The sequence below is a fragment of the Halichoerus grypus genome, chromosome 2, assembly GCF_964656455.1.
Source record: "Halichoerus grypus chromosome 2, mHalGry1.hap1.1, whole genome shotgun sequence".
Lineage (NCBI taxonomy): Eukaryota > Metazoa > Chordata > Mammalia > Carnivora > Phocidae > Halichoerus > Halichoerus grypus.
In genome coordinates this window covers 176,254,126-176,368,558 of record NC_135713.1, presented here as the reverse complement: position 1 = coordinate 176,368,558, position 114,433 = coordinate 176,254,126, and the positions used below count along the sequence as shown (strand labels likewise).

Below are 114,433 nucleotides of genomic sequence, written 5' to 3'. Positions count from 1 at the left end.
CTCTTGCAGCAATCCAGGCCTGAGGTAATAAGGGTTTAAGTGAAAGTAGTGGCACTGTAAGTAGGGAAACAATGAATCTACATTTCTCTGAAAGGAAGAATTAGTTAAGAGTTGGTGACTAGAGCTTAAAAGGAGAAGGGAAAGTCAGTACTCATTCCAAAGCTGCAAGAAAATGGGGAACTTGAGAGAAACCAGTTTGGTGGTAAAAATGATGACTGTGTTGAGCTCTTGGGCTCAGTCAGTTAAGTGTCTGCCTTTAGCTCAGGTCATGATCCCAGGGTCCTGGGATTGAGCCCCACATTGGGCTCCCTGCTCAGCAAGAAGCCTGCTCTCTCTGACAAATAAATAAAATCTTAAAAAAAAAAAGTGCTATAAAATGACAGACATTTGAGGGGCTGTGCTTTAAGTATATTAGCCCTTGGAGGAAAGGATAGTTGGAGAAATAGGTTTATGAGTTTTGTATACTTTATAGGTACGATTCTGCAAAGCTAGTACTTTAGAGGTGATGTTAGTTCCTTCCCAGTATTCTACTTGCAATTGGAATAGGTTGCTATGCCATACATTGGTCTTGTCTGTCCAGTGGTTTTAAAATTTAGATGTAGGGTTTCATCATAAGATAACAAGATGGGGCCTAGACAGCTTCTGCTGAGTGAATGGGGATGATTATGCTAAGAGGAGGCTGAGCAGGTATAGCTTTGTGTTACCCATTCCCAATTTGACCAGAACTGCTCCACTTTTTTCTGTTTCACATGTGAGTTCCGCATTAAGGTTTGGTTTAAAATAGGAGTTTTCTACAAAAAAATTTTTGGCTTTTATAATCTTTGATCTAAGATCTTTTTCCCTTTCAGGCTTGAATAGAACCTCTTTCCTTCTTCCCTCCCTCCCTTACTTCCTAACTCACTCTAAGCCTTTTTCATTTTTAAAAAAATATTTGAGAGAGAGTGTGTGCAGGTGCAGGGGTAGGGGGCGGGGGAAGCGGGGCAGTGGGAGAGAATCTTCAAGCAGACTCCGCACTGAGATGAAATATTATTTTTTAAATTTTATTTATTGAGAGAGAGAGAGAGAGAGCACAAGCAGGGGGAGGGGCAGAGGGAGAGGGAGAAGGAGAAGCAGGCTCCCCGCTGAGCAAGGAGCCCTATTTGGGGCTCAATCCCAGAACCCTGGGATCATGACCTGAGCCGAAGGCAGATGCTTAACTGACTGAGCCACCCAGGCGCCCTGACACTATCTTTAAATACATCCATTCATTCAGAAATTCCAGTGCTAGGAATAACATAATAGGATAAATGCCCCAGTGGTGGCTATACAGAGTGAAAAACTAGAAACAATCTAACTATGCAACATTAAGGAACTAGTTAAATTATAGATACATCAATGATCTCATATTACTGTTCTCTATCTGCTAATACAAGATATTATCAAGTGAAAAGACTAAGTCATAAAGCTCTATACCGTGTAAACAAAAATATACATATTCATTTTAGGGGCACCTGGGTGGCTCAGTCATTAAGCGGCTGACCAGCTCAGGTCATGATCCCAGGGTCCTGGGATCGAGCCCCGTATCGGGCTCCCTGCTCTGCGGGAAGCCTGCTTCTCCCTCTCCCACTCCCCCTGCTTGTGTTCCCTCTCTCGCTGTGTCTCTCTCTGTCAAATAAATAACATAAAATTTTAAAAATATATATATATACATATTCATTTTAAAACTGAAATGATATCAAAGTTTCAGTTGTGGTTTTTATGATTATGAGTGACTTATTTTTACTTGTCTAGTTTTCCAGCTTTATCTACAATGAATAGATATCAATTTTAATTAATCAAAATTAATGAAAAATCACTTAAAAATAAAAGCCTGTCTAGCTACTATAGAGCTGTTTGTGTCCAGGGCCTTAGCAGGTGACTCTTCTTCAAATCTGGCATTTTTTCTTAAGGAAAGACACCTTTGGGCAGACAGCCTCTCTATTGCCCTGCCTGCCACTCCCTTACAGTGTATTCAATAAACTTCTATTTCCTTTGGGGGAAAAAAAAGGAAAGAAATCTTTAACTGCCAACTTGGAGTTAACGGAAGAATCCAGGTTTCCTGCTTAGTCAACAAATCAGGAAACAGGGATTATGGCTTTGCTTTGGATATGATCCAGAAATTGGAAATCCATAATTTTTGGAAATTCATAACTACAACTCAAAGACAGTTACTTGTTATTAACTTTTTGCTCTATTCCATTATTTTTCACAGTGCATAATTTTAGAGGTTTTTACATGGTTATGACATATTGTATAAATACTTTCACATCTTGTGTTTTTTTTCCCACTTCATATAACATGAACAGTTTCCCATTATAAATTCTTTTAAAAATATGGAATGCTGGGGGCCCGTGGGTTGCTTAGCCACTTGGGTGTCTGACTCTTGGTTTAGGCTCAGGTTGTGATCTCATGGGTCGTGGGATTGAGTCTAGTCGGGTTCTGTGCTCAGCAGGGAGTCTGCTTGAAGATTCTCTCCCTCTGTCCTTCCCCACACCCCCCTTGCACACACATGAATGCATGCTCTCTCTCTGTAAAATGAATAAATCTTTAAAAAAAAATGGAATACTATTTAATCAAGTAGATGTGCCATGATTTACTTAACTTTACCCTGTCATTAGAAATTTAAGTTGTTTCTAATTGTTTATTAGTATAAATAATGCTGTGATGGACATTCTTAGGTACACCTCATTCCCTCACACCCAATCATGAAATCCTAGATATTGAATCTATTTACTTTTTTCTAACCCCATGGCCACCATCCTAGTACAAGCCACTATGATCTCTAGACTGAAACAGTACAAATGCTTTCTTTTTTCTAACTTTAGTGTAATTTATTTTTGAATAGGTAATATAGTCACTGGTTCATAGAGTACAAAAGGGTATACAGTGACATTTCTCTTTCCTCCCATCCTCCAATCACTGAATTCCCTCTCTGGAGGAAATAGGAAATTGATGTTGTCATTCATTTATGCAGTAAATATTTATTGAGCACCTCCTGTAGGTTAGTCACTTAGTAGATCTGGGGGTATGGTATAATAGTAAGGAAGAGAGACATGGTGTATAGGCTCATGAATCTTACATTTCATTTGAGAATATAAACAAAAAGAGTGAACAAATATGATAACTTCAAGTTGAAGCAAATATTCCGAAGGACATAAACAAGGGATTGCGATAAGAAATAATAAAGTTGAGCTTATTTCAGGTAAATGGTCAAGGTAGGCCTCTTTGAGGAGGTGGCATTTACACTGAGATCAAAAGAAGAGAAATGAACCATGCAAAGAAAATGAGGAAGAGGGGCGCCTGGATGGCTCAGTCGGTTAAGCATCTACCTTCGGCTCAGGTCATGGTCCCAGGGTCTTGGGATCGAGCCCCTCATTGGGCTCCCTGCTCAGTCTGGTTTTCCCTCTCCCACTCCCCCTGCTTGTGTTCACTCTCTAGCTGTCTCTCTGTCAAATAAATGAATAAAATCTTAAAAAAAAAAAAAAAAAGAAGAAGAAAATGAGGAAGAGTGCTCTAAGCAGCTGGAAGAGCTAATGCAAAGGCCCTGAGGCAAGAAAGAGCTTGGAGGGTACTAAGAATAAAAAGAAAAGGAGAGAGAGAACACAAGGGGAGAGATGAGCTTTTCATGGGACAAAGGACTTTTTCTCCATTGTAAATGAAAAGAATCAAGGTATAAATAAAAACAGGGCTTTAAAGATGTCCATTGACAGATGAGTGGATAAAGAAGATGTGGTGTATATATATACAATGGAATATTACACAGCCATCAAAAACCCCCGAAATCTTGCCATTTGCAATGACATGGATAGAACTAGAGGGTATTATGCTAAGCGAAATAAGTCAATCAGAGAAAGACAAGTATCATATGATCTCCCTGATACGAGGAATTCTTAATCTCAGGAAACAAACTGAGGGTTGCTGGAGTGGTGGGGGGTGGGAGGGATGGGGTGGCTGGGTGATAGACATTGGGGAGGGTATGTGCTATGGTGAGCGCTGTGAATTGTGTAAGACTGATGAATCACAGACCTCTACCTCTGAAACAAATAATACATTATATGTTAAAAAAAAAGATAGTAGGAAGGGAAAAATGAATGGGGGGAAATCGGAGGGGGAGACAAACCATGAGAGACTTTGGACTCTGAGAAACAAACAGGGTTTTAGAGGGGAGGGGGGTGGGGGGATGGGTTAGTCCGGTGATGGGGATATATATTTTTTTAATGTTTTATTTATTTATTCATGAGAGTCAGAGAGAGAGAGAGAGAGAGAGAGGCAGAGGCAGAGGCAGAGGGAGAAGCAGGCTTCCCGCTGAGCAGGGAGCCTGATGCGGGACTCGATCCCAGGACCCTGGGATCATGACCTGAGCCGAAGGCAGACGCTTAACCATCTGAGCCACCCAGGCGCCCCGGTGATGGGTATATTAAAACAACAACAACAACAACAAACAGGGCTTTATAGTTTGGGTGGTGGGGAAATTAGAATTTTCAACCAGTGGTTTCTAATTTCTCCACGACAGCTGAGCCAAGGTCTTTGCTAAAACTGAGAATGGAAAAAGAGGTACAAAAGTTTTGAGGAAAAAGAAGGCTTTCTGTCATAGTCATCTTCGGGAGTGGGAATGTGTTCCTATTAGAGAAACATAGTGGGGTTCCTGGGCTGTTCTGAGGGCTGATTTGAGGCTTGAGATTCTGTATTTGAAATGAAATCAATCAACTTAGCTGTAATTTCTGGAGTCATTAATAAAAGAGTTGACCAAGAGAATAAAAAAACAAAACAAAACAAAAAACTCTTGAAGGAAGTGAATAGGGAAAAAGAGAGCAGAGAGTTAAGCCTTAGGATATGCCCAAAGGAGACAGAGAAGGTGTGGTCTGAAAAATAGATGTAGGAAAATACAGTGTCCACAATCCCATGAAAATAGAGATTTTAATAAAGAAGGTGTTTATCAGCAGTGTCCAGAATAGGACACTGAGATCTAGGAAGGTAGGGGCTGGGCGAGGATGACTGCATTTGTTTTTTGTTTTTTAAAAGATTTTATTTATTTGACAGAGAGAGAGACACCAAGAGAGGGACCACAAGCAGGGGGAGTGTGAGAGGGAAAAGCAGGCTCTCCGCAGAGGAGAGAGCCCAATGCGGGGCTCAATCCCAAGGACCCTGGGATCATGACCTGAACCAAAGGCAGACACTTAACAACTGAGCCACCCAGGTACCCCTTGCATTTGGTTTTAAAGGAGGCCTCCTTAACTACGGTTCATTTATCTCTATAGCTGATGGAACTGATGGCAGATTGCAAAGGAATGAAGAGGCTAGTAAGAATGAGGCTAGTAAAAATCAGCCATTTATTCAAAGGAATTGGAGAACCAGGACATTTGAAAAGGCAATGTGGTGTCAAGTAGGTTGTGTTCTGAGTGGGGAGGCTTATCAATGTGTGAGAACAAGAAGGAAGTAGTGGAGAGAACTGGAGACATGGAGAGAGGACATGTGAGCAAAGATCTCTTTCAATCAAGACTGAATGGGTTGTAACTTATTCAATAAATATTTATGAATCCCTGCCATGCTGGACACCTGGCTTACAGCCGTGAAGCATACAGAAGGACTCCTGCCCTCCTAGTGTTTATGGTCTAGTTAGTAGGCAATTGAGAGCTAAGAGAAAAGGAGGCATGGGGCGCCTGGGTGGCTCAGTCGTTAACCGTCTGCCTTCGGCTCAGGTCATGATCCCAGGGTCCTGGGATCAAGCCCCACATTGGGCTCCCTGCTCAGTGGGGAGCCTGCTTCTCCCTCTCCCACTCCCCCTGTGTTCCCTCTCTTGCTGTGTCTCTCTCTGTCAAATAAATAAATAAAATCTTAAAAAAAAAAGAAAAAGAAAAAGAAAAGGAGGCAGAGGTTATCTTTTGTTGTTATACTCCAGTGAAGAATGGGAGTATAAAAACTAGGATGTTGGGGTGCCTAGGTGGCTCAGTTGGTTAAACATCTGCCTTTGGCTTGGATCATGATCCCAGGGTCCTGGGATTGAGCCCCACATTGGGCTCCCTGCTCAGTGGGGAGCCTGCTTCTCCCTCTCCCTCTGCCCCTCCCCCCTGCTTGTGCTCTCTTGCTCTCTGTCAAATAAATAAAATCTTTTTTAAAAAATTGCTTTGGGCTGACTGAGTCCCTTGACTGAAGGACAAGCTTATTTCAAGTTGGCTCTCTCCTTTTAGGTTCCAGTAACAGCTCCCAAGCTTTCTATATTTCATAAGTTGAAGAGCCTTGGGCATTTTACTATCCTTATTTCCTCATACCTTTGTAAATGATCTCTTATCAAGCAATATTCAAATTATTCTGAGTTGAGTGTGCATCTGTTTCCTGCTTGTTCCTTGACCAATTCACCTGGGAAGCTCGCCAAAATGCAGATTTTCAAGCCTTTTTTTCCCCTTTCCTTTTATTAATTCTCTTAATAATTCATTCATTCAACAAATATTTGAAAAAAAAAAAAACCCTACAAATATTTGAGTGCCCCATGTGCCAGGCACTGGGCAAGGTGCTCTGCATACAGTGGTAACAAGACACATGGGGCGCCTGGACGGCTCAGTCGGTTGAGCTGCCGGCTCTTGATTTCAGCTCAGGTCATGATCTCAGGGTCCTGGGATGGAGTCCCACATCCAGCTCCACATCGGGCTCCGTGCTCAGCGGGGAGTCTCCTTGAGGATTCTTTCTCTCTCTCCTTCTGCCCCTCTCCCCACTCACATTCTCTCTAAAATAAATAAATCTTAAAAAAAAAAAAAAAAAGACACAGTTCCTGCATTTGGGAGAAGACTAAGAATAGAGGCAACTTATATATGGCTAATTACGATGTGATAGAGGGTTAAGGGGGCAGGAGCACTTAGATTCAGTGACCAGGGAAGGCCTCTCTGAGGTGATGTTTCAGCCTGAAGTATGAGATACAACATGAGGGAAGAGTGTTTAAGGCAGAAGAAGCGCAACAAGTGGGAAAGTGCTTGGTGTTTTCAAGGAGCAGAGGGGAAACCAGTGTGCTCGGAGCCAAGTAAGCTGGAAACGCAATGGAAGGCTAGAGACCTAGACAGGAATCAGATGTGTAGGGCTTTCCCCACAAGCCATGGTAAAGAATTTGCATTTTATTCTAAGTGCAATGAGGAGCCATTAAAGGGTTTTAAGCAGAGGAGTGATGTAGTATATTTGTAAAGATTATTTTTCCTTCTGAGTAGAAATAGATTGGAAAAAGCAGAGGTACAACAGTGGGAGTGGAGATGGTGAGATGTGCCTGGATTTCAGATCTATTTTGGAGGTAGGAACAACAGACTCAGTGGGTGAGGAAAAGGGAAGAACTCTAGGTTGATGGGTAAGCTTTGCTTATATAACCGGAAGAGTTGGATGGCAGAGCCGTTGACTAAGATGGGAAAGAAACATATTTCTGGAGGAAATATGAAAAGTTCTGAATCAAGTGCCTCTTTGGGAAACACTATCCAGAGGACAGGTATGGCATGCTTTAAGCTGTCCAACATAGCTAGACAACTCTGACCTTCCTTTGGAAAAAGGAATGAAATTAACCTTTATCCAGCATCTTTTACACCTATCATCTTATTTAATCTTTATCACAGTCCTGTGAAGTAAGTGATATCATCTCTGATTTATAGATGAGGAAAATGAATCTCCGACAGGTTGAGTGACTCACACAAGATTGCACAGCTAGTGAGGGGACAAACCCGATATGCAAACCTAGTTCTTCAGAAACCAGGATCAACGCTGTTTTCACCACATAACACTGCTGTTCACAGGCTGGCTCTTTCTCCCTAACCATAAGTCACTGAACTTCTTAAATATGACCATAAGAAGGTTATGGTAAAAAGGAATCTAATTAGGGGCATTTGGCTGGCTCAGTCAGTAGAGCCTGGGATTGATCTCAAGGTAGTGAGTTTGAGCCCCATGTTGGGTGTGGAGCCTACTTTAAAATAAAAACAAAACAAAAACAAACAAATAAAAACAATCAAATTGGCTCTCATGTAATTGTTTTCCTTTATCTTCCAAGCAAGAGTTTTGAATAAATATTAAACATTAAATTAATATTTAATATACATCAGGGCTGGGCCTCTCCCAACTGTTGTATGGTGTTTCTCAGAGGATTTTTTTTTTTTTCAGTAACTCATTCTTTTTTTTTTTTCCTAGAGAACACACACACTTGTGAGCAGAGTGGGGAGGGGCAGAGGGAAAGAAAGAGAATCTTAAGCAGGCTCCACGCTCAGTGCAGAGCCTGATGCTGGGCTCCATGTGGGACTCAATCTCACGACCCTGAGATCATGACCTGAGCAGAAATCAAGAGTCAGACGCTTAACCAACTGAGCCACCCAGGCTCCCCAGGAATTTGAGTTGTAAGAAATCCAGGAGCTTCACCTTTTCTGTCCTCTGTGATCTCTGAGGTCAAATATTAAAGCTTATCAATGATGAAGCTATAATTTTGTATACTTAAGTAAAATTCAGATGAGCTATATAACTCCTCACAGTTTCTTTCCCAGTCAGGCCCTTCTTCTCTGTAGATGATTCATTTCCCTTTTTCCTGGGTATTCCCACAGTCATCATTTTTAGGTCATGTGATTATGAAATCAGAAAAATGTAGGCAGGTTTGCAAAATGAAACAGGATACACTTGGCCCTATTAATCACTTAGCACAATCCAAATTTAACCTATCCAAAACTTAGATAAATGATATCATCATGGAAGAAATACCTCTTGGCTCAGGGGGGAAATGCTGAGAAGAAATATAGCAACATTTTTCTCAGGAAAAAAGATGTCTTTTTCTAAATTAATCAGTTTTTGGAATTTCTCCCAAATAATTTGTTTTATTTTTAAAAAGTTACAAGAACAGGGGCACCTGGGTGGCTCAGTTGGTTAAGCGTCTGCCTTCGGCACAGGTTGTGAGCTAAGGGTTCTGGTATTGAGCCCTGTGTCAGGCTCCCTGCTCAGCGGGGAGTCCGCTTCTCCCTCTCCCTCTGCTTCTCCCCCTTCTCTGGCTCTCTCTCTCTCTCTAATAAATAAATAAAATCTTAAAAAAAAAAAAATTTAAGGGGTGCCTGGGTGACTCAGTTGGTTAAGCGTCTGCCTTCAGCTCAGGTCATGATCCCAGGGTCCTGGGATTGAGCCCCATTTCGGGCTCCCTGCCCAGCAGGAAGCCTGCTTCTCCTTTTGCCGCTCTCCTTGCTCCCTTGCTCATGCGTGCGCACGCGCACTCTCTCTGTCAAATAAATAAAATCTTTAAAAAAATAAAAAAAAATAAAATTTCAAAAAAGTTATGAGAACAACAACAACAAAGTTATGAGAACCATCTCACAATCATTAGAATGGCTACCATAAAATTTTTTTCAAAAAATAAGTGTTGGCAAGATTGTGGAGAAATTGGAACCCTTGGGCACTGTTGGTGGGACTATAAAATGGTACAGCTGCTATGGAAAAATAGTAGGGCAATTCCTAAAAAAAAAAATTAAAAATGGAATTAATCCTATAGCAATTGTACTCCTGGCATATACAAAAGAACTGAAAATAGGGATTTGTCATCAAGATACTTGTACACCTATGTTCATTCTTCACCACAGTCAACAGGCAGAAGGAACCCAAGTGTCCACTGACAGATGAATAGATAAATAAAACATGGTATACATATAATGGAATATTATTCAGCCTTAATTAGAAAGGAAATTCGGCAATATGCTATAACATGGATGAACTTTGAGGACATTATATTAAGTGAAATAAGGCAGTCACAAAAATACAAATATTGTATGATTCCATTTATATGAAGTACCTAGAATAGTCAAATTCAGACAGACAGTAAAATGGCGGATGCCACTGACTAGGGCAGGGGGTAATGAAGAGTTTATTTAATGGCTAGAGTTTCAGTTTTGCAAGATTAAAAGAGTTCTGGAAATAAATGGTAGCTAAGGATGCACAACAATGTGAAAATATTTAATACCACTGAAATGTACACTTAAAAATGGTTAGGATGGGGGCATCTGCCTGGCTCAGTCAGTAGAGGGTGCCACTCTTGATTTCTGGGGTTGTGAGTTTGAGCCACATGTTGGGTATAGAGATTACTTAAAAATAAAATCTTGGGGCGCCTGGGTGGCTCAGTCGGTTAAGCGGCTGCTTTCGGCTCAGGTCATGATCCCAGGGTCCTGGGATCAAGTCCCGCATTGGGCTCCCTGCTCAGCAGGGAGCCTGCTTCTCCCTCTGCCTGCCCTCCACCTGCTCGTGCTCCCTCTCTCTGTCAATCTATAAAATCTTAAAAAAATGAAATAAAATAAAATCTTTAAAAATGGTAGGACAGATTAAATAAAGATATGGTTTTAAAAAGTAAGCTCAAAATAAATTTTTAATAAATTTTTGGTGGTGGATAATGAGGGTTTTCTATTTATAGAGTCATTACAGAGGTTCTGCATGTGGCTGTCCAGTTTCCCCAACACCATTTGTTGAAAAGACTGTCTTTTTTCCATTGGACATTCTTTCCTGCTTTGTCAAGGATGAGGTGACCATAGAGTCATGGGTCCATTTCTGGGCTCTCTATTCTGTTCCATTGATCTATGTGTCTGTTTTTGTGCCAGTACCATACTGTCTTGATGATGACAGCTTTGTAACAGAGCTGGAAGTCCGAAATTGTGATGCCGCCAGCTTGGTTTTTCTTTTTCAAGATTGTTTTAGATGTTTGGGGTCTTTTGTGGTTCCATACAAATTTTTCCATACAAATTAAAATGGTAAATTTTATGTTATTGTAATTTACCACAATTTAAAAATTTCTTGGAGAGCCTGGGTGGCTCAGTCATTAAGCGTCTGCCTTCGGCTCAAGTCATGATCCCAAGGTCCTGGGATCGAGCCCGGCATCGGGCTCCCTGCTCTGCTGGAAGCCTGCTTCTTCCTCTCCACTCCCCCTGCTTGTGTTCCCTCTCTCTCCGTGTCTCTCTCTGTCAAATAAATAAATAAAATGTTCAAAAAAAATTTTTTTTTCTTTAAATTATTTTTTAAAGGTATTTAGAAGGCCTAATAAGACCTTGACAATTATCTTCCTTGGAAAGATAAATGTTTATTTCACCTGTCTTTTAGAATTTGAATGAGTAGAAATATTTTATATTTTTTTATATTTTTAGAATTTTAGCATTTATTGATCCCCTATTCTGAACATACCCAAATAGGGGTGACTGGGTGGCTCAGTTGGTTATCTGACTTTTTTTTTTTGAGAGAGAGAGGGAGAGAGAGAGAGAGGGAGAGAGCATGGGGTGGGAGGAGGGGCAGAGGGAGAGGGAGAGAATCTTTTTTTTTTTTTTTTTTTTTTAAAGATTTTATTTATTTATTTGACAGAGAGAGAGACAGCGAGAGAGGGAACACAAACAGGGGGAGTGGGAGAGGGAGAAGCAGGCTTCCCGCGGAGCAGGGAGCCCGATGCGGGGCTCTTTTTTTTTTTTAATCTTATTTATTTCAGGGAGAGAGAGAGAGTGCACAAGCCAGGGAGACAGGCCGAGGGAGAAGCAGACTCCAGGCTGAGCTGGGAGCCTGATGTGGGACTCGATCCCAGGACCCTGGGACCATGACCTGAGCCAAAAGCAGACGCTTAACTGACTGAGCCAACCAGGCACCCCGAAAGAGGATCTTAAGCAGGCTCCATGCCCAGCAGAGAGCCCCATTCGGGGCTTGACCTCACAACCCTGAGGACATGACCTGAGTAGAAATCAAGAGTCGGATATGGGGCGCCTGGATGTTTCATAAAAAACGAATAAATAAAAAATAAACATACCCAAATAGAAATATTTCTATCCCCAATAGAAGAATATCTTTTCTCTAATTGTTGTCTTCCAATGACTGGGAGCTCTCATAGCCATGGAAAGTAGACCATTTCGGCTCCCTGATGCCCACTTTGGTTTGCAACTCAAATTCCCTATGCTTTGCTGCTTTGCCACCTTTAACCTACAAGAAAAGCCCAATGAAATAGTCATCTTGTTGCACCAGAGTCAGTCCTATCCTGATACCACCACCATTAAAATGATTACACTTTGTTAATGAATGTGATTTTAGTGTCTGTGTTCTAACTTTACTTTTTCAGTACATGTCTTCTGGTCTTCTGGAAACATCAGGGGGTAAAAATGGTATTTTTTTTTTTTTTTAAGATTTTATTTATTTATTTGACAGAGAGAGACACAGTGAGAGAGCGAACACAAGCAGGGGGAGTGGGAGAGGGAGAAGCAAGCTTCCCGCTGAGCAGGGAGCCCATTGCAGGACTCGATCCCAGGACCCTGGGATCATGACCTGAGCCAAAGGCAGACGCTTAACGACTGAGCCACCCAGGCACCCAAAAATGGTATGTTTTTTAAAATCCAAAAATTATAGATACATGTAGAGAAAAAAAAAATGGTTCTTTCATTCCTCATCCAGTTCCACATCACAAAGATGACAATTGTCTCTCATATGTTCAGAATATTTTCAACTATAAACAAATTATTCTGTTTTTATCACAAATGATATACTATTTATATTGTTCTATAGCTTCCTTTTTCATTTTGCAATCTATTCTGTGTTGTTTAATTATCCAAAAATATTCTATTCGCAGGATATTTTGAGGAATTAGTGAAAACATAGTGAGGGCTACAACAGTGGATTGTGAAGGATTTTCATGATATTTTTGTCTTGCCACTTCCTTATCCAATTGTGAAAACTTTCTCACAAACCAAAGATTCGATATGAATAATATCTAAACATGAGCTCTGGTAAAACAAACTTAAAATCTGGCAATTGCTTTTGAAGAGCTCTATAGGAAAACATACAAGTTAATGAGCTTTACTGTATTTTAAGTTTCTGTTGTCTTTCTTTTGGGTTCTTGAAATGAATTATTAGCACTAATTCCTGAAAAATCCCTGACCAACAGAAGTCCTGTAGCCTCACTAGTACCCTATTTCCATCTGGGGTTGATTGCTTCTTGCAAGAACTTCTTTGTTCCATGTTCTTCCTTTTGCATTCCATTTGAAATGTTGTTCATATTTTGCTACCCCTGACCTACACTTCCCTATGCAACTGGTATTTGGTTTAGGGTAAAGTCTGAGATTCTGCCAGCTTTAGTAGAAATAACTTCTATGGAGTGCCTGGCTGGCTCAGTCAGTGGAGCTTGAGATTCTTGATCTTGGGGTTGTGGGTTCAAGCCCCATGTTGGGTGTAGAGATTACTTAAAAATAAAATCTTAAAAAAAGAAGAAATAACTTGTATGATATTTTTGACATATAGTCACTCAGATTCTAAGTGGAAATGTCAGTATGTATGTTATGAGCAAAATACCAAGGACTGGAGGAGTATTCCCAATAACTTTACTGTAGAAGATCTGCACTATGTTTCTACTTCATCAAGATTAAGAGACTTATTAAAAAAAAGATTAAGAGACTTATGAAACATAACACCCAGATGCATCATTCTGAATTAAATTCTGATTTTGATAAGCCAGCTGTAAAGGCCATTTGGAGATTGTTGAAATTTGTGTATGGGTATTAAATGAGATGAACAATTACTGAAATGAATAGGTTGAGATCATTAACTTGAAGCAGGTTATAAAGCAGCATGTATACAATCTTATTTTGGTAAAAATGCATATATCTATATATCTCACCAAAGAAAAATATCTCAAAGGAATATACAGTAAGATAATCTTTTGTTGTTTTAGTATGTTTTTATATTTTCTAATTTTCTACAATGCTCACAAACTGATTTTATAATACTAAAAGCTAATTTTTTGCTTAGAAATAAAAACTGCAGTTTCTAGAAAAATACAAATTTGAGTTAAGCTCATTATAAAGATAGTATTGCAAACCAGTTAGAAAATGGGATTATACATATGGTATTGTGACACCTGCCAATCACCTGGGAAATAAAAAATAAGAAAGAATCCCTGCCACATATCTTATTACAAAACAAATTCAAAATGAAGTAAAGATTTAAATGTCAGAAAATGAAACCATAAAACATTTTTTATAAAAATAGGCTAAATTGGGGCCCCTGGGTGGCTCAGTCAGTTAAGCATCTGCTCAGGTCAAGATCCCAGGGTCCACGTCAGGCTCCCTGCTCAGTGGGGAGTCTGCTTCTCCCTCTCCCTCTGTCCCCCCTCCCCCCCACCCTGCTCACGCTCTTTCTCTCAAATAAATAAAATCTTTAAAAAAAAATAGGCTAAATCAATGTTACATTGTAAAAGCCTTTCCTAAAAACAAAATCCAGAAGCAAAGAAGGAAAAAATATATATACATTTGACTACATAAAAAATGAAATCTTCTGGATATATGATATATAAATTATATCCCAATGAGCTATTGAAAATTTCAACCAGGGACACCTGGGTGGCTCAGTCGGTTAAGCGTCTGCCTTCGGCTCAGGTCATGATCCCAGAGTCCTGGGATCAAGTCCCGCATTGGGCTCCTTGCTTGGCAGGGAACCTGCTTCTCGCTCTGCCTCTGCTGCTCCCTGTTTGTGCTCTCTCTCTCTGGCAAATAAATAAAGTCTTTAAAAAAAAAAAATAAAAATTTCGGCCATATATCCAAAAGTACTATAAAGTCAAAAGACTGGGAAAAATATTTGCAGTACATAGGATAGTTGAAGGATTAAATTCTTTACTTTATGTAGAGCTCACACAAATGAAGAAAGAAAAGATGAAGAATCCAAAAGAAATAGGGGCAAACAATATAAATAGGCAAGTTAGAGAAAAACAAAAAACTTTGATGTTTGTTGTTGCTTTAAAACAAAAGTTTTGAGGGCATGTGATCTTTAGAATTTTTCCATGCTGCTTCTCTTTCCCAGAGCCTGTGATCCTTACTTGGTCTTTTAATTGCCTGATATCTTTGCATTTTATAGTCTGGTTAATTAACTGGAAACTGAGTTAATGAGATCATAACTCAGATCAATGTGACTTCTGATCCCCATTAGAATATGTCACTTCTGGCTGAGAACTGTTTCATATCACTGAACCCAGGCAATCTGCCTCACAAATGTGTGCCATTATTCACAGGAAAACTGAGATAAATGGTGTGGCTTGTTCATTACAAACCATTGAGAAAACTTGAAGCACCATATCCAACTGATATTGTTAGTAAAATTATCTTCAAAATAAAAGGCATCAACACTAGCAGCCTCAGAGTGATGTTTTTTACTTAATGTGCACATTTAATTTTCTTTAGTTAATACACACATGTGGAGTGTCTAATGAGTATAAAACTCTGTGGTTTGGCCCCACCATCAGGAAAATCATAGAGAAAGACTTCGACAAAGAGCTTAATGGTCCAAGGACAGTTTCTAGCGTGGCATCTTATATTCAGTTACTACCCTAACATTAATCTATACATTTTGTAAAAGTTGCTATGGAACAGTTGATATTTCTATGGTAAAATACTCCTTCAATCAAAACTAAGCATCTTCTATGTACCAGGCACTGTCCTAGATGTTGCAAATTTAACAAGGAATAAGATACAGTCCCTACTCTCAAGAGATTGGTGGGAATGTAACTGAGGCACAGGGGTACAAGAGCACCTGGCTCCCAGGATCCCAAACACACCAGGTGCGGCCACTAACTGTTGACAAAATCCAAAGGCAGAGAAATAAGTGGCAGTGAAACAAGAATGGAATTTAGTTCAATGAGGCCAACACTGGGAAGACAGAGGACTAGCATCTCAAAGACTGTCTCCAAAGTGCCAAAAATACTTCTAGGTTTGTATAAGGAAAATGTGGAACCAAAAGCCAGTGGGTACAAGCAGGTGGGCAGAAGCAGGTGGGCAGTAAAGGTCAGGTCATCACTGTCTTGGGGTCAGTCACATGGGGTCTTGCTGTTTCAGGGCAATCCGTATTGCTTGAAAGGGTTGTTTCAGTTCCAATCATGGGATGCTTTGCCCACAAGGTCGTTTGCCTGAGTTTAGAGATAAGCTGAAAAGAAGAACTTAATCAATTAAAAGTATAGACTGAGGTCAAAATGGAGGTAGTTGAAGTCCTCTTTCAAGAACTTATAACTTACAAGGCATTTCTATATGTATTTCCTTCCTTGATTCTTATAGAAGTTCTGTGAAGTAGTCATGAAGAGACAAGCTCAGAGAGTTTCAAGAATTGCCCAAGGTTGACGATCAAATAAATTCCAGAGTACCCAAACAGCTTTTCTTTTCTTTTTTTTTTTTTTAAGATTTTATTTATTTATTTGACAGAGAGAGACACAGCGGGAGAGGGAACACAAATAGGGGGAGTGGGAGAGGGAGAAGCAGGCTTCCTGCTGAGCAGGGAGCCCGATGTGGGGCTCAATCCCAGGACCCTGGGATCATGACCTGAGCCGAAGGCAGACACTCAATGACTGAGCCACCCAGGCGCCCCCCAAACAAGTTTTCTGATGGCAGAAAAATCTCATGATATATATAAGGATTAATATTTAGTATCTGAATTTGGATAGAACCTGGAGATCTGACTTATTTCTCTGTATTTCCTTTCTTTTTTATAGTAGGCAAAAGGAAATTTTCATTCTTCACCAGTAGTGCATTTGTACTTAATCTTTTGGAGAACCATTCATGTTCTGGCTATTTATCTCTTGAGACCACTTAGGCAACAATCTTTAAAAGATCTTAAATGATAGCTTCACAGCTCCAAAGTGCTCTTGTTGGAATTTTTGTTTTTGTCATAAAACTAAATAATTTCCAGTAGAGCAGAGATTTCTTACATTTTTCTTTTTGTCTGCAATGTGTAGTGTAGTTATATGAATTTCAATTTCCGTTCAGGTGTTATAGTCATGTACAAAAATCTTTTATTACACTGAGATTCTGTTGTGAAGAAAGCTCGTCTTATTCACCTCTGCTCTTTCTCTTTCCCAACTTGGCAAAATGCATATGAGGTACAGGATAGATCCTCATTAGAACTTCAAGTTGAAAAGAGCAATAAAAAAGAAACTGAGTTATGAAAATTCTTTTTGGATGGATAACAACATTCTTCAGGGTTCATATTTCAGATATTTTAATTAATTCCATATTTGCAATTAGAAAAACCAGCTAGGGGACCTATGAACTTCTTTCAGTATTTAGTGAATGAAGATAACATAACTTTCTTTGTGTAAATAAGAGCATTCTGGTTTGGGTTTTGTTTTGTTTTGGTCAGCATTTTCTTCTCATGTAATCAGCAATCTGAAAGACACTTGAAGGGGAAAAAAGCTTTGACTGCAGAAGAGGTGATCCGGAGGTTGAGCTAGGTTGTAAACATTGACTCTGCTCTTATTGTCTAATGTTGACCAGCCTGAAAGAGGTCTTCATTTGACCTCAAACTCTTTAATTGATAAAGTTCTTCTTTGCAGCTTTTCTCTAAACTCCGGCAAAAGACCTTGCAGGCAAAGCATCCCTTACCCGCTCAAGCAGTAAGGACTGCCCTGAGCCAGCAAGATCTGACCCGTGATTGACCCCAAGACAATGATGACCTGACCTTTACTGCCCACCAGCATGTACTCACTGACCTTTGTCCCACATTTTCCTTCTATAAACTTGGAAGTATTTTTGGCACTTTAGATACAGTCTTTGAGATGCTAGTCCTCTGTCTTTCCCGTATTGGCCTCATTGAAATAAATTCCTTTGTTTCACCACTACCTGTCTCTTTGCCTTTGGATTTTGTCAATGCTGAGTGGCTGCACCTGGTCTGTTTGGGATCCCAGAAGCCAGGTGCTCTTGCACCCCTGTGTCCTGGCTACAATACCACAAAATTCTGTTCAATACCACAGCTTGAAGAAAACATGAGATATAGTAGCCAACTTTCTTCCTAAGCATGTGCAGAGAGTTTATTATCATGTATTCATTCCACAAATATTTGAGCGCTCACATTGTGGAGATTCTAGGGACACAGCGGCGAAAAATGCACGCAAGGTCTCTGTTCTGAAAATCCATTCTGAAAGTTTTAATCCAAATGAGTGCAGGTTGACCGAATCCTCATTGAGTACTGTTGGACTCTAAGCAACGTTTTCTCTTTTACTAATTCTCCATGGAAAAGAACAATGTAAGCGCAGAAAATATGAATAGCATCTGATTCTAGCTGATTAAAGGGATTAGTATCCCTTTCCTTTCTTGGAAAAGCGATCATTCTCCTTTCTACTGACTGGCAAAAAGGAATGCCAAGTACTTCAGGTAAAAGCTATATACATGCAACATGAACCAGTTTTGTTTCTGTGCTTTGCCATTTCTAAAATGTGTCCTCAATTGCATTTTGGAAATATAAGTTCCTTCAACTGTTATTTCTATGTTTTACACTTCTATGTGACATCAAGCAGGGAGTTGGAAAACTTTGTCTGGGAAGGACTAGACAGTAAATATTTAGGCTTTTCAGGCTATAGGGTCTCTGTCACAACTGCTCAAGTCAGCTGTTACAATGCAAAAGCAATCATAGATTCTACCTAAATGGATAAGTGGGGCTATGTTCCAATAAAAATTTATTTATGGACACTGAAATTTACATTTCACATAATTTTCACATATTACAATATATTCTTCTTCTTTTTATTTTTTTCCCCCAACCATCTAAAAATATAAAAACCATTCTTAGCTTGTGGGCATATAGAAGGTGAGATTTGGCACATGAGTCATAGTTGGCCAATCCTTCATATGAAGGACTGGTTAGTTCAGTTAAATAGGACCTGGTGATGCAGCCCGGTCTGTGGATTTAATCCTCACAGGAATGATTACATCTGCTTTGCACTGGTGAACTTGTTGCAATTTCAAGTTCCAACCTCAATTCTGGCCAGTGGCTGGAAGATGTGGGCCATTAGTTGTCACCAGGAGAAGCCAGTGAAAAACGCCACTTTCATGCTTTCATTTCTAGCAAAGCTTACCGATGATTATTCACACTTCTGTCACTTGAAAGTTTCTGAATTCCACTTTTTCACAGTAAGGTGACACAAATTGTGTGTTCTCGCTCTCTTATTAAGGCTGGAAAGGCAGAAATCTATCTTGTCACGTAGAAAAACTGACTCGTAAGCGTTTTGGATAGTTCTCTGAGAAAGCGAAACAGCTGTGTTGAGCATATTTAATATTAATCTTTAATTTTTTATTGACCAAGATCATTTCATTCTGTGAATGAAGCAATTCCCATAGGAATTCCCTAAGCCATTCCCTTAGGTTTGCTCTTGTACTGGGAAATAAAGAGTATTTTTGCTTCCTGTTTAGGTCATTTCTAAGCACTTTTGTAAGACTTAGAGCTCTGTTTACCTTAACTAAGCATTTCAGATAGCTTTGTGTTATTCTCTTACAAGAAGGCATAAGTTTTCCTGACTTAGATTTCCTTGCCTCTTTCACTAATATTTTAATTCTCTGCTTTTGAAATGGCTTTGTTTTTGAGGTGAAGCAACTGGCCACGGGACATTTGTAAAGTGTATAGAGCCATTGGAGGAGATTTATAAACAAAGCCAATCTTTGTCAGTTATAATTGTAAATTGGCTTAAATTCTTCCAGTAGGAATGCTTTCTTGATTACAATGTAAGTAGGTTCAAGGCTATTCCAGCAAAGCTCTGTCACATGGGCTTTTTCTTAAGCTGATGTTACTACATTGAGGTTTGAAGGAGTGACCCCTGCTGGATTCTCTGTGTGATCAATTATATATACCAAAAAGTTTGTGCAAAAGACCCATCCTGCTCAAGTCTGAAAACCTGGAATCATGCTTGATATTCTTCTTGTATCCCAATCCTATCCAAGAACGCTGTCATGTCTACATTCAAAACGTATCCAGAATCGGATCCCTTCTTATTTCTTCATACAATGCCACAACTCTGACCCAAGCCCAAACCATCTATCTCCTGGATTACTGCAAAAGCTCTCCCTGCTTCTCCCCATCTACTCTTTTTTTTTTTTTTTAAGATTTTATTTATTTATTTGACAGAGAGGGAACACAAGCAGGGGGAGTGGGAGAGGGAGAAGCAGGCTTCCTGCAGAGCAGGGAGCCCGATGCGGGACTCAATCCCAGGACCCTGGGATTATGACCTGAGCCAAAGGCAGATGCTTAACCTTGATTGAGCCACTCGGGCACCCCTCCCCATCTACTCTTAACAAAGCAGCCACAGTGGTCCAGTTAAAAACTCAAGTTAGATCACGTCTGTCCTCTTTTTAAAACCCTCCAATGATTTCTTCTCTATCTCAGCATAAAGCCAAAGGCCTTAAAATGGCTTACTTTATCCTCCCCAGCCCCCATGTCTCTTACCTCATCTCCTATTACTCTCTCCATTGCTTACTCAATACCAGCCACACTGACCCCTTTGCTTCCCTTACAACACATTTCCGCCTTGAAACCTTTGTACTGCTCTTCCAGAGACAAGGTATTCCAAGCAGCACATACTTCTTGAGGTCTGTGCTAAGAATCACTTAACAAACACACAGAATGGTTAAGATGAAAAAGACTGACACAATTAAGTGTTAGTGGGATGAGGAGGAGCTTGAACTCCTATACATTGCTGACAGGAGTGTAAATTGGTTCAATCACTGTTCATCATTAATTACTAAAGCTAAACACTTGCCTACTCCATGACCTAGCAATTCTACTCCCGGGCAGATACCCAAGATAAATGAGTGCATACACCTACCAGAAAACATATAAAGAACATTCACAGCAACTTTATTCATGGTAGCCCCAAACTGGAAATAATCCAACTGTCATCAAGGGGAGAAGGGATAGGATTCGCCTGGGTGGCTCAGTCATATAAGCGGCTGACTTTTGATTTCGGCTCAGGTCATGATCTTGGGGTCCTGGGATCGAGCCCTGTGTTGGGCTTTACACCCAGTGGTGTAAGCCCTCTCCCTCTCCCTCTGCCCCTCCCCCTGCTCATGTGCTCTCTCTCTCTCTAAAATAAATAACCTTAAAAAAGAGAGGAGAATGGATAAATTGTGACTATAATCATGAAATGGAATACTATATAGCAGTAAAGGGGACAGCTACCTTTATATGCAACAGTATGGATTCATCTTACAGACATTATATTGAGTGGAAGAAGCCAGACACAAATGCATACATACTTAGGATTTCATTTTTTTTGAAGTTCAAGAACAGGTAAAACTCATCAACGGTGATAGAAGTCAGAATAGTAGTTTGCTCTTGGTGGACACTGACTGGGAAGGGTCACAAGGGAACCTTCTGGGATGCTGTAAATGTTCTGTTTCTTGCCCTGGGCAGTGGTTATATGAGTGTGTGTAAAAATTCATCAAGTTGTGCATAGCTGTATAGTTTACATACTTTAGAGTGCGCATGTTTACCTTGATAATTAAAAAAAAATAAAGCAAATTCACTTATCTAAAGCAGCCTTTTCTACCTTCTCATCACTTCTCCCTCTTCTTCTATTTTTATCCATAGCATATATCACCAGCTGACACATTTTATATAATTAATGTATTAGCTTATTTATTATCCCTCTCTCCCACCAGGATGTAAGCTCCATGAGGCGGGGGGACTGGGTTTCATTTACTGCTGTATCTTAGAGCTTAGAACAATGCTTAGCACATAAAAGATCTCAATAAAGATTTGTTAAATAAATGAATTGCTATATTGTAGCTTCAGCTCCGGATGTACTTACAAGTCAATTTTTGTCTGGAACATGAGGTACTCCTCTTTCCCTATAATCAGCACTATGACTAATTTACAAACTGCTTACAGATTGTGAAATGGGATTGGGGACAATGATGACAATCTTTGGGTTGAGTTGCAGGTTTTATTGACAAAGATGTTAGTTGGTTGACTTCTGGGCCCAAAGCTAAGAAGGCAGAAGAGTGGGGGATATCGGTTCATTTTTCTCACTCTCCCAAGATTGTTGAGTTGTTCAGTATTATTTTCTCAGAAGCCAGAAAAGGAAAATAAATAAGCCATTGTCTCCCTAAGCAAAATTGCCTGTGCTATAGTCAAGATTTTTGACCCTGGAATCAGGTAGGAAGAATTAGCAAAGCAAATCTTAAGGAATGTGATACAGTGAAAGGGACAGAGTGGAGGAGGTGATCCCTCCAGATCTAGAATTGATTTGAAAGGTAAAATGCAGGGAGAGGATAAGGAACATATAACAAAAAGCTATTTGTCTCAGGGTAGAAGTGCAAGAGTGTAGACATGAGAAATGAAATGGGTAGAGGATTTTGAGAAGTACAGGAGCATGAAAACAGTGATAAGTAAAAGTGCCAACTTTTCAACTATAAGCTTAATCATAAAGGTAGGACCGGGCATGTTTGGAAATAACATTCATAGAGTACTTATTATGAGCTTAGCATTTAATAGGTTTTTCTCACTTAGTCCCTGCATCAGGGAGTTAGGTATTATTAGCTTTATTTTTTTTTAAAGAATTTTATTATTATTTTTTAAAGATCTGTTTACTTATTTATTTGACAGAGAGAGAGAGAGAGAGCACACACGTGCGTGCCCGAGGGAGCACAGCAGGGGGAGTGGCAGGCAGAGGGAGAATCAGGCTCCTCGCTGAGCAAGGGGCCGGATGTGGGACTTGATCCCAGGACCCAGGGATTATGACCTGAGCCGAAGGCAGACACTCAACTGACGGACCGAGCCACCCAGGCGTCCCAAGAAAGGATTACACCACATGAAGACAGAAACGCACAGAGAAGAGAGCTGTGTGGCTGTGGAGGCAAAGATTGGAGTTATTTATCTACAATAGTACCCCCCCTTATCTGTGGGGGGTAAGTTCCAAGAACCCCTCTGCGTACCTGAAACCACGGATAGTATTGAACCCCATAAAAACTGTGTTTTTCCTGTATAATATATACCTATAATAAAGTTTAATTTACAAATTAGGCACAGTAGGAGATTAGCAACAGAGACTAATAATCATATAGAACAATTATAACAATGGACTGTAATAAAAGTTACGTGAATGTGGTCTCTCTCTCGAAATATTGTATTGCACTCACCCTTCTTGCGGTGATGTGAGACGCTACCACGCTGACGTGAGACGCTACCACGCTGACGTGAGCCAGACGAAGTGCGGGGAATGACGCAGGCATATGACGTAGTGCGCTAGGCGCTACGGCCCTTCCCAGGCTCCGTCAGGAGGATCCTCTGCTTCCCGAAGGCGGTTGTCGGTGGGTAACTGAAACCTCAGGAAGTGAAACCGTGGATGAGGGGGCTTGTACTACCGTATAAGCCAAGGAATGCCAAGGATTGCCAGCAAACAACACAAGATAAAATAGGAAAGGCAAGGGGGTGCCTGGGTGGCTCAGTCGTTAAGCGTCTGCCTTCGGCTCAGGTCATGATCCCAGGGTCCTGGGATCGAGCCCCACATCGGGCTCCCTGCTCCGCGGGAAGCCTGCTTCTCCCTCTCCCACTCCCCCTGCTTGTGCTCTCTTTCTCTCTCTGACAAAGAAATAAAATCTTTAAAAAAATAAATAAAAAAGGCAAGGAAGAATTTTCCCCTACAGTTTTCAGAGGGATTGGGGCCCTGCTAACACCTTGATTTTGAACTCCTTGTCTCTAGACCGTGAGACAGTACATTTCTTATATTTTAAGCAACCCACTTTGTGGTAGTTTGTTATGGCAGTCCTAGGAAAGTAATACACTATTCTTGGGGAATAATTAATATGAATAAGAATATATGTTCAAGGATAGTTGTTGAATTATTTATTTAATTTTATTTAAATTCAATTAATTAACAAATAGTGTATTATTTGTTTCAGAGGTAGAGTTCAGTGATTTATCAGGTGCATATAACACACAGCACTCATTATATCACCTGCCCTCCTTAATGCCCATCACCCAGTTACCCCATCCCCCCACCTCTCCTTGAATTATTTATAATTATGAAAATTTAGAAGTCACCAGAATGTATAAACAATAGTGGAATCGAAATATATTTATCAGGTGCCAATAAAAATCATATTTTTGCAAATCTAGGTAAATGTTTCATAATATAATAGTAAGTGAGAAAAGGCAGGAAATAATAATATATTCCATATGATTCAAATTTCATTTTAAAATTCATAAATCATTACATATTTATAGAAAAAACTGGTGGCAAATACTCTTTTATTTATTTATTTTAAGATTTTATTTATTTGCCAGAGAGAGAGCGAGCACAAGCAGGGGGAGCTGCAGGCTCCCCGCTAAGCAAAGAGCCCAATGTGGGGCTCGATCCCAGGACCCCAGGATCATGACCTGAGCCGAAGGCAGATGCTTAACTGACTGAGCCACCCAGGAGCCCTTGTGGTAAATACTTTAAAGGGCTAATAGTGGTTAGATTTTTTTTTCTATAATTTTCTACAGTTATAACAAAGTATAGATGTTAGAAATGTCAGAAAGAAGATAATATATATAAATTTGATGGTCTTGAGGATAAAGATACAAAGACAAAAAAATTATATGTGTCTAATTTATACTATTTCATTATTACATGTATCCAATTTATACTATTCATTTCTCCACACAGCTGGGACTTGTTTTAAACTGGAAATACAGACTACTAGCGGAGAAGGTGGCAAAGACTTTCAGGCCCAAGCCTTTTTTTTTTTTTTTGGTTTTATTTATTTATTTATTCATGAGAGACAGAGAGAGAGAGAGGCAGAGGGAGAAGCAGGCTCCCAAGGAGCAGAGAGCCCGATGCGGGACCCGATCCCAGGACCCTGGGATCATGACCTGAGCCGAAGGCAGACGCTTAACCATCTGAGCCACCCAGGCGCCCCCCAAGCCTTTGTTTTTTAATGCAAAACCAAAGGTGGAGGCTATCAATTTGACTTTTATATTTTATTTTCTTTATATTATAGCCTACACAGCCTAAGACAAAGCACTTAGAAGATTCTAATGAGAACCAGAGGATATATATTCTTAGTTGAAATGCTCAGTTATATTTAGGGATTACACAAATGCCCAGCAATGAGTGAAGCCTCACAGGCCTACAGGAGAGACAAGAAGGGCCAAATGGAGACATTTACAGGAGAGGGGATGGGGTGCCATAGCTGCAAGGGCTGTGGGCACTAGCAGGGAAGCAAGGCCTAAGCCAAAGCCAACATCATGCAGCTGAAGGCTCTGCATAATTGCCACAAATATATGGTACATTCCTTCACTTCACTGCAACTTCTCTGAGGAGTGATGAAATCCAAGGCCTTTCTCTCTCTCTCTCTTCCCCCCCTCCATACACACTTTTTCTTGGTTAAAGTGATCTCAAAACATTCTTTACCTACAGATTTGCATTTTTAGGAAGATAATTTACCCATGAAAGCAACATATCCTAATAAAAACTTATTCCTGGGGCACCTGGGTGGCTCAGGTTAAGCATCTGACTCTTGATTGCAGCTTAGGTCGTGATCACGCCGTGCTCAGTGGGGAGTCTCTCCCTCTGCCCCTCCCCCCAATAATTCCTAACAATTCCTAATAATTAAGCTAACCTTAAAATGACTGACTGGGGTTGTAGTAAAAATGGTCACTTTTTTTTTAATGGTCCCGTTTGGCATTGCCTGTGGCATTGGAAACTGGTACAGTCTTTTAGAAACATGACAGTAAGTACCAAGAGCCCTAAGGAAAACAAAAAAAAAGAAAAGAAAAAGAATAGCAACAGTAATTTGTCTATTTGCCATGATCTATACGATGTACTTGGCATACACAATTTCGTTTAATCATTACCACAATCCCCAGAGGTTCAGGGAGCTTAAGCAAATCATTCAAGTCACATAGGTGGTAATGGACAGAACTGAGTTTTGGATCCAGGTTGCCTAATTCCAAATTCTATGTTCTTATCCATTCTATGTTGCCATATACTGTTTACATTTTTTTTAAAGATTTTATTTATTTATTTATTTGACAGAGAGACAGCGAGAGAGGGAACACAAGCAGGCGGAGTGGGAGAGGGAGAAGCAGGCTTCCCACTGAGCAGGGAGCCTGATGTGGGGCTCGATTCCAGGACCCTGGGATCATGACCCGAGCTGAAGGCAGACGCTTAAAGACTGAGCCACCCAGGAGCCCCTACTGTTTACATTTTGACCCTAAGAATTGTACTCCTAGGAAAAACACTATGTCGCAATGTTAGAAAACAGAACAATTTGAAACCATATAATTGTCTAACAATAGAAGAATGGCTATAGTATGGTTTACCTTCATAATGGATTATCATAGACTTTAGAAAAGATAATGGAGACTCTAAGGATATGAAAAAATATTTCAGATACAATATTCAGTAACAAAATGAATACAATAGGTTATATTCATTGCACAAACATAAAAATATATATGTATAGGAGTGGAATTTAAAGTAGTTTTAGATTGTGGTTGTAATAGACTGGGTGCATTTTTTTCCCTCAAAATTTAGTTTATTATTTATTTGTTTATTTGAGAGAAAGAGAAAGAGCATGCGTGTGTGGGTGGAGGGAAGGGGCCGAGGGAGAGGGAGAGAGAAACTTTAGCAGACTCCACACTGATACAATCCTGAGATCAAGATCTGAGCCAAAACCAAGAGTCGGACACTTAACCAGCTGTGTCCGACTTAAAACTAAAACCTGAAATTTAGTTTTTGAAAAATTTTCTGAAATGAAGAGTTTTATCACATAATCACCTTCTCAAAATACTGGCCCCAGTCCAGTTTCTTTCTCTACCTGCACCTCTTCTGCTCAGAACAGCTTTCCATTTATCGTTTGCTTTTTCTGTTCAGCTCCACAGCATGAGCTCTTGCCACTCATATTCATGTGAACAAGGTTGACCCAAATAAAAATTGCACATTCCCAGAAATCACTTGACCATTTCTTCTGTGCTGTGACAGTGTTGAGCTGCACATTTTATTGAAGAATTTGTCCTCTTTTTTCACAAAACAGGGTTTCCTCCCAACCCATTTTAACAGTATTCCTTTGAGTATAGTTGTAGCTTTATATACTTGTACACTGCCATTGACCACAAGGCTTCTCAACTTCAGCATTCTTGGCCTCTTATTACTAGATGTCAGTAGCATCTCCTCCTAAAAGTGTGACAGCTAAAGACATCTCCAGATATTGCCAAATGCTCTCAAGGGCTGGGGGGCAAAATCCTGGTTGAGAAGCATTGGACTGAAGGAATGTCAGTGGCTAAAGGTGAGAACCTGTAGTTGGCCAGTTATGCCCTCATTTAACCACAAGAGGTCTCCCTAGACCTCATTATGGTTCTAATCTGGAAACTATGATGGCCACCACCAAATAGGTTAATTGTCATGACTGGGTGGGTGGTGACAGCAAAAGGTTTACAAACAGAAGCATTAGATCAATCTCCCGTGCAGAAAAATTCCAAATAAATCACATAGATATTCCATCCTAAAGGACAGGAGTATAAATCCCAAAAGTGTGCTGTATGTAGTGACTTCCTGGCAAAGAATACAGTATTGAAAGGGGAGTGGGGAGTAACAACAGTGGAGAAAGCTGACAAACAGGACCTCAGCCAGGTGTTGGAGGTCAACATCAACACTGATAAATCATATTGATAGTAGATGCCCTTGAAATGATGTGATAAAAATGGCACTTTACCTCCACTATCCTCCTCCCTCAAACCCCCTAATCTCAGTCTGATTATGAGAAAAATATCAGACAAATTCCAATTGAGGAGCATCCTACAAATACCTGACCATAACTCCTCAAAGCTGTCAAGGTCATTAAAAACAAGGAAAGTCTGCCCTGAGTGGGGCTCCCTGCTCAGCAGGGAGTCTGCTTCTCCCTCTCCCTCTACCACTACCACCCCGCCCCCCACCACTTGTGCTCTCTCTCTCAAATAAATAAATAATATCTTTTTAAAAAATAAAAAATAAAAGCAAGGAAAGCCTGAGAAACTGTTACAGCCAAGAGGAGCTTGGAGACATCACAACTAAACTTAAGGTGGTGTCCTGGATGTGATTCTGGGACAGAAAAAGGAGATTAGGTAGAAATTAAGGAAATCTGAATAACTGTGAATTTAAGTTAATAAAAAGTATCAATATTGGCTCATTAAGTTGTAATGATGTACCACACTAATATGAAATGTTAATAAAGGGAAACCGTGCAGTGGCAGGGTTATACGGGAACGCGGTACTCAGCTTAATTTTTCTGTAAATCTAAAACTGCTCAAAATTAAGTCTTCTAATTTTTTGAAAATCATCTGATCAAGCACCATCTTGGTAAAATAAATGAAGAAGTTTTGAAAATGGTGGATTTTCTAGGATTCTGATTTTTTATCTAAAAGGAATCATTTGATGACTATAATTGGAAATGCCACCATCATGAACCAATCAAGCCCCTCATTGTATGCAGCAGCATCAGGTAAGAAAAGCAAAGATTGATACTGAAGACAACTTAATAGAATAAAGGAGCCCAAATACTTAAAAAAATTCTTGGAGATTATTTCTGTACTAACAAGTAGGTAAATGTGGCATAATCGTATAATGAGAGTATCAACTATTATATCTCATTGATAACCCTTTGAAGTTGGTACTATATTCCGGTACTATATTCAGGTGAGGAAGATTGAATCTCAAAGAGATTATATATTTGCTCAAGATCATGGAGCTAGTAAGTAGCAAAACTAAAATTCAAATTTTTACATCTGACTTTAAAGTCTTTGCTTTTGACTCCTGTGCATTATTTTCTGCCTATATTTGGCAACCGAGGTTATTAACCTTCACCGTAGAGTAGGTATTGCATAATTAAAGGAGTGCTGAGGAAAAAACAGAAGTCTGGGGCCTCAGTCAGCTCAGGATATCAATTTCCTTACCAGAAAATTGTGGATAATAATACCTGTCCTTCTTACCTCACTGGGTTATTTTAAGAGTCAAATGAAAGAATATATGAGAAAATGTCTTGCAACCTGTGAAGTGCGGCATTGAATCATTAACACGTTTTTACTTTTGCAGCTTTTTGCAAACATGTCTGTGAGTTAATTGCAAAATGGAATGTGAGCAGATGATTGAAGGGAGCTTCAGAGCAGAAGGCTCATAAGAGAATTGTGTCAGCTTCAAATCCTCCCTTTGAATGTTAGATCTCAAGTCTGTGGTCTTCATCACTGACTGCACTTATCACCTGGGGAGCTTTCAAAGGCATCCATGCCTAGGTTGTTTGGCCCCAGACCAATTAAATTACAATTGCTAGGAGTAGGGCATGGTCAGTGCTGTGTTTAAAAGGCTCTCCCGGTGATTCTAATATGCAACAGAGGCTGAGAACCGCCATCCTAATTGATCTAAAGTCAGCCCCGTTCCACAGGGCCCACCATACCCTTCCTGCATGGGCTGCTCTTACTCCTGGAAATTGCTGGAGTTGGAATATTACCATCAGGCAGTGAGGCTAAAATAAAAGTCTGGTCAGCCAAGCTGCTAGGACAGCTGATGAAATTGTCATTTGACTAAAGGAAACGGATCTATTTCAGTTTTATTCAAAGAAGGAAGAGTCCAGTCATGGGAGGGAGAATGCTACAGAGGCTGGCTATGCAATTATTTAGCACTCTGCCACGATCACCAGCCAGGCTAGTAGAGAGGCTGCTCCGAAGTCTTTGCAAACTTGGCTCTGCCGGTTAGTTTATCTTGGCTATCATGCTGTCTGAGAGCCATTGGTGGGATCCTGGGCCTTGGTGCCTGGCAGAACAAAGCCTACAAATTAGCAAATTAACAGTGTTCAAAACCTGAGGCCATAGAAGAAAAAGCTGTTGAGCAAGAATAACATTAGGTGTGTTACAGAATTAATGTAATTCAGAGCTAGAAAACCCCTTCTTTTAGAAATAGGCCCAGTTTCCTAAATGTATTGCTCTTTAGGGTCATCAGTGGAAGAATTTAGGTTACTGCCAACCACGGCCAAGAGAGAGTTCTGAGGAGGAGAAGTCATCTGGGGGAACTGAGGGTCCCTGTCGTCTAGAGTCTGGGCATCACCTTAACAAATCCAGGGACTTATTATGTCATAACACTCAGAGATGAACAGTCTCTTGGGGATAAACCCACATTAACCAAGCTCACAAGAAGTCCAATACTGAATTACACAATGACCAGACATTAACACCGGATGGTACATTCTCTACTTGTAAGAAAGACAACATTGGGAGCCACATTTGAACCATAAATTATACTTGAAAGTCAAGGATAATTAAGAAATTACTTGAGTGATCGTAAAAGATGGTACCATCAAGCTATAGTAACTGGATTCATTCCGTCTCTCTGTAAGGGTGTCCAGTTAAGTAGAATGAAATAGCTCATGGCTGGGCACCTTCTGTCTGGATCACGCTGGAGAGTCATTGACAAATTCTTGCTCTTCAGGAGTCACTTCTTCAAACCCGAGATCTCCAAACTTCTTTTCTGGTTGTGTGTTCCTAACAGAAAAAAAAAAAATTATGATCCATTTTTCATATGATCTGCAGATAATTTTGATTTTTTTTTTCCTATCATCTTCTTGTCAGACCTGACAAGAAGGTTATTGCTTTTACTGACTAATGTCGCTGACAGCTTATATTAAAAGAGAAATGTCAATGCTACCATTTTATTGTTTGCTTGTGCTTTAATTATTAGCATTAACTTTAATTTGTGGTTTCTTTGCAGGAATTTTGTTAAGCCCTTGTCCATTTTGTGAGAGTCAACTAAGTGAAAACTGAATACTATTAACAGAATATAATCTGTAAATCCATTGAACAGGGCTTAGTAAACTGCAAGGTGCCAAATGCTACGCTGAGAGGCAAGCAGTGAGTGAGGTGCCACGGTCAGCCCTCCCGCTGTGGAATTCCCATTCTTTGCTGGGATACCTCAGCAATGAATGAGGCTATTCTTCAGACAATGTATAATACAGTGCATTCACTCAGAGCCTAGAATACTTTACAGCTTTAGATACAATAGCGATATACAGCAATCCTTAGAACAATAGTTTTAAGTTCTAGAACAATAGTTCTAGAAATTATGCCCTAATCCTTAATTGGATAGGGGCACTCTTAAATCTCTATCTCCCCATTTGCTGATTAGGTGAGTCTTTTGTGTAGATGTTCGGTATCTTTCATCATATTTTGATTCTGCTTATTGTTATGTCCTGAGGGAAACTTTATCTGAAGTTTTGGGGGTGCCTAAGGACTCTACTGCTCTATAAGAACCAAAAAAGGGGACGAGGGATCCATAGTTATCACATTTTACTATTAGGAGAATGGTTTTATTTAAACTCAGAAGCAAAACAGCTGAACAGAGAGTTAATTTGGTTGGAAGGATCAGGATGAACTAGTTTCGTACCTCTGTCTTCAGAGGCTTCACCTACAAGGCTTCCCAGGAATGGGAAGTCTTCCATAGAGTTTGAAAACTACAGCTCTAGAACATTAAAAAATTGTTTGAGATGGAATTTTGCTATAATTAGTGCTATGTTATAAGTAAGTCTGCAGGAACTAGAGACAAAGGAGATCCCATGTACAGTTTGTTGGCAATGAATTAAGAACAACAACAAAATTCTGATTCATGTTTTATCCTAAAGATATTATAGCATAGAGTTTTAGAGTTTGGACTCTAGTCAGACAGCGTTGGGTTGTTCTTTTTATTTCCTCCACAGAGAATTTGATTTTATTTTTTAATAGGTAATGAATACACATGATACTAAATGGTAAGACTCCCTCTCATTCCTAAGCTCCCCTCCCCTAGTTCTCCCCAGCAGTAACCACAGTTACAAACTTCTTGTGCATTTTCCTAGAGGTAGTAAAGGCATATCAAGACATACTTGTATATATATTACATGTAAATATATATTTTAAAACAAATAGTGGCATACTTCATACAATTGTTCTGCACCATGCTTTTTTTTTTTTAACTTAATTCTTGGAATTTGTTCACTCTTTATTCACTATATATTTATTGAGTACTGTGATAGATTGCAATATTGTTCTCTACTCCTCACGATAGGGTTATACATCCTACTTTCTTTGACTTTGGAGACTCTTCTAGTTAAGGAAGGTATAATATACTTCTCTCTTGACTTCGGATTTGGCCATATTTTCTTTGGCCAATGGATTGTGGGTAGGCGTGACAGTGTGTCATTCAAAGTAGAGGCTTTAAGGGGCATCATATGTTTTCATGTACTTCTTGTACAGCAGTGGTCCCTAATGAGAAGATACTAGAAGCCAGTCTAAATCTAATATGTGACCCTCAGCCTAGAGCAGTGCTGTACATATCAATGAGGGAAAAAGAAATGTTTGGGGGTCATTTGTTACCACAGTCAGAAGCAAATTAATGCTACTATGTATTCAGACACTTTTCTAGGTTTTTAAGTTAATTAGGGAGCCAAACAAAGATCCTCATCCTCATGGAGGATCTACATATAGACCTGCCTCTTTTTAATGGCTGCATAGTATTCTTTTGTACAGAGGCATTGTGATTTATTTAACCAGTCCTTTATTGATGGATTTAGGTTATCTCAAAAGATGAAAACATATTTCTAATATAAATGCACAGAAAGCATACATTCAAATTTTATTTAACTTATAATGAAGAACACACCAGGATGACAAAGTTCGTTTAAGGAGAATATTAGGGGTGCCTGGGTGGCTCACTCGGTTGAGCGTCTGACTCTAGATTTCAGCTCAGGTCATGATCTCAGGGTCTCCAGATTGAGCCCTGAGTTGGGCTCCATGCTGGGCATGGAGCCTGCTTAAGATTCTCTCCCACGGCCCCTTCCCCGCGCCCTGCCCTCACACACTCTCTCTCAGAAAAAAAAAAAGAAAAGGAAAGAAAGAAAAGGAAAGAAAAAAGAAAAAAAGAAGGAAAAGAAAAACAGAATCTGAAAGTTGAAAACTGTAGTCAGTGTATAAAAAGAAATTCTGAAATAAAATTGTTAATTTAAAAAAAGATTTATTTTATTTGAGAGAGAGAGAGAGAGAGAGAGTGCAAGCAGGGGAAAGGCCAGAGGGAAAGAATCCTCAAACAGACTCCCTGCTGAGCAGGGAGCCCAAAGTGGCACCTGATCCCAGGACCCATGACCTGAGCTCAAATCAAGAGTCAGATGCTTAACTGACCGAGCCTCTCAGGCGCCCCTAAAATTGTTAATTTTGATACAAAACTGGCTAATGGCCCACAGGGTAAAAATAATTTTTGAGGTTTTCTTCTACAGGACAGAAGAAATAATCATCCCCCATTATCAGTTTTACAGAGTCGTAAAATGTCTGGGCTTTCATCAACCGCAAAGTTACATTCCCCAGAAAGAGTTTTTGCTAATACTAACCATGCTACAATATCCTTTTATATTCATTTTTGTGCACATGTATGAGTGTATCTTAAGGATAAGTCCCCCAAAGTGAAATTCCTAAGTACATTAATTTCGACTTTTGAGAGAGGTTACCAAATTGCCCTTCATAGAAATCATACCAATTTACCTCACCGTGAACAACATATGAATGGCTGTTTCTTCATATCTTCTCCAACACAATGTTATCGGATATTTTACTACCTGCCAGTCTGATAGGATAAAAAGCACCTCATTATAATTTCAATTAAAATTTTTTCTTGTTATTACTATGACTGAATATTTTCTTCATATCTTTACAAGTTATTTCTTTCTCCTCTACCATGAATTGAATTGTCACTTCATATCTTTGCCTTCGGAAAAATGAGCCTTTATTCATCATATGTGTTCCAAATTTTGTTTTTACGGTTTTAGACAGATTTTTAATCCTAGCTCTGCTCTTTACTAGCTGTGTGACCTTGGGCAAATTAATTAACATCTCTGAGCTTAAGTTTACTCATCTGTTAAATAGGGATAATAACATAGTTCTCAATCCCATATCTGGAACCCTAAGATAGAGATATTTTAAATTCTAGGGGCTTTCAGTGCATATAGTGTATATCACATAAAGCCCCAGGGAGCATGAACTTCTCAAGCATTAATATTCCCACAAGAAACATATGAATATAATAGATGGGATTAATAAAGCCTACGAATGACCTCATATCAGTTGAAGTTTGCCATCAAATGAGCTGCAACAATTTTTTTTTTCTTGAAAATCTTCCATGGTTTATTATATTAGTTTGTTGAAAGTTAAAAATTGTGCAGAAGAGAGACATTCTCAGTGGTATTGTAACCAATTGGGAGATACAACCTATTGATTAGACAAATATTGAGACTAGCCCACATGGGAAGGACTGGGAATGAAAAGAAGCTTAATGAGAGTGCTATTAGTAGCTTGTGAAAATAAAGGAAGAAAAATATAATTGTGTCTATCCTGTCAAATGTTTTTTTACCCTACAGACTTTACTTATTGAATACTACTGCTCTGTTATTGCGCCACATGAGCTCTGTCAAACTCACTTTTGATTTTCAGAGCTTTTTGGATTTTGAACTGTGCTTAAGATATAGAGAACTATGGTATCTTCCTCCATAAGGTTGTTGTGAAGATTAGATTAAATGAAACAATGCGTGTAAAGTGGTCTATACCAGCTCCTAGAACATAGGAAGAACAAGATAAATATTATTGTTACTCTTGTTTTTGAGATGGAAGTGTTAAGCCCTTACAACTCTTGTTTCCAGGCCCTTTAGCTTGGCATAGGGTTTTGCTTTGTGCAATAGTTTGATAGTTCAGATGAGTTTCCTTGTAAAGGTGACTGAGATATTTGAAGAGAAGAGGAGAGAAGCATTTTTATTTGGTGGCGTAGAAGAAAGTGAATGGACTTTGAAGGCAGATAGATCAGGGTTCAAATTCCGTTAAGATCAGCTTTAAAAAAGAGAGAGAGAGAAAATTACCTATCTTCCAGGTTGTTTTGAGGATTAAATATAACTAGATAGAATAGAAACTGCTCTGTGCACAATATGTACTCACTAAATGATGGCAGCTGTTTTGTTAGAGTACATTCAGGAGGGCTTAGGTTCAACACTTACCCATTTACAGTCTGAACAGCATTTAATCAGCCACTTTCATGACTGAAAATGAGGGACTTGGATAAGGATCAGAGAAAGCATTTATTGTACATAAAGAAACAAAGCACTGTTACCATGATCTGTCCACAGGAAGATGGCACCAGGCCCTCCTCTGTGATGTAATGTCATGGGATTTTACTTGTTGGGGGAGGAAGGGGGTACAATGAAGCCTGGGAGGAGCATCTTCCCCTCCCCACACAGGCTGAGGGGAATGTTTTCCCAGGTGATATGGTAGTGTGAGAGCCTGTAGCCTTTAGCCTCCAAGAACTTTCTATTGTACTGTGATTTTAAAATGCAGCTTGCCCCTTTTATTATAGAATATCCTTGAAGTTTCAGGTTTAATGTTGTCACACTACAAAGTAGGACTGCTATCTGTTGATCAGTATACTCCTATCCGTTCCTGCTTGGATCCCTAATGGATTCAATTCAGATATAAACCTTGAGAGAAGGCCTACCGTGTGTCAGGTGCTGAAAACATGAAGGCATCTGATAAGGTTCCAGCCCAGGAGGGACTGCAAGAAGGATGGATAACTGATAACTCCTAATAGGGAGTGCAGAGTGTTGAGTGATATAATAGTGCTATGAAGAAAGTGCCATGGGGGTACTGAGGAAAAAAAATTAATTTTTCTAGGGAGGTTAAGGGAAACTCCTCCAAAGAAGTGACATTTGATCTCGGACGCCTGGGTGACTCAGTTGGTTAAGCATCTGCCTTTAGCTCAGGTCATGATCCCAGGGTCCTGAGATCGAGTCCCACATGGGGCTCAACGTGGAGCCTGCTTCTCCGTCTGCCCCTCTCCCTGCTCGTGCTCTCTCTGACAAATAAATAAAATATTAAAAAAAAAAAAGAAGTGACATTTGATCTGATTTTTGGCCTGAGTCATTCAGCAAAAGGCTTTGAGATGGAATGATGAGAGGAAGAAGCAGAGGGGAGCAGGTGGGGGCTTAAGGAGAGAATAACATTCCAAATGAAGGAAACTGTGGGGTCCAGGGTGTGAGGCAGTAGGCATATGCATTCATTTGTTCACTTATTTATTGAACAAACAAATATTGGTTGAATGTCAGATACTCTTCTTGGCATGGGGAAAACAACAGGAATCAAGATAGATAAAGGTCCCTGATGCTCTCAAGGAGTTGACACTTTAGAACTGGATGGGACAGAAACAGAAAACAAATACGTGAACAAAGTAATTTCAGAGAGTGATATGTGTTATGATGAAAATAAGGTGGGAGAAGATGTGATAGAGAGTACCCTGGGGGGGAGACATGAAGATTGGGTAGTCAGGGGACCCTCTCTGGAGAAGGCTTTGGACCTGGGAACCAAGTGGCAAGGAGGCAGCTTTCTGGGGCAAAGTTTTTCAGGTGGAGGGGACAGCAAATAAAAATACTGTAACAGGCTTAGGCCTGGTGTATTTGAGGAAAAGAAAGGCAGCCAGCTTGACTGGAGCAGCATGATCAAAGGAGCGATAGGGAAGACCAGGGAGGTTGGCAGACCTGGTTAGTAGGGCCTTATGGGTCATCATAAGGAGTTTGTTTTGAAAAAGTACGATTTGGTGTTGTGTAGAGAGATCAGTTGGGAGGTCATCTTACTCTACGCAAGAGATGTTGGTGGCTCCAACCAGGTGACAGCAGCAGAGACAGACATGTTCAGAGCAAATATACATTTTTGAAGTCGAGCTGACAAGACCTGCTGATGGACTGGTGTGGGGGTGAGGGAAAGGAAGATGTAAATATATCAAATGCTACGACGTGGATGTGGCTACAGTGGGAACAGGGGATTGGAGAGAAGATGCTGGAAAAGAATGGCTGTTAAGGCTTTGGGAATGAATGATTTTGGCCTCACACAGAGGAGACAAATGTACTGGGCCACTAACAAAGCTAGGCTGATAACCTGTCTGTGAGGCCAGGAACCTCTCAAACCTTTACTACCAAGGGTTTTTTTTTTTTTTTTTTTTTAATAACTGTCTGGCTAAATTTGAACAAATTTATGTCTTTCCCTACATTCTCTCCATCTCGTTTTTTGCCCTACAGGACATATATCTGTCTATTCTGACACTCTCTCCATTGGCCCCAGCTTCTCTCCTTGGTAGATTCTTCAGAATACTATCATCCAAGTCAAGTAGGGAGTTCTGCACATAATAGGCACTGAGAATGTATGTACTGAGGGGCAATTAGAGGTGCTTGCTTTCAGACAGAAGTTGCTTCTACTACTCTGTTCCACTTCTGCCTTCATGCTTTGCAACTCACCATACTTAGCCCTTTTGACTGGGAGGAGGCATGACCAGGCTTATTAAATATTTTTTTGTTGTCCTTGGCTGGCTGGCTGGCTGGTTCTATTGTCTCCTGGTCCTACCATCCTGTTCGCCTCTCCTGTCTCCTGCATACACACCGCAGGCCTGCAGGCGTCCTCAGATCTCCCTCTGAACCACTGCACCAGGCTTGTCCTCCTTAGCTAACGTTGTTATCTTTTATTTAAACAAAACAGTATCCACCAACCTTGTTACATAACATCCGGGTATCCGAGGGTGTTAGACCTAATGCAGCATCTACTGTTGGGGAGTGTTGATCTGGCAACACAAATATTCACTAGGAGAATATTGCTGAAATGTTGTAACAAGTTTGACTTCCTGGCCTTCCTTACAATTTTGGAGGGGAAGGGACTTTAGAGATCATGCTATCTCAATCTTCCTTGTTTTCAACTGTGAAAACGAAGTCCTAGACACACACACACACACACACACACACACACACGAAGAAATTTGCCCAGAAGGCACATCAGGGCTAGAAATCAACCTCTCGATAATCTAAAGAGTCTATCACATTTTAGATAAAGGATTGTTAAACCTTTCTTGTTCATGATTCTTATCTGAAAAGCTTTCTTTTTCTTTTCAGCTTTAGACTTTCCAAGTTTGTCAAAAGTGAACAGTTAACAGTGACATGGTGCTCCTGCTTACACCCAAACAGCAAATTTGAGACTGATAATATCTAATGAAAGAATGTGTATTTTTGTTGTTTTTACAAACATTTTACTGACATTAGGACTGGATTCATATCCAACAGTGCAAGGTATATTAACCGAACACAATATGAATGCAACGTATATTCATCTGTATATCTGAGTCAGATATATTTTAAAGACAGCTGGATAGAGTTGCAGGTGAAGTTAGAGCCATCTGGGGATCTACCCCAGTAACATTCTCAGTTTATGTGCAAACCAGTATATGGAAAGGGGTGGAGTCAGCTGTACCTCCAGGGGCATTTCACATCCTGAGAGCTGCTCAATAAAAAACATGGGGTTTCCTACTACTCTCTGAGGAACTGCAGAACCTTAGTGGTGAAGTGAAAAGGCTGGGCTGCTCTCTTCCCCTCAGCCCTGCCAGCATTCTTTCTCAAACTGACCTGTCTTCCTGCAGGGAGACTGCCCCACTCCACCCACCTGGTCCCTTCCTGGATTTCCTGACTGCCTGGGCTTATTTTTTAACCTTCTCTTCCTTGAAAAGCAGTGATCCAGAAAGTGGGCTCCTCCCCTCTGGTCACTGACCATCTTACTTTTCTAGGCTAACCATCCGCATTTCCCTTCAAAAGCTTTGGAAAATCAGCAGCAGTAGGAAGCTGGGCGCCTTCCAATTCCCCTACCACATCTTTCCTACTTTTAACTCGCTGAAATTACTGGCAGAACAGAGAGAAGTGGAGAAATGCCTTGCTTCTGAGTAGGGCCTGGGCTGGTTTGGCATTATCTTATTAAATTCAGCTGGCCCGGGTCCTGAGGACCTCTTCAGGTAACTTAGGCTTTGAGTTACAAACGGCTAAGGTGTAAGGAGGGAGTTACTGTTTTGGCCCTACAAGTCTAAGTACTATACAGCCTCCCCACTCCTAACCCTAGGTTCTAGGAATTCCAGCCTTGACCTGGGGACAAACCCCAAACGCAAATAAACGGTCTCCTCCCAGGCACTGAAAGCCAACCGACCTCATCACTCTGTCTCTCACTCTTTCTCTCTGTTCCTTCAGCCAGCTGCCCTGCTTAGCCAAGCTCCGCCGGCTGAGCCGTGGCGGGCCAGACCCGGCACTCGCGCACTCCCCGCACCCCAGCCCGGCCAGGGCAGAGGGGTGGGGGGTGGGGGGAGGTTGGGGAAGCGGGGGGCGGAGTTCCGTCCTTCGATGATTGGCTCGGGGCGGATGGGCTGCGGCCGTGCCGAGCCAACCCGCGGCGTGTTGCTATGTGCTGAGACGAGGGGATAGGCGCGGGCGCGCGTCCGTCACAGGGCAGCCCCCGGCCCCGACCCGGAGGGATGCGGAGTGGCGGCGGCGGCAGTCGCGGAGACTGTGGCTTTAAGAGCGCGCCCGGAGCCGGGGAGCCAGCCGGGCGGTCCTTCGCTGCTGCGCACCCCGGCGGAGCCGAGCCCAGCGCTGGCCGGACGGGGCAGCCTGCTGCCGGGTAGGCAAACCTGGAGCGCGGCGCGGGCCGGGCGCGCGTGGGCGTGGGGCGCGCTGTCAGCGCGGGCGCCTGGCACCCGGCGCCGGGCACCGGTCCCGGAGCCCCGCCGTTCCCGCCCCGGCGGAGCGCGCGGCGCCCTGTGCGCCGCGCCGCCGAGGCGGGGTCCGGCGTGGGGTCCCCGTGGGGGCCGCGGGCGCAGGGGGGCGGGAGCGGGCCGCCGGGGCCACGTGACCGGTTTGTTTACAAACACTGCCGGGCCCCGGCGGCTGCCTGCGGAGGGACCTGTGGTGGCGCGGGTGCCCGGGTCGGGGTCGGGGAGTTGTGCGAGGAGCCGGGCAAGTCTAGGGTGCGTGGTTTGGCGGATGGGACTTGGCCACCGGGTCGCTGCTGCTTCTCAGCATAGTTTCTGCGGGTTCGGGCTCCGTGGCGTCCGGGGGCGTTGCTTCGGGCGCTTTCTGTCCCCGGTGACGCTGGGTCTCCGCCGGAGACACTGGGTCCGGGGGCGCCGCCTTCGGGGCCCCTGCCTGTGGGGGACTGGCAGCCCTCGAAACTCCCAGGAGCGCTTGGCAGGCCCTGGGCCGAGGTAACCGCAGCCGAGTTCCTGCCTGGCCGCTTCCCGGAGCCTCCCCACTGTCCTTGCCAAGGGGGTGGGCGCCGAGTTCTCTCCTGCCCGACGGAATGTAGGGGCCTCTCCAGCGAGTACCTCCGAGAAACTGGCGCTGAGGGGCAGCCCCGATCTCTCACTGCTTCAAGTTCACCCTCCTTGGCCGCTGACCTCCTCTGGGTGTCTTGACTCAAGTGGTGGCTTTTCTCCCGTTGGGGGTTGGGGAAACCACCTGTTCTTTTGGACGAAACCCAGGAGGCTGCCACTCTGACTTCACTCTCAGCTTACAAGCACTTAAAAAGCCAAGTGAGTGTGTCCTACGTTTGTCTCTGTCGCAAGTTGCAGACCCTCCCACAGTCCCACCGCCATGAATGGCACACGAAACTGCTCCTGGGTTTGCTGGGGTTTTTGCTTTTTCGGTCTTCTTGTCAATTTTCTGTCTTGGAGTCATGAAGCTCTTTTAAGTGAGTCCTTGCTTCTGGTGAATCTAAACGCTAACAAGATACCTAGCGGTTTATCTTTTCTTTGCCCTTCCTCTCTTCTTGTTCTCTTCTGGTCCAGCAAGATGGGGTTCCCTGTCCTAGAGCGTTGGGCAAGCAGGGAAGTTGTTTGCTTCCCTGTACCCCATTTGGTGACAGAACATGGGCAGAGCAAGGAACTTAGGAGGTTTAGAAGTTAAGTGACTTGCTGGAGGTAACTCCTGTCACTGGCTCTGGGGAGGGACTTGACCTCACATGCTTGATGCTCTTCAGTACTCTCCTGGTTGTGAGAACTCCAGGCCTTGTAATCAGTGGGCTTGAATGACCACTCCCTAGCCTTCCTTTGACTTCATCATTGCCACAGGATGCGAAGGTGGGCCGAATCTGAATTCTGTCTATTCCTCTCCTCATTTCCTTAGCACTTAACTAAGGCTGAGTCTTGCCCCTGATGAGGAACATTTTAATTCCTCTGAACTGTGATAAGAGTGGCTATAAACTCTTTACCAAGAAACAGGTCCAGCCTGAGGAGAGTTGTGCAGACTTCCCTTTGGCACCATCCTTTATTCCCAGCTCCATCGTAGGGGTCTCAGGCAAGAGTGGGGGCCGTGGGCTCATACCTCTCCTTAACTTACTTGCCTTATAGGTTTAGGATTTGATAATAGAATTTCTGGGATCTGTCTTGGTATCTTGTGCTTGAACTAAAATAAAAAAGCTTGGAGTTAGGGGTGGAAAATGGAAAATAAAACATCATGCACAAGAGTACTGTTTTCCTTCTTCCCTCTAGGAGAGTGGTTTCAAAACTTTTGAGTGGGATCCAAAGTAAGGAATACCTTTTACATCAGTGCACTGAGGTCCACAACTGTGGTAAGTTGCAGGAAACAATTGCCGTAGCTACCTGCAGTGTGCTCTCTACATAGTTTTTTCTTCTTAATTAAAAACAAACAAACAACCCAACTGCTGGTCATGGCCTGTTAATGTGATTTCTTGACCAAATGGGTGATTGGGTGATGACCCACAGTTTAAGAAACATTGCTCTAGGATAGAGGTTCTCAAACTTGAATGTGCACAAAGATGATCTGAATAGTGTTCAAAAATGCAGTCTGTCAGTCCACTCTGGAGATGTTTATTCTCAGTGGGGTGCATTTTTATTAAGTGGACCATGAGATTGTGATGCAGGTGGTCAATAAGAAACCCAGGTCTAATGGGAATTGGGGGCAATGAACAATGAAAGGCATTAACTGGATATGAGGCATGCAAAGCCTTAGTCATGTATGTGACCTACTCTATGCAAACCCAAGATCACTCATCTGCTAGTCACACTAGCCTAGGCTTTGAAAAGTCCAAGGGTATGGTGTTTGCTTTTAGCTGCTGTGAAGCCTTGGCCATCCCTTGACCCCCATCCCTCCCACACCACCCTGCCCAGTCCATTTGAGGGCTGCTGTTCGGTGTGCTGTATGGCTGGATGTTTCTAGGTGCGTGGGGTTGGGGTTTGTGAGTAGTGCTGGTGAGTCTGCTGTACTATTCATAGATTATTAAAATCATTAAAACATATAAAAATATAAAAATCATTAAAATTCAGATAGTTTTCAGGCAGCAACATAGTTACTATGCCTGGGGTATTAACAATTGGCCAGCAGAAAATGTTGATGTTGTTTAATAGCCGGGTATTCCAGGCCATGTGGCCTGGGGGAAGGGCAGGCAGGCTGGTGATTTTGTTTGGGAGCATGGGGGGAGTCAGGGGTTTGTCTGTCAACAGTTGTTAATAAAAGGCACAAGTTCCCCTGACCTCCTTGCCTACCTCAGCCCTGGTTCTTTTCCTGTGGTGACATCTTGGCTCCTATGCGCAGGTGAATCTTGTTAGTTACCTCTAGCTCTACCTTCAAGCACAAACATACACATACCTGATGCATCCACGTGTTAGACGTTTCCCTCTTATTGAGTCCAAACATGTGGGTAAAAGAAATTTCCTTGAGTTAATCAAAGCTGCATTTAGCTTCAAATAGAACTCTATCCAAATTCAAATTCAACAATGGTCCTTCCTGCCAAGGGTATGCTTTATATGGGAATACTAACTGTAAGATTGTTGAAATGAATAATGTTCAGTTTGGTCAAGCCACTCATATTTAAGATGTTTAGTTTTGAGCCTGTAATAAAAAAGAAAGCAACAAATGGATGGCAAAGGATAGGATATCCTAGTATAGAAAAGTAGAGGGAAGAGATGTCCCGGTAGGACTCTAATGGAGGATCAGGATCTGTTTTCCTTTGTAAATTATCTTGGCGTTTCCTTAGGGTCCATTGACAAACCACTAGGTGCTCTTGACAATTGAATTCCCTTAGCAGGAAGGGGTCTAAAGCTGTGGAAAGGGAATCCTCTTTTTTTATTTTTTTATTTTTTTTTAAATTTTTTTATTGTTATGTTAATCCCCATACATTACATCATTAGTTTTAGATATAGTGTTCCATGATTCATTGTTTGTGCATAACACCCAGTGCTCCATGCAGAACGTGCCCTCCTCAATACCCATCACCAGGCTAACCCATCCTCCCAACCCCCTCCCCTCTAGAACCCTCAGTTTGTTTTTCAGAGTCCATTGTCTCTCATGGTTCTTCTCCCCCTCCGATTTCCCCCCCTTCATTCTTCCCCTCCTGCTACATTCTTCTTCTTCTTTTTTTCTTTCTTAACATATATTGCATTATTTGTTTCAGAGGTACAGATCTGAGATTCAACAGTCTTGCACAATTCACAGCGCTTACCAGAACACATACCCTCCCCAGTGTCCATCACCCAGTCACCCCATCCCTCCCACCCCACCCCCCACTCCAGCAACCCTCAGTTTGTTTCCTGAGATTAAGAATTCCTCATATCAGTGAGGTCATATGATACATGTCTTTCTCTGTTTGACTTATTTCGCTCAGCATAATACCCTCCAGTTCCATCCACGTCGTTGCAAATGGCAAGATCTTATTCCTTTTGATGGCTGCATAATAGGGAATCCTCTTTTTTTTAAACTTGAGCGTCCATTTATGGAAAGCCAGGGCCTGCAGGCTAAAGGTATTTTGTTAGAGTTGATAGTTTTCAATGATTTTTTCCTTAGCAAAAGATGAGACTTGCATCTTTAAAGGACCACACCTACCTGAATTTCCCTGAGATTTGGGAATATAGCCCCCCTAGGGTTTAAAATAAATTGGATTATGCTATTCCCCTGTTTAAAGTTTTCCAATGGCTTCCTATTGCCCTTCAGACATAATCCAACTCCCTTCCCTTTGGGCATTGGACAGCCTCTCCCCTTCCCCCAGCCTCTCCCTCATCTCCCACAGGTCCTTACCTGGTCCACTTTGCTTCAGTCTGCTCCAAGTGGGCCAGCTTTCCTCAGGTTTCTAAAATGTTGAAGGTTTGTTTCTGTCATTGGGTCTTTCTCCTCGTAGTTACTCTTTCCAGAATGCCATTCTCCAAATTTTTACACGATTGGCTCTCTCACTTGCGTCTCAGAGAGCCCATCTCAGATCAGTTATCTAGAACAGCTCCTCCCTTCCCTGTCTCTCAGCCTGTCTTAATCCCCTTAACTTTATTTTTTTTTTCAAGGCACTTTAATACCATCTGGAAATACATTTTGTACTTGATGGCTAGAGTGGAAGCTTTGGAGCTTCTGTCTTGCTCCCGGCTGACAGTACCTGGAATGAGTAGCTCTGGATAAATAGCTACCCGTTGGTGGAATGAATGAATGACTAAAGAGAGCCAAGGTTTTGAGTCTCTTAAGAGTAGGAAATAATACTTTTATTTTCAAGAGAAGAGGAAAAGAATTTTTCTCTCCCTTTTCCTGGGGTGTGATAGTGTTCCCTTGGAATTTATTTCAGGATTTCCGCTTTTCACAGTATTTTTCACCCTTTTATACTTTTTAATAGATCTCTAAAAGTTCCGTTGCCATTTTGTTGTTAATAAACAAGCTTGCCTCCCCCAGTAGCTTTATTTTGTTTTCACTGTTTTCCTGACAAACAAGTCATTTCTACCAGTAATCACATTTCATTAATACTAGGAGGCACTATAAGTGGGGCTAAGAACCTGGGCTTTGGAACCAGAAAGATCTGGATAATTAGCTCTGTGACCTTGGGCAATTTGCTAAAATTCTCTTTATTTGTAAAATAGGACTAATAATAGTTACCATCACACAGAATTGATGGGAAGACAAAATGAGAGGATGTATAGGAAACCAGGCACAGAGCCTGGCACATAAGCACTTGCTGTTAGCTTTTATTTATTTATTTTAGAGAGAAATGGAGAGAAAGAGTGAGTGCTGGAGGGAAAGAGGGGCAGAGGGAGAGAATCTCAAGCCGACTTCGGCCAATGCGCTCAGCCTGACTTGGGTTTCGATCTCATGACCCTGAGATTGTGACCGAGCTGAAACCAAGAGTCCCACACTTAACTGACTGAGCCACCCAGGCTCCCTGCTGTTAGCTTTTAATAATAACACTCATACTAACAGTTAGATTTCCCTCCTCTCTTTGGCGGGAATTCCCAACCCATTGATTTGGGAGTGTGCAATAAGAGGGAGAAAACCACCAGATCTTAAATTAGTGCCAGTAAGTGAAGACCAAACATGTCACTTAGATCTCTCAGGACTAGAGTGGAAGTTAGGAATCATCTAATCGCACATTGCCTCCCAACTTTTGATAACACCCATGTGGAAGAAGTCGTGGAAGTTTTTGGAAGGACATGTTGTCCACCTGTTCCTCTGGCCATTCTTAGTTTTATCCTTGAATTAAGCTGGGCTGACTGAAAGCTGCATATTTGGGCCATATTACCTCAGCCCCTCCAGAATTATTTTCACTGAGATGAACTTTGATGTCCTGCCCTTTGCTTTCTTGGAGGGACACAGTCCGAAACAGCTTTATAACACTACTACATTTCTCGTTAAGGGTTGATGTTTGCTGCAGCCTTAAGCTACAATTTCACTTAGTATCCCCTTTAAGTAGTTAATAGGAGAAATTTCTTTCAGGGACAAGTGCCAGAAAAAGCTTTGCCTCTCCTGAGGAACGGGCATGATATTTCTTTGTGGACAATTGGAAATGTGTAACTGATCATGTTTCTCTCTTTTGCTCTCTTTCAATGTGCCAGGAAGCAGAGAGCCAAATCTGTGGCCTGACTTGAGTAACTTTAGGGCCCCTCATCCTAATTTTTTCCTTGTAATTTCTATTTTCTCTAATTTCAGGTTAATGATTTATAATTCCTTTTTAATTGGATAGATGCTGATTTGGATATTAAAATCATTTCAGATTTTACTTTTTAGAGATACAAACATTGAGGCTAAGTAGGCAAAAAGAACTTGCTTAAGACAGAGCTAATTAAGGCAAAACAGAGACCCAGGGTTCTTTCTACTCCTGTACATTCTAGAATAATGTCAACTCCTGAATAAAACCCCATATAACCCATAATGTCTTGAGCCTAGGCAAAGCCTACCTCCTCTCTGTGACGAGGCAAAGGAACATTCTGCTAGTGAGGTAACAACACTACCACTCGCATTCCTGGTTGGGTCAGCAGCCCTGTGCTCTCCTGTTTCCTGAGCTACAGCCTTCCCCTGTGGTCTTGAGAATGTGGTATGTCCAGATTTAGTGGTTTTGATCTGAAACTAGATTGCCAGCTCAGAATGAGCTTAGTCTCTAGTGTCTGGAGTTCCCTTGTCTGTTTCTTACTAGGGAAGGAAGGCTCAATATCCAGATGGCAGAAGGGTGCCACTGAGGCTCAAACGGGGTCTTCTGGTCATGAACAGGAGCTGAGTTTGGTTCTACTGAAGAAAGTGGCATTATTTTATCTGATAAGAAATTTAATCATAGGAAATATTGACCTTCCCAATGATTTGTTTTGTTTTCCCATGCCGTTCTGGTTGTGAGTACCTGGGGCAAGAGAGGATAAGCTTGGAGCACATCCTGCCTGAGTCAGTAAAATTTTGAGCTACAGAAGAGGAACTTCTGGCCTGAAAATGAACCTTGGTTTCGCTTCATTTTCCTGGCTAATAAGAATTCAACAGGTAAGGGCGCCTGGGTGGCTCAGTCGTTAAGTGTCTGCCTTCGGCTCAGGTCATGATCCCAAGGTCCTGGGATCGAGTCCCACATCGGGCTCCCTGCTCGGCAGGAAGCCTGCTTCTCCCTCTCCCACTCCCCCTGCTTGTGTTCCTGCTCTCGCTATCTCTCTCTCTCTCAAATAAATAAATAAAATCTTTAAAAAAAAAAAAAAAAGAATTCAACAGGTAATATAAGACCTTTGGGAGATAAATGGGTTAAGATATGGCCCCTGCCCCTAAGAGCATATACTCAAATAGGAGTGGTTAAGGCATATGTGTCAATAACCACAGTATAAGGTACAAAGAGTTTATTTTTGTTGTTGGGTTTTTTTTTTGTTTTTAAAGATTTTATTTATTTGACAGAGAGAGACACAGCAAGAGCAGGAACACAATCAGGGGGAGTGGGAGAGGGAGAAACAGGCTTCCCGCCAAGCAGGGAGCCCGACACGGGACTCGATCCCAGGACCCTGGGATCATGACTTGAGCTGAAGGCAGGCGCTTAATGACTGAGCCACCCAGGCACCCCAAGGTACAAAGAGTTTAAAGTCCTTATGGAGAAGGGTAGGCATTTTGGAGATGGAGCTGTGAAGAATGATGAGGACTTAAATGTGCAGAAAGGCTCCAGGGGGGAACAGTGTGTGCAAAGGCACAGAGGTATGATAATGTATGGGGAATGTTCATTAGGCACATGAGATGTTGGAAAGAGAACATTGGGATTTTGCTTGGGCTGCTGTTGCTACAGTTTACTTATTTTTTTTCTCCAAAGTTTATTTATTTATTTTTTTAGCAATCTCTACACCCAACATGGGGCTCGAACCCAGGACCCCGAGATCAAGAGTCCCATGTCTGAGCCAGCCAGGCACTCCACTATTGCTACAGTTTAGAGTAACTCCATGGAAATGGACTGTTGCTTCCATTCACAGAAGTCTGTGAATGATGGTTAGTTGACGTCGATAATAGGCATTCTCAAAAACGGGACTATCCCTAGAGATTCTCAAATCTTAGGCTGCCGTAAGAATTTCTAGTCCAACCAAAGGCCTACAAAATGAAAATTTTCAGCTAGGGAATCGAATAAAAGCAAGCAAATAATACCCCCCTGCAAAAAAATTTTCCCAAGTTTATCTAATGTACATGTCTGAGGTCTGGAAATCGCTGAGGTAGTTGATCTCCTTAGCAGAAACCAGCTACTAAGCATCTTTGACCTTTGGCCTCCTTTCCCTCACTGTATTTTTGCCACTTCCTTTTCCTCTCGTTTGTATTCCTCCTGCATGTGTCATCCATTATATTTGCCTCCTGTTTATCTCTTCTTTTACTACTTTGGTCTTTTGTCTGTTGGGGGTCCCTCCCTAAATTGATCCACGGCCAAATAGACCATAAAGTAGAAATGAATTCTTTTTCAGTATTTGTTGTATTAATGGTATAAACGTGTACTATGTATAAATGCAAATTAAATAGGGCTTTTGGTTAGTTTTGCTTACATGATTCTTTCTTTTTCCCTCAAATCCTAAAGGAAACAAACTATCCCTATATATGACTGCCGCCTTAAAGCTAAAAACCCCTTAGCAGGAAGATATGACAGGAACCGAAAACTGGCTTTTTCTTGTGCCTAATCTGTTGTCCTACCTTCTGGTTGAGGTTATTCCCTTCCCTCCTTTGTTTTCTCGTATTTCTATAATTAAAAGTTGAAGCAGTGAGCCAACCCTGAGAGTTTGAAGATGTTTTAAGAGAACTTGACATTTTTGTTTGCATTATAATTAGTTGAAGATATTCTGCTTGTTGCTCTAAAGGGTTCAAGGACCAAGGATGCCCATCTTCAGACTCTTCTCTGGCTTGTCTGGGCTGAAGGATCCACGGGGGGTGGGGGTAGGGGTTGTCTGAGGATTCACATCCTGGTTCTGGTTCTAGTGGAGTGATCTTGGGCAAAATGTTTAATTTCTTGGCTTTTTTCCTTATCATTCAAACAAGGGTAATCATAATAATGCCTGCCTCTCTGGGTTGTTGTGAGGATTAATTGAGATAATGCATATCAAGTACTTGGCCCCTCATGGGACCATGATAGGAAATTAATAAACTGTAGAGTCCTGGAGGTTTACTGACAGTTGCTGCATGGCCTCAGATGACTCCTCTTTACCTCCTCCCCTTACTTCCCACATTCCTTCGACCAACCTTTCTGAGCTCTTAGTGCAAGCCAGGCTTTGGCCTGGGTATGAAGGATGATTAACCAGATGTGGTCTTCGGCCAGGAATGGCTCACAATCTAGGGGAAAGACTGACCCATAAACAGCTAGCTTTGTGGATGTTTCTTAAGTTATATGAAAAAGCTGCACTGGCAATGTGCATGGGGCCCCTTGATGTGCCAGGCCTGAAAGGAAAAGAAGTTATAATTCTTCCTAAAATCTATCTGCCATTCCCATAACAGGAGAAATCCAGAAATCTGCTCTAGAATCAGTCTTTCTCTCTCCCACCCTCCTCCTTTTCTTCTTCAATAGATGGCAATACTAGATGGCAATTTAATAATTCTTAGGACAAAATACATCCATCTTTGAGCTGGTGATGCTTGGGACTTTAGACATACAGGCATCCTTTTGAAAGTGCTTCTGCCCTTTTTTCCCCCTCTCGAGTAGTAAAGTTCAATTTCCAAATTGCAGTTGTGGAGAGACAGGGAGCCCAGCCACAGATGTCAGAGTCTAGAGTTTTGGATTTATTTGAATTGGGAGATTAAAGTGAGGACACCAAAGGCATGCTGACAGCTGAACAACAGAATTGTATTGGCAGATTGGGGATGGATGGTTTGTAACTAATTGGGGCCCCAGCTGTGCCCTGGGGGAGCAGCAGTTAAAGAGAAATCAAGGTCACACAGTACCCAGGGTCCAGAGACGTTCATTTATTCAGTAGATAATATTTGATCTTTGAGAGTGTGGGATACAGACGACAATCAAATGATTTCCCCAGTAAAATACAACTGCAGCTGTGAAGAGTGCTCTGCCTATGGAAGAGGAACCTGGGTAGTGGGCATTGGTGGAGGCTAAGGGGAGGGTTACCTGGTGAAGTCACTTCCAAAGGTCGGCCACCATCTCTTACCCTACTTTCCAAAATGTTGTTTTCTTTTCTTTCTTTCTTTTTTTGTTTTTAAGATTTTGTTTATTCATTTGACAGAGAGCACAAGCAGGGGGAGCTGCAGGCAGAGGGAGAGGGAGAAGCAGGCTCCCCGCTGATCAGAGAGCCCGATGCGGGGCTCCATCCCAGGACTTGGAGATCCTGACCTGAGCCGAAGGCAGATGCTTAACCATCTGAGCCACCCAGGTGCCCCCAAAATGTTGAGATCTTCTAAATGACTGTTTTACACTGTAGTTCAAGTGTAGCCCTGTCTGGGGGCCGAGTGATGGACCCAGTCCCTCTCTGGGTCCCAGATCATGAGGAAAATGTATTTATTTTGTTTTCACCAACATTGTCTTCTCTGAGCCTGGCCAAATACAAAACAAAGGACTGATGCTGAGGGTGGCAGTCTCTGGGGGGGCTGGAGGAAAAGGGCATATCTGGCCTTGTTTTGAACATGGAATCAAGAGGCAGGGTCGAGGGACCCCTTTTTTGCTGACCTGAACCAAATCTGACAGTTCATTTCTCTCCTCCTCAGACTGCCCCGGGGGGTTTTGTGGGGACCACCCTGGGAGAAAGAAGCTTCGTGGGTTGGAAGTCTGAGGGTTTCTCCAGGGGTTAGAAGTCCATGCCAGTCTGGGGAGGGTCCCTTGGGAAGCTGCCCAGTGGCACAGAGGTGGTGTGAAGGGCCGGGGGAGGTGGAATGAGAAATGTTTCTTGCCATCAGACAGCACCCAGGTAAAGGCATCGGAGGGTCTTGTCGGGTGTCGCCTTGGAGCCACGGCTCCACAGTCCTGAGCATCATGCTCCATCTGCCAGGCCAAGCAAGTTGACGTCACAGAAGTTTGTTGGCCTTTTAACTTTGTGGAGCATTAATGGTGTGCGAGTCCCATGTAGTGGCCAGAATTAGATATTTTAAATGCTCTGGATAGTGTTTAAGTAAGATTAAAAATATCAGCTTTACAGGGCAGCACAGTTTCACTGATGGTCACTCATTTTATTCAGTTAATTACCATTTATCAAGACTCTCCGGGGGGTGGAGGAGACTCTGATGTGCCTGAGACTAGGAGTCCTGGGGAAACCAAGGGGCATTAAAGACTGGACTTGAGCTGCAGGAAGCTCCCAGTCTGGGAGACAGATACGTGAACAGTGTGATGGAGCACCATTCAGGCGAAAAGAGTTTTTTGCATGCTGGGCAAAGGGGGCCACTGCCTCTGCTTAGGGTCTTATTCGGGTATTAAGGGATGAGCAGGCATTTACCAGGCAGTGAAGATAGGTTAAGGCTTTGCAAGAGGCTGAACCAACTTGGGAAAAAGTAGTGAACAAGCTTGGTCTGCTGGGGAAACAGGTTTGGAGTGAGGTGGGAAGGTGATGGTGAGGATAAGGAGAATCAGCCCAGTTCCTTGGTGCCACCCGAGGGGTTGGACCTTGTCCTATAGGCTGCTAGGAAACCACTGGAGGTTTTGAAACATGAGAGATGTGATCAGATTGTGCTGTATAAATAGAATTCTAGAATGGGCTGGAGAGGTAAGAGCTGAGTCAGGGAGACCAGTTTAGGAAGCTGTCACGTGAGTTCAGGATGAGGGAGGGTAGGGCCCACCCAGTGCTGCCGGCTGTGGCTGTGAAGATGGCTATGGGAGACTGGATAACAGCGCCAGAACCAACTGTCTAGGAGACCGATGGAGTATGACATAGAAGGGCGAGAGAGAGTAAAGAGTCTGGACTGCTTTGGCAACTGGGCCTTCAGAATCAGGGTGAAGGTGGTAGGAGCCAGGGGAAGGGGAAAGATGGTGCTGGCTTTGGATGCATTTGGTTTGAAGTGCCTTCCTAGGAGCCAGTTAGAGAGGCCTTTTTTAGAAAGGGATCCAGGCTTCAGGGGCAGGAGGCAGAGGTTTAGAAGACTTGGGTGTGGATGAGGATGTCCATGGGGAGCAGGCAGTCAGGCACATGATAGAAGCACCTCCAAGGAGGAGGAGGAAGGAAGAGCAGCCAGGGAGATGGAGGCCCAGAGAGAGAGAAGCAGGAGAGGCATGATGAGGTGCAGAAGGGGAGAGTTTAAGGGAAAAGTAGGCTGAACTAACCACAAGAGAACTAACTTGAATGCAACACCAGGGCCAAATAGTGTTAGCATTCAAATGTATTAGTGTTTGGACTTGGCATGTTGGAGGCTGCCCATGTTTTTGTAACTCAAAAGCCTGGTTGTGATAAATGATATATTCATGGAGCTTTGCCAGAAGGCTCTGTAGCTCTTCCATTCCTCTGGAGAGTCTGTATCACTGGATCCAGCCAGATCATCAGAAAGCCATGTTCTTGGGCTGCCCTGATTTGACCCCCATGTAGAATCCCTTTTACTGAATTGCCCTTTACTGTTATGCTGTGCATTTTCATGGAGGGACCTCTAAGAAACAGTCTTGCAAGAGTTTTATGGTAGGAGCTATTGGTGTGTGCTGAGGATCTTGTCCACTGAGTTCACTGCTCATCATCTCCTCTGCAACCATCCACAGAAGAAATGTCTCTTAGAAAATCTGTAGCTTGAACAACCAAAATTTACAGAAACTGTAAACCTTATAACTACTCATTTTCTTTTCTGCCTTGCTTACTGGGGAGCTCAAAGCCAAATATGCAACTGAAATTCAGTAAATATTTAGCAACTTAATAGCATGCATTTCTCTGTCGTAACTCTCCTTGTGTTCTTCCATTTTTCTTACCCTAATTTCTTCATCTATTTTAAAACAATGAAGCGTGGATCACTACATCAAAAACTAATGATGTATTGTATGGTGACTAACATAACATAATAAAATTAAATTTAAAAAAATAAAGAGAGACACTATGAAAGAAATTGAGGAAGACAAAAAAAAAAAGTATTGTTTATGTTTTTGTAAGTTACCTTAAATCATTTTTGGAGTTGGGAGATGTATAAGAAAAAGAAGGAAGCCATTGATGAACTTCAGTCAAGTGTCCTTGGAAATGAATCTTCAGACAGATCGTTTGGGCTTTTTTACATTATTTTTTATTGAAATTGTAGAAACAACCCAAAGTAATATCTGATCTCTTCATAGCCAGCTAGTAACAGCTACTTCTAATATCTAGTGAATTACGTGCAAGTGTCAGGATGTTCAAGGGGAACCACCTCTTCTCTATGCAGATGTTCTAACAGATGTAGACCTCATGCTGGACTAAGGGCCATGTGGTAATATATTGGTCTGCTAACAGATGTTGCAAAGGCACTGTCCAGCAGCCATTTCTGAGTGGACTCTGCACGACTGAATGTTCTGTGACCTCACTGAAATCCAGGTCTTAACCACAGTGAAGGATGGTGGATGGATACTGTGCTCTCGGGCGGGATTCGGCTGGCAGAGACATCATTACAACATGGAATCAGGACTTTAAGAGCCGAAGGAATCCTAGAGCTCATGTAGGATTATCATCTGACAGATAATCCCTGTGAAATCAAGACTAGGCCCTGTGCCTAGGGTAGAGCTGAATGGTTGGCTTTGTTTATGAAAGAGAGTGGATCCTTGACTATGAAAGCTGGCTTTTATTATCATCTGGATGAGACTGAAGCGCCACCTGGGTCCGGTGCTATACAGTGGGTAACTGTGAAGTGATGACAGTGATTTTCCTATGGGCCTTGCTCATCAGCTCTATGGTAGTCATAATAGGGGCATTTCAGTAAAGTTTTCAGTAGTGGCCCCATCCTGGGAGTAGTGGAGTCAGTGTGGGCTGCTGCAGAGGTAACTTTTCCACCGCGCTAAGTGAGGGAGGGTGGTCTGTTCGGAATGATACAGCAATAATGTCAGATCCCCAGCTAAGCCACAAGAACCTGCTTTTAAACCACAGTGTACCTTTAAGTGGATTAATTGAGGTCCTAACTCTCTGACCACCATGAGTCAACGTGGGGGACAGGAACGCTGCTCGTTGGGGTCCTGTGAATAGGAACAGTTCCCGCACTTTTTCTCCCTTGCTGGTGAGGACGATTATAGCTAATCAGGGTTATTGAATGCTAACTCAGGTGTGAGGTGCTGTGCTGAATGCTCCACTCGCTATATCTCATTTGATTCTTTTGTCTCCTCTGCGAGGTAGGCAGTGTTGTTATTCCTTTTCAGGCAACTTGCCCAGTGGTGATGCAGCTAGTGTGTGAGAAAAACCGAAACTGGACCCAGGTCCATCGGCCTCTTCATCCCGTAAGCCCTTACAGTGGACTACACCTCCAGCCACTTACTGGATGGTCCAGGGAGACTGGGTCTCTCCGCTCCCTGGTCTGGGTTCAGGATTCTGGTGAGATTAGGAACGGGGAAAGAGGACCTTCCTCCTTGGATAGAGGCCTTCCACAGACATTGTCTCTTTTTTCTGCCTCCCAGTTCTAGAAATGGCTCACCTGGTCCTTTTCCACTGCTGCCTTTTATTGCCTCTAATCAGGACTTCTCCCTTTCCCGATACATGTATATATGTAACCTAGGCCCCACAAAGGCAAAGAATGGACCTGGATGTCGATGACAGGCCTTTGGTTAACACCCAGGACTTAGAACATCTGTAGCCCAGAAGAACCATAGTTCTGGGCATCTCAGCACAGGGTCTGAGTGGGGGCAGTCAGGGGAGAATAGTATTTCATGGGCTTTGGGGACCCAGAGTAATTTTGCCTCCTACCTCATTACTTGGAGGGGGAAAGGAGGGGCGTCAATTATGTCTGCTACCCACACGGGTGGGTGGATTGGTCTAGTCAGCAGCCCGATGGGACGCAGAGGGAGTTTAGTTCAGTAACAGCTGCTGCTGTGGGCTGTGGGCTGTGTGCTGAGTCCAGGGAGTGCGAGAATGTGGTCCCTACTCTTGGAGCTTAACTCTAGTAGAGGATACAGAGGCAGAAAAGGATAATTTTCGTTTTGATAAGTGTTAAGATAAAAGTGAGCCCAGAGGAAGGACCAATAAGCCCCATGTGGAGGTGGCATTTGAGCTGAATCTTTTTTTTTAAGATTTTTAAAATTTTTATTTATTTGAGGGGGAGGGGGAGAGAGAGTGAGGGAGAAGCAGACTCCCTGCCAAGTGGGGAGCCCAATGCAGGGCGCGATCCCAGGGCCCTGGGATCATGACCTGAGCCGAAGGCAGACGTTTAACTGACTGAGCCACCCAGACTCACCCTGAGCTGAGTCTTAATGGACAAGTTAAAGGGCCTCGTGAGGGGTGCCCTCTCCCTCTGCTGTTCCCCCTGCTTGTGCTCTCTCTCTGTCAAATAAATAAATAAAATAAAATAAAAATCTTAAAAAAATAAATAAAGGGTCTGGTGAGGAGAAATAGGAAGGATGCCTCAGGCTGAGGGAATGGCATCAGCAAAGCCGTGCAAGGGTGTATAAAGTGTGGTGTGTTAGGGGGAACTAAAAGAATTTGGTTGCCAAATGGGAGCACTTAGGAGAGTCCCTGGCACATGGTAGACCCTTAAATGTCAGTTTAAAAAAGGGGAGTATAGAGTATGAAGTGATAGAGAAGAGTCTGAAGCAATTCGTGGGTGTTGATGGTAGATGGAGGTCAGTGGTAATACACACTTGGAACTTGTTTGTGCACTTAACTACATACCAGGTGCACATACTGAGTATTAGTTTAGTTAATCCTCACAGAGCCTTATGAGGTTGATATTATTATTCCTATTTTCTAATGAGGAAGTCATAGTTCAGAGAGGTTAAATAAACTTGCCCAAGGTCACACAGCTTGTATAGGATAAAACAGATTTGAAACCCATGAGTAAGGTTCTAGAACCCATCTCCTTTTTTTTTTTTTTTAAGATTTTATTTATTTATTTGACAGAGACACAGCGAGAGAAGGAACGCAAGCAGGGGGAGTGGGAGAGGGAGAAGCAGACTCCCCACGGAGCAGGGAGCCCGATGCGGGACTCAATCCCAGGACTCTGGGATCATGACCTGAGCCGAAGGCAGATACTTAACGGCTGAGCCACCCAGGCACCCCCCCTCCCCCCACCTTGTCAGTTTCTGTGGCCCCTTGTCTCCCACCTCATTCATCCAGTTCCTTCATGGCTTACCTGGAGCATCTGTACCTCCTACCCCTCCATCCTGGGGACATGCAGAAGTTTCTCCTTTGGGTTCGGGCTGCCATTGTGGCTCATTGTGGAAAAGGCCTGTCAGGTGAGACAGCCAGGTTCGCTGTGTGCTCCCTGTGCTTTTGGCTCTTGAAGTGCAGTATCTGAGGCGTTTGTTTTTAATCATAATAGTTCACATCTTTTCTTTCCATGCTGATCAGCAGGAGCCAGCTGGGGGTGGTAGCAAATCTTCCTTTAATTTCCACTGTGATGGATTGTTGCTTCACTTAAAATGGTGTTTAATTTGTACATGTTCCCTGAGGCTTTTAAATATCGGGCTCATTTGATTATTGTTGGAAATCAATTTGGACTCCACAGTATGTTGGACTCCACGAGCTGGACTCATGCAGCCCCATATCCTTCGTTCCTTCCTTTAAAGAAAAAAAACTTAGGGGTACCTGGGTGGTTCAGTTGGTCAAGCATCTGACTTCTTCAGGCTCAGGTCATGCTGTCAGGGCCTGCTCAGCAGGGAACCTGCTTGTCCCTCACCTTCTGCCCCTCCGCATGCTCATGCTCTCTTGCTCTCTTTCTCCCTCTCAAATAAATAAATGAATGAATGAATGAATGAATGGACGCCTGGGTGGCTCAGTCGGTTAAGCTTCAGCTCGGGTCATGATCCCAGGGTCCTGGGATCGAATTCCACATCAGGCTCCTTGCTCAGCAGGAAGCCTGCCTTTCTCTCTGCCCCTCCCCCTGCTTGTGCTCTCTCTTTCTCTCTTTCTGACAAATAAATAAAATCTTTAAAAATAAAAATAAAATCTTTTTAAAAAATTAAAAAAATAAAGATTAAATCCATCTATTTTACCTTCCTTCCTAAGAACTGACTCAAAGAAGCAGCTTTTAAAATTTTCCCTTAGGAGGGAAGAAGACAGTAACAGGTGATTATTTTTCGGACCTAGCTGTCACCTCGTTTCTGTGACAGCCTACTCTCTTTGTTCTCAGGCACAACGATCCTCTCTTGATTCTGCTTCAGCTTGCTTTCTACTGACTCCTCTCATTCTTCCAGCTTGCCCTGTTGTGGTTGGACAAGATGCATATTTCAACAAGCCACTTTTTCTTTCCTTGCTTCTCAGGGAAGGAGTCCCATTTTGGTTGCCTGTGAATTCCTGTGAGAGAGGGAGAGGAGCAGAGTGACCCTGTTACAGGAGAGTCTCATGCCGGCAGGCTAGGCTCTCCGGGGTTTCTCCAGCACCGAGCAGCCTGGGACGTTGCTTATGGGGTCGATTCTTCTCTTATCTTTTTAAGTTCAGAGCTGTGGTGTGTGATGAATGTGTGCATGGGTATGTGTTTGTGTGTGACATGTTCACATTTAGTACAGACCATAAATGCTTACTCCTCAGAAGGTAGCTTTGAACAAGTTTTGGAATTCAGATTTGAAGCTGAGCATAACCAGAAACCCCTGCCTGCAAACTTTTTTTTTTTTTTTGGTTTCCTACAGAAGAGAAGTGAGAAAAGAAATAATTCTACTCTGGGGAAATGCATAATTTAGAAGCTGTCTGCATGTATAAGAAAACAGACTCTGGCTGCTCTGTAAACCCAGACTGGCAGCCAGGGCTCGTTGTTTCCTTTTCTTCCTTCAGTGTTTGTATAACACTGATGGGACCCGTACTCCGAGTGCTCCCCACTGGGCAGTGAAGGCTGTGGACTTCAGAAGCTGGCCTGGGGCAAGCCTCTAGCTCGTTTCCCTGCCTGTCTTTCCTATTCCTTACCCTGACCTACCACCCCTTCCTTTCCTGGAGATACTGCCCTTCCTGAGAGCAAAACGGGGGCATTGGAAAGTTCAAGGGTATTTCAGGAAACCTCAGGCAGGGTACTTGGCTCTTTCTACCACCTCTGACAGCTCAACACCCTCAACACCCGACACCATTGATCTACCGTGGGCTTTTGTTTTGACCACACTCACCTTACCTTCTATCAGAGGATGTCCTGGGTGAGAAGGAGGGGCTCCGGATCCAAGGGGTCATGTGTCTTCCTTGTTCATCTCCTGTTATGGCCTGGCCTAACTCCGAGGCAAAGCTGGGGAAACCAGTTCTCACCTCCATATTCTTCCAAGTATTTCTATAATGTTCAGTGTCACCTGATTCCACATTTTTAAAAATAGTGGTGGGTGGACCAAGCAGGGAAGACACTATGCCTGGACCCTTGTAGATCTGAATTCCTTCTACAGTTGGACGTCTCATGTGTAATTGGTCACCCTGAACATGGAGCCCTGCATGGTTCAGGACCGCACAAGGGACATGCAGGGTGAGAGTAGTGACCACTGTCGTCCTTTAGCCTAGTGCTGGGCAGTGCGGTTGGCCACTCAGGAGGATGTACAGAGTGCCAGGGGTACAGTGACTTTCAGTGACTGCTGTGGTGGGAAGGATGTCAGGGAGGAGGACAGCATCCCTTTGGAAAGATCTGGTTAGTAAGGTTTAGAGGAAAAAGAGAACTATGATTTACAGCTTTCTCTAAACATCCAGATGGATCCCAGACATAATACCGCAAAGATCTGATTTTATTTGTCTTCCTCCCCTGTCTCTCTAAATAATTTTATCTTTAAAGCATGATGCAGGGGGGGCACCTGGGTGGCTCAGTCGTTAAGCGTCTGCCTTCGGCTCAGGTCATGATCCCAGGGTCCTGGGATCGAGCCCCGTATCAGGCTCCCTGCTCCGCGGGAAGCCTGCTTCTCCCTCTCCCACTCCCTCTGCTTGTGTTCCCCTCTCTCACTGTGTCTCTCTCTGTCAAATAAATAAATAAAATCTTTGGAAAAAAAAAAAGGCATGATGCAGGCATTAATTAACACTATGACTCTCCTGGGAGGTAGGCAAGTGGGAATACCACCCCTATTAGTGAAGCGCAGGGCATCGGTAGGTCCAGAAGCTTCAGTCAGGGGATCCAGAGAAGCAGAGTGTGCATTGGACCTTGGGGTTTTGCCCTCGGACCTTTACTTGGACATAACCCGGAAACCACCCACTTTCTCAGTGTCCTTGGTTCCCAGTAGAATAAAATTGCTGAGGCAATGGCAGGAGAGATGTTTGGTGCTGTGGGATGACTAATGGAAACTTTGAGAGTTGAGGAGAAATTCTGGTAAAATTTACTGTCATTGTGAATTTTAGATGCAGCAGTCTGATTATGCCATTTGTTTCATTCATTTGCTTGCTTGCTTTTCAAACAGAAAAGTACTGAGCATCTATTTCTGGGCAAGGTATGGCAAAGGAAATCATTTCTCCCAAAAGAGCTGGCTAGCTTTGAGGGACCCTGCTGGTTGGGAACTTGATCCTTTGTATCATGCGTAGTCCCAAGCAAAGGGTGGTGTGGGGTTTGTTGCCTCTGTAGGTGGTGGGTCGCTTTTTGTTTTTTGTTTCAGATTATATTTGTTAGGGGGCGCGCAAGAGAGAGCAGGGGTGGGGCAGAGGGAGAAGCAGACTTCCCGCCGAGCAGAGAGCCCGATACAGGGCTCCATCCCAGGAACCTGGGATCATGACCTGAGCCGAAGGCAGACGCTTAACCGACTGAGCCACCCAGGCACCCCTCTAGGTGGTGGGTTTAAGTGTTGGAAGACTCCTGGAATCTGGAGATGGATGAGAAATACATACATGACTTGCTATAGTGACTTTGTAGAGGCTGAACGTTTCCTCCTCATTTAGCCCTTTATCTTGGTTGGCTCAGAAGAAGAGGCCCCTTAGGAGCCTTCTCCCTGGGGCTGCAGGTGGTACATCCTTAATCCTGGCCTCTTCTAGGGTTCCCTGAGAACGGTGATCATGCCAGTTTCTGAATGTTGGTGGAGGGTGCCTAAGGTAACTGCTGAGAACCCTGGGTGGATACTGAACCTCCAGCTCTGGAAAAGCATCAACACTGGGATCTCCAGTAGTTTCTTTCTCATAATTGGGCGTCTTGGCAATGATGGTAAGAAACAGAGAAGGGGTCATTTCTTCCTGTAAATACTGCCCTCTCTCTTGGGTGGCTGTTGGACTTGACTTGCTTTGCAGGAAGCCCTGTTCCATCAGCTAATGATATTCCCCTTATCTTGGCACTGCAGGCTGCTGAGAACCAGCCCTCGACCTCTGCTTGAGGGTCCTTCCTCTGAAGACATCACCAGTGTGTGGAGCCTGCCCCACACCCACCCCCTGCCAAACCACGGCCTTTACCTGTGTCTTCCGGTGTTTCCCGTGCGACCCGTCCTGTGGGAGTGCCTCGTGGGCCACTCCAGAGTTCACCCCACACTCAGCGGCGCCAATGGTGAAGATGACAAGATCCAAGACTTTCCAGGCATATCTGCCCTCCTGCCACAGGACCTACAGCTGCATTCACTGCAGAGCCCACTTGGCCAATCACGATGAACTCATTTCCAAGGTACATTTCCCTGTAGGCCTTCCTTGCCCTCCTCTGGGTTGGAGGACACTTCTGGCTCATAAGGTTGCACAGGCTTATTAGCTCTTCCGAAGAAACCAAGATATTTGTACTTTATTTTTTGTCCAGGGAGGGCTAACCTATGTGGCTATTTCACTCAATTGAGAGATAACTCTGAGCTGGAGGGCGGGTGTACTAGTTTTAATTTGTAATTTTGGAAATTAGATGTCATCCCTGTTGGAGGCTGGGGGGCTGGTGGCTCGCAGGCCGGAGGGGAGAGGGGCTGAGGAGTGATTGGAACCTCTCACTTGGCTGGCTTAGCTCAAGTTGGTGGGTGAACGCCATGGAGAGTGCTGCCTGACTGGAAAGAGAACTCTAGGAAAGGTGGTAGGGGCAGGATATCTTGTAGGAGGGGCTTCTTAGCTGAGATGAGAGGATGTTGCCTTCCAAGCTCCCTGGGAAGGTTATCAGACTGTTGAACTACTAATATGGGTGGCCTTTGGTGAGGACCAAAAGTGGCTTGGTAAAGAGATGACCCACTGGCCTCGGGACCTTTAGGGCTTCTACATGAGGTAAAATATGGTGTGATACTTGATCATAATCAGAAGAAAGAGTGGAACCCTATTTTCCCTGAAAAGCTTTAACAACTGCTTCCTAAAGTTGGGTTGGGGGGATTGTTAACCAATAAACCCAACATCCCAGTTGTGCAGTCCAGGAACTGGCTCCTTCAGGCAGCATTTTTAGGGGAGCTCCCTCCTTCCTGGCCCTAAATTCCCATGGGAGGAGAAACGGGATTTACTAGGCTGCATGAAAAGGAGAAAGAGATCATGGGGACCTTTTGACTTTAAAAAGAATCCTTCCTCAGGACCTAGACTTCATGCCATTAAAATAAAAAAAACCAACCTTTATACATACCCAAACTAAAAAAAAAAAAAATTTAGTGTTCTTGATTTGTTTACAAGAACTGTTAGAAAAGGTGGCATCACTTTTCTTTGCTCTGGTTTGGTAGTCCCAGCCAGAAAGGGATGAAGGATCAGTAGTTCTAGAACAGCCCTGTCTAGCTGGCTGATTTGACAGGAAGTGAAGGAGGGTGCTTGAACAACCATGTCTGTGGTTGTGGGGCTTCTCAAATCAGGACTGAGGACAGAAGTCCTCCTTCTAGGCCAATCCCAAGATCGAGCGTTACCACAGAGCTTGAACCCTGGAGCCCTCAGAGTCTTGGCCTCTGGCCTACTTTCACTTCTCTAGGCTTCTGCTGATTACTCTCCTTTATGCCATTTGTGTTCCAGCCAGCATCTTGTCTCAGATTCCTCTTGAATCTTTTGGGAACCCCTCAAGTCTGGAATTTTGGATGTGGGGAGGCTGTGTCAGTGAGGGAAGAGAGGAGTCAGTCCCCTTTGCTTTGGAATGGGGCCTATAAGCTTGGAGGGAAAATGTGAGCTGTCCTATTTCTGGAAATCTCCAGAGAAAATGGAAGCCAAAACATCTTTTTAATAGCAGGAAGAAGTGTTACGTATCATAAGAAATTGAGGTAACAATAAAATGTGTTCTAGCAACTTCTGTGTACTGAAAACTGCTACCTGACACTTTATAAATGTTATCTCACTTAACCCTCATAAGAAGACTTCAAGGTAGGTGATGTTAATCATATTTTCTGGATGGAGAAGTTGAGACTCAAACAGCCTGTCCAAGAATGCAAATTGGAGGCTCAAAGAAGAGAGAGCAATTTCTTTGAGCGTGTTCAAGATGGGTGTCTGGAAGAGGTGGTATTTGAGCTGGGCCTTGTAAGATGGACAGAGGGAACATGTGGAGATGGTAGTGGCCTTCAGTGTTGATGTTTGAAGCCTGGTATTCAGGGCCTTGGACAGTCGGGCCTTTTTGAGTGAGGTTTCTTGCCAGTTCCTTGCTTTATGTTCCAACCACTTGGAACTAAGCAACATCCCTGAATACGCAGATGGGGGTATTTCAGGCGTCTGTGCCTCAGCCGGCAGCAGTCCTTTTCCTTCACCTCTTTCCTCTCTCCCAGGAGCTTTTCTACATCCTCTTTTACCTGGGACCACATCTCCTAGTTTTGGATCTCCCCGGTCAGGACCCAACATGGCCAAGAGCTCACTAGATGATCAAATAGATGGGTGGAGCGTGAGCCTTGGGAGAAGACAAGTGATGAGCAAAAAAAGTCTTTGTTGGCCTCCTGTCCTCCTTCCTGCCCCTTCTGGGGCAGAAAGGCTCATTCACGAGTCCAGGCCAAAGTCAGCACAGGCTTCAGTTTCACTGAACTGGTGCACAGATGGCGTATGTTAGAGCTTGATGATTTAAAGAGGTGGGTTAAATGCCTGGCCGTGGGGAGGGAATGAGGGAACTGTGGCTGGCACTGCACAAAGCTTCCTTTATTTCACTCCACAGCCACCCCCGGCGTTAAATAATCTATAGATTCTTAGGCAGGTCCGCTTAACGGAAAGATCATTGCCCCAGCCCCCTCCTTGGAAAATGGGCCTTTCTTTTCGTTCTGTTTCTCTCTTCCATTTAAGAAAGTTCAGGGAGAGAATGTTTCTCCTGTTCTCCCCTCTTGACATAATCTCCTATGCGGTTTCAGAATCTGCCCAGTGGGAGTTAGGAGCTGGGAAGCAGATAACTAGAGCAGCAGTGTAATTAAATGATACTTTGTACTTGTAATAGAGCCTTTCATCTGGAAGCCTGACATTCTGTTGTTTGGTTTAAAAAAAAAATGTGAGTCTGACTTTATTGTGGAGAAGGCAACACAAAGGTCCAGAGAACTAAAGCTCTGAGTATATGGCTGGGGTAGAGAACTGGGAACAGAATCAGGACTTTGGGCTCCCATGGAAATGTGTCGTTGTAATGTTTTGAACAATTAGGGTCTCTACTGATGTGGTGGAAAGAATCCGGCACTAGCCTTTCTGCCTTCCCAGCTTGCTGTAAACCCCCAGAGGCCTCATTGCTTGGAATCAACTGTCCAACTTTTGAGTCTCAGTTTCTCACTAATAAAATGGGTGAAGTAATATTTGCTGCTGTGTGTAATGCCTAGTAGCGAGCACTTACTGTGTGCTTCCTTGTGCCATCCCCATTACAGTCCTATGAGATAGGCATACCTTATTTGAAGGTAGAGTGAGGAGGTTTACCTCACTGGGTTGTTATGAGACTGGATGAGATCATGGGTGTGTGTGGGTGGTTGGCAAATCACAAAGCTTCTCTGCAAATATAAAGTAGCCCCTTTGCTTCTTTTGGTTTTGCTGTCCAAAGGGGCTCTGGGGGGTGGTGGAGGGGATTGTGCTTGCCTAATACCAAGCAAATTTAGTCTAGCCAAGATGGTTTCATTTTAGAACCTGGAGTCCAGGAGTTGGATTTCTCAAAAGGCCATAGAAGCAAAGTTGTGTGTGTCTGCACAAAGGTAACAGAGTATTTTCTCTGTAGGATGGCGTTAGGGGGCCTCTCTGAATTGATGACGGAACTATCTAGGGAATGTGCTGAGACATCCTACATTTTCTTTCTTAGGGGGTGTTGTGATCTAAATGCTGGAGTGTTTGCATGCGGAGGTATTTTAAGTTGGCATGAGGAATTGCTCACATTGTTGTTTCTCACTTAATGGTGCAAGCCCTATTATAAAAATATACTTTGGTTATAAAATAATAATAGTTTCAGTTGGTACAGCTAGTTGCCCCAAGTGAGAACAATCTAATGCTCATTTCACTTCCTTTGCCTCCCTCCTGCTGACCCATCCCCCTTTAATGGCATTGTGGAATAGGCTATTTGGGAATGGTGAATTGGATTAATCTCTCACGAACTCACTTTGGGGATGGTAGCCTCATTCCAAGACACAGTTTGCTGTAGCATTCTGGGGCCTTGGAGGGAAGATGTTGTGGGAGGCTGTAGAGTGGGTGTCCAGTCCAGGGGGAAGGCAGAAATCTTTCCCTCACCATCCAGAGCTATAGAAGTTATTGCTGTGTCAGATCTTCGGGTCAGATTATCTCCTGGTGACAAATACAAAATTCCCAGAATTGCTGGTCATCTAGTCCAGCCTCTCTTTGTGAGGAAACAGGCCACGGGCAGCTCAGTGACTGGCCTGAGGTTCCACAGCCTCAGAGCCAGACCCGTCCATCGCATTCCCCCTCAACTGTGCTCCATGGGAGGAGCTCTGGCTGTTTTCAAGCACCAGGCCTCCTCCTGAGGCTGGGAGCTTTTAGGAGGATGGTTCTTTTGGTTCCCTATCGGGCTCCATTGGGCTTACAGTAGTAGCATTTTGGTTTTCCCTGCCTGCCTTAGATGTAAGATGTAGCATTGCTCTGAGAGAAGTGGCAGGGAGGAAGATGTTCTGAAGCCATGTATTGGTCTCATGGCTACCGAGGGGCCCACTCTACCTGCCATTTCCCACCTCTGCTTTTTTTTTTCTTAAGATTTTATTTATTTATTTGAGAGACAGTGTGTAAGTGAGAGAGAGAGAGAGAGAGAGAGCTCACAGGCTGGAGGAGGGGCAAAGGGAGAGGGAGAAGCAGGCTCCCTGCCTAGTGGAGAGCCCGTGGCAGGGCTCGTGGCAGGGCTCGATCCCAGGACCCTGCGCCGGAGGCAGCTGCTTAACTGACTGAACCACCCAGGCCCTCCACCTCTGCTTTGAGCACTAGTGTTCCACACCAGTGATTCTCAAAAAGACTTGTACCCCTAACACAGTGGCTTGGAGGTAGTGGACATGGAGGGGTGCTGGTATGGAGGTACAGAGATCTGTTCTGTCCTTTCCATTCTACTTATCAGGGATGTGTTTCTCTTAATTTATACCACCCACCAGCTTGTCTTTAAAGTATAATAAATATCCTGGAAAATTGATGTAAAAAATAAATACAAGAATAGAATATTTAAAAAGCCACTCATTCCTTTTTCTTTAAGTGTCTTGAAAATGTTACAGTGAAGTTTGGATTGTACGTAGTAGTACTGATGACTGGTGTGTCACATCAAGCGGCATAATTCACGAAGAATATGGACAAGAAAGTGTGGCTCTTGAAGATCATCCTGAGCTTTTCTAACTTGCAAACTGTATGTTGAATTCTAATTTTATGAACTGAGAGATTTCTGGTAGCCAATGGATATGTGACAATGACTTTTTACAGAAACTGTAATACAATAAAATTAGTATTTCTATTGAATTACTAGGAGAAAAAAAACTAGATTGTATATAAACCTGTAAATGTCTATATCATAAAAAGTGAAAATTTTGTTTCTGAAATAGTAGGACCTATGATTGTACCAGAGTGACTGATGGGTTTTAAGAAAAATGAGGTTGAGAACAACCGTGCTGGTAGGACCCACATCATAGTGTGTGTCTTTGCTTCTATGTTTGTAAGACATTGTTGAATGTTTGTTGGTTTACTAAAGAGCATTTCTGAGGTACAGCAAAGACAGAAGTGATAAATTATGGAAGAGTTCCAAAGTAAGCCAATAAGCCCCATTTAAAAACACATTCAATCAGTTTTTTGTTTTTGTTTTTTTTTTTAAGTAGGCTCCACACCCAGCATGGAGCCCCACATGGGGCTTGAACTGAGGACCCTGAGATCAAGACCTGAGCTGAGATCAAGAGTCCGGACACTTAACTGACTGACCCACCCAGGCGCCCCCACATTCAATCAATTTAGCTTTTGTAAAGAAAATTACATATCTAACCTAAAATGGCTGACTTTTCCCCAACTATCTGACCTTTGAAAGCCCTAATCTTCTAATGAAGTGTTATTTCTGGAGGAGGGTAAAAGAGTTATCTGTTGGTCCCTCAGGAAGGGGTGACAGGTGAACCAAGTCTATACAGAAAATCTGCAAACAAAGGGATATGGTTAGATGACAGTGTTCCTTGATGAAAAGAAACCATTTGGAGCTTGTAAGATGTAATATCTTATGCTATCTTCTCTCCATGGGGACAGAGATTGAATTACTTCAGGGTGAGATAAACCATAAATTAGGCTGGGATAATTTGTATAGCATGATTGTTCAAACATGGGACCACCTTATCTGGATCTCAGAGGCCTCTGGCAGATGTGGTAAATGGCAGTGGGCACTGTGCCTATACGTGCTGTTTTGTCTCATTGGCTCTGTGCTGTCATTGCCCATATTACTAAATACATACTCTGTGTGTGTGTATAGCACTCCAGTAAGTATTAGAATATTACCCTCAAGGATTTTATCCTCAAGGAACTTGGACTCTAGCTGGCAGATAGTAGCTTCCTAAGTCATCCCTTCTTGAAGTTTGTATTTCACCTCACGTTTATCTTAGAGCAGTTATCACGGTGTAACATGTCTCCATTAGCTTGTGAACTGCTTGAGGAGATAATTATGATACCATCTTTGTTTCTCTAGCACTCCACACAGCTCCTAAAGACTGCTGTAGATTTTCAGTGAATATACAAGTGAATGACTATGAGTACTGTAAACTGGGGAGATAGACGTAGAGGGTCTTAACTTGGGGTCCATGGACTGGCTTCAAGGGATCCTTGAAATTGTATGTTTTATTCTATGTAGAGTCCGTTTTTCAAGGGAGGGTTCCGTAGCCACCTTCAGGTTCTCAAAAGGTTGATCAAAGCCTTAAGATCCACCTGGGAAGACTTGGTAGAAGTGACTTTGAGATGTGCCTTGAAGCAAGAACTGAGACACGTAGAAATGGATGGGGAGGGGCCCGTAAAAAGAACAGTGTGAACAACAAAGTGGAGGCAGGAAGCATGCGGGGAGCAGCCCATTCTTTTAGGTTCGATATTGAGGAGCTGTGTGAAAACAGATCGAAGGAGTAGGTTGAAGCCAGGTTGTTGGAAGAATCCAAGTCCTGACGTTATATTGCTGGCAGTTGGGTGCTTCTGAAACTTCTGAGCAAGTAGTGACACGACCAGAGCTTTGCTTTGAGATGGCAAATGTTGTCAATGGTGTGGTCGGCAGAACTGCTGAAGAGAGACTGGAGATGGAGGAACCAGGGTGTAAGCGTTGCAGTGGCCTGTGGGTATTTGGGGCACATGATGGTTGTTCAGTGAAGATTTGTTGAGCATTGCTTGAGGAAGAAATACAAGCATTCTAAGGGTTGAAAAAATTCTGTAATTTATAGTTACGAATAAGAGGACTTGAGTTCAGAAGGTCACACTCTTTGGATGGGAGGCAGACCTGTCCCATAGTCATGCCTGCTCCCTGTGAAAATTAATGATGTAGGCACAAGTAGAATCGCTCACCCATTTCTTATCAGAGGAGCTGCTAGGGACCAAGTCTGGTGAATCATCCGTGTTTTTTGCTGCAGACTACAGGCAGCTGGAACATGAATCTGCTCAAATGTGATCCTTTCTATGTGGTTGCTTTAAATACCAAAAGGAAATGTTGACTTGAGCTATGAGGCGTACCCTGAAAATTAACTCCGTGGTTTGCAAATGCCTATAAGGTTCCAATCATAAGATTGGTTTGTACATTAGTGTCTTGGCATTCAGTAAGGATGCTGATGATTGCCAAGCTTGTGCACTTACTCAAAATCCAAAGAAACTCTTTTCAACAGGGTGTCTTCCCTGGGGACAAGCAGTAGGTGCAGGACCCTACCCCTGTGTTTTTGAGCACTGGCACTCGGTCTGTCTCTGGAATGGTAAAGCTGCACCATTGCTGGTTCGGCTGTTTTGTTTTTTTAGGGCCCGAACAGAATCCACCATTATATTCAGATTGTTGAGTTCAATAATATTTTTTTATTTCAAACAACATGCCAGGCTCTATGCCGAGTGCTAGGGTTAGAGAGATGAAATCACCATGATTCCTGTACTTAGCCTGTTATCTTCGGGGTGCATGGGAATGTAAGGCTCACTGTGGAGGACAGAAGAATGTTTACAGATGTGGTTGTGTTGGTGCCCTAAAAAAAACAGGATGAAAAATGTACATCGCTGCTTAACTACTATTTATCGAACGTCTACTATGTGCTAGGGATTCCTTTTACTCCATCACTTAATTTTACAACATCCCTTCAAGGTGGGAATTAAGTGACTTGCCTAAGGTCATAGGTTACCAAGAAGCTGTGTGGAATACATATCTAGATAGTTCTATGCCTTCTTTACCATAGCTTGACAGTCATACCTAGGTAGCTCCTTTTGGCATCAACTATCTTCTTCCCTTTTTTTTTTTTAAGATTTATTGTTTTTTCTTTTTAAAGATTTTATTTATTTATTTGTCAGAGTGAGAGTGAGTGTGCACAAGCAGGGGGAGTGGCAGGCAGAGGGAGAAGCAGACACCCCACTGAGCAGGGAGCCCGATGCGGGACTCGATCCCCAGACCCTGGGATCAGGACCTGAGCTGAAGGCAGACGCTCAACCGACTGAGCCACCCAGGCGCCCCATTTATTTTTTTTATAGAGAGAGTGAGCGAGCACATGCATGGCGGTGGGGAGGGGCAGAGGGAGAGGGAGAGAGAATCCCAAGTAGCCTGATGTGAGACTCGATCTCAGGAGCATGAGATCATGACCTGCACAGAAACCAAGAGTCCGATGCTTAACCGCCCGCGCCAGCCAGGCACCCCAGCTTCAACTGTTTTCTGGTCTCTCAGTAGTGTTGGTGGTAAATCCTGCCCTGTCTTCCCTCCTATCATTTCCCTTGCCTGAAGAGTCCTTGCTTTCTTTCTATTCACTTTATACCCATTCCTGAAGACTAGTTTAAGTATTTTCGAGGATTCTCTCCGTCCGTTGAACTCCTATGGAAGTTCACTGCCTGGTTGTTCACTTGGCAATGAATAATGACTGTCTTATAATAATATGGTCTGTGTTATTGTGGTTACCTGCACTTTTTACACATAATTGTCTTGCTTCCTAATACGATTCTGAATGACCTGGAGTCAAAGACTCTTCAGAATGTTAGAGCTAGAGGGGCCTTTGAACCTGGATTTTTCTACTTCAGCTCCTCATTTTACAGATTAGGAAACCAAAGCCCAGAGAAACTGAGTGCCTCTTGACTTTGTACTTTGCCACCTCCTCTCTGCCGCACCACCTACTGCCTCACACATAGCTGGTGCTTGTAGATGCTGGAGGCAGGCCTGGAGGAGAGGGCTGGCAGGGGTAGAACAAAAGTGTCAAGCTGTATGATCTTGGACAAGGCCGTTCTTTTTGGCTTTGCTTTTTCTTCAGCCACCAAATGAGGCACTAGTTCAGACTGTCATTAAAGTAAGTGTCCTTCCGCCTCTCCCATCTTCTGATTCTAATATAGCAGCAGCAGATGATACAAGGCAACATAACTTAGCAGGATTACAATGTAATCTCAGAGCAAGACTACCTGGGTTCAAATCCTGACTTCAGTAGTTAGGCAAGCTGAGTCATCTCTCTGTGTCTTAATGCCCTCATTGGGAAAATGGGAATAATAATAATACTAGATACCTAGAAGATTTTTGAGGAAATTAGCTGAGGTCATCAATATATAGTACTTCTCACAGTGCCTGACATAATAGGAAATGCTCCATAAAGGTCAGTAGTTGTTACCTCTGACTATTCATTAAGCAGAACCAAAGTGGCAAACATAACCAGATGCTGGCTCCCCAGCTGTCCGGGTTTATTGGCTCCTTCCTTCTTTTGGAGTCTCAGCTATTACCTGTTAGCTATACCCTTGTTAGTAGTCTTCTGAGACCTCTAGAATCATTGAATCTCTTGTTCCTTGTCATTCGGAAGGGACCAGCAGGTCTCCGGTGATAATGAAATAAGAGCAATAGCCTCCACTCTCGGACAGTGGTGGGGTTGGGCTTCCCTGCAAGCAGCCCTGAGGCCGCTCTAGAATTTAAATGGAAAAATCTGCCCCTGAGCCCTTCCCTTCTAGTCTGTCAGGTGGTGATTTTTCCTCCACCCGACACAGCCACCAGGCACAGAGACCTCAAACTGCTCTAATAGTAGCCCAGGCAGCCTTGGGTGTTGGCGCCATAGCCAGAGAATTGCTTGTCAATTTGGTTCACCCCGTGATGCTTCCTGGTGGGGATGGATGGAGGGAGGTTCTTTAAAAGGAAGCCATTTTCATTATTTTTAAAAAACAAAGCCCGAAAAGAATCTCTGATACTTTTGATTCCAAAGCACTCAGCTAGCTCCTGCGGGGAGGGTTTGACCTGGTGACCCAGAGTATTGTCTCTGGGGTCAGGGCTGCCAAGCCAAGGAGAGCTTTAGCTCTGGGTTTCCCTCCCCTCCCTTGCCTATTGCTAGTGGCTGGACTGTGACTCAGGGGCAGAGCGGGGAGGAGAGGAAGAGAGGAGGAGATGGCTCCACCAGCTGCTGCTAAAAACAACAACATCTAATCAGTCCATGAACTCCCTCCCCTCCAGACCACAGTGATGTTAAGAGGCAGAGCAGGTGGCACTGGCTCTCCCCTTCCCCCTACCCCCCAACACCTTTGGGCCTTTGAAGGGACAGCTTATATTGTCAAAAGGAACATGATCTAACTTTGGGGGACCAGGAAACTCCTTTTCCTCCCTGTTTGGGCTGGTCCCACCAATAGCATTTGCTGTAACTTGAACTCTCCAACAGATACATGAGCGGACAGAAAAGTTTTTCCTTGCCAAAACGAAAGATCCCAGAGTGAAACCTCCTGCATTAGACCCTACCATTGTTCCACGTTTTGTGAACTCCTCTTACGTGTTAGATATTGGGGAACACAGTGGCAAACAGGTGTATGCTCTGCCCTCACCCAGTTTGTGCCCGGTACTTCGGTCACTGGAAATCCCATTATCTGAAGAAGCAGCTGGTGGCACTAGAAGTGGGGATCCCCATCCCGAACCTGGTCCCCAGGGCTCCCCACAGCAGCTGAGAAACCAACATTTCCATAGTGCTTTCCATCCAATTTGCCTGATTTTCATGAGCTTCCCACCTGTGCACAGCTTTTTCCCTGACTGTCCCAATCCTCCACTGCAGTGTTAGCCTGGGCTATCCCAGCCGAGTGAAAGTACCAGCTAGGCTCTTGAAGTTCAAGGTGGCCAGTGAATTAGACCCGCGGTTCTCTGATGTGGATTTGGAGGAATGTCTGTTCTCAGGAACAGGCCTCTAACCCTTGGGTGGTGGTTGCTTTGTTTACTTCTGAAAGCTGCATGGTTTTGCCCTCAGCCCCTCCCCTCTAGATGCAGAATGTTCCAAATGACAAGTAGGGCTCTGGAGAGCCCTTTCAGGTTGCCCCCAGACAGATTCACCCATGCAACTGAAGGAGAGAGGAAGCAGGAGAAACCCGACTTACTGGAGCTCCTTAAGCTCCAAGTCCCCATATTTCTTGATCCCCACTTCAGCAGGAGAAAGAAAAAGCAAAGTATATATCTGTGGGGGAGGAAAGCTCCTCCCTGTCTGTCTCCTTCTCTGTAAAAACAACAGGCCAGTCTGCCCTGGGCACTGTGGGGGCAGGTGCTGGGTAAATACACAAGGAAGGAAAGCCGATAAGATAAGGTCTGACAAATCTAGGTCACCAGGCTGCTGCCAGGCACCTGTGTGACTGGTCACCTTGAAACTGACAGGAGGGAGGATGGACTTCCGTTCCGGGGCACAGACAGGCTCACTTCCCAGGCCTTTGTTTTATGTCTTTATTTAATAAACACTTGTTGAGCACCACTATATCCCAGGCTACGGGCTAGGTGTTTCAGGCCCCTGTGTGTGTCTGTCAGGCAAAAATCTCCTGGATTCCAGGCCTGTAACCAGTGCTAAAAAAAGAAATGACATCATGCAAAAGCCAGTTGGTCCACTAACTTCTAGGATGGGGGCAACCAGTCTCATGGTTGAAGGGAGGGGCTCTTTGGCGTCTTCGTTCCCTCTGCCTTCAGCTAAATCAGGGGTCAGCAAACTTTTCTGTGAAGGCCTGATAGTAAGTATTTTAGGCTTTGCTGGCCATATGGTCTTAACCACCCAACTCAGCAGCCATAGAGAATACATAAACAAACGAGCATGGCTGTGTTCCAGTGAAATACGTATGAAACGGGTGAGAGGCTCAATTGGGCCCTTGTGCATTATTTGCTGATTCCTAGGATACAAAACGGGAATGAATGTTGTGAAGTGAATGTTGGAGAAATGGGTTTATGTGATTTCAGGAGGATTCTAAAACCAACACGGTGGTTACAGTTGGTATGGATGGTGTAGGAGCTGATGCACTGTGTTCATCAACTAGCCCCGCTTGACACTCTGGTGTCAGTTCGCTGTTCAGGCCAAACTTCAGCCTCAGCCATCATGCACCCCAGGTTCCCACCAAAGGTTACAAGGTGACTAAGCCAGATGGTGCACATAGTTTCACACAGTCTCATCACTCTCATGGGAAAACTGTGTGAGGCCCTGCATCCAGGAGTCTGTGGGATCATTTTAAAAGCCCTGAATGAAGGGTTAAGCCACCTCTGCTCGAGGCCTGGCCCTGGCACTAACTACTCAGTGTGCATCGAGTGAGTTACGTAACCTCTCTGCGCATTCAGCACATACTGAACACTGCTGTATGAGGCGTTGGGGAAACAGCAATGGACACATGAAAATGTTGGCCCTTAAGTAGCTTATGATCTAATGGGGAAGATAAACAGATAAATGATTATAAGATGTAGTGAAACACAGGCTTTGAGGAGGTGTTTGTTCATTCAGGATGCTATAGGGGCAAAGAGCAGGATGAGTTTTTTTTAAGTGAACAACAAAAGGGGGGGTTCATTCTGAGCAGAGGCAGAGAAATAGCCTAGAGGAGATCAAGCTTAAGGAATCACAGGAAGAGATGGAGAGGGTGAGAGGGGGAAGCAGGAGGTCAGCAGGGGTGCCTTGTACAAGGCCCAGAAGGCCCAGCTAAGGAATTTAGATTCAGTTTTGTATGCTGTGGGGAGCCATGAAAAGCACTTTTAGGCAAGGGAGTGACAGCATTTGATTGAGATTGGACTAGAATATTATAACATGGCCTATTTCGTAAAGTCAACTTCTCTAGCTTCTAGAAACTATATATCCATGAGCTTTGTGTGGGCAGGAATGTTGATATTATATAAAGTTAATAAACACTGATAATTAAACCAGTGCTGTAATTCATAAGCAGGCTCATTTCCTCCCTGGTGATGCCTTCAGTTAAAGAGCAGCCAGATAAATCACTGGCGAACACCAAGCACCCGTAACTCTGAGAAGAGGGCCTTTCAGACTTCTCTGGTTTGCTGGGCCAGGTATTCCCTTTTGTGTGACCCTCTTGGCTGGCTTCTTGAAGCTCACTGAGTCATCATGAGGTGGCAGTTGCAACCCCACATTTATGAGTTTTTCTATTACGTTGAAGTGAGAACTGAGTTGCAGAACTCACACGGCTTTTGGTGTAGTCATGGGGTTTGGGAACAGGGCAAAGTGAAGGGGAGAAATAGACGGCTTCTGCACTCTTGCTGTGTGTTAGCATACACCTGAATGTGGTGGAAACTGGCCTGAGAAAATGGGGATACTTGGGCAGAGATTCCCAAATCTGACAGCACATCAGAATAACCTGGGATAAAAAAGGCCTATCTTCAGGACCTACCTCCAGAAATTCCTATTCTGTAAGTCTGAGTGTGACTGGGAATAAAGGCCCTGCCTAGGGGAAGGAAACAAGTTACTGTGGACACAAGATTCAAGGAGGCACCCACTCTCAGGGCTGTCCAAGTGCAGGGGCAGCACCTCAGAGCAAGGGCCTCCTTAAAAATGCTGTGTTAACTTCCTGGCTTGCCTGCCCCTAGTCCCAGCCTTCTAGCCTCCTTAGCACTTCGAAAGTAGCCAGGGCTTGCTGTCTACCTTCTAGCCCTTTGCACTCCCTGAAGGGACAAAGGGTGTGTGTGCATGTTTTGGTTTTTTTTTTTTTTAATAAGATTTATTTATTTGAGAGCGAGAGAGCACAAGGCGGGGGGGGGGGGGGGGAAGGGGAGGGTTAGAAGGAGAGAATCTCAGGCAGACTCCCTGCCAAGCACTGAACCAGACCCCCTAAGCAGGTCACTGAGCCACCACCCAGGCACCCCGCAAAGGGTGGTTTTGACTAACATTTGTTTGAAAAAGGTAAGAGTTCTTTGGAGACCTTCTAATAATGATAATAGTCATCATTTTACTGAGTGCTAACTAAATACCAGCACAGTCCGGGGCACTGTTGATGTGACTCACAACTTTGTCTCATATTGACCCAGGGAGAAATGTACTACCATTGTGACCATTTTGGGATGAAGAAAGCAAGGCTTAGCCAAATTGAATTGATCAAGGGGACCCAGTTAGGAAATGGTAGAACCAGAATTGGAATTCAGGCATGACCCCCAGATCATACCCCTAAGTGCTCTACCACACTATTTCTTGCTCTAAATTCGCAGAGAAGCCCAGCCCAGCCTACTCTCTTGGTGCTTCTCAGGCTATATATGCCTGACTCTGAAATCTCCAGGTAACCCCCTGTTCCTGGGGTCTCGAACTCGCACCAAACATGGCACCCTATGGTCTCTTTTTTGTTTGTTTTTTGTTGTTGTTGTTTTTTAAGATTTTATTTATTTGCCAGAAAGAGAGAGAGCACAAGCAGAGGGAGGGGCAGAGGCAGAGGAGAAGCAGGCTCCCTGCTGAGCAGGGAGTCCGATATGGGGCTCAATCCCAGGACCCTGAGATCGTGACCTGAGTGGAAGGCAGATGCTTAACTGACTGAGCCAACCAGGTGCCCCTGTTTCTTTTTTTTTAAAATAGGGTTTTTGACCCATAGAGCCATGGCAAACAGGAAGGGATGGAGAGAGAGCATAGGTAATTCTCAGCAGGGGCAGAAGAAGAGTTATTCTTTCTTAAGCTGTTTACTAATTAGCTCCTTTTGCTCCTGAAACCAGAAAGAAGAGGAACTCAAGAGTCAGCAGGGCTCAGAAGCCCTAATTAATTTGTGGTCCAACTGGGTCAGGGAGAGTGACCCTATGCAGTGCCCCCTCCCCCCCCCCCCCCCCCCCCCCCCCGGGACTTGTGTGCTCCAGCTCACTAGAGCAGAGTTCCACAGCACTGGGGGGAGGGATTCCACCCTGGGAGTTAGATCTCCTGTGAAACACATGTCTGCCTATTCAGTCCCTTCCTCCCTGACCCTCTGGCGGGGCTCCTGCTGGTGTTAAGTTGCCCCAAATACTCAGTCTCTTATTTCACATAGTCAGGCAAAGATCCCACAGCCAAGGTGCCCTTTCAGCTTAGCTTTCCCATTGGCTGCTCTCTGACAGATAAGCTCCTAAGAGGAGGGAAGAGGGAGGGTGGAGAGGTGGGTAAAACCTGGAGCAGACCCCTTTGTCCCTTTGTCATGCTGCATAATGGGTCCTGCAGCTCCCCAGGATCGTGTTTGATGGGGCAGGCCCTGGGTGGTGGCTAGCCAGACAGCCTGTCTTTTATTGGTAGATGGTACTTCACTTGGCTGAGGCACAATTGTACATATGCTTAGACTTTACCTTAGGGTGGAAATTGGAGGCTGAAATTTTTTAAGTGTCAAGAGACAAGGAAACTCTGTGTTCGATGAGTGGGCTGGGAGAATGCAGGGGCTCCTGAGCCAGGCTCGGTTTCTGCATAATCTGCCATGGCCGTGCCTGACTCCCTGTCTGTCCAGACCTTGCAGAGATGTTTCATTCCTTGGACTGGCTGGAACTGAGACATGAGTGCTGCTACTAGTCAGGAGGGGGAAGAAGCCAGTGGACAAAATGTTCCTGGGCCTGGATGACCAGCCACAGCACAGGCTGAGTCGCTGGGAACTGAGATGAAATCTTTCCTCTTTCTTTAGCCAACCCATATCTTGAGTAACAGATGAGTTACTGCCAGATGAGCTGGTTTTAATTTACCTTTTTTGAAGAGATAGATGCACTTGAAATAAAAATGAGCAGGAAGTTTGCACAGTTAGCTTTGCCTGGCTCACTGCTGTGGGGAATGAACATGTACTCCTAGACTTACACATCTTCTCTCTTCCCTGTCATCTTCAACCAGAACAAATCCCTGGAACCCGGTTATAGGGATTATTATGTTATATGGATTTAGTTGATATTTCAGACAGGAAATTTCCTCAAGACGAGGTCCTCAACCATAGCCTCCAAACACAACCTTGCAGGTAGGTGCCAGCATGCTAGAACCCAAGAACTGGGCAGGGATGGATAAGTTGGTCTTGAGTATCCAGAGACTATTTTAAAATGTGTACAGAAAGGTAGCAATTAAATGTTTGTCTTGGAATAAGCCTGGCCTCTGCATTCTCCCAGGAGCCTTCGCCTAGGGAAGATGATTAAAAATAGATCTGAGTAGCACTTCCTGCTTGGCAGATGGCTGATAGCAAATGCTAGGGCTTGCAGCTGACCTTTCCTTTCTGAAATCTGCTCCGTGTTTCCATGATGCTAATTGAGCCCCTCTCTAGACCTAATCAAAGAGCTGGCTGCAAAAAAACAAGGTTTGCTGTCCTGGCTGGGCTCAGTTCATGGAGCAACTTGGAAGTGCTGGAATTTGCATGGAAACACCCACTCTGTGGTCCAACTGGCTGGTCCTTGTTTAAAAACTAACAAGTTCTGCTTTTAAATTTGCTGCCCGGTGCTGTTAAGGATCCCACACCCTCTCCACCCCCATCAATAAGGAAAAATTAGTGGAAAGGGGAGTGGTAAGAATGCCGTGTTAGATGTGTGCACAATAGACAATGCTTACACTCAGCCAAAAGAGAGGCAGGGATTTCTTGAGACTTGGCTTCCAGGGGTGGTTCTGTCCCCATCAGCTGTTGTCTTTCCTCACTTAATAAAACACAGATAATACTTGAGACAATGCCCTGACGTGGTATCAAACTATGGAAGACACAAGATACGGTTGCAAACATCTAGGGACCACTGCTGAGTTCTCGTGGATTTATTAGCCTCTCCTAGGAAGGAGATGGGGATGTAGATGGGTCTTGCTGAGACTGACTATGCTAAGTGCTCTTATTTCTTCAGTGGGAAAGCCCCCCTGCTCTATCAGCAACCCTAGAATGTTCTCATCCTCTTCAGTTCCATCTACGTTCTCAAAAACTCCTTTCACATCCATAATGTGTCACAATGATATATATTGTTTGATACATACTTTGTGTATTTTAGTCCTGTTTTCTAGTTAGATTATAAGCAACTTCAGGACAGAGCTGGCTTGCTATGTTCTCCTTGGTGACCGGCAAGGTCTGAGACATAGCTGCTCATTAGATAGTTGTTGACTTATAATTATGGAGGCACAGTATTCCTCATTATGATATATCACAAGATTCTAAGCTACACCCTTATTATTGGACATTTAGATTTCTCCCCAGTTTTTAAATCGTAGACTACATTCATGTACAAAACTGTTTTGTCTGGGAAATGATTTTCCAATGCCTGATATTTCACAATGTGCCTGGGGCTTTAGCGTTGGCCAGGGAAGAAGGTTGAGCACCAGAATAAATGAAAAGGATTTAAGTCTCTATGTCTTGAGGGTGAGAGTCCTAAAATAGGAATTGTCAGATAAGATAGGCCAGCTGATGAACAGAAAAGACTTTTTATGCAGATAAACAGGAAGTTTAAAAACATAGGAGAAGAGGTCTAACTCTGAGTCAGAAACGCTCGTTTAAAGTGTGAGGCGTTTACTCTCTTGAGAACGTGGACTCACAGAATGTTCACCCTCGGAAGAGACCTTACTCAACCCCCTCATTTCACAGATGATGCAACTCCCAGTTCAGAGGATCAGGGATCTGCCCAAGGACATCATGCTGCTGGAGGCGGACGATCTAGCCTTGTCTGGCAGGGGTGGGAGTGAGTGAGCTGGTTATTCTGACCCAGTCATGTTCTGTTTCTAGAAGGAGTACCTTGAATCACCAGTGCCCGGCTTTTGCACTTTGGCAAGCACCTTATCCTCATTTATATGGTCCTGTCTCTTTCATAAGAGCCTTTTGGCTGTGATTTCTTCAAGCCCCACCATGGCCCTTTTAAATAACATTGTCTCTTCCTTCATTGCTATTTGTTATCACTAGACTCCTAAGCCCAGTCTCTTGGGTGGGGGCAGTGGTGTATGAATATAGGGTTTAAGTGTAGATGTATACTACTATGCTCACTGGAGGAAAGCCTGATGCTGGATAGCTGCCGCAGTGGGGAGTAACACATTAGTTAACCTACTTTAGTGTGTGCAACCCGAAGTCCAATTGTTTAAGGCCCTGTGCTATGATTAGCATTTCCAGGAGAGCAAAGTGTTGAAGGTGTTTAGAGAACACATAATAGGAAATGAAAAATGAGGTTTAGAAGATAGTGGTATTAAGGAGGGCAGGTATTGCATGGAGCACTGGGTGTTATACGCAGACAATGAATCATGGAACACTACATCTAAAACTAATGATGTAATGTATGGTGACATAACATAATAAAATAAAATAAAAAAAAAAAGATAGTGGTAGACTTGGTAAGGGTACAGCCATGCCACGTACAGACATTTGAAGGAAGTGGTAGAAGAATGGCACCATTTATGAAAGCCTGTTCTATGCCAGCCACTTTACTTTCTTTGAGGTGGGTATTGAGATCCCATTTGGCAGATGAGGAACTTGAGGCCAGAGAAGTGAATATACCCAAGAGCACATGGTAGAGAAAGTGTCACAATTGGGAATTGTATCTAGTTCATACAACTATATCGTTCTTCCATTATATCAGGGTCCTAACCTGGGAGAAGTTCAGCTGGTACAAGGAAACCTTGATATGAGCTTTAAAGCTATCACTCGAAGTGTTACTTGGCACCAGAGGATATAAAGATGGGGCATTCAGGGAGCTCTCAGGAGACAGTTCAGCTCATACAAGGAATTTTGGTAGAGTCAGAGCGACTGGACGTAAAATGGGCCTCCTGGGGAGGTAGCAAATTCCCTATCCCTGGAAGAGGTTTGGTAGAAATGAAGATTAGAGCCATGTATCAGATGAGTGGCTGATCTTTGAAGATCCTTCAAGTTCCAGTGGTCTATGAAATTAAAGCTGGACTAAGTCATACGTGTGTTTTGTTTTGTTTTGAGATCCTCTGCTATACCCAAAATGCAATCCACTGCATGAGATTCCTACAGACTGCCATTAGTTAAATCTTTCTTTCTTTTTCAGCTAACTCCCCAAGCATTTTTCTGGGTTTTCTGCTCATTCTTTGCCATGACGTCCAGGTGCCAAAGAAGGGATTTTAAGGGCTTCTTTGCTTTTAATTTTTTTTTTCCCCCACAGGTTGTGAAATGAGAATCATTCATTCAGGAGTGAGCTGGGAAAGCTGTTTTCAGGCTGGGTGGCAGAGACCATTCCTTTGGTGGTCTTCAATCAGTCTTAAGCATTGTAGGTTTACAAATTTAATTTTACTTCTCCACTCAAGAGTAGCCAAGCTCTGGTGAAGCAGTTCACCTAGCACAACTCACAGGAATTTAATTGGTAGACCAGAATTCTAATTCACTAATTTACAGTGGAACAGATAATCCCAAAAGCTTGGACTGTGTGTTGTCTTCCTTGAAGGTAAACCCACTTGAGCGAGAGAATTAAATTTAGGCAGTTGCTAAGTAAATATGGAATCAGAGCAGAGGAAGTTGAATAGCCTAAGAGATTTTTATCAATTCTGACAGCTAGATCCATCCTTCTTCATCAAAGAGACAGATTTTCCAGGTGAACATGCTCTAGAAAAATCTTGGGACTTGGAGTCAAAAGCCATAGATTTATGTTCTGACCTTGAATTATAAGCTATGTGAAACTGGGAAAGTCACTCAAACAGCTCTGGGTTTCAGTTTCCTCTGCTCTTTTAGAGATTGAATCAGTTAATGTATGGGAAAGGGCTTTGTATACTCCGGTGTCCTATATACATGTTAGCATTAGTCTAATTGTGTTAGGCTCCTTTCTTTTAGGGAGTCCCTTGGACAACAGCCTTGGTGTCCCATCTTCATTCTCCCCCTAGACTAGTCTGTAGGTTTTGCTGACTGACATCAGATATCTTTCGTGGTATAAGGACATTCCATCTGCCAGTGTCCAGCTAGCTTTGGAAACAAGTGGTAGATTGAAACAAATCCAAGAAATTGGTATTTGTCCTTCCTAGGTATATGAACTTGCATTATCTTTTTAATTTTAGCAGCTTATAGTGAATTATTTTCAAGAGCCTGATGGTTTTGAGAGAAATTTGAGTTCCATTATTTCAGCCCCCTTGAAGTTTTAGTTTTATATTCGAACTGAACCGCAGAGGGCCCCAGTATTAATCACTTGCCTGCCATTATATTCTGATTCCATTACCTCTACTCTCTTAACTCAGAAGCCAGTCTCCCTGAACAGACCTTGTGAGGGTGACATGTGCAGCTTTCTTCTGTAGGGGATGAGGCTTGTCTGATTATGGGAATCCCCTGCTCTTTATCTTTCTGAAGAATGCATGTTTTCGGGGCCTTTTCTGTGGAGAGCAAGGAGTGAATGCAGGATGTTGAGCCGGCAGCATCTGTTTTCCCACTGGCTGCATGTTTCCATTGGCATCTACTTACTGTCCTAACCCTTTGCCACAAACTAGGGAGTCTTATCTGCTCTTAGTTCAACAGAGAACAACCCCACGGCCCCAAACCACATCTGAGGCCCTTAGAACAGCTGGGAGAGGCGTGGGAGAGGAGCTATGGGGGTCTGTGGCTGTCGGGGGTTTGGAAGAGAGTCTGGGGAAGCTCTGGTAAGACAGCCCAGCCCTTCCAGAGTAGTCCCGCATCTCTCATCTTAAATCCGGAAGGCCCGAGTGGTGAAAGGAAACAAACATTTATTAAGTGCTGTTTCATGAGCCAGGCACTGTGCTTTATGTACAGGCATTCGTTGAACACAACATCCCTTTAGAGCAGGGCGTTAATGGAATAGGTGTTACGTTTCTCCCTTTGGTAGATGGGGCCCTGAGGCTCAGAAAGATGCAGTGACTTGCTCAGGGTTACACAGCTTGCTCCAAAGCCTGAATCCTTTCCACTGAGCATCCGGCAGGCACGACAGCGAGAGGGAGCAGACTTTCCAGGCTCTTTTCTCTATTCTGTTCTCAGTTTCCCTTCCATTTCTCTAGTCTAGGTCCATCCCAAAAAGCAGCCTGTTTCATGCAGGTCAACAGGAAGGTGAATTTGAATGGTCTGATCGTTAAGTAACTTAGATCCCAGAATATCCCCCTGTAAGCAATAAAACGTGGCGCCCAGACTGCTCAGCACCTTTTGTTTTTGCCGTTTGTTCCTTGCATCATTTGCATCATGTATGCTCCCATGCCCTTGGAATTTTATGACTCCACACAGCAGATATTTCCTCCTTGAGAGCCAGTCCCTTCCCAGCCCCTCCCTCCATCTGTTTAGGGAATGTGAGGGTGAACTGAGACCTACCAAAGCTCAAAGCCAGGGGACGAGGGCTGTAGGAGGCCATTCTTCTGTCCTTAGGCAGCACACGTGGCTTCCTAGCCCATCTCAAGGTTTCTAGACAGATGGGCTAGAAGCTTTCTGTGATCCATAAACACATAGAAATGGCTTTGTTCTTTCCTCATCTTTCCTAGTGACCCGTGTCCTCATGTGGAAGTCCTACACAGTCAGGAAATTCTTCCCTTACAATTAACCCAAGTCTCTCTTATTTCCATTTATGTCCATTTCCTCCTTCTCTTATTGCAGAGAAAATGGAAGAAATCCCCTTAAATCTTCTTTTCCTCTTAGCTAAAGGCTTACTGGCTCTAAGTTGCACTTGGGTTCTAATTCTGGAAGTTTTCATCATTTTCATTGTTCTTTATTATTATTACCCTTCCCACTTTCTCCATATGCTTCCTCAAGGGTGAAATCCAAACAGGATCCAGTATTATTTTGCATGGGTTTCAGTTCTTTGGAATGGAGCCTGTGGCTTACCCTGACCCTAAATGGGAAACTCCACTGGGCCTGACCATGGATGGAGAAAAGAATGAGAAATGAAAAAGGACTGACCAGGCCCTCCCAGCAGAATGTCAGATCTCCTGAGGTGGGAGGTTTAGCCAGCATCCCAAGGGCAGGGGTTTTGCTAACCCTCCTTTGTATCTCTGCCTAATACTTCTATTGACTTCTTGCTGAGATGGCGTATTGTATAATATATAGTGCCTTCAGCAAATACATGGAGACAGAGAGTAGATTTGTGGGTGCCGGGGGCTGGGGCAGGGGATGTGGAAGGTGACTGGTAATGACATGAGATTTCTTTTTGGAGAGTGGAAATGTACCGGAATTATAGTGGTGACGATTGCACAACCTTATGAATATATCAAGAGCCCCTGAATTATATACTTTAAGAGGATGACTTTTATGGTAATATGAATTACATTTCAGTTAAAAAGAACTCAACTTTATGTTTGCACTAATAAGTTCTTTTATAGCTGTATAATAAAAAAGAAATTGTAACAACAACACAATATATATATAAAGCCTTGGAGTTTATGAAGCACTTTCTTTCATCACAGTATCTCCTTTATTTCTTATAGAAAGCTGGTGTGAGGACTGTCTTATTGTGCCCATTTTGCAGATTAGGAAATCAAGTCTCAGAGCAGTTAATTGGCTTGCTCAAGTTAGTAGCATAGCTGGTACATATCAAAGCCAGGACTCAAAATCTGGCAGTCTGCCTCCTTGAAGCCCATATAATTCACACTGCCTGTGGATGGTAGGTTGGAGAAGCAAGCACTAAATGCTTTAAAGGAGTCACACAATATGACTGGAAAGGATCATGGGGAGCTTCAGTCTCATCCCTCCATTTTTATGGAGACGTTGAGTTGCAAAGAGTAGAACACTTGTCCTTTGTCGTAATAGTAGAGAAATCAAAGTCACCAAAGAAAAAGATTTTGAAAACCCAAGTAGATTAGAATCAGCCTTTTCATCTCTCTTTTCCAGGCTCCTGAAAAGGCCAAAGAGGAAAGAGAGGGAACTGACCTTCCTTCTACTCTGGACTTCATTGACCTTGTTTTACTACTTATCCTCAGAAACCCTATGAAATAGGCATGTTTCCATCTACAGATGTAAAAGATAGCAAAGCTGAGAGAGTTTGAGTATTTCTCCCCACGTCAAGTAGCTAGTAAGTTGTCATTGTAAAACTAGGATTTGATCCTGATCTTCTGATGCCAAGGCTAGATCCTCTCATCATACGCAGATAGGCACCTAGCTCCCAGATAGCGCGGCTGGGTGGGCAGGTAGACATCTGCTTCCTCATCTTTCTACACCTCCTGAGGCACATGCTACATTAAAAATGGTTGACCTTGGGGCGCCTGGGGGGTGCAGTCAGTGAAGCATCAGACTCTGGGTTTCAGCTCAGGTCATGATCTCAGGGTCATGAGATGGATCCCCACTTCGGGTTCTGGGCTGGGTGTGGAGCCTGCTTGGCTCTGCCTGTCTCTCTCTCTCTCTCCCTCTCTAGATCTCTCCCACCCCCCCACCCCCCAAAAAAGAAAGAGAAAACGATTGACCTTCCCAGTGAGAGGAGAGGACCTAAGTTGGAGAGGCTCTGCTTTATGCTAGGAGGACGTCATGCCCAAGTCTGCTCATGGGTGAGGACCTGTGCCTGTTACCGAGTGGAAGGAACCCATATGTTTGCTCTTTTTCCACCTCCCCCTGAAAAATATTCATTTGCAATGGTCCTCCTACTTTTAAACGGAATTGCTGCCTTCAGACTTTCAAAAGGGGCCAGAAATCAGTGGTTTTGGATACTAAACAGGAAACTCAAAGCCCTTTCCGTTCCTTTGAGCTGGCTGGAAGGGCTGGGCCTGGACTATTACTTTCCTTTAAAGGACAGAAGAAAAGTGTTGTGTAATTTAAAAAAAACAAAACAAAACAAAACAAAAAACCCTTTCCTGGAGTCCTGAACACCAGCCTCGGTTGATCCACAACATGGAAAAGAGCTGCCTTGTTGCCTGGCAGTAAGGACAGCAAACAAATGTGTCTGACAGTCTGTTTGGGATCTCCTGGTCTGAAATCCTGTTTGCTTCATTCTAATTGCTTCCTTAACTTCCTTTCAGTCTCCCCACCTTTGGTACCACCCTCACTCAAGGGAGTGCCAGGCCGTGCCTGGGTGTGCCAGGCTGGGCTGGGCCCCACAGGATACAGTGACCCAGCCGGGGCTATTCTTGTCTGTCTATTTGCAAGATGCCTGTTGGTCCAGCGGCTGTTTTTCCCATCATAAATGTCGCCTTGGCAGAGGCCCAGAGTGGAAGCCATGGCGGAAGAGCTTCCAGAGTTCTATCCCAGGGAATTCAGCTGGTCCTGAGTGACAGGCTGAGCCAGCAGGTTCACTGTTACCCAGGAGGGTACCTGCCCCTGGAGGTCATGCCTCCAAGACAGGCCTTGGCAGCGTGTGGGCCTCAGCCAGCGCACTTTTCGTGGAACAGGCCTGGAGGGACCATAGTGGCCCTGGGCGGCACCTCTGGGCCTGGCTGGCATTTCTCTTCTCTGCCATGTGTCCTCCCCATCATCCCCTACTCTCTAGGAATTCTAGGCTATGCCAGGCTAAGGAAATTACTCATAGGCCCTGCCCTGAAGCAGACAGAAACCCCCAGATTGGCCCCCAGACTTTTAAAATCACCTATCCCTACTAGTAAAATGTTTGAGTATATACTCCTAATATATGGATACTTATAAGTGGCATACACATACTGCTATGGGATATGTACATTATAAACCTATGTTCAAAGAAATGATTAATAATTATAATTTAGAAAGGAAGAAAAACAAATTGTTTTTCAAATCTTACTTATTGAAACTATGTGATTTAATACGCTCTTTTAAAATTATTGGTTTATCACTTTCTGATATAGTAATTCTAAGGTATGTCCTAATGATATTTTTCAGTACTTTATCTTAACATTTTCCCTTGCTGAAAAGTTCTTACAAGAAAGGTAGATTCAAATGCAACATTAGCATGTTTGTGCCTATGAAAATCATGATCCCCACGCTCCAACCCATTTACCCAATTACACAAAGGTTTTTGCAGAACTTGCAGTTGCTCTTTGGAATACTTTTGAGTAGATTAGGAAATTGTTTCTTCCTAATTGTCTAAATACAGAAATACAGTGTACAGATGGGAGATTGTAGAGATGGCTTATTTTAAAATTTTTATTGGATTTAAATTTTCTTTAATTTTACAAAGTAAAACTCACTCTTTGGTATACAGTCCTATGAGCTGATAAATACTTGGTCTTATAGCCACCCTCATAATGAAGATAACAATTCTGTCTCCCCCGTTACTCCTTGTAGTCAAATTCTCCTCCTACCCATAACCTTTGGCAATCACTTACTTTAGCCTGTTGCATTTCAGATTCATCCATGTTGGTATGTGTATCAACACGTGGTTCCTTTTTATTGCAGACTACCATTATATGGGTGGTATCGTTTTATCCAATCACCAACTGCGAGATATTTAGGTTGTTTCCAGTTCTGGACAATTAAGAATAAAGCCGCTCTGAAAACATTCTCCTGCAGGTTTTTGCGTGAACATAGGTTTTCATTTAACTTGGGTAAATGAAACCACCAAACTCTTGTCCAAAGTGGTTATGCTGTTTTGCAATGTATGAGAGAGTTCTGGTTGCTACACATTCTTTTTTTTTTTTTTTTTTTAAAGATTTTATTTATTTATTTGAGACAGAGAGAATGGGAGAGAGAGAGCACATGAGGGGGGGAGGGTCAGAGGGAGAAGCAGGCTCCCTGCTGAGCAGGGAGCCCGATGCGGGACTCGATCCAGGGACTCCAGGATCATGACCTGAGCCGAAGGCAGTCGCTTAACCAACTGAGCCACCCAGGCGCCCCTGGTTGCTACACATTCTTGACTTGGTTTTGTCAGCTTACAAAAATTTAACCATTCTAATAGGTGCATGGTGATATCTCACTTTTTTTTTCTTTTTTTAACTTATATGACTACCATTTTATTATAAAGGATACAACTCAGGAACAGCCAAATGGTAGAGATACATAGAGTCAAAAGATGAGGGTAGAGTGGAGGGTGGAGCTTTCATGCCCTTTCAGGGCACATCACTCACTGAGCACTTTGATGTGTTCACCAACCTGGAAGTTCTCAGAATCTCATTGTTCCAGAGTTTTTTTGTTTTTGTTTTTGTTTTTAATTTTTTATTTAAATTAAATTAATTAACATTTGGTGTATTAGTAGTTTCAGAGGTAGAGGTCAGTGATTCATCAGTCTTATATGATATCCAGTGCTCATTACATCACGTGCCCTCCTTAATGTCCATCACCCAGTTACCCCATCCCTCCACCCCCCTCCCCTCCAGCAACCCTCAGTTTATTTCCTATGATTAAGAGTCTCTTGTGGTTTGTCTCCCTTTCTGATTTTGTCTTGTTTTATTTTTCCCTCCCTTCCCCTATGATCCTCTGTTTTGTTTCCTAAATTCCATATGTGAACGAGATCATATGATAATTGTCTTTCTCTGACTTATTCGCTTAGCATAATACCCTCTATAGTTCCATCCACGTCGTTGCAAATGGCAAGATTTCATTTTTTTTTTTTTATGGCTGAATAGTATTCCATTGTATATATACACCACATCTTCTTTATCCGTTCATCTGTCGATGGAAATCTGGGCTCTTTCCATAGTTTGGCTGTTGTGGAAATTGCTGCTATAAATATTGGGGTGCAGGTGCCCCTTCGGAACACTACATTTGTATCTTTGGGGTAAATCCCTAGTAATGCAATTGTTGGGTCCTAGGGTGACTCTATTTTCAACTTTTTGAGGAACCTCCATACTGTTTTCCAGAGTGGCTGCACCAGCTTACATTCCCACCAACAGTGTAAGAGGGTTCCCCTTTGTCCGCATCCTTGCCAACATCTGTGGTTTCCTGACTTGTTAATTTTAGCCATTCTGACTGGTGTGAGGTGGTATCTCATTGTGGTTTTGATCTCATTGTGTTTTTAATTTGCACTTACCCCAGTGACTAGTGATGCTGAGCATCTTTTCATGTGACTGCTTACCATCTGTTTATCTTTGGTGAAGTCTGTTCAAATCTTTGGCTCATTTTATTTTTTATTTAAAACTTTTTTTGAGGTTATTTTTTGAGTTTTGTTTTTTTTTGGCTGGGTATAGTACACTTTATTGGTGATACATGATAAGGTAGGGCTCCCCTAGTCCCTCCCTTTCTTCGGGGGTCTGGGATGTAAACTGTCTAGAGGTCATGAGATTCTCAGTGTGTCAGGGGATGAGTTGGGGCAAAGACTCCCCAGCAGCTGAGGGCCTCTCTCTTCCTCTTGCTCTCCCTGGGGCTGGTTGTCCAGGGGGCTTTTACTCCTTGGAGGCCATATGGACCATAAGGTCCACCACCTGGTTGCTGTAGCCAAATTCATTGTCATACCAGGAAATGAGCTTGACATACTGGAACATGTAGACCACATAGTTGAGGTCAGTGAAGGTGTCACTGATGGTGACAGTATCCACTTTGCCGGAGTTGAAAGCAGCCCTGGTGACCAGGTGCCCAATATGACCAAATCCATTTACTCTGACATGACCATTGTGTCTCGGGGATGTGGCTGGCACTGCACCAGAAGATTCTGATGTCTGATGAATGGGTTAGGAGCAGAGAGCCTCTTTTGCTCGTTTTAAAATTGGGGCATTTGTTCTTTATTGTTGAATTTTGAGAGTTCTTTATATATTTCAGGTACAAGTGCTTTGTCATATATGTGATTTCCAGATATTTTTTCCCCAGTCTATGGCTTAACTTTTCTCTTTATCGGTTTTTCAGAGTAAGTTTGAAATTTTGATGAAGTTCAGTTTAGCAGTCATTTTCTTTTATAAATTGTTTCTGGGGCAGGATCTAAGAAATCTTTTCTAACACAAAGATTTCCACCTGCATTTTCTTCCAAATATCATTCGTTTTGAATCAATTTTTTGTACAGTCATGTCAGTTCTAAACTATAAAGATCATATAAAACGAATACATTGCCAGATACCAGTTCTCTCCATAGCATAAGTTCCTTTTGAAAAGAAGTTATATTCTCATTCCCTGTGGAAATGTCACCTATTCTTTAAAGGGACAGATTTTTGTGGGTTTATTCTTTTGGAAAATATTGCAGAATAAGAGTACCATACGAATGTCAAGCTCCTTTTTACAGCAAAGGCCAAAGAGTTTGGAATGCTTATCTTTTTACAAAAGGAAAATGTGTAACTTCTTTACGTTTTTAAGTACTTTGATGTAAATGAACCTCTTCGTGGAGCTATCCTATACAAAAAATTGCAAGGATCCTACTGTTTAAATACCCTGTTTTTTAGATTTTATTTATTTATTTTGGGGGGTGGAGAGAGAGAATGAACAGGGGGAAGGGACAGAGGCAGAGGGAGAGAGAGAATCCTCAGACTCCCTGCTGAGCACAGAGCCCAACGCGGGGCTCAATCTCAGGACCCTGAAATCATGACCGGAACCGAAATGACCAACCGACTGAGCCACCTAGGAGCCCCAAATATCCTGTTTCGTTTTGTTCTGTTTTGTTTTAAATTAAGATTAGTCTCATTTTTGACATCCTGTTGCACAGAAAACAACGGTGTTCACGATAAGCTGAAAACAGACTGAAGGGTACCACTATCACACCACACACATGCGTACAACGAGAGCCCCACACTTCCTTCTAGATACCTGTGCGCACATGACACTAGCCCAGGGAAGATCCCAGTGGCAAATCTCTGACTGTTTAGTGAAACCTTTTTTTTAAGATAAAAATATAAAAAGAAGGAAAGAAAGAAAGATAAAAGTAGATTAAAAATTTAGGTGTTTTTTTCCCCCTACCCTGATTGTCTTATATACCTTCTGGGGATGCCTCTACCCTGGAAAGTCTTAAATGCTGCTTCTCTCCCTGCATTCCCAATTGTCTCTAGGTATAGCAGATCTGTGTTTGTTTGGGAAATAAATGCCATGTCCTGTTATAAATGGTAGAGCTGTGTTGCTTTGTGTTGTCCTCTTCCTGTCTGCTTTCTTCTAGAATTTATTTTCCCATAGCCTCATTCTTCTAAGCTCCAAACTTGAAGTTTATAACAAATGTTTCTTAGAAGATGATGCTCCTGATTATCCATAATGTAGAACCAGGAATCATAAAAGAATATAATTTTGGAGCTGTAAGGGGACTTGGGAGGTTGACTAGTCCAAATCCCTTATGAAAATCAAAAAATACAAAGGAACTATGGTTAAATCCATAGAATGGAATACGATTCAGCAATAAAAAGGGAATGAGCTTTTTTTTTTTTTTTCCTTAAAGATTGTGTTTATTTATTTGAGCGAGAGAGATGAGGGGGAGAGAGGGATAAGCACACTCCAAGCTGAGCAGGGAGCTGGACGCGAGGCTCCATCTCACGACCCTGAGATCATGACCTGAGTCGAAACCAAGAGTCAGAAGCTTAACTGACGGGACCACCCAGGTGCCCCAGGGAATGAGCTTTTGATAAAATGCAACAACGTGGATGAATCTTGGAAGAATGATGCTGTGTGAGAGAAGCCAGACAAAAAGCACTACATACTGTGTGATTTCACTTATAAAAAACCGGAAAATGCAAGTGACAGTGATGGCAGTGGGTGCCTGTGGATGAGTGGGAAAGGATTAAGGAGGGGAGGGAAGGCAATAAGGTGAAGAGGGACAAGAGGAAACTTCTGGGTATGACAGTCGTGATTGCGGTGATGGTTTCACAGGTAGATACAAATAGTGCACTTTACATAGGTACAGTTTACGACATCACTTATACATCAGTAAAGCCACTCAAAGAAATAAAGGAAATTAGAGGCAGTTCACCTGTGGAGTAAATAATAAATGCCTACAGTATACCAGACTCATGTGCTCTGTGCTAGGGGTTCAGAGAGAGTGAAGACTTGGCCCGTACCTTCAGGGAGCTCCCCATCTAGTGAGGTTGTTAGAAAATAAACATATCAATTAGATCCAGTATGTTAAGTGCTAAGAAACAGGCACAGACAGGGCACAGGAGGAGTCCAGAACATGGGAGCCAACGGGTGCCTCTTCCCCGGGGAGGTCAGGGAAAGCCTTACGGAAGAGAGCAAGCTGAGCCGAGGCGTGGAAGAGCCTTCCCATCTGAGGGAACGTCGTGGGCAAATTGGTGAGATGGCAAGTTCCAGGGAACTGCGTGTGGTTCGGCCTGACTAGAGCAGAGGACACTATAGCGAGAGAAGGGACCGCAGAGGTTGGTGGGGCCAGACGGTGAAGCTTTGGCTTCCCTGCCAGTGCTTGGGTGTCTGTGCTCCAGGGTTGAACTAACAGGTTGTCTAAATCCATAGTCTGTGTCACAGGGACACTGTCTCTTCCAAACACTTGACATAGACCTCCAGGTTTTCAAGGCTGGGACACTCCTATTCCTGCTTCATTCCAGCCTGGGAGTTTCTTCTGTTCCCCAGGAATGTTTCAAAGCCCAAAGGGAAGAGCTGGTTTAGGTCTGAGCAGCAGCTGGGAAACATCTGCTTGCTTCTTGGAGCTACACCTAGGAGCACAGGCCTCTGGTGTGTTTGCATGTTGGAGGCAACCAACAGTCCAGCTGCCCCAAAGGCAGCTTTTTCTGCAAGCCCGAAATCTTGCCTTTCTTTCTGGCTGGTGGCCTTGATCCCTGAAGTCCGGTATTTCTGACGATGGCTGTCTGGTGTGCGGTGATCTGTGTCCTGTCTGGTTCTCTCCTACCCTCTGGTCCTCTGTTAACTAGTCACCACTGGATTTCTCCAGCCACGGAATAATAGAGGTCATGGGAGAGTCCCTTATTTTATTTGTTTTTAGAGTGGTTTTCGGAGAGGACTAGGACGTTGGATCCAGAGTACGACTGTCAGACCACATTAAAAATGCAGGCAGCAGCGCAGTACGCGGATGGCTCATGTCAGCTGGACCTGTCGGTGTCACCAGAGGAGGGAAACACGGCGAGGGCCTGTCTTAATGGAAGTAGATGCCAAACTGCATGGCAAGCCCTGGCTCACGTTTCTCCAGCTTCTGCCACCCTTCAGCCGGAAGAGAACAGCTCATATTGAAGCTGGAATTTAAAATGGGATTGCTGCTTAACGAGCGTTGCTGTGATCTAGAGATCAAGTTGCTTACACCTCAAAAGGAGAGTGCCCATGCTCCCAGTCAGGAGGATTGTTACTCTTACGGCAGTTAGGATCACAAGACGTGAGAAGTGTAGGTTTGGTGGTGTATTCTTTCTTGCCTTGGGGATCCTTTGGCATCTTCTCGGGGTTGGGCCAAGAGGGCAAGTAAAGGTGCCCCCACTGATTTACCTAACCAACTCGAGGAAAGCTGTGGCCAGCACAGATGCCTGAAATAAGTAGGTCCAGCAAAGGCCAATGTGGATTATCTTGGGTGGATTAATAGAACAGACGGTGTCAGGAGGGAAGAAGTTTTCAATGACATTGTGGAGTTTGGTTTTTCTATCTTCTCACCTGGGCTGGTGAAAACAGTCCAAGTGTGGGCTGGCCCAAGCTCTGTAGCTCTGTTTATTCTCTCCTCTTGTCCTCCCCCGTGCTAGCTGCCAGCTTGACTATTAAATGGCTCAGGGCCATTTTTTTTTTTTTTTTTGCTGTGTCAATCCTGGAAGGTCGTCATTGTTGTGATTTAGGGCTGGTTTCCCGAATGGGTGGATAAAATGGATATCTAACTATCGATTTGTTTCCTTGCATTTCAGTCGTTCCAAGGAAGTCAAGGACGAGCATACCTCTTTAACTCAGTGTGAGTGTCTCTGGTACATCCATGGTTTGGTACAAATTTTGTCGGGTGGGGGGGGAAAGCAGCACTCAGTGATAATTAAACAATGGCCCCCTGCCCCCTCTGCGACAATAAAAACCCTGCAGGACATTACTCTCCACATTAGGTAGCCAGTTATCTTTGGGGAATTTTTTTTGGGGGCGGAAGCATCTTTGGCTAAAAATAATACATTTACTACCCACAGTAGGCACATCAGAGGGCTGTAGGCTCATACGAAGACGTTGAAGTGCTTCCAAGAGCCTCATCATGGAGGCTTCATAACCAGGTCTAAGATGAGTCATCCGGGAGGAGAGGAGGTCAAACAAAAGACACGGGGATCCACTGCAGGAGCTGTGGCTGGAGGAAAAGGCCCGGGTAGTGAAGAGCCTCCTCCACTGCAGTCGCGGCCTATAGGGCTCTCCGTCAAAGCTGGGCACATCCTTTGTAGCCTCTTACCTGGGAAAGGAAGGGGGGACGCTCACAGAAGTGTGATGAACTGTGAGAATGACAATCTCACATGTTCAGCTGGAAATACTACGGGGCTCGTTCATCCTTGTAATCAGGACAAGACTGTGCAGATGTCCCATTTGACATCTTCAGCTGCATTCAGTCCTCAGTAAGCTCTGAGCTGAGGACCCGTGCTCATGGCTGTGGTCTTCACAGTGTGGCCATCAGTTGGTCCCCTTAGGTCACAAGATTAGAAGCATTAGTTAGAAACCTTCCAAGCAAAGTCTCAACCGTACAGACTATTTTTCATAGACTCGCTGAATCAGAACTTTCAGATCTCAAATGCATTTCAATGGAGATGTTTCCACGTGGCTACCTTTTAGGGGCTATTATCACTTTTGGTCGTAAACAACGCCCTTCTCAGTGTCGGCTTCCCTTGAGGCATCCGTGCTCAGTTATTTTCTCGCTGCAAGCTCAGCTTGAACGACCGAGGATGAATGTGTGACTAACTACCCTTTCTCTCTCTCTGTCCCTTGGCACAGAGTTAATGTGGGCTGCGGGCCTGCAGAAGAGCGAGTGTTGCTAACAGGACTCCATGCAGTCGCAGACATTTACTGTGAAAACTGCAAAACCACTCTGGGCTGGAAATATGTGAGTACTGAGGAGTCTGGTTGGTGCCGAGAGGACTGTGAGGGAGTAACCGAGAGCCTCGTGCTGGAAGATTGCTTTCTTCTCCTGGCTTCCTGTGACCTTGTGGGATTATCTTCGTCCAGGAACAGTCAGTGGAACCCAAAGAGCCGTTCCTGGCACACCCCTGTCTACCACACTCATTCTTCCCTTTTCTCTGACAGTCCCCTTCTCCTGCTCATTCCTTTGCACCTGCCCATGAGACAGACAGATACACATCTGCTTTACAATTTAATTAATAATAATAGCACATAACATTTCCTGACAACTTACTCTTTCCAAGCCTATATTATTTTATTGACTCTTCACAGCTTCCTTAGACAGTGGGTAAAGCTTCCTTACCCATCCATAAAATAGGGATGAAGAAACGGAGATTTAGGGAGGTTAATAGTATATCCGATGTTATCTAGCCATTACATGGCCAAACCAGGATATAGGCATCCAGGAATCTCACTGCAGAGCCCATGCTCTTTGCTCCAGTAAATGTCCCCAAAACATTTCTCAGGTCCTAGACCCTGTGCTAGGCATCATCAAACATGTTAATTAATGTCCTCTGTTAGATAGATTCATGGCTGGATTCTCCCTAGTGGACATTCGTTCCTTCGCTGTTTAACTCAACAAGTATTTTTAATGTCTTGATACCTAGAGTGAGCAGTCCTTTGCCAGGGTGAGAGGAGGTATAGATGATCCATGGAAATAAACTTCTGTTGTTATTGCTGGTAGACATATTTATTATTGGCAGATATTTTCACGTGCTTTTTTCTGCCCAGTCATGGTGGGGATGTTGAGTCTTCCTGTCTCCGGGAGGACAATTTATTCCATGTAAAATGCCATAAATTCCCTGTCCTGTCAGTTGCCCAGGGTCAGTGTGGGGCTGGCTCATATGACCTGTGGTTAGTTAGCTTGTTTGTTAGCTTGGGAGAGCCCGGAGGAGTCGTCAGAACTGCCCGCAGAGTGATGATGATGTGTCAGTGTAGGTTTGTTGATTGTGAAAAACACACCACTCTGTGGGACTCCAGGAATGGGGGAGGCTGCACGTTATGTGGGAGCAGGGAGTACAGGGGAAACCTCCTTGCCTTCTGCTCCTTTTTGTTGTGAGCCTAAAACTGCTCTAAAAACATGAAGAAATCTATTTAAATAAAAAAGATGTTGAGCAAAAGAAGCCCAACATAAAAGTATGAGTCCATTTAACCGAAGTTCAAAAATGTGCAAATCTTAACTGCCGCAGGTAGAGTCTGCAGTGGGGCTGCATTGCCTTTAGATGCCCTCTTTCACATCTCCCTTGAAATGTTCAGAATTAGCAAGAAACACCCTAGATGGCATGTTTCACGATGCCAAGATGGTCACAGATCCCTATGGTTGCCCTGATTGCTTCCTGTGGGAAAAACTGGCCTTGGCTGTTCTGTTCCCCCTGGATGGCCGGTGACCCCTCTGGGTGATCTGGGGGCCACAGCTCTGGTTTTGATTATTCAGAAATGTTCTGCCCTTCTGTTTCCCCAACCTCTTGGTCATCTTATTCCATTGAAGATGTGCAGGATTACAGACAGAAGATAAATCTGAGTTCATTGGTTTTGCTCCTCACTTCAGGTAAAATGATTCACTTCTTTGACAGAGGTTCATTAAAAGCCTTTGTGTTGGATACAAAAGTAAATGCGATCTAATGCTTGCCCTTGGGAGTGTTTACAGTCATGGTATCAAGGAGGAAAGCTACAGGTAAACGGATAAAACAGCGTGACAGGCATAATGGTATACACAGGACAGTAGGGAAACCTCAGTCTCCCAAATATATTACCTCTCATGTCCCAGGCCCGTGCTCCAATCTTTCATTCCATTATTTCTTCTGACCCTCATAGTAATCCTGTGAAGTACTTTTAATTATCCCAGTTTTGTAAATGGAAAGTTTGCGATTGTAAACGCAAGTGGTTAAGTGATGCTTCTGGGGCCAGGGTTCAGTCTGGGGTATTTCTGCAGACTCCAGATCTAGTGCTCTGTCCAGTTAGGACATTTTGCAAGTGCCCTGTGGCTTGGGGGCTGTTGAATTTTTTTTTTCTTTTGACTTTTTTTTGTTTGTTTAATGGGGATATATTCTTACTTTCCTAGTTTTCTTTTTACCTCCTCCCTATCCTAAACACACTACATGGAACAATAGGTCTTAGTCTCGAACCACATTCCTTTGTTGTGTGTACAAACACACACACACACACACACACACACACACACACGGAGCTGAGGAATAATGAAGTGTCAGGGAAATGACTGCTGAGTCCACAGCTCTTGTGTGTGTGTGATGTGTTTGCACATTCTCTCTCAGCGCCCCTCCCCTCGCCACTTTGTGGAATGATTCCTCTCTCAATAAGAGGCTCAAGTGTGAGCTCTTATTAGGAGACTCAGTTCCCCAGAGCTCTAGGAACAGAAGATACAGTTCATACAAATGCTGCCCAGAACCTACAAGCAGGAGGGTTGAGTTACTTACTAAGTTGGAAGACTTGGGAAAAGAGCTGATGTCCACAGCTTGTGCACATTGAGCTCAGCCATCTAATGACTGTGATGACCAGTGCTTTTCATATAGTACACCAAGATGTTTTTATACATCTGTGCCTGGGAAGAAGATATCCCTTTGAGCCTGTACCTATGCAGGGCTTTTTTTTTTTTCTTTTTCTTTCTTTTTTCTTTTTTCTTTCCTGTGGGGCTTATTAGCCTGCAAGCCCACCCACAGTGTTTGTTGTACATTTAGGATGGTAAATTGCCAGGTGGTTTCTGTTGCATTTTCTCCCTGGAGGCCTGGCAACTGGGTGGGGCGTGAGGGCTGCCAGGTTCTTCAGCCTAGAGTTCATGTAGCTCCTTACTCCCTGGAGAAAGGCGGTGAAGGAAAAACAGACTTAACACACCTGACATAGAAACAGCAAGATAAATAAGAGAGAGACCTATTTGGCCTCCCAATACTTTGTTCTCTCCCTGAGTGTCTTTTCTCCAAGTGTAACAGGACAGTTGAGGATTATGACATAGAAACTTCATGGATACATCCATAGAGCACATTTCTGGTTAGCATCTGAAACCAAGTTCCTCTCAGATTTTACACACGCTTGCGCTCACACACACACGCTCGCGCACACACACACATTCACACATTCACTCAGCAGTTATTTATTGAAGACCTGTTATCTGGCAAGCAGTCTTCTAGGCACGAGGGATACCGCAGTGAACAAGATAGATGAAAACCTCTGCCTGCCATGAAATGTGTGTCGTCCTGGTGAGAGACAATGGGTACAGTAGTGTGCAGGTGGTACTGTGTGTTTGAAAATGGTAAGTGCCGTGGAGAAGAGTGAAGCAGGGAGAGGGGCGGGGAGGGCGTTCTGGGGTGGAAGTTGTGCTTTTAAAGTAGAACAGTGGGGAAAGACCTCACTGAGGTGGTGACGTTTGGGCAAAGCCTTAAATGAGCAGAGATCCTGAAGAAATTCTATTGTAAATATTGAGAAAAAATGTTTAGAATATTCAAATTGAAAAATATTGAAACTCGGTTGTAAATATGGAGAGAGTCCCGGCGCTGTCTCAGAGCTGGAGCTCAGTGAAGGGGGCGTGGCGTGTCTGAGTGGCGGGAAATCTCTCAGTCTGGGCCAGGCTGGTCCTGATTGCTTCTGTGCTACAAGTCACCTACTTGTCTTTGGTCATTTGGTGTCTTTTCTCTTCCTTTGTGTCTCCTAGGAACATGCCTTTGAAAGCAGCCAGAAATATAAAGAAGGCAAATACATCATTGAGCTAGCACACATGATCAAGGACAATGGCTGGGACTGATCGGAGGGTATCCACCTAACCCAGTGTCCACGTGAACACCATCCAACCGAACATTCTACCCAAGCGTGAGAGAGTGACTGAACACTTGGTTCCATCCATTTAGGGGCCTTGCCATCTGGGGCATTCTCCCACCCTGACGCCGTCTTTCTGGTGACCGGCCTCTAAATCGCTGTCTCTCTGTCTCTTTGCTTTGTATCTGTTTGTGAGTTGATCCTGGCTTCTCTCTCTGTTCTAGTGTTGGCTGAAAACAAAACAACGAAAGGAACAGATGCCTGACCGCATGGCGGCAACCCACCTTGGTAAGGGCCCTAGGGCCCATGTAAGAGCTGCCTGATGGCCTCTTGTCAGGAGAGCAGTGGTACAGCATGGGGGTGTGAGGAAGAGAGGAACGGGGAGCCTTGAGGGTCCCAGGGGTGGGCAGGGGATGGGCCGTTAGAGGTAGGAACAAAATTGTGCTGCTCCCGGGGTCCCGGTAACTTAGGCTTGAAATAATCGACTTGTCTAAAAGGACAAAGAGAAAAAAAAAAAATACCTCATGACTGCATTCTCTCTGATCAGAAGCTTCTGTTCCCGACACCGACTGTGCCAGGTTCGCATGTGAGCGCAAGAACTGGCCCTAACTCTAGGGGCGCAGGGGCCTGGTTCTCCTGGGTTGAGTTGGGGGTGTCATGGAAGCAGAGAGTGAGAAGCCCAGGTGGTTTTGATAACTCTGATGCCTCACTGCTCCTTCGGGTTATCTTTGCCTCTTCAGCCGCCGTAGGTGAGAAGAGGGGGACTGCCATTGGCAATGGGTGCAAGATCCAAACATCCCAAAGGCTTTGGCCACCAACCAACTAAAATCAGTAATGGAGGAGGACAGGGAACAAAGGGGGGCGGTAGTTTGGGAGCTCCTGCAGAAATGGCTCAGATACTGGGCCAGAAAAAATAAAAAGTAGAACCAGTTAGCAATTCTGACTGTCTAACCTTTTTTCCTGACCCTTAGTAAGAGAAGAGCCTTGTGGCAAGGAAGGGGGTGGGGTGGGGCAATGCTGGGAATAGCTTAGATTTGAACCATTACAGGTTAGTGCATCTTTCCCCTTTGGTATGCAAAGGCTTCAGTGAGATCAGCAATTCTTTGTACATAGAGTTTTGGGTGTTTTTCTCCAGTTCTATCAAAGTCCCAAGACTTTGAGCTTAGTGATAACCTGGCCAGTAGATTCCTCATGCCGCTAGCTGCTCTCCTTGGACTTGAATGCTTTGTGTGGAGAGAAATTGTCAGAGTGGTCCAGCAGTGGGGAGGGCCTAGGTATGATATCCAACATCAAGTTACAAACTCCAGTATTAGCCCCTGCCTCCCATCTATCTCGCAAACCAAACCAAAGTTCATTATATTAGGGAAACAGAGAAAAGATCCTTAATAAGGCTTATGAGAGAAAGGAGTTTGTTAGTTAACCAACACTGTGAAGTGTATTCTACCAGCAGGTAAGCCAGCACACGGTGCACGACCGAAACTCGTTCAACCGAGTTAATTTTATTGCTTAGACCGAAAATGTAATTAATGTTAAGATATGTGCAGGTTATGTTAGGTAATTCTCAGCATCTCATTTCTCTAAGTAGGCTGATCCTACAGGAAATTTTCCTATAGGGAAATTCACCTTAAAAGTCACAGAAGAGTGAGTTCGTAGAGGCAAGAATCTGTAAAATTGATTCATCAGGATTCAAGCAGCCAACCAGGGACATTTCCAGAATTCAGACAAATTCCCGTAGGGAGTGCGTCCATGGTGGAAATGCCTTTTCATGTCTCTGTGGGCTGATTGCAGAAGGGGGGACCTGAGCTAGGCGTGGCCCTGCCCTGGGGGGTGACGGATGGCAGGACTGACAGGAAGCTGGGTGGCTCCAGGTAGACTGCTTCTGTGACACAAAAGGATTCTTAGAAATTGAATCTTGTTCCCAGAGGCTTTTTACCCACATTTTTTGGTACTTTAGCAACCCTGGGAGATTAAGTGCTCCCCACGTTACTAAAAAGCAGACTGAAGTTCAGAAGAAGTATTTCATTTCCGCTCCCAGAGAAAGAGCTCTTCTGGCTCCCAGGGCCAAGATCTCAATAAAAAGCATTTTCAACTTTCACATTCCTAAGCTGGCTTGCCAGCACAAAAATCATAGATCCCCCTTTCTGTCTGCCCTGAAGGTAGTGGCCTTCACTTAGAGATTTTGATTAGCCCCTTTGCTCAGGGAATGTCCTGGCTGTTGATACTCCTTTCCATAGAAAGAAAATAGGGGTTAAGCACGGGTAGGTGTTTTGTCTTTGAGACTGAAAATGGAGTGTGGTGACATAGAAACCAGACACGGGGTGCCCTAGAATTTTCAAGGGGCAGAGGAGACTGATGTGCCACTGTTCTTCCTTGGGGATGAGGCCTCTGACTGTTGCATGGATCAGAGTAGGCTCCAGTTAGACCCAGGTTCTGGTTTTTTTTTTCTTCTTCTTTTTTTTTTTTTCCAGTTCTTACCCATTGAGCATCCAATGGGTGCGTGGCATCATACTTGGTGCGAAAGATCTGAGTAGAATGTTGGTTTTTCCATAACTACAGGGGAAAAAAAACAACTCATTAGGCTTTCCCTCTGTGTCAATGAAACCAAAAGTGCTTCTTATAACTTTAGCTCCATTCATGGCTTGTCTACCTAACGTCTAGCAGTATTGGAGAGACCACAGCTGAGTGATGGAGACGCATCAACTCATGGCCTCAGTCAGTTCATTCTTTAATTTCCTCACCAAATTATTGACTCAGAGCATAACCAAAGACCTCATCCATTCACCCCTGGCGGGTTCAGGGAATTGGAGTTTGACTGTAAAGCCTAGGCAGGGCGCAGGGAGTAGGGCAGGGGAAAGTGCGAAGTGAGAAAGGCAAAGGCGTGAAGTTCCGTACCTCAGCCAGCAGCTGCCTTCATTTGCAACTGAAGTCCAGCTGGCAGACTCTCTAGGTCCATCTCCCCTGTGCTGTCCTAGGTCATGTGGCCTCGGTGGCCCTGGATTACACCCAGACCCCAGGATGTTAGTCTCAGGCTGCTGACGGGTTGATTTGACATGAATCAAATACAGCCAGACTTGATGCCCACAGATTGTCAACTGGGCCCGACTGAGTGCTGCCCCAACTCCGAGACAGCAAGATCATGGAGATAGGATAGAGTAAATCTTGACTGGTGGGTCAGTGTGTGAAAAAGAGGTGTCCCCTTTATAAAAAGATTTTCAAGTGGATATATATATGAAAAAAAAAAAACTTGCTTGTGAAATATACTTTTGTAAATAATATTTAATTTTTTAAATAATATATTTGGTGCTGTTTTCTCAGATCCCCTGAGAGCACTTTTTATTTTCATTTTTAAATTCTATGGTTTCCTCTGCATTTCTTGAAGTGTATTTTAAGGGAAACAGTGATCACCAATATACTCTTTAAAAAAAAAAAAGATCTGTATCACTTTAGTCTGGACAGAGGCAATGCCTCTCTGCATTTTTTTTCCAGATGGAGCAGACTCTGCAGTACATTACCAGGTTGAGAATTGAAATATTTTCTTGCACCAATATTGGCTAGAAAAGAAAATAAATAAAATCAGATTTAGTAACAGTTTAGTGATTCCTCTTGTTGGAAGAATTTCCAACAAATCGGAATCTTGTTTTTAATGCGTGTGTGTGTGTGTGTGTGTGTGTGTGTGTGTGTGTAAAAAGCACTTTGGACTGTGCCTCCTGTTTTCTTTTTTATTGGGGACACTATACCTACAGTTTACACCTTGGGCACATAAGGCTTTCTTTTTCTCTCTCCTTGTTTTGTTTCTGAGTGGACCAACAGCACAAACCATGAAGATTTTGTTTTTCTGAGCATGGAGCTGTTGCCACTTTGCTCCTTTTTCTTTGTGTGCTCAACTTTCCAAGATAGTAAAGGAAATCTGTTGTTTGTGAAGATCAAGCAGAGTCAGGTCTATGTGTTTCTAACTGAGATGTGAGTGTACTCCTTATGTACCCCAGGGTTCCAGTGGTTGTAGAAGCCACATTGTTAACTGGTTTGGGTTGAAAGAACATCAGTAAAATAATACACATACCTTGTAGGTAAACAGTTTAAGGTCAGATTGCCTCAGGTTCAGGAAGAGGCTGGGAAATAAAATCTTGAACACAATCAACTTACATATTTTAACAAAGAGTCTGCCTCAAATGAGAAAACAAGCTAGTGGTCAAGGTAGAGGAAAGAGATGTTTCATTTTCTTAAGCAAAATACAGTCATGAAATCTGCCAGCAGTGAAAGGTAAAGCCAAGAAGAAACAAGCTATTCCCATCACCAAATTCGATCTGCCTGTATATTTTTATATAACGTTTTGGTGAAAGTGAGAGTCGGTTCCCTTTTCCAACCTGCAGAGACGATCTTTCAATACGGAATCTCTATTTATGCTTGTGTTTACAAACTGTATTTGTTGGGTTTGGGTTTTGTTATTTTCCCTATCTTTTTTTTTTTTTTTTTTTTTTGGTGGCATTTTTCAGGTCACTTTGCTTCAATAACAAAGATAATTATTTTCAAATAATTTGTCTTCACCTTTTCCTGTATTTGTACATAGTGATTCAGTATTAGAGAAAAGTGCATTGTTTCTGTCATATTTCCAATCTGTGTTGGTGCTCATTTGAGAAAATAAAGTTTTCAAATATTCTTTGGAGGGCTCATCTGTCTTAATTGACCCAGCATGTTTTTAACTTGACTTTTAACATTGAAAGTAACTGAAAAGCCTGTAGGAGGTCATCTAACCCCATTCACGGAGCTCTCAACTGAGACCCTGCGGGGTTGTTTGTTCCAAGGACAGTTGGCCAATTAATGAATAAAAATCAGGTCTCCTGCTTATCTGCAAATGCTGCTCTTATCTTTAGATATCAGAAATGCCTGAGTGACCTTTAGGATTTTTGTCTACTAAACCCCATATTCTTAAAACTCGGCAAACTTTTCTGTTTATGCCAATTTCTTTGGGGGAAATTGGATTGCATTAAGTGAAGAGATAAAAGAATTGTAAAACAACAAAATTAGGTCACAAAGAGGCAGCATTATCTCTGAATAACTGGCTAACAAAGGAGGAAAGAAGTATTCACAGTTACAGTATATGGAAAATCAAGTCTTCTCACTCACTGAACAAATATTTATTAAACATCTGTTAGGTTCTAGACACTGGGTGAGGCAGTTGGACCGTTCTAGTAAATCAGCAGCTTTTCTTTTCCTCCAGTATCTTCCATATGCATAGCCTTGCACAGCCAGTCAGCGTACAGAGTTTTGTTTGCTGGTGCCTTCATTTAACAGACGAAGTATTTTTGCCTAGACATCAACTTTTTCAAAACCATGCCTCCACAACTGACAGCGTTCTCACCTTGTATAGGCAACTTAAATAGTGAAGAAAGAGGATATTAAAACTGCCCAAATGTGTGTATTTGTGTGTTTTCACATTGGTGAAAGTATTTTAGAAGCCTGTTCTGTATAAAATAAGAACCTTGTCTTCCCATGAATTTTCACCTACCCATTCTGGGCCAGGCTGCAGTTGACTTTATTTGTCCTTGAGCGTATTATCATATTTCCGTGACCTGTTTTGCTTCAGTGGATGTGTCTGTTATCATTTCATTCTTGTTTGCCTTTGGCCGACCAGGAGGAGAGAAAAGATAACATGTGCGGGAGATGACCGGTTCCAAACCAGCAATCCTTGGGTCCTCCCCTTTCCAAGCTCTTACACCCCAGTGGCCATCCAGGGATCAGGCCGGACCACGGCTAGGGTGCGTTGCCTACGTGACCTCACTTAAGATCCCCGCCATGAGGCTCTTCCTCACATCATCCCAGGAGTCCTCTCCACCCTATGAGAAAAGCAATGACAAATGCCGATTATTCCCATTTGATTGATGATGAAATTGAGGTCAGGAGGGTTTCATGGGAATGACAGGGTCAGGAATCCTAGCCTGGCTTCACCGCCCTAGGTTCTTGCCCTGCACTGTGTTCCAAATGTCAGCCTCTCTCTTCCTCCAGCCTTCTTAATTCTTGTGTGGCTTCATAGGACACTTTCTCAGTCTGCCCATCATGACTGCTTAATGTGTAAGGGGTCAGGGAATGTGAATCAGCAAATTAGGTGGCTGCTACCTGAAAAGGATTGTGTATTCCATAGGAGAACCTAAGCTTGGCTTTGTTGGTTCTTAATACTCTGCAGTAGATCACATGTGTAATCCTTGGCCCCTTGATTAATAGTAGGTACTTAACAACTGCTTGGTGAACGTTGAATTAACGTGGATTCAAAATATATTAGTATCCCTAAGAGGACAAGAGAGGAGGTTAGCACTGAATGTTTCCTGCATAAGGTAAACAGTCAGTTTACTATTTGCATTTAACAAGCATTTTTTTTGGACGTCTGTTATGTGCCTAGTCTAGTCAGGAAACTAACCCCAGGGAGCAGAAAATCAGTGGTACTAATTGTGCAGAGCAGGAGAACAAAGGGCTATGCCTGGCCCTCCCTGGTTGGCCAGATCAACATCAGCCACCACCCTCACTACCCTCTCTGGCACCTGTTTCCTGCAGAAGCAATTGCTCATAAATCCTTTCATCTGAACCTAGAGCAGGGCACAGGGCAATCTCTGGAGTTAGGGCACCTGATTTCAAATACTGGTTTCACTTAGTGAAAAGGTTATCTACGGAAAGGGCTCAGCCCAGTGCCTGGCACCTCGCAAGGAGTCAGTAATGAAATGGTTGTCATGATTACAGAGTGCTATTTTGAGTTGGGAGTGGGATGAAGTGGACTATTATATTTGATCTTTATGTACATTATTTGCTTAATTTTGCAACATGCCTATGAAGCAAATACTCCATTTTACAGAAGACAAAACTGAGGTTCAGGGCATAAATAACATGCTCGTGGATGAGCTGGCCCGCCCCCTCCATTCTGTGGCCCCAGCCTGCCATTCAGGAAGCAGGAATAACCACCAAACAGGAAACTTTTTGGCAAATCAGATCACACACACACCCCCAAACTGTCATGGCTGTCTAGTTGTCTCCCGTTTTATTCTTTTTATCATGAAATAGAAATTCTGGCTTTTCCGTTGGAAGCCAGGAGCTCAGAACTGAGGAAGAGGTGAGTTGTACCATACCTTGATTTTATAGGATTTCAGGCCTGTTAATTGCAGGGCTATGATTGTTAAGGCGAAAAAGTGTTGCTTTCAGTTGTTCAGACTGATAGAAAAGATGGAAATGAAAACCATGCCCATGCGGAAGTGACTCAAGTATCCTAACATTCAGTACCATCTCTGTGCGGACGTTTGGGGGTAACTCTCCAGGCCAGCTTGGAACAAGCCAAACATTAATAAGAGTTCATGTGGCACGAAGATACTTCTAATCTCCCCCCTCTTCCACCCAGGTGATAATGGGATCACTTTAATGAGAGACAGGATAGCTGGGAAAGCTGAATTTTTTGAGGCCTTAGCAAATCATTTGAAAACTATGACAGAACTAGTGAGTTGTATTTATTTTGAATTAAAATCATGCTAATGGTTTATTCCAAGCTCAGAAATTAGCAGGGTCAAGTAGAAAGAAGGTTGGCTTTGGAGTCGGACAGATGGGGATTTGAAGCCTGACTGCATGATTATATATTGATCACTTTGAGGAAGTCCCTGCAATTCTCGGGACTAGTTTCTGTCATCTGCAAATCAGGGATACCAGCAACCACACTCATGTTATTGTCAGGATCAAATAATAGCCATAAAATGCCCAGTACATTGCCTAGATCAAATAGGACTTTGCAAGTGTCACTCCCTGCCCCCCGCCCAGCACTGTTAGCGAGAGGAGGGTAAGTCATCAACACCTGCTCATGGGCCTGGGAAGTAGTGGACTGACATTAGAACCCAGCACCCAGGTGATCAGGCTAGTGGTCCCTGCACCATGCTACTTGCTTTTAGCTCTAGGGGGTGAACATTTGTGGAAAGAAAAAAAGGCCATCAGCTAGAAAAACATCCTTGAATTTTAGAATCTTGTTTGAGAATTTTTATAGTAACCATCTTTGGTGGTCTTCAGTCAGGCATAATTTGCTCTTTGTTCTTGCACCCTGGTCTTGATATGCCGGCAACATGCAGAAGGAGCAGGAAGTTCTCAAATCTCACTCACCTCCCCAGCCTCCCCTGGACTGCCTGCTTCTAATTCTAATTCTCCAGAGCAAGGCCCCGCCAGCACAGCAACCAAGCAGGGATGTTTTATTTATGGCTTTTATAATGGAGTCTCTTGGGACAATTTTGGTTTCCCATTCCCAGAAGCAAAAATTCATCCACAGAATGTTCTTAAAATTTATTACCAATTATATATTTTTCCCCCACCACATTCTTTGAGCCACCTTAATAGACTTTAAAATGTCCCTTCACAAAAGTGGGATAATTTGAGTTGTCGTTCATTTGCCTGGTATGTTCTGTACCAAACCAGCACAGTGTCCAAAATGAAGAATATAGGTTGATCATGCTGTTGCCGATGACATAATCCTATGTTGAACATGCTGTGTTTAGACCCAAACTGCAGCCAACCCAGCAGGAGCTTGTTTTTTGCTTCGTCCAGTTCCCTGTCCCTGATTTTCCACTGCCATTGGAAGAAGAGCACCCACTCCTGGAGGCACTCAGGCTTGACGTTGTTTCCATGGTGATGAGACTGACCCAAGACTCCTCAGGTTTCATTTCATTTTTGATCTCAATGATATGATAAAGGAATCGCACCGGCGAGAATGCCAGCCATCTGAGGGAGGAGGACTGAGGAGAGGAAGAGCCATGGACCTTCTGGGACCCTACCTATCAGAAGAACTCCTGTGGGAGCTTCTGGTTAACAAGCGGGTGTGGGTCGTCCTCTGGCAAAGAAGAAGTGGGAGTTACCACAGAGATAACTGGTTTGGACCTGTTGTGGCCAGTGCATCAGATAATTCATCTTGCCTGGGGTAGATCCAGGTTTAGCCCAAGGGAGATTGCCCGAAAAAGCTATGCCATGAGGCAGGCAGAACTCAACCTGAGAATGCCTGTAAAGATCCTGTCTGCCTGTGGGCAGGACACTAACTGGCAGGTGGGGACTAAAAAGCAGGCTTCCGAGCTCCATTTAGCTCTGTGACCTTGGCTAGGCCGGTTACCTTTTGAGGCTGCACTGACCAACCTGTAAAAGCAAGTTGTGGTGAGACTAAGCATGACAACGTACATCAAGTGCTGAGGTGGAGCCTGGCACCCTAGAGCTGAAGAGATGTTGGTTATTGTGATAGTAGTGGTGAAGCAAGGCGGGGCCGTGTGTTCTGCAAAGCGGAAAAATGCATGTGAATCCCTGGACAAATGAGAGGAAGAATCCTAGTAGGATGGTTTATAACTATCCTTTTTCTCTGCATGTATTTTCTCAGCATATTTTAGTTTATATTTCTTCATACTTGGCAAATAGTAAATGTCCCCAAAGACAATAACTTACACATTTCTTTCAACAAATCTTTATGAGCCGGACTTTGTGCTAGAGATAGACAAGATCCCTGCCCTCAGGGAATCTTCGCAGTCCCTTCAGGGAGTACTTGTTTAACCAGGGGTAGTGGGTAGTTGCCCAATGAAGGAAACATCAGAGCCACCACTGCAATTACTGGTTTGGGCTGGAAAGTACAGTTATAGAAAGGCTTCCCAGAGGCCCCTTGCTGCCTGTCTTCCACTGGGCCCCTCCAGCTCTTGACCCAGGCCTGTACTGTGGTCCTTACCAGATTGTATTGTCTGACTCCTTCTGGGGCAGGAACCCAGACTCTTCACAGTTGACTGCCCTAGCAGCTCAGTGAATGTTTGATGAACAAATATTCATGTGGATATAGGGATGGTCATCGAACAAAAGAATTATTCCTTTCAACCCCAACCCAAGAGGAGACTAGTGATATTTATTGACTGTTGTGGGGGAAAGAAAGATTTATTTATTTCAAGATTGTTTTACCTTCATTCCATTGGAAATAATAAGGCAAATGAGAGAAAAGTTGAGAAGATAGGAAAGGTCACTAAAGCGGGCATCTGTTTCATACCTCACGGTGGGAGTAAAGGTTCTCAAATGGTTTCATTTGGTCCAACCTAAGTACAAGGAGTGGGCAGCATGGGATGGTCGGCAGTCATTCACGTAATAGTAAGGAAAAGGGTCTCTCCATGTGGGGTATGTTAGAGAGCTGAGCAAGGTTTTGGGGGCACAAACATGAGTCGTTTCGGCTGGCTGGTCAGAGGGTGATGTGCTGTCTGCTGCCCAAGGAAAGTCCTCAGCATTATGGCCTGGTGAGGCCATGTATGGGCTCACTCAGTTATAGGTTGGGCAGTCAGTGAACATGTACTCTAATTCTTTCCATGGGGTCTCTTTAGGTTTAACCTTTTTGTCTCCAGACCCCACTAATCTCTCTGATCATTTTCTTTGCCTCTCTCATCCCTGTCTCTTTAGGGAATCTCTTTTGAGTGAGGGATAGAGGTGGGGACATCTTGATTTCACTTACAGTATTTTCTCCCAAATGCTTTGTTCTTGCCTAGAATCTTTTATTCTTACCTTTGATGGCCTAGAATTTTGAAACTCAAAGCCAAAGAAATACAAATCACAGTTAAGATACAGAATAATTACATCACCTCCAAAAGGTCCTTCACGTCCCTTTTATAATGAGCCCCCTCCTATCTCCAGCCCCCAACAACCACTGATCTATTTTCTGTTAATGTTGTTTTGCCTTTCCCAGAATGCCATATAATATGTAACCCGGTCAATCTGTCTTTTTTTTTTTTTTTTTAAGATTTTATTTATTAGAGAGAGAGCACGCGCAGGAGCAAGGGGGAGGGGCAGAGGAAGAAGGAGAAGCAGACTCCTTGCTGAGCAGAGAGCCTGATGCGGGGCTCGATCCCAGGACCCTGGGATCATGACCTGAGCCAAAGGCAGCCACTTAACCGACAAAGCCACCCAGGCGCCCCAATCTGTCTTCTTTCATAATGCTTTAACATAATACTTAGAGATTCATCCATATTATTGCATGAAGCAGTAGGTCATTCCTTTTTATTGCTGACTAGTATTCCATTGAATGAATATACCACAGTATGTTTACCAGTGATGGACGTTTCTGTTGTTTCCAGTTTCCGGCTATTAGGAAAAAGTGGCTATGAACATGTATGGGCAGGTATTTGTGCATATTGTGTATATATTTTTACTTCTCTTGGGAAAATTAGATTGCCGAGTTATACGGCAAGTGGTTGTTTAAATTTAGAATTAACTAACAAACTTTTTCCAAAAAGGTTGTGTCGTTTTGCATTTCTACCAGCAGTCTGTGAAAATTCTGTTGGTTTATATTTCAATTTAGTCATTCTGATAGATGTGGATACTCTCTCTCTCTCTCTTTTTTTTTCCTGATTCCTACTGCCACATTCCTCCCATGGAATAAATGTACAGAAATTCCTATCTGACCAAACAAGGAAAAGAGCAAGGAAGAAATTTAAAAGTGGCTTTACATAAGAAGCTAAAATATCTTTTGGTTCATAAGAAAACATAAAGACAAGAATAAAAAAATGAAGAAGTAAGAAAGCAGGTGTTGGAAAGGGGGACCCACGTATAGGATCTCATAAGCTCTCCAAAGTGACTCCTTCTTGTCATCCATCTAGGTAGGAAACAGTTTGGCCAAATACTCTGATTAATCCATTTAGAAAAATCCACTTCTGCTCTGGGCATATATTATAAAACCAACCCCTTCTATTAACTCTTGTGTTCTAACCTAGTCTCCTTTAAACCAGAAATGGGAGATTTTACAGAAAGATGGCTGGGGTGACAGCATTGCTAAAATAGCCATGTGTAAAATAATTATGAAGGATTGCACATTCAAAGGAAAACCTCACCCTGATCCCAAATTATATTATTTCTTAGTTCTTTGCAAAGTGATTTGCCATGAAGCCTTTGAAACCTTTTGAGGAATCATCTTGTTCTTTTCCTTGTTACTCCCCATTCACTTCATTGGCACACACATTTTCAAGATAATCTTGCAATTTATAATCTTGGCCATTTAGTTCAAGGCCCCAGTGAAACTCTTATGACCTCTAAAGAGGCTGCTAGAATCAGCATCTAGAAAACTCGGATCTAAAATGAAGACTACAACCCTTTCCTTCTGCATGAGAATTGAAAGAAGGCATTTCTTCCAGGGGTGTATGGAATATACACTGGGGATCAGTTTACCCAGAAGTTGCTTCTTGTACTCCTCTGTGTGGCTAACAGGAGGAACAGCATACCCTGAGTAGTCTACCTGAGAGTCTCTACATCCTGCTGCTTCTCCTTTTTCCTTCTTTTGCTGTTCGTATCCAGATGCCTATATCAATCGCCTCTCCTTTTCCAAATGCAAGAGAGAGCAAGAAGGGAGAAGGGTGGGAATTTTGAAGAATTGAGGTAATACGCTGACTGGTTGACAGTGCTTACTTTTGGTTTCTAGGCAATAAATCATAACCTACAAGCAAAAGGCCACTCCTGCTTTCAGCTACCATCTGGATCCATATTCCCCAAGGCCCTGTCTCCAGGGTGACCCAATACTATGGTAAATACAAAACCTGCTGAGATTGAGTGTCCATGTTTGAGAACCAGACTCTAGACATTTGGTTCAAAGAGTGATGGTGACACAATGGGGTCAAGTGAAACTGTCAGGAAAATAGCTACTAATAATAGCTCATATGTATTGAGCACTAGCTCTGTGCCAATCATCAAATGCTCCACATGTTCTTTTTTTCATTAGCCCTCACATTAACCCTATAATGGAGGTCCTATTATTAACTCAAGTTTTAAAGTGAAAAACAAAACAAAAAACTGGGATGCCTCGCTGGCTCAGTCCATGGGACATGTGACTCTTGATCTCAGGGTTGTGAGTTTGAGCTCCACATTGGGTATAGAGATTACTTAAAAATAAAAAATCTAGGGCGCCTGGGTGGCTCAGTTGTTAAGCGTCTGCCTTCGGCTCAGGTCATGGTCCCAGGGTCCTGGGATCAAGCCCCGCATCGGGCTCCCTGCTAAGCGGGAGGTCCTGCCTCTCCCTCTCCCACTCCCCGTGCTTGTGTCCCCTCTCTCGCTGTCTCTGTCAAATAAATAAATAAAAATCTTTTTAAAAAGGGGCGCTGGAGTAGCTCAGATGGTTAAGCATCTGCCTTCGGCTCAGGTCAGGATCCCAGGGTCCTGGGATTGAGCCGCACGTCTGGCTCCTGGTTCAGTGGGGGAGCCTGCTTCTCCCTTTCCCTCTGCCTCTCCCCCTGCTCATGCTCTCTCTCTCTGTATCTCTCTGTCTCAAATGAAAAAATAAAATCTTTAAAAAAAAACTTTAAAAAAATGAAAAATAAAAAATCTGGAAAAAAATAAATAATAAATAAAATTAAAAATACCCTGAGGCTTAGTGAGATGGTGACTTCCTAAGGGCCCCCAGCTAGCAGATGATAGGCCCAAGTTTTAAACCTAGGTAATGTGACTCCTGAGTCTTCATTCTTAACCACCCTACAGTATAACTACCACTAGAGCCCCATTACAGGTAAAATCCCCAGGTAGATCAGTCTGCCAATGGGAAAGTGTGAGAAAAAATGTTTTCCAGATTTCGAAATCTACTTTGAAAATCAGTTCATTTCAACAGTCATTCATTTATTCATTTAACAATTATTTTTGAATATGTATAGATGCTGGGGATACAACAGTAACAAGATAACTATGGTTCCTGCCCTCACGGACCTTACCATCATAAAGAGAAAGTTTGTAAAGAGAAAATTGCAATTAAAAAAAAAAATGATGGGTTTCATCAGAGGTGTGAAGGGGCAATACCAAAGAAGAGGAAGAGGTACCTGAATCTGGCTGTGAGAGTGAGAAAATGCTTCATAGAGGAGGCATCTTTAGGAGCTGGTTCTCAAAGGTTAAAGAGGAATCACAAATAGACAAGGTATGTGTGGATGCATGCAAGTACGTAAGGGAGGGCGTGGTGTTGTACCCAGGAGAAAAGGAGGAAGCATTGTGGGCAGAGAGGGCAGCCCAGCCCCACTATTCCAACCCGAGGGAGCACATGTTTGGTGATGCCAGCAACACAGGGTTCAAGGTAAACAGCAGAAGAGGAGAAAGAAGCTGTGTAAAGTGGGTGAGGCCAGGTCTTGAAGGGACTTGTAAGGAGTTTGGGTTTTAACTCATGGGCAGCAAGAAGCCATTCAAGGATTTTTTTTTTTAAATGTTTTATTTATTTATTCATGAAAGTCAGAGAGAGAGAGAGAGAGGCAGAGGAAGAGGGAGAAGCAGGCTCCCCGCCTAGCAGGGAGCCCGATGCGGGACTCGATCCCAGGACCCTGGGAACATGACCTGAGCCGAAGGCAGACGCTTAACCATCTGAGCCACCCAGGCGCCCGCCATTCAAGGATTTTGAACAGACACATGACATAACCAGATGGGCATCAAATTCCAGCTTGGTCAGTTACGGCAGGAAGGATGAGAGAAAGAGAGGCTAGATGGGAACTGGGAGATAATTTAGGAGGATGTAGTAATATTGCTGATGAGAAAAGATGCAATGCCTAGCCAAGGGCATAACCGTGGAGATAGGAAGAGATGAATGAGAGTATGACTAAAAAGGCAGACTCCACAGGACTTGAGGATTATCCAGTGAGGTGGCATAGGGGTTAAGTGCACAGGCTGTGTGGTTTCAGACTGCATTGATTTCATACACTTCTTAGCAGTGTGACTTGGCCAAGTTACTTAAGCCATCTGCCTCAGCCTCCTCATCTATAAAATGAGGATAATAATAGTATTTATAGCATAGGGTTATGGTAAAGATCAAATGAGATCCAAATGCCTAGAACAGTGTCTGGCATAGTAAGTGCTCAACAAATTTTCTCTTTTCATTATTTTAGTGATAGAAAGGGAGGGATCTAGGTGGGTCCCAGGTTCCTGACTTGGGTCACCATGCCAACATGAACTAAGTGCAGGATACTCTCCTTGAGAAAGCTATAGTCTAATAGAGCACCTACTAGAAGCACTGTGGAACTGATCCTAATAGGCCACAACTAAGATTTGCTGTGCTTGTTTAGCTGTGGAAGTAAAAACTGACATTGCTGAGTAGCTCCAGATTCTGGGCTGCCTGACTCAAAGCAGTATTTTCTGCCTTTATTCTGATCGCGTTTCCCCAAAGATATTTTTCAAACATCAAAAATATTTCATGTGATCCTAATGTTCTGAAAGTCATCCCAGATCATTGAAAGAAAGTACTAGGAAATGCTCCCTGAAAAGGTAATTTCTTCAAATATATATATTTTAATTTAACTAAGCGTTCTAGAACTTTCTATATGTTTTTCCCTTAGACACTTTAGTATAAAAGGTTTTCAATAAGTATGTTTCCTTCCATCTATCCATCCATCCATCCATCCATCCCCATCCATTGATTCATCTATCTGCCCACCCAGCCCTCTATCCACCCACCCATCCATCTACCCATCCACACTGTGTGGCATAGTGATGAAGAACATAGAATTTGGAGCCAGACACACCACTATTAAGCTTTACTATACCTAGTAGCAGTGAGACCTTGAGGCTGTCCTGTCACCTCTCTGAACCCAGTTCCTTGTTTGTAAAATGAGGATTCAAACAATCTCCGGGAGCCCCTGGCTGGCTCAGTTGGTAGAGCTTATGACTCTTCCTCTCAGGGTCCTGAGTTCAGGCCCCATGTTGGGCGTGGAGCCTACTTTCAAAACAAACAAACAAAAAAAACCCACCAAGTATCTCCTCACAGTTCTCCTGTGAGGATTAAATGAGACAATGAATATAAAGTATGGAGCACAGCACTGTGCATGTACTAATACTTGACTACTGGTAGCTGCTTTTATTATTCTGCAAGCCACGCACCATGCCGGACACTGAGCATGCAGCAGTGAACAAGAGTTAGGGGCCCTTCCCCAAGGAAACTTCCAGTCTAGAGGAGGAGAAAGATATGAATAAGTAATTTCTCCCAAACAATTTCATCTCATTATACAGCACTGCTCTCCTCCCAATTTATTAGGTTCATAATTGAGGGCTTGTCTTTGATTCCTCTCTTTTCTATCAACTCCCACCCCCATATCTAACGCATAGGGAAGTTTTTTTAGCTCTACCCCTAAAATATATCTCAAATCTGGCCAGTTTTCACCATCTCCAATGCTACGACCTGGTCCAAGCATTCATCTACCTTTCCCTGGACATCTGCAACAACTTCCTTAGCTGGTCTCCTTACTTGCACTCGTGCCCCTTACAGCATATTTCCCAGAATAGCCACAAGGATCCTTTCAAAGCATAAATAAGACTTTGCTGGTCCTCTGCCTAAATGCTGCAGTTAGAATAAAATTCAACCTTCAAGGCCCTATGTGTACTCTTGCACCTGCAGCTTCGCTGCCCACGACCATGTGGAAATTCTTTCTGTACCTTGAATGCATCAAGCTTGTTTCTGCTCAGGGACTTTGCACTGAGGTGCTGCTTAGGATGCTCTTGTCTAAGTCCTCCCATGCTTCTTGCCCATCAGTCTCTGGTCGGATGTCCGCTCAGAGGCCTCCTCTGGCAACCCCACCTCATTACTCCTGCTCCCCACCCCTGCACTCTATTCTCTAACCTTGTTTCATTTTCTTCAAATCATTTCTCTCTCTGTCCTCCCTTCCTGCCTCCCTCTTCTCACTATTTTTCTTTCTTCTTCGATCTCTACATATAGCTGGTCTCATGAGGGGCAGGACTTTGTCTTCTCACCTCCGTATCCATGTGCCTTGAATGGTACTCAGCACATAGTAGGTGCTCTGTAAATATTTTTTAAATTAACGATGGAATGAGTGAAGGAATCCCAGTAAAATGTGTGTGACCACAAGAACAATCCTGCTGGGGCAGCATGGTGACAACTGCTCAAGGATGCTTTGGAAAACATTCCCATCTGTCTGAGAGTTAAATGCAGTGCTGCCTGATAGCAAGAGTCATAAGCTCTACCAACCATGTCCTGAAGTGTCCTTTCACCTGGTTCTTAGCAATACACAGATGAAAAAGCTACTGTAGCCAAATGGTTGGTGAAAAGAAGACCTGGCCACCATTCTTAACAGAGCAATCAATTCCCTCCCTAAAAGGGGTACTGCCAAAATTTTACAGTTATTTTATAGCCGATATAATAACAAACACTCCCACTGGTAGAGCACCTAGTACATTCCATTCATCTCGTGTACCTCTTGACTACTTCTTACACCGACTCTACAGAGTAGGTATTATCCTCCTCATCTTGCATATGCAGAACCTGAGGCCCAGAGAGGAATCCTTATTTGTCTAAGGTCACAAAGCTGGTAAAAGGGGGGGCTGGGATTCAAACCCAGGTCTGTCTGGCTCTGATGTCTAGGCTGGTTCCACAACACTCTAGAGGGTCAGCTCCTTCAAGTGGGGGGTGGATGGTGTGGATATGACCTAGCTAATGCTAATTTAGAGATAAAGAGTTCTAGATAGAAGTCTCTGTAATGAGCCTGCTGGCCCAGTACGAATGACGAGTTTTATCTCCTGTAGGTCAGAGCAATTTGGTGTCTGGGGATTCAAGGGCAGGATTGTGGGGACCATGGAGAAAACTGTTTTCAAAGACAGGAAGGGCTTCCCTGGGCTGTGTCAGGGAGGGTAGTGTGCTCACAGTAATGAGCACATGCTGGGGGACAGGAACAAGGAAGAGATTGTAGGGAAGCAAAAAGTGTTACCAGAAAGGCTCTGGACAGAAGACAGATGGATGTGGGGGTGGGGCAGAAAGGAAAGAGAAGTAAATGCATCCACAGCAGGAGACTTGGAAGAAGGGTTTTGTAACCCCTGCCCTTCTCCCAGGATGTTCTTCACTGCATCCCTGGCTGAGATACACTTTCGTTCTTGTTAGAACCTTTCACTAAGACACAAGGAAACTCAGCTGAGCAGTGAGGGAAGACCTTCATGGGCAACTGCCACTGAAATCCCAAGTTCTTAAATGTCACCACATCAGAGAGGCCTTCCTTCATCTAAATGAGACACCCCTTCCCCCCATGACTCTCTATTACTGGACCTGACACTTTCTCAATAGCATTT

At 43.6% G+C, this 114,433-nt stretch overlaps 1 protein-coding gene and 1 long non-coding RNA gene across 5 annotated transcripts; one reads left to right on the top strand and one right to left on the bottom strand.

Annotated features, from left to right (window-relative positions):
* Nucleotides 1-15,153: 15,153 nt before the first annotated feature.
* LOC144380489 (uncharacterized) lies at nucleotides 15,154-22,939 on the bottom strand. Its single transcript, XR_013444656.1, has 2 exons — nucleotides 22,899-22,939; nucleotides 15,154-15,927 (listed from the first exon to the last, which is right to left on the bottom strand). It is a non-coding gene; the product is annotated as an uncharacterized LOC144380489 (long non-coding RNA).
* Nucleotides 22,940-39,085: 16,146 nt separating this feature from the next.
* Nucleotides 39,086-101,051, top strand: YPEL2 (yippee like 2). 4 transcript variants are annotated; one of them, XM_078064467.1, is made up of 6 exons: nucleotides 39,087-39,243; nucleotides 59,288-59,453; nucleotides 59,587-59,900; nucleotides 91,399-91,442; nucleotides 92,447-92,555; nucleotides 96,294-101,051. In XM_078064467.1, exons 3-6 carry the CDS (start codon nucleotides 59,784-59,786, stop codon nucleotides 96,381-96,383), a joined length of 360 nt encoding a protein of 119 aa, XP_077920593.1. In that variant the 5' UTR covers nucleotides 39,087-39,243; nucleotides 59,288-59,453; nucleotides 59,587-59,783; the 3' UTR covers nucleotides 96,384-101,051. The 4 variants fall into 4 exon arrangements, with proteins under 4 accessions (XP_035962009.1, XP_077920593.1, XP_077920600.1 ...); XM_078064474.1 differs by lacking the exon at nucleotides 59,288-59,453 and adding an exon at nucleotides 41,111-41,190; XM_036106116.2 differs by lacking the exon at nucleotides 59,288-59,453 and having other exon boundaries at nucleotides 39,086-39,243.
* The last annotated feature ends 13,382 nt before the right edge of the window (nucleotides 101,052-114,433 follow it).

Coding starts and splice junctions, on each gene's coding strand:
- YPEL2 (XM_036106116.2), top strand. CDS start 59,784: ATGGTGAAGATGACAAGATCCAAGACTTTCCAGGCATATCTGCCCTCC. Junction 59,901..91,398: donor ACGATGAACTCATTTCCAAG/GTACATTTCCCT, acceptor CTTGCATTTCAG/TCGTTCCAAGGAAGTCAAGG. Junction 92,556..96,293: donor CCACTCTGGGCTGGAAATAT/GTGAGTACTGAG, acceptor TGTGTCTCCTAG/GAACATGCCTTTGAAAGCAG.